We start from the raw sequence: 122,161 nt of genomic DNA, 5'->3' as shown, positions 1-122,161 counted from the left end.
ACCAAACAATTCTTCTACGGCCTACCTGTTATAGTTCCGCAGGCAGATGAGCCGAATCCCTCACACACACCCACTGCTCAGATGGATGTTCCTTATGCGTCCGAAGTTCTCGTAGTATTGATCAACACCAATGACATTGTGATACCCAATACACAAGCCATGAATAGTGAAATGACTTTGGTGACCGTGACCTTAACCTAACACTGTGAAACAGTCTTTTCTATTGGCTACGGTTTGATGTCATGTACTTGTGCACCTAGTTACGATTAACCAACCATTGATCATCACGTATGTATGCATGTAGGGTTGTGAATGTGTGTAATATGTATGTACAGTGTTCGCCTAGGGTTCCATTTTTCCCCTCGAGTGTACAAAACGCCATGGACCCCAATCACAGCGTGCAACAATTGTTTTGTTATACCTTTGTATAATTGTTTTTCCTCTTCTAGAAGTTGTGTTGTCACCTTCAAACATTATTACGACGGACTATTCATTGTTTAATAAGCAGACGAACAAGAAACAATTCCCTCGATCCCGCGGTTGTTTTGTACACAGCGCTGGAAATCGACCGACGCCGGGACGCGTATTTTTTTTTTCCTAGGACGAACGTGGGCAATTAACATAAATGGGCGTAGTTAACTATACATTTTCCCATGCACATGCGTACTTCGACGTAATAATAGTTGTGGAAATACACTCACGCATATTAAACATGTACACATACACGCATACACGTACACATTTTACATTGTATTTTACATTTTACATGTATAATTAGTACCATGTAAAACTGCGTATTTGTACAACTCTATACCTTTTGTCCATAAAATGCGTCGCGCTTGCTTTCATTGCCAAGTCTTAATTGCTCAAAAATATATGTCTGGATATGGTTGGGAGGGGGAGGGAGTAGGGCAATTATGAAAATAGACTGACGGTCATAATGAACAGTTGTGGTCCGGAATGTTTTTTTGATGAAATTTAATAGTATACTGCATTACAAACAGCACTTATGCATCTGCGTATGAATATGCGTTACGTTAAAGGTACAAAACACCGTCTTAGGTTGTTTTACGACGTAGTGGCAAAAATGTGTAAGCTTATAATAACTACCGATTAAAATTCTCCACTAAATGCCATTACAATAATTACCACATATCACGGTGCCAAAATAGGCGTGGTTTGAATTTTGAACCTTTACAAAGTGACGAAACCGTTTCCGTGTTTTACGTGCAGGAATCAAAACATTCGGGGGGTCCAACCCCCTCTTAGTTATGTTGATTGGTCCATTCTAGGATATCAAGGGTTTCGACTCTCCAAGTCATTACACTACTCATTTAGTGACTATGTCCCATAAATTTGCCATTTCCCTAAATGGGGGGGGGGACGGGGTTGGAAACAATGATGGTTTTATCGATCCTGGCAAAGCATCAACTGGACTGTTTTTGATAGTTTCACTAATTTCAGAGGTTTGTGTACATTGAAAGCTAACAAATAAGAATATGTTCCCTCTTTTAAAATATAACAAGGTAAAATACATGAATAAGGCCTATCTCAATCGAAATGCACAGTAAACATCTGTCACTGGTACACTTATTCAAATTAATGTTATTCTTCAACTCTTGAAGTATTGAAAGCGGGAATTAGTATTGCAAAACAAGTCTACATGACTGGCTAAAAGAAGATAATAGCGTCAAAAACATCTCCAGACGCGTGTATTCATTAAGAGCAGTGCTTTAAATATCGACACAGCGATTGTTTCTTTACAGATCAAAGAAGTAGCAGTTATCTTTCACAATCATATCCACACTAGTCGCTTCATGACGAGTTGCGTTGTTCAGCTGACAAACCATCTTCCCTGGACCTTGCTTCATCAGCAGATTGAAGGAGCGACATCGGGGCTCTGATCGGCACACCTTCCCGCACGACACCACACCATCAGCCCGTAGCTCCTTCATGACGTGACCGGTTAGACACTGGGACTTGATGCGACCTCCAGGACCGGTCTTAATGCAGAATGAGTGAAGGGTGATGTCAACTTGGAGCTCACAGATGGCAAACATAGTTTTCCTGCACGGTCTGTCAACCCATTGACCATTGTAGTTCCAGTTCATAGCAACGCAATCCGTGGCAGGCTTATGATTCTCTGGGTTATCTTCCTTCCAATTCTCATAGGTGTTAGGCACGTTCCTCAATGGACAGTTCTGCCATTCCCCAGCCTCCTGGTTGAAATAACAACCGATCCAGAGATGTCTAGTTGGCTGACTCCCGTTAAAGAAATCAAGGAACATCGACCAGATAAAAGTTTGTTCTGTCTTCGAGTTAGGCACAGCTAAAGCTGCGTTTGAGTTGACGCAAGTATAATTTGCTTCAGCCCAGTTCATGCGTTGAGTTATAAAGTAACATGACTCGCCGTATCGCTGCCAGTCAGTAGGGCAGATAGCTGCCAGGGCTTCATAACACCCAACCAGAAGCAACAAAACCAAAGCAAGATTCATCACGCCAAGCCGTTAAAACCTAAAACCAAGGAAAGTTTCCACTTCTCTCAAAATCAAATTCCCCTTTGAAGCAGCAAAGATCCGGCCTGAGACAACAAGTACTTCGCTCAAAACGGTTGCAAAACGATTACCATAAATGTTCAGGTGATGTCACATCTTTATGAAGATATTAATTAACTGCCACACGAAGTACAGCCAAGTGTTTATTAGCGTGATTTGTACACCTAATGACGATTGAAATAAAATGAAAAGGTTTACAGAAGACTGGGTGAACAGCTCGTCTTTAGAACCGTCGGTTGTCTCTCAAAAACTTCGACTGGAAATCTTGAGTCGTCGCTTAGAATTCACGCTCAAAACTGAAGTACATGACAATGCTAGTGGAATAGGGTTGGCTATAAGAACACGTAGGTTGTGCTACGGGGGCGAAAACGAGTTTCATTAATATTTTATATATTAATATCGAATGACGACGTGGCGTTTAATTTTGGGTAGTGTTTGAAAACCCTTACAATTTTCAATTGACGTTGTCGTAGTTTCCTCGCGCCAAACTCAACACATTTGTCAAATCATATGCAAGACTTGGTCCTTTGACGGGCAACCGGAACGGCGCTTTCGGCACTCACGTACGTTTCAAAGAGTTGTTTAGTGTATACAGCTAGACCAAACGGCTGGAAGGGCAATATAAAATTCTTAAAGCAAAGGTTTGAGAGGAGTATGTAGACCATCACACATTTCACACCAATACTATACGGTTTAATACTAAGATTTATTTGTACTTCATACAAAAGGCACCGCACTATTTGTAACACCAAGACTCATTTTGGTAACGGTAACTTTGATTGGACGAAGAAGAAAACAACCCATTGCTGCCAACGATAAATGTTTGCAAATGTTGTTTAGTAAATAATATGGAATCATCTGAACTCTGTTACAGATGGTGTTTTGATTTCATTTATACAGCCGCAAGTGAGTCTACATGACACATGTTTTACTGCTGTTCAAACATCTCTTTAAAGACGTTTTCGCTGGATCAAACACTTTGTAATTGAATGAGTGACGAAAATGATATTCTGACGTAACTTCAAAGCAGAACAAGGTCAAGTACAAGTGGACTGGTCCCCTGTACGCCTTTATCCACAAGGATAAAGACATTGGTTTAACAGAACCAGCGATCTCATTGATGGATACATACAATGACATCAAAGCAGCTGACAATCACCTCCGACCAATCAAAACACGGATATGGAAAGCTTGTGTCGTCATTATGTGACGTCAGATGTTCAGGCTAAAGTACAAGAATAATAGTCTCTGAAATCAACATAGCCATCAAATCGAAAGGTTTAAGGTTGCTGGATTGTTGAGGACGAAACAACCATTGAGGTTTCTCTACTTATTGACCCGTTACACTGACGCGTCAGTGACGTCACACGCAGCTACACCGCAAAAGACACATTTTCAAAGAGCTACTTGGACACTCAAAAAACACCTGCTCAGCACAAAACGATTTTGCTTTATCAGTTGGTAAGAGGATATACGGTTACCTGTTGGTAAAAAGATGTATAGTAATTTGTCCATAAAGTGAGGGCGCTGTTTTCGATTGTAGAACTCTCAAGACCGGTAAATGCTACGCTTCAGTTTGTGGAGTCAAAATGTAGTTCTAAAACATGGCGAAGTAAAATGAAAACAACATAATTTATTTATAGGCACACTGTGTGGATCATACATTTGACTTCTAGATACATTTCGAAAAGTGTTATTTCGATTCATTCAAATTTCATGAAAAAAACCGCTCCTTTGGCACGAGTGTCTCATTGATGTATAATTATTGTACATCCCATATTTAGTATCGGTGTGACAAAAGATTCTTCCCAACATCACACAACCCCTGGAGATAATTCTATCACACACTACAGAGAATTGTGTAGCAATTTCATCTGATAGCGCGCTCTCTTGATAATCTTCCATCAGCCCGTATTAACAAACGGAGGACACAACATGTTCGCACAAGATTGTTTAAAATGACGAGGTGCACACAAAAAAGGATTTACTTTTTAGCTTCTTATGTTTTTTTATTGTAAGTATCCAGGGTTCCCAGTGAGATCAGTTCATTGAAAACTGATTGGAGCTACCCTTTATATTAGGTTCCATCCAGACACAATAAGTAAAAGTTTCAATTTTTTGTTTTTTTAAGTGACATATCAAAGTTCTCCACAAAATTCCACTAGAATACACACCACAGGCACGGTGCCAAAATATGCGTGGTTTTGCTTGTTGAATGTTCATAAAGTGACGAAACCGTTTCATTAACCCTTTTACGTTTCGTGAATTATTAAATTTCTCATCAAACCAGTCGCAAAAACTAGACCGCAATGTTGCCAATTGTGCATAAGTGAAAAATTCAGATTTACGTTGAAAGCAAGCCTTAAAAAAGGTTTGTGCTTAGTGAAAACTTGATGATGGGAATGAATTCTCTCTTCTTAAAGATGACGATGTAAAATAGATGAAATAGTCACCGGTAAGGCACTATATATTTATTCCTACTATATTATTTACAAGCTTATTTAATATGGTTCTTCAGTTTTAAACTGACTAAACGCAAGAATAAAAGTTGCAGAAGCAGTTTAATTGACTTTTTATCCGATATCATTGACGAAAGCATCTCTAGACGCGTTTTGTTCATTAAGAGCGATTCTTATAAGTTTGAAACAGCAATAGGCTCTTTTTCTTTACAGATCAAAGAAGTAGCAGTTATCATTCTCGATCATATCCACACCAGTCGCTTCATAACGAGTCGCGTTGTTCAGCTGACAAACCATCTTCCCTGGGCCTTGCTTCATCAGCAGGTTGAAGGAGCGACATCGGGGCTCTGATCGGCACACCTTCCCGCACGACACCACACCATCAGCCCTATAGCTCCTTCATGACGTGACTGACCAGACACTGGGACTTGATGCGACCATCGGGACCGGTCTGAAGGCAGAATTGGTGAGAGGTGATGTCAACTTGGAGCTCACAGATTGCAAAATTGATGAAAATGCATTTTTCGTTATTCCATCGTCCATTGTCTCTATTATCCATAGTAACGCAATCCCTATTACTAATTGAATCTGGCTTATCTTTCCTCCAATGTTCATAGGTGTCAGGCACGTCCCTCAATGGACAGTGCTGCCATCCCCCAGCCGCCGGGTTGAAATAACAACCGATCCAGAGATGGTCGGTTGGCTCGCCATTGAAGATTTTCAGGAACGCCGACCAGATAAAAGTTTGTTCTGTCTTCGAGTTGGGCACAGCTAGAGCTGCATTTGAATTGACGCAGGTTTCATTTGCTTCAGTCCAGTTCATGCGTTGTATCATCAGCAAGTAGCATGACTCGCCGTATCGCTGCCAGTCAGTAGGGCAGATAGCAGTCGTAGCTGTATAACACCCCAACAGAAGAAACAGAACACCAGTAACATCCATCACGAAAATGAACTTTAAGAGGAATATTACCCGTAGGAAATAGTGCGACAGCAATCTTTTTGAAATACTTATTTGTGTAATAGTGCAGGTTTTGTTGCAGCCAGACTTGACGGTTATAGAGTCAGATTGCAAATGAAGGCAGCTCACGTTAGAAACAAGACGCTGTCGAATCAAAATCACGAGCACGCCACGTTTCTACTGACTTCCTTTTTATTGATTTCAGACTTGGTTTTTAATTACTACCGTATCTATTATCCTCCCACAGTCCTGCACGATTTAACTGACAGACAATAAGACCTTAGAGCCCAAGGTCTTCTTATGACCTGGTTTTAACATCAAACAAAGAGACCCTAAAAAGACAGGAACAATCACCAAGCAACAGTTTGATGTTATTACTTGGGTTTAAGTAAGTATATTACATTTTCAACAGTTGAAAGAGAGTAACCAACTTTAAATTCCTGTCGATATTTTGCCTATAATTTTTTTACTAACTGTAGCAGCCAGTGTTGCAAAACAAACAACAACAAAACAAAGAAAATGCATTATGTTAAAGGTACAAAACATCGTCTTGTGTTGTTTTACGACGTAGTGGCAAAAATGTGTAAGCTTATAACTACTTGCAAATAAAAACAAAATTGCAAAGTAGTTGATGATTAATTAATCACTGTACCAAATTGCATGACAAAAGCAATAGTCTCAACTTCTCTTTTTTTTTTTTTTTTTTTTTTTTTTTTTTTTAAATGCCGTGGTTTGACTTTTGAACTTTTACAAAGTGACGAAACCGTTTCATCCACCGTGTTTTACGTGCAGGAATCCAAACATTCGGGGGTCCAATCCCCCTCTTAGTTATGTTGATTGGTCCATTCTAGGATATTAAGGGTTTCGACTCTCCAAGTCATTACACTACTTAAATAGTGACTATGTCCCATAAATTTGCCATTTCCCTCAATGGGGGGGGGGGGGGGGTTGGAAACAATGACGGTTTCATCGTTCCTGTCAAAGTATCAACTGGACTGTTTTTGATAGTTTCACTAAACTTCAGAGGTTTGTGTACATTGAAAGCTAACAAATAAGAATATGTTCCCTCTTCTAAAATGTAACAAGTTAAAATACATAAATAAGGCCTATCTCAATCGAAATGCACAGTAAACATCTGTCACTGGTACACTTCCTCAAATTAATGTAATTCTTCAACTCTTGAAGTATTGAAAGCGGGAATTAGTATTGCAAAACAAGTCTACATGACTGGCTAAAAGAAGATAATAGCGTCAAAAACGCGTGTATTCATTAAGAGCAGTGCTTTAAATATCGACACAGCGATTGTTTCTTTATAGATCAAAGAAGTAGCAGTTATCTTTCACAATCATATCCACACTAGTCGCTTCATGACGAGTCGCGTTGTTCAGCTGACAAACCATCTTCCCTGGACCTTGCTTCATCAGCAGATTGAAGGAGCGACATCGGGGCTCTGATCGGCACACCTTCCCGCACGACACCACACCATCAGCCCGTAGCTCCTTCATGACGTGACCGACCAGACACTGGGACTTGATGCGACCACCAGGACCGGTCTTAATGCAGAATGAGTGAAGGGTGATGTCAACTTGAAGCTCACAGATGGCAAACATAGTATATCTGCACGGTTTGTCAGCCCATTGACCATTTTGTTTTCGGTTCATGGCAACGCAATCCGTGGCAGGCTCGTTATTCTCTGGGTTACCTTTCCGCCAATTCTCATAGGTGTTAGGCACGTTCCTCATTGGACAGTTCTGCCATTCCCCAGCCTCCAGGTTGAAATAACAACCGATCCAGAGATGTTTAGCTGACTCACTACCATTGAGAAATTCTAGGAACATCGACCAGATAAAAGTTTGTTCTGTCTTCGAGTTAGGCACAGCTAGAGCTGCATTTGAGTTGATGCAGGTTTTATTTGCTTCAGCCCAGTTCATGCGTTGAGTTATAAAGTAACATGACTCGCCGTATCGCTGCCAGTCAGTAGGGCAGATAGCTGCCAGGGCTACATAACACCCAACCAGAGGCAACAAAACCAAAGCAAGATTCATCACGCCAAGCCGTAAAACCTAAAACCAAGGAAAGTTTCCACTTCTCTCAAAATCAAAGTCCCCTTTGAAGCAGCAAAGATCCGGCCTGAGACAACAAGTACTTCGCTCAAAACGGTTGCAAAACGATTACCATAAATGTTCAGGTGATGTCACATCTTTAAGAAGATATTAATTAACTGCCACACGAAGTACAGCCAAGTGTTTATTAGCGTGATTTGTACACCTCATGACGATTGAAATAAAATGAAAAGGTTTACAGAAGACTGGGTGAACAGCTCGTCCTTAGAACCGTCGGTTGTCTCTCTAAAACTTCGACTGGAAATCTTGAGTCGTCGCTTAGAATTCACGCTCAAAACTGAAGTACATGACAATGCTAGTGGAATAGGGTTGGCTATAAGAACACGTAGGTTGTGCTACGGGGGCGAAAACGAGTTTCATTAATATTTTATATATTAATATCGAATGACGACGTGGCGTTTAATTTTGGGTAGTGTTTGAAAACCCTTACAATTTTCAATTGACGTTGTCATAGTTTCCTCGCGCCAAACTCAACACATTTGTCAAATCATATGCAAGACTTGGTCCTTTGACGGGCAACCGGAACGGCACTCTCGGCACTCACGTACGTTTCAAAGAGTTGTTTAGTGTATACAGCTAGACCAAACGGCTGGAAGGGCAATATAAAATTCTTAAAGCAAAGGTTTGAAAGGAGTATGTAGACCATCACACATTTCACACCAATACTATACGGTTTAATACTAAGATTTATTTGTACTTCATACAAAAGGCACCGCACTATTTGTAACACCAAGACTCATTTTGGTAACGGTAACTTTGATTGGACGAAGAAGAAAACAACCCATTGCTGCCAACGATAAATGTTTGCAAATGTTGTTTAGTAAATAATATGGAATCATCAATTACATTTGTTTCACCGGAAACATAGCACCCTCTGGTATCTGAACTCTGTTACAGATGGTGTTTTGATTTCATTTATACAGCCGCAAGTGAGTCTACATGACACATGTTTTACTGCTGTTCAAACATCTCTTTAAAGACGTTTTCGCTGGATCAAACACTTTGTAATTGAATGAGTGACGAAAATGATCCCCTGTACTGGTCCCCTGTACGCCTTTATCCACAAGGATAAAGACATTGGTTTAACAGAACCAGCGATCTCATTGATGGATACATACTATGACATCAAAGCAGCTGACAATCACCTCCGACCAATCAAAACACGGATATGGAAAGCTTGTGTCGTCATTATGTGACGTCAGATGTTCAGGCTAAAGTACAAGAATAATAGTCTCTGAAATCAACATAGCCATCAAATCGAAAGGTTTAAGGTTGCTGGATTGTTGAGGACGAAACAACCATTGAGGTTTCTCTACTTATTGACCCGTTACACTGACGCGTCAGTGACGTCACACGCAGCTACACCGCAAAAGACACATTTTCAAAGAGCTACTTGGACACTCAAAAAACACCTGCTCAGCACAAAACGATTTTGCTTTATCAGTTGGTAAGAGGATATACGGTTACCTGTTGGTAAAAAGATGTATAGTAATTTGTCCATAAAGTGAGGGCGCTGTTTTCGATTGTAGAACTCTCAAGACCGGTAAATGCTACGCTTCAGTTTGTGGAGTCAAAATGTAGTTCTAAAACATGGCGAAGTAAAATGAAAACAACATAATTTATTTATAGGCACACTGTGTGGATCATATATTTGACTTCTAGATACATTTCGAAAAGTGTTATTTCGATTCATTCAAATTTCATGAAAAAAACCGCTCCTTTTGCACGAGTGTCTCATTGATGTATAATTATTGTACATCCCATATTTAGTATCGGTGTGACAAAAGATTCTTCCCAACATCACACAACCCCTGGAGATAATTCTATCACACACTACAGAGAATTGTGTAGCAATTTCATCTGATAGCGCGCTCTCTTGATAATCTTCCATCAGCCCGTATTAACAAACGGAGGACACAACATGTTCGCACAAGATGGTTTAAAATGACGAGGTGCACACAAAAAAGGATTTACTTTTTAGCTTCTTATGTTTTTTTATTGTAAGTATCCAGGGTTCCCAGTGAGATCAGTTCATTGAAAACTGATTGGAGCTACCCTTTATATTAGGTTCCATCCAGACACAATAAGTAAAAGTTTCAATTTTTTGTTTTTTTAAGTGACATATCAAAGTTCTCCACAAAATTCCACTAGAATACACACCACAGGCACGGTGCCAAAATATGCGTGGTTTTGCTTGTTGAATGTTCATAAAGTGACGAAACCGTTTCATTAACCCTTTTACGTTTCGTGAATTATTAAATTTCTCATCAAACCAGTCGCAAAAACTAGACCGCAATGTTGCCAATTGTGCACAAGTGAATAATTCAGATTTACGTTGAAAGCAAGCCTTAAAAAAGGTTTGTGCTTAGTGAAAACTTGATGATGGGAATGAATTCTCTCTTCTTAAAGATGACGATGTAAAATAGATGAAATAGTCACCGGTAAGGCACTATATATTTATTCCTACTATATTATTTACAAGCTTATTTAATATGGTTCTTCAGTTTTAAACTGACTAAACGCAAGAATAAAAGTTGCAGAAGCAGTTTAATTGACTTTTTATCCGATATCATTGACGAAAGCATCTCTAGACGCGTTTTGTTCATTAAGAGCGATTCTTATAAGTTTGAAACAGCAATAGGCTCTTTTTCTTTACAGATCAAAGAAGTAGCAGTTATCATTCTCGATCATATCCACACCAGTCGCTTCATAACGAGTCGCGTTGTTCAGCTGACAAACCATCTTCCCTGGGCCTTGCTTCATCAGCAGGTTGAAGGAGCGACATCGGGGCTCTGATCGGCACACCTTCCCGCACGACACCACACCATCAGCCCTATAGCTCCTTCATGACGTGACTGACCAGACACTGGGACTTGATGCGACCATCGGGACCGGTCTGAAGGCAGAATTGGTGAGAGGTGATGTCAACTTGGAGCTCACAGATTGCAAAATTGATGAAAATGCATTTTTCGTTATTCCATCGTCCATTGTCTCTATTATCCATAGTAACGCAATCCCTATTACTAATTGAATCTGGCTTATCTTTCCTCCAATGTTCATAGGTGTCAGGCACGTCCCTCAATGGACAGTGCTGCCATCCCCCAGCCGCCGGGTTGAAATAACAACCGATCCAGAGATGGTCGGTTGGCTCGCCATTGAAGATTTTCAGGAACGCCGACCAGATAAAAGTTTGTTCTGTCTTCGAGTTGGGCACAGCTAGAGCTGCATTTGAGTTGACGCAGGTTTCATTTGCTTCAGTCCAGTTCATGCGTTGTATCATCAGCAAGTAGCATGACTCGCCGTATCGCTGCCAGTCAGTAGGGCAGATAGCAGTCGTAGCTGTATAACACCCCAACAGAAGAAACAGAACACCAGTAACATCCATCACGAAAATGAACTTTAAGAGGAATATTACCCGTAGGAAATAGTGCGACAGCAATCTTTTTGAAATACATATTTGTGTAATAGTGCAGGTTTTGTTGCAGCCAGACTTGACGGTTATAGAGTCAGATTGCAAATGAAGGCAGCTCACGTTAGAAACAAGACGCTGTCGAATCAAAATCACGAGCACGCCACGTTTCTACTGACTTCCTTTTTATTGATTTCAGACTTGGTTTTTAATTACTACCGTATCTATTATCCTCCCACAGTCCTGCACGATTTAACTGACAGACAATAAGACCTTAGAGCCCAAGGTCTTCTTATGACCTGGTTTTAACATCAAACAAAGAGACCCTAAAAAGACAGGAACAATCACCAAGCAACAGTTTGATGTTATTACTTGGGTTTAAGTAAGTATATTACATTTTCAACAGTTGAAAGAGAGTAACCAACTTTAAATTCCTGTCGATATTTTGCCTATAATTTTTTTACTAACTGTAGCAGCCAGTGTTGCAAAACAAACAACAACAAAACAAAGAAAATGCATTATGTTAAAGGTACAAAACATCGTCTTGTGTTGTTTTACGACGTAGTGGCAAAAATGTGTAAGCTTATAACTACTTGCAAATAAAAAGAAAATTGCAAAGTAGTTGATGATTAATTAATCACTGTACCAAATTGCATGACAAAAGCAATAGTCTCAACTTCTCTTTTTTTTTTTTTTTTTTTTTTTTTTTTTTAAATGCCGTGGTTTGACTTTTGAACTTTTACAAAGTGACGAAACCGTTTCATCCACCGTGTTTTACGTGCAGGAATCCAAACATTCGGGGGTCCAATCCCCCTCTTAGTTATGTTGATTGGTCCATTCTAGGATATTAAGGGTTTCGACTCTCCAAGTCATTACACTACTTAAATAGTGACTATGTCCCATAAATTTGCCATTTCCCTCAATGGGGGGGGGGGGGGGGGGTGGAAACAATGACGGTTTCATCGTTCCTGTCAAAGTATCAACTGGACTGTTTTTGATAGTTTCACTAAACTTCAGAGGTTTGTGTACATTGAAAGCTAACAAATAAGAATATGTTCCCTCTTCTAAAATGTAACAAGTTAAAATACATAAATAAGGCCTATCTCAATCGAAATGCACAGTAAACATCTGTCACTGGTACACTTCCTCAAATTAATGTAATTCTTCAACTCTTGAAGTATTGAAAGCGGGAATTAGTATTGCAAAACAAGTCTACATGACTGGCTAAAAGAAGATAATAGCGTCAAAAACGCGTGTATTCATTAAGAGCAGTGCTTTAAATATCGACACAGCGATTGTTTCTTTATAGATCAAAGAAGTAGCAGTTATCTTTCACAATCATATCCACACTAGTCGCTTCATGACGAGTCGCGTTGTTCAGCTGACAAACCATCTTCCCTGGACCTTGCTTCATCAGCAGATTGAAGGAGCGACATCGGGGCTCTGATCGGCACACCTTCCCGCACGACACCACACCATCAGCCCGTAGCTCCTTCATGACGTGACCGACCAGACACTGGGACTTGATGCGACCACCAGGACCGGTCTTAATGCAGAATGAGTGAAGGGTGATGTCAACTTGAAGCTCACAGATGGCAAACATAGTATATCTGCACGGTTTGTCAGCCCATTGACCATTTTGTTTTCGGTTCATGGCAACGCAATCCGTGGCAGGCTCGTTATTCTCTGGGTTACCTTTCCGCCAATTCTCATAGGTGTTAGGCACGTTCCTCATTGGACAGTTCTGCCATTCCCCAGCCTCCAGGTTGAAATAACAACCGATCCAGAGATGTTTAGCTGACTCACTACCATTGAGAAATTCTAGGAACATCGACCAGATAAAAGTTTGTTCTGTCTTCGAGTTAGGCACAGCTAGAGCTGCATTTGAGTTGATGCAGGTTTTATTTGCTTCAGCCCAGTTCATGCGTTGAGTTATAAAGTAACATGACTCGCCGTATCGCTGCCAGTCAGTAGGGCAGATAGCTGCCAGGGCTACATAACACCCAACCAGAGGCAACAAAACCAAAGCAAGATTCATCACGCCAAGCCGTAAAACCTAAAACCAAGGAAAGTTTCCACTTCTCTCAAAATCAAAGTCCCCTTTGAAGCAGCAAAGATCCGGCCTGAGACAACAAGTACTTCGCTCAAAACGGTTGCAAAACGATTACCATAAATGTTCAGGTGATGTCACATCTTTAAGAAGATATTAATTAACTGCCACACGAAGTACAGCCAAGTGTTTATTAGCGTGATTTGTACACCTCATGACGATTGAAATAAAATGAAAAGGTTTACAGAAGACTGGGTGAACAGCTCGTCCTTAGAACCGTCGGTTGTCTCTCTAAAACTTCGACTGGAAATCTTGAGTCGTCGCTTAGAATTCACGCTCAAAACTGAAGTACATGACAATGCTAGTGGAATAGGGTTGGCTATAAGAACACGTAGGTTGTGCTACGGGGGCGAAAACGAGTTTCATTAATATTTTATATATTAATATCGAATGACGACGTGGCGTTTAATTTTGGGTAGTGTTTGAAAACCCTTACAATTTTCAATTGACGTTGTCATAGTTTCCTCGCGCCAAACTCAACACATTTGTCAAATCATATGCAAGACTTGGTCCTTTGACGGGCAACCGGAACGGCGCTTTCGGCACTCACGTACGTTTCAAAGAGTTGTTTAGTGTATACAGCTAGACCAAACGGCTGGAAGGGCAATATAAAATTCTTAAAGCAAAGGTTTGAGAGGAGTATGTAGACCATCACACATTTCACACCAATACTATACGGTTTAATACTAAGATTTATTTGTACTTCATACAAAAGGCACCGCACTATTTGTAACACCAAGACTCATTTTGGTAACGGTAACTTTGATTGGACGAAGAAGAAAACAACCCATTGCTGCCAACGATAAATGTTTGCAAATGTTGTTTAGTAAATAATATGGAATCATCAATTACATTTGTTTCACCGGAAACATAGCACCCTCTGGTATCTGAACTCTGTTACAGATGGTGTTTTGATTTCATTTATACAGCCGCAAGTGAGTCTACATGACACATGTTTTACTGCTGTTCAAACATCTCTTTAAAGACGTTTTCGCTGGATCAAACACTTTGTAATTGAATGAGTGACGAAAATGATCCCCTGTACTGGTCCCCTGTACGCCTTTATCCACAAGGATAAAGACATTGGTTTAACAGAACCAGCGATCTCATTGATGGATACATACTATGACATCAAAGCAGCTGACAATCACCTCCGACCAATCAAAACACGGATATGGAAAGCTTGTGTCGTCATTATGTGACGTCAGATGTTCAGGCTAAAGTACAAGAATAATAGTCTCTGAAATCAACATAGCCATCAAATCGAAAGGTTTAAGGTTGCTGGATTGTTGAGGACGAAACAACCATTGAGGTTTCTCTACTTATTGACCCGTTACACTGACGCGTCAGTGACGTCACACGCAGCTACACCGCAAAAGACACATTTTCAAAGAGCTACTTGGACACTCAAAAAACACCTGCTCAGCACAAAACGATTTTGCTTTATCAGTTGGTAAGAGGATATACGGTTACCTGTTGGTAAAAAGATGTATAGTAATTTGTCCATAAAGTGAGGGCGCTGTTTTCGATTGTAGAACTCTCAAGACCGGTAAATGCTACGCTTCAGTTTGTGGAGTCAAAATGTAGTTCTAAAACATGGCGAAGTAAAATGAAAACAACATAATTTATTTATAGGCACACTGTGTGGATCATATATTTGACTTCTAGATACATTTCGAAAAGTGTTATTTCGATTCATTCAAATTTCATGAAAAAAACCGCTCCTTTTGCACGAGTGTCTCATTGATGTATAATTATTGTACATCCCATATTTAGTATCGGTGTGACAAAAGATTCTTCCCAACATCACACAACCCCTGGAGATAATTCTATCACACACTACAGAGAATTGTGTAGCAATTTCATCTGATAGCGCGCTCTCTTGATAATCTTCCATCAGCCCGTATTAACAAACGGAGGACACAACATGTTCGCACAAGATGGTTTAAAATGACGAGGTGCACACAAAAAAGGATTTACTTTTTAGCTTCTTATGTTTTTTTATTGTAAGTATCCAGGGTTCCCAGTGAGATCAGTTCATTGAAAACTGATTGGAGCTACCCTTTATATTAGGTTCCATCCAGACACAATAAGTAAAAGTTTCAATTTTTTGTTTTTTTAAGTGACATATCAAAGTTCTCCACAAAATTCCACTAGAATACACACCACAGGCACGGTGCCAAAATATGCGTGGTTTTGCTTGTTGAATGTTCATAAAGTGACGAAACCGTTTCATTAACCCTTTTACGTTTCGTGAATTATTAAATTTCTCATCAAACCAGTCGCAAAAACTAGACCGCAATGTTGCCAATTGTGCATAAGTGAATAATTCAGATTTACGTTGAAAGCAAGCCTTAAAAAAGGTTTGTGCTTAGTGAAAACTTGATGATGGGAATGAATTCTCTCTTCTTAAAGATGACGATGTAAAATAGATGAAATAGTCACCGGTAAGGCACTATATATTTATTCCTACTATATTATTTACAAGCTTATTTAATATGGTTCTTCAGTTTTAAACTGACTAAACGCAAGAATAAAAGTTGCAGAAGCAGTTTAATTGACTTTTTATCCGATATCATTGACGAAAGCATCTCTAGACGCGTTTTGTTCATTAAGAGCGATTCTTATAAGTTTGAAACAGCAATAGGCTCTTTTTCTTTACAGATCAAAGAAGTAGCAGTTATCATTCTCGATCATATCCACACTAGTCGCTTCATAACGAGTCGCGTTGTTCAGCTGACAAACCATCTTCCCTGGACCTTGCTTCATCAGCAGATTGAAGGAGCGACATCGGGGCTCTGATCGGCACACCTTCCCGCACGACACCACACCATCAGCCCGTAGCTCCTTCATGACGTGACCGACCAGACACTGGGACTTGATGCGACCACCAGGACCGGTCTTAATGCAGAATGAGTGAAGGGTGATGTCAACTTGGAGCTCACAGATGGCAAACATAGTATTACTGCACGGTCTGTCACCCCATTGACCATTGTATTTCCAGTTCATGACAGCGCAATCCGTTGCAGGCTCATCATTCTCTGGGTTACCTTCCTTCCAATTCTCATAGGTGTTAGACGCGTTCCTCAGTGGACACTTCTGCCATCCCCCAGCCTCCTGGTTGAAATAACAACCGATCCAGAGATGTCTAGTTGGCTGACTCCCGGTAAAGAAATCAAGGAACATCGACCAGATAAAAGTTTGTTCTGTCTTCGAGTTAGGCACAGCTAGAGCTGCATTTGATTTGATGCAGGTTTCATTTGCCTCAGCCCAGTTCATGCGTTGAGTTATAAAGTAACATGACTCGCCGTATCGCTGCCAGTCACTGTCAGTAGGGCAGATAGCTGCCAGGGCTTCATAACACCCCACCAGAAGCAACAAAACCAAAGCAAGATTCATCACGCCAAGCCGTTAAAACCTAAAACCAAGGAAAGTTTCCACTTCTCTCAAAATCAAAGTCCCCTTTGAAGCAGCAAAGATCCGGTGAGACAACAAGTACTTCGCTCAAAACGGTTGCAAAACGATTACCATAAATGTTCAGGTGATGTCACATCTTTATGAAGATATTAATTAACTGCCACACGAAGTACAGCCAAGTGTTTATAAGCGTGATTTGTACACCTCATGACGATTGAAATAAAATGAAAAGGTTTACAGAAGACTGGGTGAACAGCTCGTCTTTAGAACCGTCGGTTGTCTCTCTAAAACTTCGACTGGAAATCTTGAGTCGTCGCTTAGAATTCACGCTCAAAACTGAAGTCCATGACAATGCTAGTGGAATAGGGTTGGGTTGGCTGTAGGAACACGTAGGTTGTGCTATAGGGGCGAAAACGAGTTTTAATTATTAAAAAAAGAAAGAAAAAATGGCGAGAGCATATCGATTAACGACGTGGCGTTTAATTTTGTGTAGCGTTTGAAAACCCTTAGAATTTTCAATAGACGTTGTCATAATTTCCTCGCGCCAAAGTCAACACGTATTTGTCAAATCATATGCAAGACTTGGTCCTTTGACGGGCAACCCTAAGCGCTTTCGGCACTCACGTACGTTTCAAAGAGTTGTTTAGTGTATACAGCTATGACCAAACGGCTTGAAGAGCAATATATAATTCTTAAAGCAAAGGTTTGAAAGGAGTATATAGCCCATCACTCATTTCACACCAATACGGTTTAATATTAAGATTTATTTGTACTTCATACAAAAGGCACCGCACTATTTGTTACACCAAGACTCATTTTGGTAACGGTAACTTTGATTGGACGAAGAAGAAAACAACCCATTGCTGCAAATGTTGTTTAGTAAATATATGGAATCATCAATTACATTTGTTTCACCGGAAACATAGAACCCTCTGGTATCAAAAATAGCCTCTCTGCCTGAAATGTCAGTAGTTATCAAGGGGTATTTGATTCAATTTATACAGTCACAAAAAGTCTACATCACACTTCAATCCTCTGGCACATTGAGACTGTTTTACTGCTGTTCAAACATCTCTTTAAAGACGTTATCGCTGGAAAACACTTTGTAATTGAATGAGTGACGCACATGGTACGCCTCTGATGAATATTAACGTAGCCTCAAATTATAGGACAAGGTCAAGAACAACTAGACTGGTCCCACAAAGATAAAGATAGGTATTGGTTTTACAGAACCAGTGATCTCATTGAATACATACAATGATGTCAATGCAGCTGGCAATCACCCCGACCAATCAAAACACGGATATGGAAAGCTTGTGTCGTCTACGTGTGACGTCAGATGTTCAGGCTAAAGAACAAGTTAATGCTCTCTAAAATCAACACAGCCGTTAAATAGAAGTGTTCAATTGCTGCATTAGGTAAAAAACAACAAAAAAACAACAATGAGATTTCTCCACTTATTGGCCAGTTACACAGCTAGTGACGTCACACGCAGCTATACTTAAATGACCCTATTTCAAAGAGCTGCTTGGTTGGACACACAAAACTGCTCACCACAAATAATGTATCTCAACAGAATACCGCCTTAACAGAATATGCCTCAAAAATGCACAGTTTTCCTTATACGTCCTGAACTAACACGGCACGCCATTTTGTAGGGTCAAGTTTTTGACTCAATAAAATGGCCGACCGTGTTAGTTTGCAAAGTAAAGAGAAACCACACAAATTCGAGGTATATATTGTGAGGATCATTATGTTCTACTTTCAAAACATCTTTCTAACCATAAAATATACATTTTGTGTAACGGATTCAAACGCTTTTCATTGACCAACTCGACCGATCCCAAAGTAAAGTGTCACTATAAATTTATTAATACCAGGAAAAAGTGCATTGCACGCTTAGTCCCCCAATCTCTATCCCCCACGAGGAGAATCGAGTAGCACTTTGTGTGATAGCGCCCTCTATCGAATCATCTTCCTTTGGCCCAGTCAACTAGAGTAAACAATTAATTCGCGCAATAATTTTTAAATCGATAATTTATGTACTGTTTATCTGCTTATATGATGAATGTTTTATTGAATGTACCAAGAACCCACATGGAGAGAATTTTTTTTAAAACTGATGGGGCTATTTTATACAACATACAGGCCTGATACTTGACGGAGGCAACGAATTAAGGCGATTGCCTCCGTTGACCCTTGCCATTGCCTTGGTTCCCTTGAAATGCTCTAGTAGAAATTTACAATTTCCTCATGGGGTGCCATTTCCAAAGGAAAATATGCCTTGGTGCCCTTGCCCTTTGAAAAACGAAACATACAGGCCTGAACATACATACATAAATCAATGTCCACATGTTTACGAGCATGGACTTACTGCATGTGTGGCATGCATGCGATTCTGTGGCATGAGATTCTGATTCATGCACACAGGATACAACCTGTGCTCGTAAAACTCACCCCTAAACACGACTTCAACTCATGTTACTCAGTACATTTTCATTTCATTAGAGTCAGTGTTATTGAACAACGGCTTATTTTCTAAAAAATCATGTATACATTATTTTACAATCCATTTAAAGCCAATACACTTTCGGTACAGAAACAAATAAAAGTTCATATATTTACAAATAATTTACAGGATTTACAGAAGGTAATGGTGAAAGACTTATCTTGAAATATTATTCCATAAAATGCTTTACTTTTTGAGAAAACATTAAAACAATATCAATTCTCGATAGCGAGAACTACGGATTTATTTTAAACACATGTCACGACACGGCGAACGTGGGGAAACAAGGGTGGGTTTTCCCGTTATATTCTCCCGACTCCGATGACCGATAGAGCCTAAATTTTCACAGGTTTGTTATTATATATATATAAGTTGTGGTACACGAAGTGTGGGCCTTGGACAACACTGTTTACCGAAAGTGTCCAATGACTTTAAGGCCTTCACAATCATGCACATCGTACCAGGCGTCATAATTAGTTCATTTCCATTTTGCTTAGCTACAAACTGACTGCAATGGCAGGCTAGTGCGCATGAAGAGCTAAGAACACGGTATAATGTGGTAATTAATCTGGTCACACAATATGGGGTGTGCCAGGAGATTCCACACAAACTTATTTTGATAGCGCCCTCTTTTAAAGGGTATATGTACTTTTTCCCAACACAAAACACAATGTCCACAGATTTACATTAAACTTACAAAATTATGATAGTAGAAAGCTTCCCTTGAAATTTTACTTCCTAAGGTGCTGTAGTTTTTGAGAAATTAGTAAAAGTAATAGTTTTCGTCTCAATTTTATTATGTAAAAACGTATTAACCAGTTATGCTATGGATTGGGTATAATATCATAACTGGTTAAGGGGATTTGACATGCTAAAATACATTTTGTCTCATAAGACCAAAATGATTTTGTGACATTTTTTACTCATTTCTCAAAAACTACACAACTTTAGTTAGTAATATTTGAAGGGAGGCTTTCCACTATCATTATCTTCAAACCCTGTAAGTTTAATGTAAATCTGTGGACATTTTGAAAAATTACCCAAATCCTTTAAAGCCATTGGACCCTTTCGGTAAACAGTATTGTCCAAGGCCCACACTTCGTGTATCACAACTTCTATATCAAACAACAAACCTGTGGAAATTTGGGCTTAATCGGTCATCGGAGTCGGGAGAAAATAACGGGAAAACCCACCCTTGTATCCGCGCGTTTCGCCGTGTCTGACATTGTGTTTAAAATAAATCTGTAATTCTCGTTAACGAGAATTGATATTGTTTTCCTGTTTTCTCAAAAAGTAAAGCATTTCATGGAATAATAAATCTGTGAACTTTTTCGTTTTTTCCTGTACCGAAAGGGTCCAATGGCTTTGAAGGCACTATAGTAGTCTCATCACTTGGTGGATCCCTCTATGGGGAATTCCAAGTTCCCAACACCTAGCTACGCATAAAATAACAAACCTGAAAATTTGGACTAATTGGTCGTCGGAGTTGCGAGAGAATAACGGAAGAAAAAAAAAACCCTACCCTTGTCGCACAAGCTGTGTGTTTTCAGATACTTTGAGCCGTTTCTCATAATGTTTTGTACTTCCAACAGTTCTCCACTGCTCGTTACCAAGTAAAGTGTATGCTAACAATTATTTTGAGTATTTACAAAAAGTGTCCAGTGCCTTTAAAATGATGTAATGTTAAATCATCCTCCTTCAGATACTTTGAGCCGTTTCTCACAATGTTTTGTACTTTCAACAGCTCACCACTGCTCGTTACCAAGTAAAGTGTGTATGCTAACAATTATTTTGAGTATTTACCAAAAGTGTCCGGTGCCTTTAAAACGATGTAATGTTAAATAATCATCCTCCTTCACTCCATTTTAATTTCCCATGGGGGGGGGGGGGCAGAATCTCAGTCGGACAAATTTACAAGCCACACCGAAACCACACTTTCAGATAGCTCTCTGTTCAGACGAACACTAATTATTCGTCCACATGAAAATCACAGCGCATAAAGTTGACGACTAATCCAGTAAAGGCAACATAATCGTCGTTGCCAAGGCAACGCGTGTGAAGTCAGCCGTCGGCCTACAACCCTACATTAGTCTTGGCCCAAGACGTCAGTGGTCGATAGTGGAACAGTGTAATTCGCTCTGTTGTAAATCGCTATACACACACTCACAGGTTACTATCGCACTACTCGTCCACTTCGACTTTCGACGAACACGCCTTGGGCGAAGACCACACTACACACTGGCGAGAAAATGTGGCGTGATGCCGTGTTGAATGAGCACCACGTGATCACAAGGTCAACGTCACACGGGGATAAACTCACCATCAACGATGTGGTACGACAATCCAATCGGCGCGTGCTGTTATGTTATCACCAAGTGGAGATAACGGTCTAAATAAAAGCACACCGAACATTGTGAGTGTAATGCAAACAACCAAAGTTTGTTGACTCCGTAGCTGTCATTTTGCAATTGAGGCATAAAATCAGCATGGGGAGGTAAATCAGTATTGAAATAATATCTAGTATATTATTGACAACGGTTGGCCTGATTTGGTAAGCATTTAGTCTTAAAGGCAGTGGACACTATTGGTAATTACTCAAAATAATTATTAGCATAAAACCTTACTTGGTACGAGTAATGGGGAGAGATTGATAGTACACAACATTGTGAGAAACGGCTCCCTGTAAAAGTGACGTAGTTTTTGAGAAAGAAGTAATTTTCCACGAATTTCATTTCGAGACCTCCGATTTACAATTTGAGGTCTCGAAATTAAGCATCTGAAAGCACACAACTTTGTGTGACAATGGTGTTTTTTTCTCTCATTATTATCTCACAACTTCGATGACCGATTCAGTGAGCTCAAATTTTCACAGGTTGTTTATTTTATGCATGTTGAAATACACCAAATGAGAATACTGGTCTTTGACAATTACCAATAGTGGCCACACTAGTGGCCAGTGTCTTTATAAATATACCTGCATATCAAAAACGTTTACAGAGATTCCTCAAAATTTTTGAGGAAAATACTAAAATGGTATTTTTGTAAGAATACTAAAATGGTATTTTTGTAAGAAGAAACTGGGACTTCGAATAAATCGTAGAACTGCGGGTACAACCAAGTGTCCTATTTATGCACAACATGCCAAGCTTCAAACAAGAATTTCAGTTTGTTGTCAAAATGTTCCGATATTAGCATATTATACATGGCCACATCATAATCAAATTTAATGCTTGTGTTTTGTTTAATTTTCTAAGCATGAAATGACAAAGTAATAATGAAAAACTTATAAATACAATAAAAGAGGTTAATATGCCACATGAAACATTCTATAAGAACTCTCGATCAAATTTCCAGGTCCTCCGGGGCTTGGTAAGTGGTAAGAATCGGTTATGGTTAATGACCCTGCATGAAAACACGCCACAGAAGTAAAGCAAAAAGTCCCAAATGAGATAGAAAAAAGAAGGGGAAAAAAGTAACAAATTAATATTAGAACATGATCTTGTGCCTTCCCTTACATATAGAAAGGCTCCGGGCACAGTGAAGCCTTTTATCAGGTATCTGAAATGACACACATTTTGTGCAACAAGGTTTTTGTTTTCCATTATTCTCTTGCAGCTTCGATTACCAAACTTGAGCCCAAATTTTCACAGGTTGGTTACTCCACATAATTTGTTGGAATACGCCAAGTGAGATTACTGGTCTTTGACAATTACCCAAGGTGTCCATTGTCTCAAATACCCTCTGATGTATCTCTTCTGTATCCATTAATGTGTCACAACACCCTTCTCCCGCAGACGAGCAGAGTAAACTGTTCGAAACGCCGAGATCAAACAGGCTCTTTTCATAGCCACCACTCCTTCAAAAGAGATTTTACTCATGGTTGTACCCGCAAGTTTACTATTCATATTTATAGTTACTCTTATTCTCCACACCATGCAAAACTTCAAACACCACTTAACACCCATCATGATGTCAATATTGTACCATACCCCAGTTGCTGTGTACTGTGTCCGCCCCCTCAGACTACCCCATTAATGCAATCATTATAATCTATAACGCTCTATGTAATACACGCGAGGCAATACAAAAGTACATTCAACCTAAAAATCGAACCATCACGATCATTGAACCTTGAAAGTCTATGTGGATATTCATTGCACAATAGCTGTTTATTTTGAGTCTTTAATGTATACAATGCAGAGATAAACCATAGTTCCCAGTTCAATCCAGTCTGCAACCCTGGGTCCAATTTTATGTCTATCCTTACAGCAAAAGTCTGTGCCAACGGTGTCTGTGAAACCATGGAGGAATAGAACTTTTCTCTATATATGGCGAAATACACAATTTTATGGGCCGTAAGCGCAGAATCCATGGTAAGCAGAGCCGTGAAATTGGGCACTGGGGCAAACTTTATGAAGCTGTTAAAGGATTTGGGTACTTTTTGCAACACAAAACACAATGTCCACAGACTTACATCTACACCGTTTGAAGATAATGATAGTAGAAAGCGTACCTTAAAATATTAGCAGCTGAGGTGATGTAGTTTTTGAGATATGAGTAAAACAAAAAATACGTTTTTACATGCTAAAATAATTTCCGTCTCATGATCACTGAGACGAAAATTATTTTCATGACATTGTTTTACTCATTTCTAAAAAAAACTACAGCACCTCAGCAATTAATATTTTCGGGGAAGCTTTCTACTTTCATTATCTTCAAACTGTGTAAGTTTAATGTAAATCTGTGGACATTGTGTTTTTTTGTGCAACAAAAAGTACATAGACCCTTTAAGCAGAAAATACTGTTCGGCAATTTTCTCTGCACCGCACCAGTCAGAACAATGTAAACTTAAAAAGTAAATTCGGCTAGTAACCTACTTCTGCTTAGCAATAATTTTGTTGAGTTTGTATTATTCTGTAAGGATGACCGGTTTGAGGTTTTTAAATTAATCATCAGGCTTACATTGGCACATACTAATTTATCTGACTGTATCAATTCAATTGCAACATCGTACCTTTGGTTACTTATTGCACGGGGCGTTTTCCAAACACCAAAGTGGGGCGTTTTCCAAACACCAAAGTGTAATGCCTTCAGTATTTGTGTTCTATAATCGAACGGTTATATTAATGCGTTTAAAGCCATTATACACTTTCGGTAAACAGTATTGTCCAAGGCCCACACTTCGTGTACTACAACTTAAAATAAAAAACCTGTGAAAATTTAGGCTCATCGGTCGTCGGAGTCGGGAGAAAATAACGGGAAAACTCACCCTAGTTTCCCAACGTTTCGCCGTGTCATGACATGTGTTTAAAATAAATCCGTAAATCTCGCTATCGAGAATTAATATTGTTTTCATGTTTTCTCAAAAAGTAAAGCATTTCATGGAATAATATTTCAAGATAAGTCTTTCACCATTACCTTCTGTAAACCCTGTGAATTATTTGTAAATTTGTGAACTTTTAATTTTTTGTCTGTGCCGAAAGTGTATAATGGCTCAAAACTGAACAAATTGGTTGACACTGGCATTGGGGTAAAACAAAATGCAAACGACCTAGTCTTGGTACGGAACCTTATCTCGGAAGAAAACCACCGCGATTACATCCATATCGGCTGATGGGTGATAACACCACGATAAACGTCTTGTACAAATACTACACTTTATGGCATACAGACACGCCATTTCACATGGGGTGCAGTAGGTCTCCCACAACGTGTATGCTATAATTGGAAAGGATTAAGGACAACTTCTTGATTTAGCATTAGTTATCTTTCTATAATTAAACTAAATTCAAGCTTACCGCTTATCACTAAAGATTTATGGTTTAAAATAGTTTAAACCTATTGACTGAGTGGATAAAATAATTATAAAGATTATCGCAGGATTAGGCAGAAATGGGCTGTTACATGTCGGTTATAATACAATCGCTTATTGGTGACCTTGAACGGCTTAAAACAAAAACATCAAAGGGAAGTAAAAAAAAAAAAAAAATGGTGGATTGTCTTCAAAGAACTCAGAAGATCTTTTTGTTCACAGAACTTTGGAGGGTACCTATACAGGGTGTCTCAAAAAAAAGGTAATCCTACTTTAAAGGGTTTTTATGGCCAGACTATTATGTTTACCAGCAGAAAGCATGGCATCATCTTAAAGCTGAAACCTTGTGCTTTCCAATGATACATTCAAGGGTCATGCATCAGCGAGCACCATTGTCTTGAAGTTGTGGTGCATAAATGCAGTTGGTTCACTTTTGAACCCATGTCATTTTGGCCTTCAGACAGAGTGTAAACCTCGGGTTGTCACAAATGGTTCAGCTAATAAAAGCAGAGTGGTCAAGAAAAGGTATGAAACCAGAAGTTTGCTGGGATCTCTCTCACACCGCTCAAGAAGCCACTCACAGAAAGTATGTCTTCTTGCAAGATCAGGAAGCAGAAGTTCATGACGGATGTGAAGATGTGGAACAGATGGAAGTGAAGGTCCAGATGAGTGATCCGATTAAAAGTGGTGTGGCTCAGTCCAACACCATTCCGTCTTGCACTTGTCTCCCGTGGGTGGTCAATCAGTTGCTGTCGTAGGATAGCGATGTTTTCCTGAGATCTCGCTGTCCTTGGCCTTCCTGAACTTCCTTTATTGCGATTGAGGCTGGTTCCTGATGTGCTTCATACTTTCTCACATTGGCCCAGATTGTTTCTTTGCTGTTGGTTATCGATCTGGGAATGCTTCTCGAAATGCATCCTGTGTAGCCTGCAAAAAGTTCTGGTTTCATACCAATTCTTGACCACAAATATTCTCTGTTCTGCCGTTAGCTGAACCATTGTGACAACCTGAGGTTTACACACTGTCTGAAGGCCAGAATGACAAGGGTTTAAAAGACAATGGTGCTCGCTGATGCATGACCCTAGAATGTAACCAAATGTATCATTGGAAAGCACAAGGTTTCAGCTTTAAGATGGTGCCATACTTTCTGCTGGTAAACATAATAGTCTGGCCATAAAAACCCTTGAGACACCCTGTAGTGATACAGCGCCTAAAGACACTGGAGACTATTGGTAATTGTCTAAGAGGTCGTTCACACGCCGTACTAAAGTTGGTCTAAGTCCACTTAGACCGGTTCGGGTTCAACTTTTGTGCGTGTGAACGCAAATAAAGTTAGACCGGATCGGGTTTAAACCCCAAAACTTAAACCGTCCAGCGAGGCGGTCTAAGTCTAAACCGGTTCGGGTTTATCTTTTAACACTGCGTGTGGACAGAATGACATCCGGTTTTAACTCACAACCGACGACCCATTGTGTGGTTCAATGCACACGCCCGGGACCCGGAGTGCTTGTATACGGTTTCTGTTGCCTCTGATGCTGAAAAGCACCGAGTATTTATATTACTTTCTTGCCGCTTACCGAGTTGGCGTTTAACACAGGCCCACGCCCATGATTTATTAAATTCTGAAACAAAATTATATTGTCCAAGCTTTTTTTGTTGAGTGTCCTACAATAAATTGAAACTGTTTTTTCATGCGTATACTACGAGCGCAGCGAAGACGCATATTTTGTAATGCTTCTCACATGTACAGCGCTGCCATCCCATAGTGATCACTCTCTGATATCCCATAGTTACCATCACCGATCCCGTGGATGTGCCTTTCTATTGCCGTCACCGTTACTAGCGTGCTGTACTTTCAATCTAGGAGAATGAACTGCAGTGGGCGCGAGGCTGTGTGTAGGGGAAATTCCCTACGCCAGCAATATCACCACGTTGTTGGGAAAATACTGCAAAGTACATGTATTGACGCAACTTGCACGTGTGTAGTTGTGTTTATGAACGAATCGGAATAAAAATCGCGGCACCAGCTATTTTGAGAGATCGCAACTTCCAATCGATTGAAGTACAAACTAAAAGTATTTATTAAATCGGAAACAGTGGTATAAAACAAAACACAAAAATGAAACGTGTTCTGTTTCATGGAATATGGACAATATTGTGGTGAGTTTTCTCGGCGGTTTGTATCAATATTTTGTTTGGTTAAAAAATAATTTCGAGTCGTGTTCATGTTTGTTTTAAGTGCCCATATCCTCCCAACGGTAAAACTGTTACCGCGTTCGATTGAGCCATTTGTATCAAATTATGCTCTGATGATCATCCAGGGCATGGGCACTCGGTATCTCGGCATACTCCGTGCGTGAATCTGATGAATAAAACCGGATGTTAGAGCAACGGGGTCGCGTCTACTTTGACCTCTTAAAACCGAAGATAAACCCGATCGGGTTTAACTCTGTGCTGTCTGAACGCAATGGGTTTTTATTTTTACGACCACCCCCCGCTGCTCGTAAAAGTTAGACCGGTTCGGGTCTAAGTTAGCACGCTGTCTGAACATACCCTAAGACCAGTCTTCTCAATTGGTGTATCTCAGCATATGCATAAAATAACAAACCTGTTAAAGTTTAGGCTCAATTGGTCGTCGGAAGTGGCGAGATAATAATGAAAGAAAAAAACACACTTGTCACACGACGTTGTGTGCTTTCAGATGCTTGATTTCGAGACTTCAGATTGTATATCTGACGTCTCGAAATCAAATTCGTGGAAAATTAATTCTTTCTCGAAAACTACGTTACTTCAGAGGGAGCCGTTTCTCACAATGATTTATACTATCAACAGCTCCCCATAACTCGTTACCAAGTAAGTTTTTATGCTAAAAATTAAGTAAGTTTTTATGCTAAAAATTATTTTGAGTAATTCCCAACAGTGTCCACTGCCTTTAATCAGTGTAAATTTGCTGGTAAAACCATGAGTAAATCGTAAATCTCTTTTATGGGAGTGTGGGAACATTTTAAGAGCCAATTTCCCTTCCACAAGAGATTTACAAATGGTTGTAATTGTACCTGCAAGTTAACTATTTATTTATAGTACCTTCCTATATCCACACCATTCAAAGCTTCAAACAAAACTTACATCAATGTAAGTTAGGGTAAAAACAAATTATAGAGCAATTCTTTTGCTACTGCTCCTTTGAACAATACTTTCTAAAAAACAGTTTTGGGCCTATAACATCGCATTTGGGTCAAAAGTGGAAATCATCGAAAAACTTGTTAGGGAAAAGTCGATGTGGTTTAAATAGAAAATTTAGAGAACACTAACGAACGTCGTCTAACAACACTGCTACATCATAACTTACAAAACAACGTGTTCGGTTTCAAATATCTTTCAATTGAAGGAACACGTTGCCTTGGATCGGTCGAGTTGGTCTTTCAAAAGCGTTTGTAACCGTTTGTTATAAAATTCATATGGTTAGGAAGACGTTTAAAAAGTAGAATACAATGATCCGCACACATTTGCCTCGAAATTGCGTGGTTTTCATTTTACTTTGCGAACTAACACGGTCGGCCATTTATGGGAGTCAAAAATTTGACTCCCATAAATGGCCGACCGTGTTTGTCGACGAGGTAAGAGGAAAACCACGCAATTTCGAGTGATACGTGTGTGGATCATTATATTCTACTTTTAAAACATCTTTCTTACCATATGCATTTTATAACAAACGGTTACATACGCTTTTCAAAGACCAACTCGACCGATCCAGGACGAGTTGGTCTATTAAAAGCGTTTGAACCCGTTTGTTATGAAATGCATATGGTTAGAAAGATGTTTTAAAAGTAGAATATAATGATCCACACAAGTATCACTCGAAATTGCACGGTTTTTTCTTTTACGTCGCGAACTATCACGGTCGGCCATTTATGGGAGTCAAAATTTTGACTCCCATAAATGGCCGACCGTGTTAGTCGACAGGGTAAAAAGAAAACCACGCAGTTTCGAGGCATATTTGTGTAGATCATTGTATTCTACTTTTACAATATCTTTCTAACCATATACATTTTACAACAAACGGTTACAGAACGCTTTTCAAAGACCAACTCGACCGAACAAAAAAGTGTTCCAACAGAAACGTCCTACTAGTTCACAGCCAGTGACAGTCCTCGAGAGAAACGGTCGAGTTTGTTGGCCTCAATCACACACGATGTACTTGACACGTTTTAATTAATTAAACTAGTGCAGTCTGGTTGCGATTGCTCTGAATACACAAGATATGGAGAACATAAATAGCTCACGCATGCACGTAAACCCAAAATAAACTTTTGTCTCGGCTGACGCGGGGTCCGGGCAGATTGCCCTGGGAGTGGAGTTCACGGAGAAATGGGGCTAGTCCTAGGAGATATTAACAACTTCAAGGCTAGTCCTAAGTGAGGACGAGTAGCTCGTACCACTCGTACTAACTCGAGATAAGACTAGTCTTTTAAGACTAGTCTTATCTCGAGTTAAAACTTTTTGTGAAATCCAGCCCTGTGGTCCCATTCTCTATCCCCAGTCACTCCCTCCCCTGACCTGTCAACGATGGTACAGGTTGAACGAGTATTTTATCGAAGAAACTATAAATAAATAGCAGTCGGACTTGCGGGTACAATCTTGACGTGTACCTGCAAGTTCACTATTTATTCATAATTACTTCCTACTTAAAGCCATTATACACTTTCGGTAAACAGTATTGTAAAATAACAATCCTGTGGAAATTTAGGCTCAATCGGACATCGGAGTCGGGAGAAAATAACGGGAAAACCCAATCCTGTTTTCGCGCGTTTCGCCGTGTCATGACATGTGTTTATAAAAATCCGTAATTCTCGTTAACGAGAATTTATATTGTTTTACCGTTTTCTCAAAAAGTAAAGCATTTCATGGACTAATATTTCAAGAGAAGTCTTTCACCATTACCTTCTGTAAACCCTGTAAATTATTTGTAAATCTGTGAACTTTTTTGATTTCCTGTACCGAAAGGGTCCAATGGCTTTTAACCACACCATGCAAAGCTTCAAACAACACTTGAGCATTTTGCTAGTGTGACAGGTGTGACATGTTTAAAACATGCCACCCCGTATTTTTTTATTATTTTATTTTATTTTTTTAATTATTTCAATCTTGGCATGGTTCAATCTACTTTAGTCAGTTCCTTTAACCAATTCTTTTGCAAATTGAGCGCCCTCCACGTCATGTTTCGGGTGCTCCCATAACTCCATCGTATGTCTTCACAATTTTACAGATACAGATATTTATTAAAGGAGATTACCGATTTCTCAGAATAGCGTGACGATCCCATGAGTGTCGAATGAAGAATAATAAATTTCAAATTGTTTAAGGGTTCAAAGGGTGCACATTCATCACCGCGCAGTGTGCAAAATAGACACTTCGCAGACAAACATAGTATGTGTATACCTAAAGAGATATGTGAGCCACAAATTACTAATTTCTTCCATTTAATAAAAACATAGTATGAATCAAGGCGTGTATTGTATTTTCCCTCTGGAACACTTTAATTTGAGTTGCGTGCTTATTTTGCAGCGGGTCATCGGACAGTGTAATAAATATTTCAGTCTGCTGTCATTTTAGATATTTTATTATCACGCGTTGTGCCAGACTCACGTCGTGTGCAAAACCATGAACTTTGGGGAAGCAACTACACTTTTTGCACGCCGTTTGTGCGTGTGTCAACTGGGGGACATCGGAAATAATGAAACAGAAAATTAAGCAATGATTCTAAAAGCCTATACACACACGCACAGGGAGCCTATTCAAATGTGCAACCTCGAGTGCTTGTGTCCCAACATACTGTACATAATACACACACGTAAGGTGATCGTGCACACAGCACAAGTGGGCTGTTGTATAGCTCATCCCTGATTGGCCAACACACCCATAGGATGATCAGGTGGCCGCGCAGCCTGCGATTCATAAAATTAGCCGTGCGTTACTAGGCGCTTTCTGATTGGATAAAACCAGTAACATGATTTCAACACTATGAGAAGTGTAGTATTTTTTCTGACCAATTAGAACCCGTGGAGTTTCTCGGATGAGCATAATCACGACCCTTAGAGGTAGTCCCAGGAATAAATAAGGGGTTAACATTTCCCTTACAATTCCACTTCATTTATTGACGGGCTTGGGCGAGGATTTACAGCTAGCCGGTTTTTAGTGATTGTAGCAAATGGGATTTTCTGACTAACACACCGGAGATATTGTGGTCCGAGGAAGGACGAGTGGTAAGTTGAAATCTATATTATTTTGATCCCCATCTATCTATACAACATCAAGCAGTGATTGGGGTAATTTAATTGTCCCCTCAATATTCTAGATGGAAATTATTTGTTGTTGTATTCAGGCAGTAAGAATGACATTTTAGAATTAAATTTTAGTATATATTTTTACCCGGAGTTGTCTTGACACTACGTTCTTAAGTTCCTCCATGGTTTGAACAAGGTAAATGTATTAGTATGAGGTTATCTGATTTGTTTACTCTCCGCATTTGAGGGGATGTGGTCCAGGGGCTTTAATACGATTGGCAATGGAAGGGGGAGGGGGCTACGGTAGCAGTGTACATGTATCCACGAAGTGCTTGTTCATAATGTGCTCATAGATCGTCGGAAAATTATTATATTAGTAAGCTAAAACGCTTCGCGATAGAAATGCATTTAAATTCATATTAACAAACAAAACAAGAAATGAATGGCAATTATAAACATTATAATCTGCGATGTCTTTGTAATTGTAAAATGCCATAGTCGTATCTAAATGCTTTTTAGAGTATATTCGAACGTGTGGATCATTTCATTGTACTAGATAATCTGCCTCAAACAGAGCGCAGACGAAGACAAAGCGGTGTGCATGCCTGTGTGTGCTGTGGTGGAAGGGGTGTTTTGTGGAGGGGGGGGGGGGAGGGGTTCGGTTATTGTTTAACCTCACAAGCCGGTGCCTCAGTGAAATCTGTCACCGGATCCGGAGATTCTGTCGCCCATATGAGTTTGTACACAGTTCGCCATCAATTGGGGGGGGGGGGTACTCCGGTAAAGGGGGGGGGGGGGGCGACCCTGTCACATTGGTACGGGGAGCAGACAGCGCGCAAGGGCGCCCCTTTATTCAAAGCTTTATTGGGTGGGTTTGCTGATATAGGCCTACCGTGACAGAGACAATCGTTTTGAATGTCCGTACGGTTTTGTTATGTTCTTGTTGATGATTTCATTAATTATTATACCGTACCAATATTTCATTTTATTTTTGTTTGCAGGAATAATGCATTTTTTTTTTTACTTACTTACTTGTATTACTTTAAACTACTATATACAATTACTCAAAGTGTTTTGGGGGAGGGATACATTTATTTGTTTAAAATAATTTTCCATCAACTTGTCGACACTAAGCCCCCTCCCCCCTCCCCCATCATTTAGCATATTACTGTGTTTTGTATAAACAAAGTTCAGAACCCATTAAAGAGGCAATGCCCTAGAAATAAACCACAGGAAATGGTTATTTCCAATGAGTTTGTCAGTGTAAAGCAATTCAAGTGTGAAAAGGTCAAGCAATTTTTCCTGAGGGTGTTTCCTGAGAAACTTCTTTCAAGTGCGGCAGTTTGTTTCCTCCACACACAAATTAAGGTTCTTATACGCAAAAACTAATGGGTTTTTCTTAAAAAAACTAAGGTTTTTCTTAGAAAACTGATGTTTTTCTCACAACATCTAATTAGCCTAAAGGTTCAAGAACTACGTGAACCCATACAATTTGTTTACTCTTAAAGATGCTATGACATATTATTGGCCGGTTTGATCCCAACATTTTGATTTAAAATTCAGGTATTTTGATGGGGGTCGAGAAAGTTACAAGCTTTCATTTAAGCCATTGCTCGAAAAAGTCTGCAATTATTAGAAGCAGTGAAATAAAGTGCTCAAAATAAATTTATGTCGGGATCCCGACAAATTCCGTGACCAATTCTTATGTGTTTTATAAGAAACGTTTTAAATTTTTTGTCATGGTTCCTGACCATTAAAAGTAAAAGTTAAACTTGTTTTCGTTGGAGCAGGTGATACTCTTCGAAATACCATTCACTCAAAAAAATCTATTTTTTAATGTTTGGGGCAAAAAATCTGACAGCATCTTTAAAGTCAATAGACAATTTGTATAGGCACAGGATAGGTCTTGACCTAAAAAAAAACCTCCACGCTGTTCAAAGGGAAACTACTAAGGGTTTTTACGTACTTGTTGCCCCAAATAATTGCATCGGAATACAGCACTTGAAATAAAAGCAGGCAAAATATTGTACTTATTAAACAGAGGGAATTAAAACAAATTTAGTGTTGATAATAATTAAGAATTTGTGTTCGAATGCCTGGCATTTTGCCCATTACAATCGCCCTATTAGAGGAGCAGCACAACAAGATTAAACAAAAAGTAAACAAATTGAAAATATTTATTTCTTTGTGCATCTCAAGAATGTAACAGAATGTTACAGAATCTAAATGCATTAGGTGGATTTTGGAACATGTCCTAATATTAGGGATAAGAGTCATGGCTCTCAGAAAAACTCTGAAATTGGAATCCAGATCTATAAGGAGTAAAATTGAAACGATAACATTACATATTTGGTTCGCGGTAACACTATGTGTGTATCTACTTGCCAGATAGAGTTTGTTCTTAAAGGACTGTCTTTCTCTATTGTACTACAACGGAGTAGATTGTTCAGTTGTTCTGGAGACTTCTCAGTTCTGAAAAGAACTGTCCTGCTTAATAACTATTACCCGGGCGGATGGTATACAAATAGGCTGGGACTACTATGTATTATGCTGATTATAGGATCGTAATTAACTGCACTATCGCGATGTCAGTTCTTGAATTGGTCTCAACGCTTCGACTAGCTTGCTCTAGCCATCGTCAGGAGATAATAACATTACCACCTTTTGCTTACCCCTGGAGTTATAGATTCCAAGGAGCTTTTAGGAACAGTATCCTTATGCTAGAGAAGTAGATCAAGAGCACGACTTACTTAATTTGGAGAAGAAAAAAAACACACGTCTTGACAACCACGTAGACTTTACAAAGTCTGAATTCAGATAAAATCTAATTCCTATAACCTAAAATAAATCAAAGGTGATTGTTGGCTTGGCGTTTCTCAGTGACATTGCAATCTGTCTTGTAGTTCAACTGTTACATTTCAAACACAAAAGCAAAAACAGTTCATGGCCTGAAGTTCCAACCTTAGCAGAGTCTTTCTTGAAGGCTCCATTTAAAACACAACACCTATTTTATTGTTTCAGAAAACAAGTTAGCTCTGACCGTCACAAGACAGCGGGATTTGTTGAGTCATCAGAATGCCTAGCAAAGTCAACATGGATCAGCCAACAGGTACAGAAAGGTGTCCCATTGCCATCGTCGGCATTGGTAAGTTAATATTTGTATACTAATATAAGTTTTCTCGGTCAAATTCGGCAAATGAGCAGTCAATTTAATTTTCATGCGTTCGAATTAAAGCTGTTTTGCTTTTCCAGTTGTTACTGCGTTTCAAATTCAGAATTCGGCCATTCTATTTTGTTTTGGGTCGAGTCAAATTCCTTAAGCACTTTGTTCAATTTAGCGTAGCGTCATTCTTTTTCGTGACACACATGCCTCAAGAAGCATCTGCGAATTTGAATGCTGCTTTGATGAATTGTTAAATTGAATGATTACTTTGTTAATTCGAATGACGCAACATTACATTTGACTAATCCCAAAACGAAATCGAATGACCCTTTTGAGTAGCATTCGATTTTGCGCGAAATAGAATAGCTTGGTGGTTAAATTGGCTGCTCTTTTTCCGAAATTGACCGAGAAAACCTATAGTTTACGATAAATATAAAGGTACTGGACACCTTTGGTAATTGTCAAAGACCAGTATTCTCACTTGGTGTATCCCAACATATTAAAAAACCAACCCGGGAAATGTTTTACTCAATTGGTCATCGAATTACAAGAGAATAATGAAAGAAAAAACACACTTGTTGCACAAATTTGTGTGTTTTCAAGATGCCTAATAACAGGCTTCAGTGTTTTATCCTACCAACAGCTCTCCATTGCTCTTCACTACCAAGCACATTGTTACGCTAACAATTCTTAGAGTAATTACCAATAGAGTCCAGTGCCTATAAAGATGTTAAATGTTCGTGACTCACCTCTCCATTGGCGTATAGGTCTTTGTTTGCTGACAGCAAGCATTCTTTGTCCCTATTTTGCTGTAAGCAATTACTCCGTCATTGAAGATGCATGGAGGTAGAATGATTACTATTCCTGCTTCATGTTTCTGTAAGAAAGAAAAACAATATACTTTGATGAGGTAAAATACAGGCCTGGGCTTAATTTCATAGGGTACTAGGGTTCATATTAAAGGGAGAGGTTGCCTTGGATCGGTCGGTTGGTCTATGAAAAGCGTATGAAACCGTTAGTTATAAAATGCATGGTTTTCCTTATACGTCGTGAACTAACACTGCCTGCCATTTGTTTGATTCAAGTTTTTGACTCCATAAAATGGCCGACCATGTTAGTTCGCAAAGTAAAAAAAAAACATGCAATTTCAATGTATATTTTTTGTATGGATCATTATTTTCTACTTTAAAAACATCTTTGTAACCATCGATTTCAAAACAAACGGTTTCAAACACTCTCCATAGACCAACTCGACCGATCCAAGGCAACATGTCCCTTTAAGATGAGCTGTCAGACATGGTCATTTGTATTGTAGAGGGGCCACAAGATCAAATTCGGTTCTTTGATGCACTCATTTTAAAATGGATAGAGTCCTTACATGAAAGTTGGGGGGGGGGGGCGGAATACAAGTGTCTAACCTCATTATAATAATGGTGTCTGAAGCCATTGTGTTTTATATCCTTCCAATATTTATTTTGTCAAAATTTTTATATTGGAAACTTTTGAGTTCATTTCAAAATTTCTATGATATATCAAAGAGGCATTGAATTTGAACTAATATGACACTCGCAAAAATTATTATTTGGAATACAGAGACCCATTTGTTGTTGATATCCAATGACGTCGTGTCTGAAGGGGTAACAAATAAATTGTAATTTTACACCATTTTAGTGGAGGTTAGAAATCTTTTGCACTTTCAAAAGGACCCTTTCATTTGAAAATTAGTGCATAAAAAAACTGAATTCGACCTTGAAGCAAAATTGCAGAAACAACCGGCTGCTTTTTCTGAAACTGCACATTCTCCTCAGCCTATCAGAATAGTTGCCTGTCTTGAATTTATCTCATTTAGTTTGGATGGCATAATTTTAATCAAGTTCTTCTTCTCGTATCACAGGGTGTCGAATGCCTGGAGGTGTGGATTCACCGAAAGCTTTCTGGGATGTCCTGGTCAACCAGCAAGACATGGTGAGCGAAGTACCCGCCGACCGATGGTCCCTGGAATCATTCCATGACCCCGACCAGACCAATCACAGTAAGATGGTCACAAGACGCGGAGGTTTTGTCCACAACATCGACAAGTTTGACAATACCTTCTTCAAGATATCCCCCAGAGAGGCTTGCTCCATGGACCCCCAACAACGCCAAATCTTAGAGGTGACCTATGAGGCCTTTCAGGATGCAGGTATTCTTCCTAGTACTCTGGGAGAATCCTGCGGTGTCTACATCGGTGTTGGTATGATGGACTATGCCGTGATGCTCACAGAAACCTCTCTCATCGGTCCTTACATGCATACGGGGACAGCCCACTCGTCAGTTGCAAACAGGATCTCATACGTCTTTGATCTTCGAGGACCCTCATTTGCAGTGGAGACCGCATGTGCTTCATCGATGACAGCAATGCACCTGGCTTGCAACGCCATCTGGGATGGCGAGTGTACCCATGCTGTTGCTGGTGGATGTAATGCTTTACTCATTCCAGAAACTACAGTTGGCTTTAGCGCTCTTGGAGTCCTATCTCCTGAGGGAAAGTGTTGTCCGTTTTCCGATCAAGCAAATGGTTACGTCAGGAGCGAGGGTTGGGGTGCGTTCATTCTGAAACCTCTTGAAGAAGCAGTGGCTGCTAATGATCACATCTATGCCACCATCCGAGGCAGCTCCATTGCAGCAAATGGCTTCTGCAAGAGTCTCACTATGCCATCAGGTCCAGCACAAGAGATGGTGATGAAGAGTGCATATGAACGGTTTGGTATTCCCCTCTCATCTGTTCAGTATGTCGAGGCACACGGAACAGGCACGCCAGTTGGTGACCCGATTGAAGCTGAGGCTATTGGAAGCATCTTTGGCAACCAGAGTACTACCCCAATCAAAATTGGATCCGTGAAGAGCAACTTCGGCCACAATGAGTGTGCAGCTGGGATCACTTCTTCAATCAAAGTGGCTCTCATGTTGGACAAGAATACACTGGTGCCAACTGTCAACCATAGCAGGCCCAACCCAAACATAGACCTCCAAGGACTCAATCTTAAAGTGCAGACAACGATGCAACCGCTGAAGGAGAAGTCCGACGATGCCTTGTTTACTATTGGCCTAAACAGTTTCGGATTTTCAGGTGCAGTTGCTCACATGATCTTTCAGGAGGCTCCAAAGACGAAGCGGACTCCTCCGATCGCAGCAGCTGGTTGGAAATTCGGGGATAAGGACATGACGGGAAGTCCCATTATTCTGCCTCTTTCTGCAAAATCAAAAGATGCCCTCGTAGATCTAGCTAAGAAGTGGGTGGAGTTTGAATGCGACCAAGATGCACTAAGTGTCACGTCATGGCAGGCAACAAGGCGAGATCATCATCCATACCGTCTAGCTGTCACTGCTAACTCCAGTTCTTCCTGCAAACAGGGTCTTGAGAGTTTCATTCAGGGCACTACATCTGAGACAGTCGTGACTGGAACAGCTCCCCAAGACAAGCCCAAAATCTGCTTTGTTTTTCCTGGACAAGGGCAGCAGTGGATAGACATGGGTCGCAAAATGTACACAGCTGAGAAGGTCTTTAAAGAAGCCATTGATAGCTGTGACGTGATCTTTAAGAAGATATCTGGCTGGTCATTGCTTGAAACCTGTGGCCTATTCAATGGCAATGCTATCAGTCCCAAGTCCCCCTACTCGTCAGTTGAAGATGCTCTTAATCAAGTGCAGGTGGTTCAACCAGCAATCACATTCATCCAGGTTGCCCTTCTCCATCTATGGAAAGACTGGGGTGTACACCCTGATATCGTAGTAGGGCACAGCGTTGGTGAAATAGCAGCAGCTTACGCTTGTGGAGGTTTGACCTTACATGAAGCCATATCTGTGATTTTCCATCGCAGCCATGAACAGGCAAAGCAGACGGGAACTGGTCGAATGGCGGCACTGAGAGCAACCAAAGAACAAGCAGCGAAGATCTGTGAGGATCACGAGCACCTCTACATAGCAGCAGTAAATGCACCTGGATCAATGACCCTGGCAGGAAACAATGATTCCATAGCAGCTGTTGTTGAGAACAATCCTGGAAAGGCAAAGCAACTCCGTGTGACTTGTGCCTTCCATACTCCTGAGATGGACCCAATCAAGGTTCCATTTGAGAAAGCTATGAAGGGTGTTGTTAATGGAGATACTCACAAGAGAGAGGTTCCCTTCTACTCCACAGTGACGGGAGAATTCTATGCTGGTAGCTTCCAAACAGAGTACTGGTGGCGTAACATTCGCAGTGCTGTACTCTTCCAGCCAGCAATCGAGAATATACTTCAGGAAACGAAAGCTGATATTTTCCTTGAGATTGCAGCCTCAAACACCCTTCTCACCCCAATCAAGCAGATTTCTCATCTACTGGACCCCAAGAATCCTCCTGTGATAGTTAACTCAAGCTTAAGAGATAAGGACGACTTGCAATCCATGCAACGAGCGATGAGTACTCTTTACGCAAATGGAGTGTCTCTGGACTGGGGTAAAATAACACAGAACACAGCCCAGTGGTCTGCTGTCCCAACATATCCGTGGCAGCATCAATCCTTCTGGTTGGAAACAGACGACAGACAAAAGCGTCGACTTGGTCTTGATGATCGTACCATCAAAGGACAGGCTGGTAAATTCACTTTGGAGATGTTTCCCTTCCTCGCTGACCATGTAGTTGGAAACCGAATAGTCTTTCCAGGGGCTGGTTACGTGGAGTTCATGATTCAAATGGGCTTCTCAGAAACAGAAAAACCGGCTCTGAAGAACATCAACTTCACCAGGGTTCTACCGTGGCCTGAAGACACAGATCCAAAGAAGTGTACTCTGAAGCTTGGGCTGATTAAAGATGGCTCAGCAATGCAGGTGACATGTGATGGAAACCAGCACTGTGATGCTCAACTCGAGCCATCATCAAGCAAGACCAAAGAAGCTTCCTTTGATCTGAAAGGAATCCAGGCTAGATGTACCAATGAGGTGAGCGGTGAGTTGTTCTACTCAAGGCTTGAGGCTGTTGGTCTCAAATATGGACCTGCATTTCAGACAGTGGAGAAGATGTTCCTTGGTGATGGTGAAGCGTATGCGATCTTGAACCCAGTTCAGGACAACAAGCAACGAATCCAGGTGACCCACTTCGATGCCACCTTCCAGCTGGTTCTCTCTGCAGTAGGTCCATTCAATGCAATGTACCTTCCCATTCGTATTGACTCCATGTATATGACATCAGACTCCATCCCTCCAGGTAAACAGATACTGGCCTACACCAAAATCATCGACTATGACAGTTCTAACATTGCAGCTGACATAACCATGGTAACTCTTGACGGACGAGTGCTTGCTGACATCAAAGGTTTCCTGGCTCAAAACTTCAGTGGCAACCAGTCGAATGTTCCAATTGAATCATGCGTTTACACCACCCACTGGCAACCAGAGTCTGCAACTAAACTCTCAACATCTCATCTTTGTGAGGGTTTTCTTGAGAAGAACATGAGCGAATCGAACAGTGATGAGTTGGCTGCTGTCAAGCGGGCTGAAGGAGTACTCCCTGATCTTGAAGGAGTTTGTGTGTCTTACATTCGAAATGCACTCGCAAAAGACACTTCAAGTACATCCAAGTATAAGACACGAATCCAAACCATCTCCTCTGCCACCAAGGTGAAGTCTGTACCTTACAGCAGTATACCAGAGGTCATGAGAAACATCCTCAACAGAGTACCTGAGTTGGAAGTTGAGGTTAACTTGCTGAAATCATTTGGGGAAGCTTTGCCAGAAACTCTAAGCAATCCTGAAGTTGGGTTGTCAATCTTGCATCCTGATCAGGGGATAGATCGTTACTTCTTTGACTCAATGAGCACCAGGCTAATAAACAAACCTACTTCACAAGCTCTTATCAAGTCCATCTCTGAAGCTGTCAAAACCAAGAAAGTTGTGCGAGTACTCGAAGTAGGGGGTCACACAGGAAAACTTACCCGTACAGTGGTGGAACCTCTCAAAGAAGCTGGCCTTGCAGTAAATTTAGAATACGTCTTTGCAGCTGAGAATAAGAAGTTTCTCCAGGAAGCCCAAGACAACCTTGCCGAGTTTGACTTTGTTGAGTTCAAGCAGCTTGATATCAAGAGAAGTCCCCAAGAGCAAGAATACATACCTGGCAGCTTTGATATAGTCGTCTGCATCAATGCATTGCATTCCACAGACAACACTCAACAAAGTGTTGCACACATGTCACATCTCCTGAGTCCTGATGGGTTGATGTTCATCATGGAAGACACAGACCTCAACTTCCTGACCCAGTTCTTCTCCTTGTCTACAGAAAATGAGTGCTGCTTGCTCCCTCAGAGTCAATGGGTGAAAATCATGGAAACTGTTGGACTCACAGATATTCAGTCAGTTTCAACGCAGCACAACTTACTTCAAAGTGTGTACATGGGATGTAAGCCAGCTTCTTGCGTCCTCCCCTCTCCATCGGATGTCTCAGAGCCCAGAGAAAACAAACTGGTGATAATTCAAAATGACAGCAACGACTTGATTTCTCAGTTTCTCCAAAGCTACAAGGGAAAGTCTTTGATCAGCAATTTCTCTGCATCCAAGTCCCTAGATCACATTTTCAGTGAGCATGTGAGTACACCCGTTGAAGTATTGTACGCATACAGTGAGGAAGATAGTACACTCCATGCTCTCTTGCGACTGTTCCAAGCAGTGGAGTCGTACCCTCAGGCTGTCAAAAAGGTCTGGGTTCTGACAACTGGTGGCAATGGTGATTCCAAGAATCCAAGTGGTTCATTGGCTGTTGGGTTGGCTAGAGCATCAAGCAATCAGATCCCAAGTGTGCCAATTATCTCAGTTGACTTTGACCCACGCTCCTCAACAGGGGAAAATGTTCAGGAGTTACTGAAGGTTGTGTATGATCAAGATCTTGGCGAGCAGGAGATTGTCATCAGGGAAGGAAAGCGACTCGTGCCTCGTCTCATCCATCAAGATGTAAAGTTGGTCAGTGAGGTGCAGTCAAAAAATTGGCGAGTGGAGCAAGATCTGCAAAGAAACAAGGGAGCGTCTATCGACGACCTTGCTTTCCATGACGTTCAAGACTTTGAAATCCCTCCAGGTCATGTCAAGATCCATGTGAAGGCAGCTCCACTCAATTTCAAAGATGTCATGATGGCCTTGGGGCTACTTGAAGGACTGGAAAGTGACGCACACCCATCCTTTGGTCTGGAATGTGCTGGTGAAATTGTAGAAGTAGGGAGTGGTGTGACTGAACTGAAAGTCAATGATAAGGTGATGGCATTCGGTAAAAGTTGTTTTGCTTCTCATGTAGTATGTGATTCCAAGTTGACTGTCCTCATGCCAGAGAATTTGACTTGGTTGGAGACCTCTAGTGTTGGTGTAGTCTTTGTAACGGCGTATCTCAGTCTAGTCGACCGAGCCAACTTGAAAAAGGGTGAGACTGTGTTGATTCATTCTGCATGTGGAGGTGTTGGACTAGCTGCAATTCAAATTGCTCGCATGAGAGGAGCCAAGATTATCTGCACCGCTGGGACTGAAGAGAAAAGGTCCTTTCTCAGGAACCTTGGACTGGATCTGGTAAGCGACTCTCGATCTTCCCAATTCTATGATGATGTCATGCAGTGGACTGATGGAAAGGGAGTGAACGTAATCCTAAATTCTCTATCAGGGAAGCTTCTTCAAGTCGGTTTGTCACTTTTAGCACCTGGAGGGAGGTTTTGTGAAATTGGCAAAAGAGACATCCTACAGGGCTCTAGTCTCCCGATGAGCTTTTTCCTGGAGAACAAGGTGTTCCATTCCTGTCAGCTAGACATCTTAATGCGACAATTTCCAGAGGAAGTCCAGAGTGTCATGTGCAAAGTAGTAAAGCTGTTTGAAGAGAAGAAGCTGACACCCATCCCGACAAGTGTCTATTCCATAGCAAACCTCAAAGACACCTTCCGTATCATGTCCAAAGGCTCACATATTGGAAAGATCGTCTTTGAAATCCCCGACGCTTTCAAGCCAAGTGAGATCAAACCTTCGCTGTGCCAGTTCAAGCCTAATGCAACCTACATCATCACTGGTGGGTATGGAGGAATCGGACAGGCTCTTTCCAGATGGCTGTGCCTGAACGGAGCAAAGCACATTGCACTTGTTTCTCGGAGAGGAGCTACTACTGCAGCTGCAAAGCGGACCTTGAGCTTTCTGAAGAAAAACCAAGTTAACATTTACGAGTTTTCCCTTGACATCTCAAAGAAAGCCTGCGTCAAGATGCTGTTGAAAAACCTCCAACAAGACAAGACTGTTCCTCCCGTCAAGGGAATCTTCCATCTTGCTGGAGTCATAGACGAGGAGAATCTCTCACAGATTACACAGGAGCAGATGGACCGTATTCTTGGAGCGAAAGCACTCGGAGCTCAGCACCTGCATGAGCTGACGCAACAAGACAACCTTGACGTCTTCTTCATGTTGTCCTCAATCTCGACTACTTGGGGACATCAAGCCCAGCCGTGCTACTGTGCAGCCAACGCATACCTGGACGCTCTGGCTGAGAAGAGACACATGGAGGGCCTACCAGGTCTTTCAATCCAGCTGGCACCCGTCAAGGGAGCTGGGTATCTTGAAGACAAGGGGCAGACGGTGAAAGTCTTGGCCATGAAGGGATGCTACCAACTTCACGTAGATGAGTTCCTTCAGGTTCTAGGCCAGCTGCTGTCCAACAGAGACCTCCCTGTGGTTACTTTTGCAAACCAGGTATGTAAAATCATCAAACTTTTTCCCCATAGCAATGTACAAGGGTCGCAATTGTGAACAAAGGATTAGGAAGACTAAGGGTCATGTCACATGAGGCAACTTACAGGCTGACCAAGTCCATGCAATCTCCATGAAGGAAAGGCATTGACAATTGCAAGATCACATGTTTTTTGTTTTAAAAGTCAAAAAACATCGTTTCAAATATTGACAAATTTGTTGCCTAAAAAAAGGCTGTAAAAATGTGAAAAGGCCTTAAAATTAAATACCTGTTACATAGATGATATCAATTTTTCCAATTGGTAGTCTCCTAATCACACCGCTTAATCTTTCGACGGCAATTCAACGATAGCCAACTGTGGCTCCAGTTTTTCAATCCGATCTGTGCAAATGAGAAAAATCTGATGCGTTAATACAATTATCACAAAAATGTATTTAATACAGAAAGGATGCCAACTTGTATAGATCCCTTGTACCGATGTAACACGCGGTTAGTGCCACCTTTAGTGAATTGGGTATTATTAGTCGGCAGTAAATTAATACTTAAACATTAGAATGGCAATCTTCAACAACAGAGTCCAGCATTCTCCTGAAGACAATCGGAGCATACTGATCGAAACAAAGAGTTGGGGTCAACAACTGGTTATTCTCAGAACCAACACTGCTCAAAAGAGACCTACTGCAAACCTCACCCCATTTATACTCCCACCATGCAAAGTTTCAAATTTCTACTGGCAATCACCACCTTTGCGGAAACGAGACTTGTTTTTATTCGAAAGGACATAATCGACCTACGAAAAATGCTTAAATTTGTTCCTGTTCTTACTTTCAGGACTGGGGAATAACGCAGACAACCTGCCACAAGTCTATGCTGAAATTCCATCACCTGGCCACACGTAGTAAAGCAACATCTTCCAAGGGAGAAGCTCCACATCTTGAGATTGAAGACCTGGAAACCACCATCAAGTCCAAGATGGCGGAGCTTCTTTGCATGTCCGAGGACGCCATCGACACGAGCCAGCCGATGGTGAACTACGGTGTGGACTCCTTGGTTGCCTTGGAGATCGCCAATTGGGCGACCAATCAGCTTGGAGTTGAGATCTCTCAGCTTGACATCTTAGGAGGAATGACGACAGTTTTCTTGATTGAGAAAGCTGCAGAGTCAAACTAAGAATTAAATCAGAGAAGTATTATTGTCATCCTGGAAGCTCTCAATCGGAAGACATTTCTATTCACATTCCAATCTGGGCAAAAAAAACATGGGATAGTTCAACTGTTTGGGACATTTACTATCTTCATTGGGAAGACAGTACCAGCCCTGGTCAATATTACTAAACACCCTCTTGAAGCTAAACTGAGATGAAGTAGTTTTTGTCTCCAAAAGCTCTTCGATTGGGATATATTGGTGGCCAATTTGGAAAAAGGGACAAATTTAGAATATCCCAATCTGGAAAGTAGGATGAGAGTGGCATGGTAAGACAAATTTCCATAGCTTCAAAAATTCAAAACTCACAAGCAGCAAACCCACTTTAATTGTTCAAGTATTTCATTTTGAAGTTGAAAAAGTTCAACAAATAAAGTGTTCCTGATACAAAAAACTGTTTATAATTACCTGGGACAGTTTATCCGTTCTGGTTTGCAGAGAGGAGATCACGTGGCCATGTTTAAATGTGTGATTTAAACACCATAAGCTGTATAACTAACATGGGTTTGTAATCACAAATTCATTATTGATCAAGTGAACAGCTTTAGTTGAAAAGGCATGTATACACTGTGGGAAAAAAACTTGATTACAAGATTTTTACTCTCTTGTCAACAAATTCAACTTTATCTGCTATCAGCACACTGCATCAAATGTCAGGCACGCAACCTTAACTTCACCAAAAAAGAGGAAATTACAAAATGTCAATGATCTTGTATAGTATTTTGCATTTTTGAATGGTAAAACTGAGACTTCAAAAAGAGGAAATCAGTTGATCCGAGGAAAAGTTGCATGCCTGAAATGTTACACAGGTGACTTGCAAAAGTTCATATTTAAAATCCACCAACTGTATGTGTGTGAATAACCATTATTCTCTAATTCCACAAAGTGTGTGAATAGTTATTATCTCATAGAGATTCTGTTTTAAAGAGTCCCCAAAAAATTGTTTCAGAATCATTGTCCAGATTTTGCCCTTTTTAATCTCCTTTCCATTAGAATATTGAAGGGCTGTTGATTATGTATATAATATAGTATTTAATAATAGCAGAAGTCCGTCTATTCTCAAAAGTTTTGACAATTTGGGTTTGAAGTTATTTTTTTCATTTTGTTTTATAAAACTTATATACATTTGTGAATCTTACATTGTACCGTAGTAAGAGTATAGTGCCTGTATCTGGCTAAAAAAGGTGCTCATGGCCCTTGAGGAGGAAAAAGAAATTAGGACTGTGGATTGTGTGAGTACATGTGGGTTTGTTTAAATGCATTAGACACTATTGGTAATTACTCAAAATAATTATTAGCATAAAACTTTACTTGGTAACGAGTAATGGGGAGAGGTTGATAGTATAAAACATAGTGAGAAACGGCTCCCTCTGAAGTAACATAGTTTTCAAGAAAGAAGTAATTTTCCACGAATTTGATTTCGAGACCTCAGACTTAGAACTTGAGGTCTCGAAATCAACCATCTAAACGCACACAACTTCGTGTGACAAGGGTGTTTTTTCTTTCATTATTATCTCGCAATTCCGACGACAAATTGAGCAAAATTTTTCACAGGTTTGTTACATGTATTTTATGCATACGTTGAGACACACCAAGTGAGAAGACGGGTGTTTGACAATCACCAATAGTGTCCAGTGTCTTTAGGCACAAAAATATGCTCATCAACATATTAAAATATGCTCATCAACATAAAGGTTACCAGCCAGAGTACTCTGTCTCATGCATCAATTTTCGCTGGTCTCCTGCACATTTTGCTTGATACAAATTTACAAATTTACTAAATTGTCTGCTTTAAGCAGCTCTGTGAAATTTTGCTTGGCTGTGATGGGCAATGCACAATACTTTATGTTTACCAACTGAATAATACTATTATTGTAACAGTGTGATCAGCTTTCCAATGCACCAATATGGTTGCATAAAAATCTATGGTGCGCACAAAGTATATACAGATTATTATAACAAAACTGTTTGTCTTACCGATTATTTTACTGCTTTCATACCGGCTCAAGTGTTTGTATAGATGGGTGAGTCAATTTTAATAACAGAATCTATTTAATAAGTTATCAAAAGATTGTAAACAGACTGTTAATTAGTACTATTTAAACGTTCATGTAAATAATTGAGTCCAAGTATTTGTAAAGTGACGTCAAAAAGTCTTTCAAATTTTTAGAGTCAATAGGTAGATTATCAGATGATAGATTATTGAGGGTGTTGTGGCCGAGCGGATAAGAGCAACGAACTGAAGCTCTGGTGTTTCTGTTCAGCAGAGTGTTGGTTCGAATCCCCCTCGGCCGTGACACTTTGTGCCCCTGAGCAAGACACTTAACTATAAGTGCTTCTCTCCACCCAGGGGTAAATGGGTACCTGTGAGGGCAGAGATGGTCCTTGTGATTGATTTAGCCGAGTAGTGCATATTTGTTGCAAAGGCTGTGTACTCTCAAGGGAGCTGAGATGGTTTAAGGAATGAGTTATTAAAGGCCCAGTGACCAGGGGTACTAATGTTGAAAGCGCTTTGAGACGCCCTTCAAAAACTGGTTATTATTATTATTATTATTATTATTATTATTATTATTATTATTATTATTATTATTATTATTATTATTATTATTATTATTATTATTATTATTTATTATTATTATTATTAGATCATTTAGAATGAAAATGAAGGACATAAATTTTGTCTAGAGTTCGTTTAATTGATCAGTATTGTTAAATTGAGTGCCATAAAAGTAATTGTACAATGTATGATATTTGTTATATTAGGAAGATATGTTTGAATTGTTGAACTATTGAAATGGTTATGAAAGACACTTAAATTGTTGTCTGGAATCAATTTCTATGATGATCTGCATTTATATCAAATTTATCCGCGATAAACATTTGTGAAGGTTTTAAACAATATCTAAGGCTTAAACTCTATGTTTTGCAAAGATAAGACTTTCTGGGTTTTAAATTGTGTTAAAGTACGATTCCTTGTAGATTCATTGTGCAACATGTTCATAATTTATTTGTCAGTGTACAAGTATATTTTGTGTCAAGTACAAACAAATTTCATGTTGTCTGAAAACTTAAATGTGTTCTTTTTTGAATAGCCTCTTGATTGATTGATTGGATTATGAAAATTTCCACACATACATTTAAACAAAAAGTGCACTGACACTTAGTTTTAACCACATTTGACATTTATTTACTCAGTTCAAATTATATGTACTGTACATACATAATTAGATGCGTTGCGTTTCAATCTCAAAATAATGTCGTACCTCACAAGAAAAATCACAGTGCAAAAAATGTTGCATCTTGTCCCCAAAGCTTGTGAGCGTGCATCCTGGATATTCCATGTCAGACAAGACATTTGTAATTTTCAAATTCGTTCGTCAGAACAGGGAAAGATCGGTTTATTTTTAGGGAGTTTTTGGCCACTCTAGATATTTTTGCACTAACATGCTAATATTTACATCAGTAATTTAAGGAGGTAATACCAGAGTACTTTTATTCACTGTTTTAAAGTCCCAATTAAAAAGACCTTTCATATCACAATTAAATTGTGTAAAAATAAACCGAAAGACCAAACAACTGTTGCTTCTGTTTTACCATTTTTGTACGTATGTCAGATTTCACCTTATTCTTAGAATGCTCTCCTGCCTTCAGAAGATTCAATAAATCAACATTTTGAGTTGCTAGTAAAAGTATGACTGCTTAAAAAAATGAGCTAATATTTTAAATACTGCATAGATGTATGTAACGCCTGTGAAAAAAATTATCTTAGGCTTTATCTATTCTTGGAACCAGAAATATGCAAGGGCACCATTTCAGCAAGCAAAATCTTTTCTTAATTCATTGATAGCAACGGTCATACTGCAAAAAAAGGCGTTCTAGAAAGAAGTCAAAATCTTATCCAAGAAAAATGTTCCTTGTGTCACTCCCAGTGTTGTAGCTAGGACATTCTTCGTGGTGGGCAGCTGAATTTAAATTTGGTCAGAGATTGCGAGCAAAGTGGACGTACTCTGTTATAAGGAGTTTACTCACTCCCAAAAATCTTAATAAAAAACTTTCTAAAAAGTGACACAGGAACCTTTTTTCTTTAAGTATTTTTATTTTTTATTTTGATGGCGTCAACATGTACATATGAAAGACATGGGTTACCTCACTGTTAATTGTATATAATATGGAAGCGTTTTGAGACATTTTGGAGTATATGCATCAAAAGAAGAGTTTGATTTATAAGTTTTCACAAAGTGAGAACGTAAGCGAATGAACCTAACTTTCAGGCCTGATACTTCACAGAGGCAACGGAGGCAATTGCCTCCGTTGCCCCTTGCCATTGCCTTGGTGCCCTTGAAATGCTCTAGTAGAAATTTACAATTTCCTCCATAGGGTGCCCTTTGCCAAAGAGAAAATGCCTTGGTGCCCTTGCCCTATCAAAAACGAAGCATACAGGCCTGAACTTTTCTGGCACTACAACACAACAAAAAAAGATCCAGTTAAAGTTGCCACGCGCTGTTGTCAACTCAGCAAAATATCTTTTTAGAATCACACATAGCTTAGTTCACATAATGTTGATAGTTGATTCATTTATAGCCTGACTCTAGTATGCAGCAGCGCAATAACCTGGGTCGACTGAGTGAGTGAGTTGATTCAACTGATAAAGAATAGATGTACATGTAGTGTTCTGCTGACTCTAGTTGACTCTGTTTGTTTTGACTCAGTTTGAGTTAACAGGTTGATAGTTCTTTTCAGCAAAAATTCGGACATCCTGAGACCTATGCTTTTAGACCATGTGAACTTTGTCTACCATAAGTGTGACCTTGTACATTCGTTGAGTATTCTGGCAGGCAAGATACTACACTGGTCATAATGGGAAAGTTGACATTTTGTGTCATAATTTCCACATAAATCCAAAACTATGAAAGTAAAAGCTGGACAAGTTTTTAGATGTGCCCCCTTTCATCATATCAAAAGTTGATAAAAACTAGACAGTGCAATCTCCATAAAATATAGGATTTTATGTTTTCTTCCATTAGACCATCAAATCGTGCCTACAGGAAGTCCAGGCCCTGTGGCTCTTTTGTAAACATGTGATGTCACAGGTCACATCGTCTATTCAACTCAGGGTATTTCGACTGAGGAAAGCTGATGAAGCCTCTGGATGTTGGCTCCATCTCCTCCCTTAAGCCTGGTTCATACTTCTTGCGAATGCAAATGCGATTCAAAATTTGACTTCACAAATTCACAACGAATAATTCAGTTGAAATGTGCTTAACTCCTGCGAGACTTTCATCTTCAGCTATATCTGTTGAAATCAGGGCCCAATTTCATAGAGCTGCTAAGCACAAAAATTTGCTTAGCATGAAATTTCTTCCTTGATAAAAACAGGTTTACCAACAAAATTTCCATTTGTTGCATATTTCTTGTTCAGTATTCAGCTGTTGTTTGCTTATCCTGAAAACCACATGGAAGTTTGGTTGGAAATCCTGTTTTTATCAAGGAAGAAATTTCATGCTAAGCAAACTTTTGTGCTTAGCAGCTCTATGAAATTGGGCCCAGCTAGCAAACTCAGCTACAGGTTTGTTGACTATAAATATCAACTTGGCCTTTACAAACTGATGTTAAGTTGAAAGTTGAGCGATTCAGCAAGCGTGGACCTGGCAGGTGGATCACGACTCTCCAATCTTCAGCCTCTTTATTCAACACGACAACATTTTAGTTCATAAAAAAAAGTTATTAAATCGATTGACGAACTCAAGTCAAGTTGTGGAGCTCCTCAAGCTCCTTGGTGATGTTCAAAATCTTTATCCTCTATTTTTCGAAACATTAGTTGATTACAATGTCAATCAGCTAATGAGCTCGGGAAATGTGTGGATGACGATTCATTAGTTTCCAAACTTTCCATTCAACACACATAATTGTAGTTGATAAGAAAATTAAACTCTTGAAGACGATGGTGACTTCCCAACCTCCGTCCGTCATGAAGAATATTTTCCAGTTAAGAACAACAAGATAAATCTTTTGATGGGCTGGTTTAGACAACAAGGTCTAGCCAAGATCCTCCTAAAACATGTTAGTGGATAACAAGTTGAATCGGTTGATTCAGGTATGTGAATGACGAGTCCCCAATCTTCATCTGCTTACCTTCAACACACACACATTAGTTGATAACAAGTTGAATGAACCAAGTTGATAGGTCCAGGTCACGTGTCCTGGCTTGAGGACGACGCTTCTCCGATCTTTTGCTTCTTCTTTTTCCGAATGGCGTCAAGCGTCTCTTCAACTGAGCGTTTATCCATCTTGTTTTCACTTGGAACTGTCATAAACAACAAAACATTTCAGTTATATTTTGACCCTCTCACTGATCTCCTACATGTAGGCTACTTACAAAGCTGCAAAGTGCACTGAAAAGACCGTATTGAATAACCCCTTTGTTGCTATGAAAGTCACCATTTTGTAGGGCAAACCGTTAGCGTGTCCAAATGCGTACATCAATGAAGCACACAGCACTTCCAGTTTGATACATGTATCTACGGTACATGCATGCACACACGCACGCAAACCCACACGCACACTGACGCCATCTTGTAGGTCAGATATTTGAGCCTGATGCCTCTATGGCCCCCGGTCTTGCCTTGGTGCCCTTGAAATGCTCAAGTACAAATTTAAAATTTCCTCTTAATACCAAAGGAGAAAATGCCCTGGTGCCCTTGCCCTTTTAAAAACAAAAGATACAGGCCTGAAAATGTTACAGGAAATAACAATGCAACTTCATTAATAAACACTGGATCCTAGCACTCATAAACATAGCAAAAATGGAATTACAGATAAAAAAGCAGAATGGAGTAATCAAAATTGACAGTGGAAAACGGGATTTACCAAACAGTTTGAGTTGATTTAAAGTTTGATTAAGATCTGTGGGCTGCAGAGATTTCAGATTATGTGGAAGGTTGTTCCAAGCCTGATACCCCTGAAATAAAAGGTAGTTCTTCCACTTTCCGTTCTAGGGGGGTGGAAGGACCATATAGTCAACAGCGATGTTCCTAGTTCAGTGACAGGGTTCTTCTTCTGCTTCCATAAAAGTACAGTACACCATCTGATGTACTACGTACTGTGGTTGTTGTGTGCATGCGAGGGTGTGGATATTATACAGTATACAATTGTTGCATGCTGTGGCGGGGTCCATGGCGTTTTGTACACCCGAGGGGGAAAATCGCCGAGGGTGCCATTTTCCCCCCGAGGGTGTACAAAACACATTGACCCTAATCACAGCATACAAAAATTGTTTTGTTATACCTTGGTAAACTGATTATTCCTCTTCTCAAAGTTATGATTTCATCTTCAAACATTATTTTCGGACCGTATGCATAGTTTAATAAGCGGACGGACAGTTGTTCAAATATTAAACCATTCTTCACTGTTCCCTCGAACCCGTGCCTGTTTCGTACTAGCGCTGGAAATCAACCAATGCTGGGAATGATCAAGGTGACGTACACCGCTTACTATGCAAAACTCATGTTACCCGTGCAGCCATGGTACATGCATTTTTGTTGCACGTCACATGATTGTTTCTCGACCAATCAAGCTTAACAGTTTGTTACCGAGGTATAACAATGCAGGTTGGTGAACAGTGAACATAGAGTGCGGCTAAAAACAGCTCAGGCTGACCTAGCAGAGCTGGACTGACTGTACACCCTGCTTAAAACTAGCTAGAGTTGTCCAGTTGATCAGGGCCCAATTTCATAGAGCTGCTAAGCACCAAAATTTGCTAAGCATGGATTTTCTTCCTTGATAAAAACAGGATTACCAACCAAATTTTCAATTGCTGTATAGTGCTAGTTACTGGTATTTAGCTGTTGTTTGCAAATTCGGAAAATCACAAGAAAATTTTAATGGTAATCCTGTTTTTATCAAGGAAAAAATTTCATGCTAAGCAAATTTGTGTGCTTAGCTCTATGAAATTGGGCCCAGGTCTTCAGGGAGATTGTTCCAATTTACTAAGGCTACTGTGAAAGAATGACTACTGGTAGACCCCTGTCCTGGTGAATAGTATCATGTATTCGTAAGAATTACCCCTCAGACAAAAACGGTGCATGGTGCCAGAAATGTTATGCACTAACTGAAAAAAACAAAAACATTTGTCTTCTCACCGTTTCCAAACTGCTTGTTTGGTGTCAGGTTCTTGGCAGCTTCCAACGCGCTCTCCTCACCAATGATGCTCTTGTACTTGGCTTGGTAGTTTGAGTTTGGAACGAATTTGTGAGGGTCGGAAGCTAGGCGTTTTCTCTCATTCTCTTCGTCTAATGCCTGAAAAAAAAGAATCATTAAGACACTTTAACTTTGAAGATGTGGTGATATGAAAAGCCTATTAATAATAGACACTGATTTTTTTTTTTTTCATTGAGGAACATTGCCGTATTTAGTGGACTGATTCCTTTCTTCATCTAACTTGATTTATTACGGTTGTGAAGCCAAGGACTCTCAGAAAAGCGTATTATCACTATCACTACACCTTCATTCAAAAAATTGTAACTACGTAACTTCGTAAAAGCTTGCCCCGAATCATGTGACATAGCAACTGTCTCTATAGTCTGATGAACACACAAATGGGTTATTCATGTGGTGCCAACTTGGGTCCCTGAGGTGGAAGATACCATAATAAAGGGTCTTGCAGAACTCCTCCTTAAAGCTCTATTTCCTCAGGAGGTCAAGATTATTCACCTTTTGCTTGGCAAGTTCTTTAGCTTTCTCCGCATCCCATGTTTCTCCTCTTCGATACGCATCCAATTCATCATCTGTTGGTGCATACTCCTGCAAATCAAGTAACCAAATCAATCAATCAATCAGTCAATCAATCAATCAATCAATCAATCAATCAATCAATCAATCAATCAATCAATCAATCAATCAATCAATCAATCAATCAATCAAACAATCAATCAATCAGTCAATCAACCAATAATTCATCAATCGATCAATCAACCAAGCAATCATTTTATTCACGAAATGTATCTGTCTCATTATCTGTTATTGCATATTTCTGCAAAGCAAGTAAGCAAATCAATCAATGAATCAATTAATCAATCTATCAATTAATCAATCTATCAAATACAACCAATCAATAAGTCATTTTATTAATGAAATGTATCAATTTCATTATCTGTTTTCTGCAAAGCAAGTGACGTCATCCATAATAAATCTATCAGCCAAGCAATGGGAGACTTTTAGTCGATCCTTTTTCACAGTAGTGCGCGTGCTCAGACCTACATGTACGCGTACAATACTGAGCATGAGCGCGCACGCTCAGAGCCGCAAAAAAGACCGTTATGTCTGCTGCCACCAGCATTTCAATAGCCTACCTATTGATCAGTTATTCAAGTTTCCCTGTTGAATGAAAGGCATTCAGTTTATCATGATGGTGCATAGTCCTGAACTTCAATGTTAACAAACTTGCCTCAGTTTGGCATTACAAGATGCTTTGCCTTACACAGGCCTTACACAGTTTTAAAACTCACCTTTTTAAAAAGAATAATGAACCTATTGTCTTCCATCTCACCAAATGAAAACGATGTTAGACCTGCTACTTCAGCAACGTCATGTCTGCATTCAAAACAAAACAAGAGTGGAAATGACATTAAGAAATATAAGGTGCATTAACATGGACATTCTTAGAACTTCTTATAAAGCGCATTCCACAATAAAATATTAATGCACTTTATTAAAGTGCCCTGGTGTCGATTTCACAAAGAGTAAGGACTAGTCCTAACATAGGACTGGTCCTAGAAGACATACAAATTGCATGGATAGTCCTAAGTTAGGACGAGTAACTGGTCCTAACTCGAGATAAGACTAGTCCTTACTCTTTGTGAAATCCACCCCTGATCATTGTGTCAATAACATCCCTTTAATCTTTCTCCGCACCCTTGGGAGCATACAGTTGCTGTGGCCTTCCGAAGGTTATGTCATACACCCCTGAGTGAAGAGAAGCAATAGCAAAGCATCTTGCTCAAAATTTGTAGCGTCTTGCTCAAGAAGCAAGTGTCATGACCAGGATTCGAGCCAACACTCCGATGACTTAACCACCAGAACTTGAATTTTATGCTCTACACCACTCAGCCATGACACACCCTTTAGTGTAGTTTCTTGCAGTGTCTTGCAGATCCCGCTCATTACACTTGTCACCCTGAGCAAGACATTTTACCACAATTTCTACAAATGGGACTTGAAAGCCAGCCTACAATGTAGGTTCTATGTGTTGCGAATGCATGGCACGTACAGTAGGAACAAATTTGTTTTGATGTTTTCTGAAAAAGTTGAAAATTCCATTGGTGACTATGTAACCAGGGGAATGTTGCCACTTACTCTTGGGATTTAGAATAGTGTCAACCCCTTTACAGTCCAGAAGGATCTAGGCATTGGTATCATCAACTAGAAGCCTGCCGACGATTTCACAAAACTCTTCCTAACTTAAGACTAATCTTAGGACTTCGGACGAGTCCCAACCCTGCACTGTAGCATGCAGACCTTACGATTAATCCACAGTTAGAACGAGTTACTCATCCTAGCTCGACATAAGACAAGTCCTAGACTCTTTGTGAAATCGACCCCAGGCTGGTACCTGAGCAGAATCTCTACCTTACTAATTTGTTGAAGCAACTATGGTTCAGTGCCTTTCTCAAGTCAAGGCCACAATTGTCTAGACCCGAATTCTGACCCACACTCTGCTGCTTACAACACCACAACTCGGGTCCGGTGAACAAACGATGATTCTTGTCACCACAAACGTAGTTGCGATAACGTAACCCTCCTGACGACGACGTAGCCGAAAGGTTACGAGTCACTCCCATTCGATGCAGGGCGAAATGTTCAAACACGTACAATTTCGACAGCTACGGCAGGAGGGTTACGTTATCGCAACTACCACAAACGATGATTCTGCATCAATATGCTAATTGCACTGCCTTCCCTTTTTTTCCAAACAAATCATTGACTTACAGAATTGTTCTGGAGATCCTTTCCATAGGGTCATATCTCAGGCGAGTTCGGCTGGCATCGTTGATAAACTCGTTCACCTCCTTCTCAATTTTTTCTCTGAAGTCATTCTTTTTTTTCTTTTCTTCCGTTTTAATTTTTTCAAACTGCTTTTTCCTCTCTGAAAAAAAAAGTAAAGAATGATCCACATTATTTCATTCGATCAATGAATGATCAATTCATTATGAGATATCCCGTTTGTAAAACTGAGTGAAAAAGTGGTGGCAGGATACGGAAAGTTATCATACATTTTCTTCTCAAAAAACATAATAATGTAAGGAAAAGTTTCCGTATGGCGCCACCACTTTTTCATTCGAAATAAAATAATATAGTATCTAATTTACCTGATTGATATATCCCTTTTTGTTAAAATGAGTGAAAAAGTGGTGGCGCCATACGGAAAGTTATCCTAATGTAATCTTGGACTGGAAATAAGCAGTTCTAAATAACCCCCTCTCTCCATCCATTCAAGCAAACCCGCCATCCAAAACTAATTTACTTGTCAAAATTTCTGTAGCCGTGATAAATAGCGCCCTCTTTTGTTTACAAAATAAAGCTGCCAGTCTGAAATAATGATTTCCTTTATTTCCAGTTATTAGGTAAATCCTACCCTGTCCTTCAATAAGAGCTTCATTTTGTTTTTCCACCAATATCTGAGTTTTATCTTAACCTACCTTTAGCCTGTTTCTTTTCTTTGTCTCCGACAGAGGGAGGTTTTTCCATGGAACCTAAAATACTTCCTAGCAAATCCATTTTTGCAGATATTTTATCTGGCCCGGGTTGTATTTGATTATAAAAGAAAAAATATTATTTGCAGCCTATGGAAAAAATAAAAACAATAACACTAATAAACAAAAATATTTATACAAATTAATGTATTTTCGTCTTTATTTAAAGTATTATTCACTGAAAAATATTGTGTGTTCTATCTGTTAAATTAAAACAGTTTTTGACTGTGCCAGAAAATGGTGAGCAGAAATAGTCAGATCCCCCCATCTAATAAAATTTAACTCAATGTATAGTGTACGGGAACATGACCACAACGCATTAACTATGCTGTGGACGTTGAAATAACCGACCAAAAGTAACAAAAACTACCCCAGAAAACGTGACAAATGGCAACTCCTGGAGGGGCAGTACTTCCCAATCAAGATGAGATTGAAGAAGATGCATCTGAACTGAAATTTTCTAAAGGTTTAGTGACGTTTTGGGTGTTTATTCTATATTTCATAAGGTTTTGCCTGAGAAATAACAAATCAAAGGAAATAGAAGTACGGCAGTGTTAGGCTAATCCGTGTATTTCCGACATCTCTTTCTTTGTTGTACCATGTGTATGTTGTACAAAACAAGTCAAAATAATAAAAATGTTTTCTATAATGTATTTGTTAATAAGAACCAAATTGTAAACTAGAAACTGTTTTATTGAAAACTTTGGTTTTATTATCAAGTTTTAAACCTTTTTTGTAATACTAGTAGGCATGAATCTCTCCTAACCTAGGAAAGTGAAATAATTGATCCAAGTTTTATTTATCAATATCATCACAACCCAGGAATCTCCGTGTTGAAATAATTAATTTACACGTACAGTGGTCCACTGGCCAAATGCCACTTCAAACAATAAGGACCAGTCGTAAGTCCACATAATAATATATTCTTTCAAGCCAGGTGGTTCGGCGGCAAGTCTTCGAAAAAGTTGGAGGCAAAACTTGCTCACAAAAATGCACTTTATTTAAAGAATAAGATTTACATTATGTATAAAACTTGATTTGATTTTTCAATTTCTATTCAAGAATTCGAGCAAGCGGAGACGTTACTAAACTCTGAGGTTCGTATGCTCCTTGAGCATCGGAAGCAGCAGAATGAGAGCCAAGAAGAAGAGCAGGAGCTGAGCGAAGTCTTCATGAAAACCCTCAACTACACAGAAAGATTCTCCAGATTTAAGAACAGGGAGACAATAGCGGATGTTAGAGGGTAAGAATCCAATCATGGAGATAGGGCTCAAGACACTGGATCCCTGACAATTTGGAGTCTGAAGCCCAATTCATACATGTACTTCCTACGAATGCGAATGCGATACAAATGTTGACGCCACAAATTCGCAACGAATATCAATAATTCGCAGCAGTTGAGTTGTGCTTGACTCTCTTGCGAGTATCGCAGCGAAAACAGAGTTGTGACATCAAATTCGCATTGCATTCGCATTCCCAGGAAGTATGAACCAGGCTTATTTCATGACTCTGCTTACCCCCGAGTTCTGCGATTGCGATCACCATTCTTTGCTTAATTCCTGCGCTAGCTAAGCGAAGAATGCCTGGTAACTTAGAGTCAGACGCGCAAAAGCAAACATTTCCTGTGTTACCGATGAAACACGCTTGAAGTTGATGTATCAAGATGTTATCAAGATTTCACCATCGAGAATTGACTGATTCAACCAGGTTTTCGCAGAGACAGAATTTATACCAATGTTTCAGTAGCACATATACACACTACACAGTGCCTGATTATTTAGAACGGCATGGATGATACAGTGTTTAGATTGTCTCTTTAAGTATCATTTTTGTTTTCCATATGCAAATTTTGTTTTCAATATGCAATATTATTTTATTATCCCCAGCCTCTTACAACAACAGAAGCTGCATAAATTTGAGCTTGCGTCGTTAGCGAACCTCTGCCCTGAGAATGCTGAGGAAGCCAAGGCCTTGGTCCCAAGGTAAGGACAACTAGTGCCAATTATTCTCCAAGTTCAGAGCCGTTTAAGATGTGCGTAGCTAACGCACGATAGATTTTGTGTGGTTTTTATGCCTTTCTAGAACTTTGCACGTCAGCCACAGCCGACATGACACAACATCTACTAAGGGGGTCAATCCCCCGATGGAATGAGGAATACAGTGTATCTGCTGCCACCTAGTGTTGTAAATGTAGTGCTCACCCTCATCTCAACCAATTTAACCTAAAACTTATTGGTAATTTTCAAAGTCGGGTATTACCTACACATGAAGTAAACCAACATGTACATGAAATAACAAACCTGTTAAGCTCCATCTGTTATTGGGGCCACACGAAAAGATAAATAAACCTTAGAACATTCAGTTTTAGTCTTGAATATCAAAAACAAATGTTTTACCCATTTCTTAAAACTGTAGGATTTCAAGGGAGTCTTACTTGGGACATGTAAGTTGTGTGCAAATCTGTGGAAATTTTTATGTTTTTGTTCTTTCTTGCCATGCTTTAAAGGCACTGGACACTATTGGTAATTACTCAAAATAATTATTAGCATAAAACCTTACTTGGTAACAAGTAATAGGGAGCTGTACAGGTAGTATAAAACATTGTTAGAAACGGCTCCCTCTGATGTAACATAGTTTTCAAGAAAGAAGTTAGTTTCCACGAATTTGATTTTGAGACCTCAGAATTATATTTCAAGGTCTGAAAGTCAAGCATCTGAAAGCACACAACTTCGTGAGACAAGGGTGTTTTTTCTTTCATTATTATCTTGCAACTTCCGAAGACCAGTTAAGCTCAAATTTTCACAGGTTATGTTATGCATATGTTGAGATACAACAAGTGAGAAGACTGGTTTTTGACAATGACCAATAGTGTCCAGTATCTTTAACTCGTGTTGTCTTCTTTCCTTTACTTAAAGCCTTGAAGGACGATTTGAAGATGAAGCACTTCAGGAGGTCTTAGACAACATCCAGACTAAGAGAAGCTTCCAGTATTAAGAACCATTCGAGGTGTTGTTGTGTCAGTGTAAAAATCGTTTCTCGTCGCATACTTGTTGTGTATGTACATCCGGCTATAAAGCGAGATGCAGCATGTTGACAATTTCAAACTTAAGCATAATGAAGTGCTTTCCTTATGAACAACGTTAAGACAATTTCAAACTTGTGCGTATTGAAGTGCTATTTTAGGAGATTTTGCTTAACGTTTTTGCACTTGTACGAAGATGTAGGGTCTCTTTCAATCAAATGGAAAAAACAAGATGGTCAACAATTGCGCGGGGAAAAGTATTTGTTGTACAATTTTCAAATACAAATATCTAAGAAAGCTGTATATAGATCTTCTGGCATTGGTCTTGATCTGACTTCATTTGAATCAGTTAAACCATTGACACCCCTCCACCGACAGACACCATATGTGGCTAATGTCTACCATTCTAATTTGAAGAAAATGCTAAGAAAAATTAATAAAAAGTTATTAAAGGGAAGGTACACATTTTGGTAATTACTCAAAACAAATATTGACTTAAAAACTGACTTGGTAACAAGCATTGGAGAGCTGTTGATAGTATAAAACATTGTGAGAAACAGCTCCCTCTAAAGTAGCATAGATTTTGAGAAAGAGGTAATTTGTCACTAAAATAATAAGAGACTTCTACCTAGAAGTCTTTTATTCCTATCTTAAAGCACACAAATTCGTCCAACAAGGTTTTTTTTTTCTTTCATCATTTTCTCCCAACACCGATTACCAATTGAGCTCAAATTTCCACAGGTTTGTTATTTCATGCATATGTTGAGATACACCAAGTGAGAACACTGGTCTTTGACAATATTACCAATAGTGTACCTTCCCTTTAAATCTTTGAGGTACTCGGTGGTAAGGATCGGAGGTGCCTCCAAAACACGGTTTAAGGTTAAAATCCAAATTATAGTCTGTGTCGCCTAAAATGTACGACACAAAAGGACATTGACTCCCAAAATAGTTTAACCAAGATTATAATGATGATGACATCAAGTGCATGTGGTCAACAGGAAGTGTGGTTCCTTTATGAAGTGCAAATTTTATCAGTCATTAATACTGTCCAGATATAGGGAACATTACAGGGATAGTTGGTTATACATTGGTTTGGAGCTCCATTGGTTGAAAAGAGGGTGTAAATTATTGTAAATAAGTACTTTTAGAACCTACTGTTTTTTTAAACGTCGAGTATTAATAAAAAGCAACAGAAGGTATATCTTATAAGCTTCTTGACTGATTCTTTATTTTAAGATTTTATTTTGTTTTAGTGTACATGTAGGTGTTAAATTTGCATGTGGACAAATAATATTTATTTTGGTATTTTGGTTTTACCCAAACACCGATAAGTGTTGGCAATGGTTACTCGGTACTTTCCTGAGTTGCTCACACATCAGAGTAAGATAAAACCAAAATAAATGTTATTAATTTTATTTTAAAGGATTAAGCAATGAAAAGACTCCTCACCCAACGTCTGTGGAAAGAATTTAACACATCGAGGCAGGTTCTATAATTATAGAGACTTTGTTTTATTGCTTCTAAACGCTAATTAGTTGGCTACGATTACATTTATATTTTTTATTAATGGGCTGCGAAATAATCTTATGAGGGCGCTTTCTCAACATATTATTCCCAACATTTCAAAGTGTTTATAATAATAAATAGCATCTAATTTTCCGTAAATAAAATGGCTGGAAAAAAGAGAACTTTTTGTGTTAGTCGCGGACCCTTTACTCATAATGGACTGGACATTTTATGTACCTTTCTTTTAGTAATAAAACGCCCTCTCGCTTCATCAAGGTAGAAACTAAGTTTTAAAGCTTTTATTGAATGTTAAGCGTTCGCGGGACGGAGAGTTTTTATTTTTGATAAGACACACACATAATACCAATGGATCCGGATCACTAGCCTCCTGTGAAGGCATTCGTTGTTAGGAAAGCTTCGTAGAGCCGCGATCCAAAGCGACTGGAAGAGGAGACCACGCGCGCGAGTGAGTTTCGCCACACTCAGTGCGTGGTCCCCCCTTCCAGTCGCCTGGGAGTTGTCCAAACCCTATAAAAGGTTAGATAAACACAGGCCAATTTCCCGAAGCTCGGCTGTTCACCAACACCGAGTTGGCGTTCTGTTAATTTTTGTGACAATTTTCAAATATTTCTTCCCCGTTTTTATAAACAATAACAGACAACGGGATATCAAGATGATTTTTAGGCAAATTGTTAAGCATCATAACACAAACTGGTCGCGTACTTTGATGTTTTGCTCTTTTGTACAACTTAAAAGCTTGCATAATGTGCCTGCGTGTTTAACTCTGAGTTTTTTGTTGCACTTTCCAAAAGGCCGCCTATAAGTTACTGAGTTTTTTACAAAGGACAATGCCTAACAACATCACCTCACTCATAGATTCTCAGTACGTAAAACATAAACGAAACCTACAGAATTGCTGCTGATAACTGCAGCAGCAGGAAGCCGAATGAGTAAAAGTGGTTATCGTGTTTAGTGTACCACGCGTATACCAAAGCCAACTGTTCGATGGTAGGCCTATACACAAACACAAATCTTATGTCCCCTCATTATTTTATAAGATCAAGAACTGTACTTGTTCAAAAACACACGCTCTGAAATCTTCCGAATCAGAATTGACCCGGTTCTGATCAAGAAAGGGTCAAACTGACACATAACTCCTTCTAATTAACCACTTCCAGGAGTTTTAAGAGTGCAGTTTAGTGTCGGATATTCTCCTAAACATTTTTCAATAGTCTCGTCTATTTTCGACAAACAATCCTGACCGTCAAAACAAGTTTCTTTGAAAATAGTTTGTTTGCGGGATACAATGGTCAAAGAAATCTGAGTGGGAACCTTCCCAAATCCCATAAATCGTAAACATTCACAGGTTGATCTCAGTGAATCACATTTTCACTGAGTTAAAGGCAGTGGACACTATTGGTAATTGTCAAAGACTAGTCTTCACAGTTGGTGTATCTCAACATATGCATAAAATAACAAACCTTTGAAAATTTGAGCTCAATCGGTCATCAAACTTGCGAGATAATATGAAAGAAAAAACACCCTTGTCACACGAAGTTGTGTGCGTTTAGATGGTTGATTTCGAGACCTCGAGTTCTAAATCTGAGGTCTCGAAATCAAATTCGTAGAAAATTCACTTCTTTCTCGAAAACTATGGCACTTAAGAGGGTGCCGTTTCTCACAATGTTTTACAACATCAACCTCTCCCCATTTATCGTCACTATTAAGAAAGGTTTTATGCTAATGATTATTTTGAGTAATTGTCAATAGTGTCCACTGCCTTTAACTACAGCAGCACGAGTTTGCAACATTTGAGTTGCAATTAAGTTTATTTTGGCCATAATTATTTGTTTTTGTTAAAAATCGTAAGTGCGCAGTCAGTTTCGCTCTTCAGTATAAAAAATAATACTAACATAAATACAAATTTTCAAAACGTATCGTGCGCCGAGAATCGCTTTCTTGACCAACAAATAGTTTGGTTATAATAGGTCGTATTTTTAATAATAACACTTTTATTTTCAAGACAAAACATTACTATGAATACATATTATTGTTAAACAGTTAACCAATCTACAAAATAAAAACATTAAATGATTAAAAGACCCACACGAACATTTCAAAATAATTGTACACTATCAAGATAAATCCAGTATACACGTAGTTAGTTCCACACACAACCACCATCACAACATTCTATTATGTTATCATCATCATGTTATAGTTTTATGTATCTACACTATACTTAAATAAATAAACTATATTTATAATATTTAATATTGCGCTGAGATGGAATAATTTAACATTAATTATTTTACGTACCGCTATGAGTCCGTATTTCATTTAATTCATTACAATTTCAATTTCATGTTTGCAATCTTTTCAGTGTGGCAATACTTTTAAAATAATAGTATTTTGTGCGTGTATGAAACTCCGATTAATGTTGTATCCCGAACGTAAAAATAATTATAAAAAAAACGTTTTCAAGGTTATGACTGACCCCTCCCAAGATCAAGACCGCGACCATTTCTCGAATCAGACTTGATTCTTTTGGGTCAATATCCATATCAGGACTGACCCTCATCCGTTTGTAAGAGAGATAATCGAGATACCGGTATAGTTTGACCCCAAATCTGTGTTTAAGTGATGGATGACCCAAAATGGGTCGGGGGATTGACCCCGTCTTTGGTCTCATTACAAGAATCTATTCTAACCCCAATATACAAAATAAAAAACCTTTTGTATTTCTCTTGAAAGGTTGGTTCTTAAAGCCTGATGAAAACACTTCATATATTAATTTTATATGATCCGACTGCCATAATTCGGCATCAATTCGAAATTTTCGGGTAAAGACGTTGGTGAACTCGTAGCATTCTACCATTGTGCAGCCACCTTGTACAGCCTTATAGAAAGCCACACTGCATGCACAATCTGAGGGTTTCTGGATTAGTCTGGTCATCGACAACGGCCAGCGCAATACACACATTAGCGGATACAGGTAACCAGACTCACGATTGGCGCGCTGCAACGTTCGGTCAAGGTTACCAGGGTCCATATGGACTAAAGGCCGATATTGTCTAGTACCAAACAAGACCATGCTTCGAGCATGGGTGCCAGATAGCATGTCTATATTTATGGCAATTGTGCCTATACGCTGTTGCACGTGCAGACGACCGAAAGTTCAGCTGCTCCTCAAACCAATCAAAACACATAGAAAGCTTACGTCACCGCACGTTTATCCAATGAAATCACTGTATCGAATATTAAACATCACTGGTTCTGTATAACCAATACATGTGTTCATCCTTGCGGATAAAGACGTTATCCTAGCCGATAAAGACAGGGGATCAGCATTCATGTGGACCAGCGGCATAAGGATGCACCACACAAAGGTACTTGTGCGAGCTTGACCAAGGGTTAATAAAGAATCCAAACCTAATAACTCGATCATTTCAGGACCACACATACCGTATGTCAAAAAGAAAACACAAAAATGAAAACAGTACAAATAAGTAGGCTTTACTAAGTATAAAACTGTCGCTATCACCCTTTTGATTGCATACAGAAACGTCCTTATGGCTTGGAATTAGTACTTTCCTCATCAGATTTCTTTTTCCAGTAATATGGACTATTAAGTATACTGAAAGCACACTTTTTCTGGCAAAACTATTTTATTTGGGATTTGTTTTAATCTGATTCTAAATCAACGATTGGTTCCTTATCTCCTGCGGGCTTTGGTGCACTCTTAGCGTGGGCAGGCACCATACTGGCCTCGGTCGGCATCTGCAAAAGGAAAAGAATAGGTAAGAAGAGGTCAAACAAACTTGTCAGCAAAAACCACTCCATTATTTAGGATAAAATGCATATTATTATAATAAATTCGTTTCATTTATCACCTCAACTCCTTTGGCGTCCATGAGAATTGCCTCTTTGCCCGATTTATTACGCCTCGTGACGTCATGATGACGAGCTTCGATGTTACTGTTCCAGATACCATACCCGAAATAGATGATAAGACCTGCAACAAATTTTAATGAATTTTTTACAAATTGCACAATATTCGAATCCCACAAAGCTAACCGCTAATTTCTCATTCACTAGGATAAAGTTCTGTCGTCTAGTTTAACCCTCATCCACAATTTCTTGATTTGTGTAATTCATAATCATAGACGGTTTAGCCCGTTGAGAGAGAGATTGACTAGAGTGATTGGCTGTGGCCAGCCTGGTGTTTATATCCCTTGCAGGAGTTTGACAAGTTTCCTTGACGGGAAAATAAAATAAAAAAAGTCAGAAGTGATGCAAAACAGGATCACAAGGAAGGCTACAATAACATTCACCTTTCTCAAAAAAAAAAAAAAAAAAAAATGAACATGGACTCAGACAAAGCAAATAGCGCATAACTTTTCAAACACTGTCCACTGAAGATTATGTCGCCTGTCAGCACCTTGTAAACCATACACGGTGCTTTAATAAAGGAGGTCTCATACTTTAAATCGTAGCTCCACATACCCTGCAGGGAAAAAAGTGTGCTTTGATTTGCCCCTTAGGGGTGTGATCAACCGCTCTATATTATTATTATTATGGGAAATTGGCACGGGCTGGGTGCCTGAACACCTGACGCCACACTTCGAGGCTCGTGAATAACTAATGTGGATACAGACAGGGGCCCAGTCTGGGGCTGGAGGAGGTTGGCCCAAAAGAGGGCGCAGCATGATAATTGTACGCAGTTTGGCATAATGGCAGAGCGGAATCTTCAGGGGACAGAAACTCCTGCCACAACGGCCACTGCCAAAGCTATAGGCCGAGTTCGGGCGGTGTTTTTTGGATAGTCGAGAACCAGTAGGATCGAAGTTCATGTATCTTCCTTCCGTTGTTTCTCGACTGAACCTGCTAAAAGGTGGTGTGCCATCTTGTTCCGAGTGTATTGTTCTAGCTCGGGTCATTTTCCCACCGTTCGGGCATACGAACATGGCACACGGGCCAAGAACACACCGCCCGAACTCAGCCCTTAAGTCAGGAAAAACTCGGACATAGTTTATGACTCACCAGCAGCCATCCAGATGACGAACCGTACCCAGGTGAGTGGCGAGAGCTTCAACATCAAAAAGATGTTCACAAACATGGCGCAGAAGGGTAGCAACGGCACGCAGGGCGCCATGAACGGCAGCTTATCCGGATTCTGAGGCTGTTGTATGATCTTCCATATACAGCCAAGGACGCCAACTAGCACCACCAAGAAAATAATTATGAGCCACCACTGGCTTAGAAACTCCCGACCGAATATTATAATGGCGCAGGCGATGAAAAGGGAGAAGAATAAACCTAGCGTTGCCATGGTTACCGTACTCCCGGTGGCACTCGTCGGAAGGGCGGACTTGTCCGGAAGACGCAAGAGGGCGCGAAACTGCTGGTAGCGATTGTAGATGAACTCGCGCGTGCGCGATAGATAGAAGTCCCATTTGTTGTAGTTGCGGAAGTTATCTGTTTCGGGGTCAGAGTCCACGGCGCCGTAGTTCCGGCTGCCGGGGTCAAGTTTGGGCAGTTTTGGTAGAAGTTGCTCCGGCCCCGCCTCTTCTAGTGTTGGTTTTGATTCGGGATCTTCAACCTTGTTCCCGGTGGTGACAGTGACGACTTCATCATCGTCCTCCTCGTTCTCAAAGGTATCATAGGGCAGGCCCTCGCCGAGACCTTTCTCCAGGTCCATGTGTGGCTGGTAACGTAGGATGAGGACGCACATTGAGACGAGAGTGTAGGCAAGCAGGGTACCAATTGACATCATTTCTATGAGGTCTGCTAGACTCACCATGAGTGCCAAGATGGCGGCTAAGAAGCCACCGATTACCGTGGCAACGGCGGGTGTTTGGGTGATCTTATTCACACGTGACAAAAACCTATGGAAATAATAAATAATAAGCAATGTAAGAACACAAAGTTGGAAGTTCTGTGTTTCTATGAGTTCGGGAAAAATATATTCGAGATTCATCGAATGTAGATACTTTCTATTCTTTCTGGATAGTTCGTTTGAGTCATATTTTGTCATATTTCGTCAGCTGTCTTCTCACTTTGAAAGTCTTTGTTTGTATAAGTTATTTACATGAGCGGTCGGTTTAGACTTGATAACACGTCGCTAGAGAACGCCAAATTTGTCATCAACGCTAGAAATAAGAGCCTGGCCAGGTTCGAAAGGAGCCAGGCCATCATCGAACGCTGCGGTCAAAGTCGTCGACTCACCCCAGGCCTCTGTATGACACCATAATGGCACATTGAATTCGTCTCGCTAAAGAAAGTTGCAACAAACGTCTTGATGTCAAGTCTATGACCGACCCAAATAAGAACACTACTATTCCGTGCCTAACCTGAACAGTAGCCCATCGGTAGACATGGCATAAATAATCCTAGGCATCGGGAAGAGTGAGCCCAGTAGACTGACGGTCAGGCCAGCTATTGAGCCTATAGCTACGATGTATTTGCCGGCCTCGGCGTGATTCTGAACGAACATGTCCATTAGCGGTGCCTCCTTCCCGATGTCGTAGTACGGAACGGCTAGCGTGAGAATGAAGCTGACTGATACGTAGCCTGTGCAGAAAGAAAGGATTTTATCGCATGGGTTCTTAAACACATGTGTGCGGACACTTTTGCAGTTTAAAAACAGAGCAATGTTTGTAGACTAAACTAATTATACAGTCACTTTCTTGCTTTTTGTTTCTAATAATATAAAAATGTTAACTGTTAAAGGTTTGGTGTACTTTTTGTAGGACAAAAAACACACTGCCACAGATTTACATTAAACATACACAGTTTGAATATTATGATTGTAGAAAACTTCCCTGAAAATATTACGTGCTGAGGTGCTGTAGCTTTCTTAGAAATGAGTAAAACAATGTTAAGAAAATAATTTTCGTGTCAGGGGTCATAAGACGAAAATTATTTTAGCATGTAAAAACGTATTTTTATGACATTGTTTTATTCATTTCTCAAAAACTACAGCACCTCAGCTACTAATGCTTTATGGTACCCTTTCTACCATCACTATCTTCAAACGGTGTAAGTTTAATGTAAATAGTATGTGGATATTGTGTTTTGTGTTACAAAAAGTACCCAAATCCTTTTAATATGTTTCAATTGTGCGTTATACCAGGTATACGATCATTTTCTTTATAAAGTGGGTGTTGATATCAACTTGATAAGGTGTATATAGCTTTACTGACGGAATCATTCTCGAATCCATTTGAATTTTCTTGACGTGGTCGTCTTCATCAGGGTACTGAAATTAAAATGCAGAGCTACAAGCTTTCAAAGCCCAGCTATTAAGTTTGTTTCAACATAAACAACTTTTGTTAAATAAATTAAACACTTTTTTTTATAAGAATGGAGAAAATAAAACTTAAAAAGTCACCCAAATTGGTTTCTTTTGTTAAGTCGTGTACTCACCAATGAGGCAGATTACCAGTGACAGCATAATAGCCAATGGGATCGATTTGGTTGGATTTTGAGCCTCCTCACCAGTCGTCGCAATGATATCAAATCCGATAAAGGCGTAGAAACAAGTTGCAGCACCAGTCATCACCTTGTTACGAAACGAAACAAGACTAAGTGTGATAGTTTTTGGAGTTGTTTGTTGTTTCTTGTGTGGACGTTAGATGTTTAGAGCATACTACTACTGTCATTAACTTACAATGGGAGACTTTTGGGACGCTTGGTGGCCGCAGACTTACCAGGTAAAATCCATCGTTCTCTGAGATGTGAGCATGCTCAGAACTACGTAAACAATGGACATTTACCTGGTAAGTCTGCTGCCACCTAGTGTTCAAAAGTCCCTCACTAGATGTTCGTTTATCTCATATGCTCCGACTGCAACCGTCAACATGCCTTTTGGAAAGGCTGCTTTTATAATGATTCAATAAAATAATGTGTTTTTGTGTTACACCACACTAAAACCTATATCTGACAATCTAATGTTAAATTTTCACTATATCTATTTACGTTTAGTGTAGTTTAGTTTCCAGTTGTCATAGACCTATGGCCCTTTTCTAATACATGGTTCGGCTTTGGATTTGGCTTCAGATTTAGGTTCTCTGACGTAAGGTAGAGCGCGTATGCAAAGCACGACAAACCAAATAACCCAAATCTGGAGCCGAAGCCGTGAATTCGAATAGGGCCTATTGCACTGATGTGTTCCAGCCGCCATCTTGGAGTTAAACCGATGATGAACTAATGAGCACGTTGCCTTGAATCGGTCTAGTTGGTTCTTGAAATGCGCTTGAAATTGTTTGTTGTGAAATGAATATGGTTAGAAAGATATTTTTGAAAGTAGAAAATAATGATCCACACAACATGCCTCGAAAATGCACGATTTTCTTTTTACGTCGCGAGGAAACACTGTTACGGCCATTCTGTGGAGTCAAAATTTTGACTCCATAAAATGGCCGGTCCGAGGCAACGTTTCCTTTAAACGCACAGATTTGTAAAGCAATGCTCACCGAACATTGCTCAATGAACAACCTCCTCTTTACCTCTAGGCGAGGGTGCCCTACTGAAATGACGTCAAAGGTCTATTGTTTCACCTATTACACATCTTTTACCTCTAAAATGGCTGATTGATGACGTCAGTGGACAAGGATCCATTGGCATTGCATTTGTTGTGGATGAGTCATGTGGTTCACTTTTAATTTGTACACTGTTTTATTAAAATATGCCTGTATCCTCAGTATACATACAGTGCTCCAGAAAACAAGCCAAATATTTTGTACTCGTAAAAGTTTCCCAGGTTTTTTTTTTTTAAACTTTTTTATTTCAAAACCTACCCCAGAGAATCCAAAAGGTAGAAACCCATCTTCGCTCCAGTTTCTGCCGTTGAGGAAGAAGAGCCCCCCAGCGATCATAAACACCCAGACTACCAGGTTGACAACATTGAGGATGTTATTAAAGGTCACTGACTTCTTGACCCCAGCTGTGACGATTAAGGTCATAATGATTGCTATCACCATTGCTACCAAGTCTGGGTACGTCTCGGCTAAACAAAAGATAACAAAAGGGATACCATTAAAGACAATTTCAAGTTATATGTGCACCTTTAATTTCTGTAAAAATACTAATTTGGAAGGTTGGAAGTTTTATTGATGATGTAAAGGGACGTTTGGTGAGTCGATCGCAATGGCAATGTGTATTCGATCGGGTCTGGTTTTAATCTAAATAATATTACAGACCTACACCAAAATTGGTATTTCATTGCCGTCAAAATTGTTGGGGGGACGGTTGACCAAAATTACATTCTTACATGGTAGTAAAAAAAAAAGATTATTGTTATTAGCCTGTGGATGTCGGGGATCTTTTGAAAAGTTGCAAAGCTGTATGAAAAGGCGTACAAAATGCACAATTTTCACATTAAAGTAAAGCTTTACAGACGATATGACCTCTGACGTCACTCAAAAACAATAACACGATTCGCGCGCATACCGCCGGGCAAAACCTTTGTGTTTTGGCAGCCAGCTAGAAAGTGTATGCGATCTTACCATGACTACGCGTCTTTTTGCCCAGCAAAACATGACGTATGCAGTGTTTTTTAAATATTGGGCGGTTTGAATGTACACATAGGGCACATAGTCTATAATGCAATGCCAATTTGATTCAAAATGTCATGATCTCTTTGGCTCCACCATGGTTTGTGAGCGCGGTGTAGCAGGAGATGATGTCCCCCGGAGATTGTGCAATGTGGCAAACTGTGTAAAAACTTCTTCTGATATAGCGCCCTCTGTTGAATCCTCCTTTAGCCCATGTTTATTTTTCGTTATAGAGGACAGAAAACTCCGGAGGATAGATAGACATCGGCATAGTGGTTTGTTTTTAAGCAACATCGGCTTAGGCTCCGTCTCCGGCTCCAGGCTCCGTTCGATGTTGGAAACACCGTACACATTGCACAATGCTCCAAACCTGATGACGGCGCCCAAGACAGAGCCGGGGCCCAGACCCAGGTTTCGAAAAGGCACGTGGCGTCTGTTATACACACTAATCAGATGTCTGCACTGGTGTTGAAAAGGATGGTAACTCACAGCCACGGATAAGTGATTCCTAATGTTTGGGCTACGAATTTTAAAGTTTTTTTTTAATAAAACGAATAGTAATAATAATTACAACAATTGCAAATGTTAGTATCACTTACTGTGAATGCCAAATCCACCCACGTGATCCATCATAAATTCACTGATCTTATTGGTGAGAAGTGAATCCAGGCAGCTACTCAGTGCGCTTGCGCCGGCTGCTGTACCAATCAGGTACTCCAAGATGAGATTCCAACCAATCACAAACGCCGAGAACTCTCCAACGGTGACGTAGCTGTACATGTAGGCGGAGCCTGTTGTCTTGGGAACTCTTACCCCGAACTCACCATAGCACACACCTGTAGAATAAACAACCAACATGAATCTTAAAAGAGGAAAAAGTAATGTCCAAGACGATACAATACGACAATATTCATAAAAGTTGAAGGTGCAAAGGTCACTTCTGGGCATTGATACACAAGACAACTTTTAAAGGAACATGTTTACATGGATCGGACGAGTCGGTCTTTAAAAAGCGTTTGTGTCCGTTTGTTATAAAATGCATATGATTGGAAAGATGTTTCAAAGTAGAATACAATGATCCACACAAATTGGCCTCGAAGTTGCGTGGTTTTCCTGTTACTTTGCGAACTAACCCGGTCGGCCATTTATGGGAGTAAAAAAATTGACTCCCATAAATGGCCGACCGTGTTAGTCGACGAGGTAAAAGGAAAACCGTGCAATTTCGAGGCATGTTTCTGTGGATCATTTTTTTCTACTTTTACAACATCTTTCTAACCATATGCATTTTTATAACAAACGGTTACAAATGCTTTTTATAGACCAACTCGACCGATCCGAAGCAATGTGTTCATTTAAATACAACTTTTGGAGGCGTCCTACTGCAGTACGTGCTGAGAGCCTTCAGCCTTTGTAGCCATAGTCACCTGGGCCCAATTTCATAGAGTTGCTTTAGCAAAAAATTTTGCTTAAGCATAAATTTCATTGCTTAGTAAAATCAGATTCCCGGCCAAGACTCCACTCAATTGTAATGCTTAGTAAACAACAGCTTAATACTAGTCATAAGCAATGTATATGGCAGGAACTTGTGGCCAGTAACATGTGTAAAATAAGCGAGCTATTTTCGTGCTTAAGCAAATTTTTTGCTTAAGCAGCTCTATGAAATTGGCCCCTGCCTTTAAAGCAAGGTATTGGATATAGTTTAATGTGTTCAGACAGTAACAAGTCATGCACGGAGGTATAATGACATGAATCTGGGATAACTAAACGGTCTGGAAAACAGATTAGCTTGGCCCCAAAAGGTGTGATCGATCGAAACCTATTTAAATGTTTGCATTTTGCCCAGGGCGCGTTCCATCACTGTCGACTTTGATATTCAGTGTGTTCGTTTACAGGCACGGTCTTTATAGCGGGATTATCAAGTCTGTCTGGAGCCTTAAGAATATGGATGAAGTAGGCCTACTTGAAGGTTTTCATGCATTGGGATTTGAAGAAGGTAACCTGCTCGGGCAAGATGAAATTGCATTTTATGATAATAATAATTTGGGAGGCTAATCATACTCATGGGCACACATCGTGAACATTTTCGTAACTCTTTAAAGACACCGGACACCTTTGATAATTGTCAAAGACCAATCTTCTCACTTGTATATTAACATAAAATAACAAACCTGTGAAAACTTGAGATCTTGGTGGTCAAAGTTGCGAGAGAATAATGGACGAAAAACACCATAGCCGAGCAAGGTGTGTGCTTTCAGATGCTTGAATTCGAGACCTCAGCTGGGGTCTCGAATTCAATTAATATATTTTAGTGGGAAATTACTTCTTTCTCAAAAAATACGTTACTTCAGAGGGCGCCGTTTTCTTACATTGTTTAATAACTATCAACAGCTTTCCAGTGCTTGCTATCAAGTAAGTTTTTATGCTTAAAATTATGTTGAGTAATTAACAATAGTGTCCAGTGCTTTTCAATTTAACTGCCAATAATGTACTTGCTAGTTCTTAGTTCTGGACAGCGTTCACAATTGCCACCATTCTGACGTTCTGCATGTCTTATTGCCTAAACCTTTAATGAGATTACAGATAAATCCTCTTCTTTGCTAGAATGCTATAAGAAGACGAGCAGAGCATGTCAAACCGCTGTGGTCTTGATGAAATGGCGGTATATAAAACATTTTTGTCTTTATGTATGTATGTATGTCTGAAACGTCGAGACCAAACCGGTTTCTTTCAGAGCCAACACTCCTTCAAAAGAAATTTTACACATGGTTGTACCCGCAAGTCTACAAACTCATATTTATAGTCATAGTTATACTCTTAGAATGCTTTGGTCTTGTAAATTTTAGAATCCCCCACTTATTACGAGAGATTTGTTCCGTCGCTAATGAATGCTTCGTCATTCTGCATACAAAATAAGCAGGTGCATTGATATTAACTATTGGATTTTTTAGTCCCAGTCTCTAATTCAATTTGCTCGTATACCGTGGGTAGATCCTCTCAGCTTGTGGGGCTTTGGAATTGTATTATCGACGCTAAAAATACGTTAGACCTATTGGATTATTAAAATAAGCTGCCGTGGTTTGTCTAAGCTCTTTATACACACGGGCAAGGATATCATAATATTATGTCAGAAGTACCACTTGAATTGTAAATAAAAAATTAACTACAAAAGAGAAATCATTTCATTGGTTTGGGAATGAAACAAATTAATAATAATTAATAGAGAAGTATTGACGCAATTCATCTCTGACGTCATCACCACACTATGGTTGCGCCATTTTGGGAGTCGATATCCCCTTGTGTTGTATAGCGTAGTGCGCATTTTGTGAGACGCAGCAGTTACACTTATTACAATCTCTTTAACGAACATTTTGACTTCAAAATGGCGAGAGTACAGTCCTTTTTTTAACTATGCAAGTTCGCCCAAAACAAGGTTAAAGTCAGTCTATATGGGGGCTACAGGAAGGGAATTTATTTTATGAGAAAAGAACTCAGGGGAGCTGAAGGGAGGAATAGTAGGGAAGGAAACATGCACATGTGTGGCGGTTTTAACTTTCCGCCGTGTTCAGTTTTCCGAATGACCAAATACGGTAACATTACGTCATGCGATGCCTGCGCACAGCAAGCGAAAGTAGTCAATGTTTAGTGCTGTACTGAGTCCCGGATAACTGAACACGGCGGAAGACTGGAACCGCCACACCTGGCAAGGAGTTCCAAAGAGATGCAGTACGTGGAATAAAGCTGTTGGAATGACTCATTGTTCTACATCTCAAAAATGTGTATGGGTGAGAAGAAGCAAGATGTCTGGTTACAATTTGCCCACTCACAGAGCTGCTTTAAAGTTAGCTTAGCACAAACAAAATGTGCTTACCAGACCATGGTTACCAGCCAAGCCAACATACCATGTTTACATGTACAGTCTGCGACTGATATCCTGCTCATTGTTGCTAGACATAAAGTTGCTCAGCATAATGTGCTTAAGCAGGTCTGTGAAATTTGGCCCAGTGTGTTAAAGTTTGCACGAGCGATTAGTGTGTGTGCAATCATTTCACGGAAGTAAAGGTTCATTTTGACTTGTCCTCCTACATTTCAAATGGTTGATTCACAATAAAAGAAGTCGTATGCTGAATTAGGGTATTTGAACAGTGATTTTAAAATTACTAAAACATTGAATGAGCCATTTTGTCGCACTGCATAAACACAACAACCGGCGCTACAACGAAATTACAGTAATCTGGCGAAGCCAATGTATCGTAGCATTGTTCCACGCGGATAAAATATTAAAATATTATCTTGTTTCTTTTATAACTATTAACAATCGCGTAACACACCTTTAAGAGATTGAAATGGTACACCTTGCTACACTGTGTAATGCTAATCTATAGTACGGCAAAATGAACGGCACGTCGCGCATTGTCTCGAAAACACTCGCCCGCAGCAAGACAATATTGACCCGGGCGCGTGGGCGGGCTGGTTCAAACGAAGCCCGGTAAGCGCGGAGGATGAATGGCGTGAGTCGACATCCCTTGCCTCTGGATCAGCATAAATATCAAGGGTTCAATTTTGTTTGTTATTTGTTTGTGTGAACGGCAAATAAATCAGACTTTTTAGAAGACATTGTACACAGCAGGAATACTAAGGGGTTGGGGTATCAGTCCAGAATTTGTTTGTCATGTTTACCGCACATAATTATAAATCCTGTTGTTTTCAACGAAGTTTTTATTTTATTTTTGATGTCTCTTTTTTACAGTGTTGACTGTATCCGAATTAGCGTATTTGCTACGGCTACGACTGCTCCTAAGGGTGTTGTTAAGGAAGTACAACCGTAGCCGCAGAGCTAAATTTGGCCTCTAACATGACACTAGAGGGCCACAGCTAGAAATAGATGCTATCGAGCGCACAATGTAAATATTCTTCTCTTACATGATATGCCATCAACTATTCTCATTCTCAGCAGTAGTCGATACCATCCTTCCTTTCCTGATCAATAAAATAGTATTATAGGCTAGACATGAGAAGACAAATTACACCATGGAAACACTTGACATTCACGCAGAGGTCGGGCGACATGTACAAACTAGACCGATTGGTTTATTAAGGGAAGGGAAGCGGTCTTACATTCATCCAGAGGGAGATGAATTTGTTTTACGCCAAGGAATTTCTTTTTCGATGGCAAATCATACCACGGGTTTGAGCTGCTCAATTTATATGGGACTATAAATTATACTTGAGGCTAAATGAGATTTATACAATAAAATGTAACGTATGCAACATTCGTTTCAAAAGTTGGTCGCGTTTTTTTGGAGATATTGCCGAACTCCGGAGCGGGTGCCCACGACGCTGGGACAATATTCCCCATACGAACACACCGTCTGAGACATGTTATTGTATCAAATTTGTTTTTTATTTATTAAAAAGTAATATTTTTGTCCTTAACCGCCTATTACCTCGAAGTGAAATGTTTCTAATAATGCATTATACTATCTTAAGCTGCTATACTTCTCACCACTTAATAAACTATTATTGACATTAAATTTCAGAGTCATTACCAACTGTATAAAGACCCTTTAAAGCCATTGAACACTTTCGGTAAACAGTATTGTCCAAAAGCCCACACTTCGTGTATCACAACTTAAGTATAATATAACAATCCTGTGAAGATTTAGGCTCAATCGGTCATCGGAGTCGGGAGAAAATAACGGGAAAACCCACCCTTGTTTCCTCACGTTTCGCCGTGTAATGACATGTGTTCAAAATAAATCCGAAATTCTCGACGACGAGAATTGATAACTGTTTTAATGTTTTCTCAAAAAGTAAAGTAAAGCATTTCATGGAATAATATTTCAAGAGAAGCCTTTCACCAATACCTTCTATAAACCCTGTAAGTTATTTGTAAAACTTTTTTTTTTCTGTTCCGAAAGTGTATAATGGCTTTAAAGGCAGTGGACACTATTGGTAATTACTCAAAATAATTGTTGGCATAAAACCTTTCTTGGTGACTAGTAATGGAGAGAGGTTGATGTATAAAACATTGTGAGAAACGGCTCCCTCTCTGAAGTGCCATTATTTTCGAGAAAGAAGTAATTTTCCACGAATTTGATTGCGATACCTCAGATTTAGAACTTGAGGTCTCGAAATCAACCATCTGAACCGCCGTGTGACAAGGGTTATTTTTCTTTCATTATTATCTCGCAACTTCGATGACCGATTGAGCTCAAATTTTCACAGGTTAGTTGTTTTATGCATATATTGAGAAACACCAACTGTGAAGGCTATAGTCTTTGACAATTACCAATAAAGTCCACTGCCTTTAATACGTCCTTATTGACTCTAATTTTCAGAGTCATTGCCAATAAAGACCCTTTAAAGTTCGCAGTCAATATTATTACTTTTTAGAGGTCAGTATCCACAATAGCTAGTTGTCATGTATTAGTGACCAATCAACAAAAAAGGTAAATGTTAGACGTCACCATGATTTTTATTTGCACGTTCGTACAAATTATGCACCTGTTTTGATTGTTGCAATGCAAGTAACGGTAAAAACCGCAAACACAAACAATACCCTTTTGTGAAATAATCAAATAATGGTACATTAACTTCTCAGCAAGAAAATTTGTTTACAGTCTACGGCGTGGTATTTTATACGGATGCATTGTAATGGTTCACTCCCCTTCAAGCGACCACTCAACTCGAGTTAATCATTTTTAAACCTGAAGTATGAGGGGAATTTCCAGCGGAAATTAAAACATATTCAGCAAACCCTTCGAGCGACTTTTGTACGTAAGTGTGAAATGGTTGACATGGCCGAGCCATGGTTGATAAAATCACATGATTTTATCACGGAATAAGTAAGTTGGGAAGGTTGTGCATTCCGCTCTACCAGCCAGGCTCCTGTGGTGAATGATACCCTTTCATATATTCACATGAAGGGGGTGAAGGGGTGAAGGGGGCAACACTGTTTTAGCCCCAGACTAGGTGTCAACGTGCCCCTATGGTGACAGTTAGTTGGGTTGAAAGTTCATTTCAGATTATTTGTAGCCTCAAACTTATTTGTTGTGCTTACAAAACGGTCATCAATAGCATTTTCTTAGCTTCATGTAAATGTTTTAAATGCTTTAATTAAAGACAATGTTGGACTAAAATAACAAGATAAATACTGCAATTGACATTAAAGGGTCTATGTACTTTTTGTAGGACAAAAAAAAAAACAATGTCTATATTTACCCTAATTACACCGTTTGAAGATAATGATAGTATATAGAAAGCTTCCCTGAAAATATTACTTGCTGATGTGCTGTAGTTTTTGAGAAATTAGTAAAACAATGTCATGAAAATAATTTTCGTCTAAGTGATCATGAGACGAAAATTATTTTAGCATGTAAAGACGTATTTTCATGACATTGTTTTACTCATTTCTCAAAAACTAAAGCACTTTAAAGGTACGCTTTCTACTATCATTGTCTTCAAATGGTGTAAGTTCGATTCAGATCTGTGGACATTGTGTTTTGTGTTACAAAAAGTACCCAAATCCTTTAATGGTTGATACAACACATGATTTGGGGGGAGGGATATCTTTGGTAAATTGATCAAAAAAATTAATGATCGTAAACAATTATATTGATAAAGAGCATTGGAGAGCTGATGAAGGTTGTTTAAAATTACTCCCTTTGAAGTGACGTAGTTTTAGGGAAAGGGGTTGTTTTTCAACGACAAACTTGAACCTGAAAAAGGCATCAGGCATGAAGCCTTTCTAAGACATCTAAAGATCACTTGTTTTCTTTCATTGTTTTATTGCAACTTCGATTACCAATTGTGCAAACATTATAACAGGTTTGTTAGTTTATGCATAAGTTGAAATTTCCCAAACAAGGATACTTGTCTTTTAAAAGGTTAGCTTGCCTTTAAAGGCAGTGGACACTTTTGGTAATTACTCAAAATATTTATTAGCATAAAACCTTTTTTGATTACGAGTAATGGGGAGAGGTTGATGGTATAAAACATTGTGAGAAACGGCTCCATCCGAAGTTCCATAGTTTTCGAGAAAGAAGTAACTTTCCATGACTTTGATTTCGAGACCTCAGATTTAGAACTTGAGGTCTCGAAATCAACCATCTAAACGCACACAACTTCGTGTGACGGGTGTTTTTTCTTTCATTATTATCTCGCAAGTTTGGTCACCGATTGAGCTCAAATTTTCACAGGTTAGTCATTTTATGTATAATTATGTTGAGATACACCAACTGTGAAGGCTAGTCTTTGACAATTACCAATAGTGTCCACTGCCTTTAATGACGATTGCAAATAATTACCTTGCTTTTTCGGTAAACTAACATTTTATAAGAAATATTTTAGACTCGACGTCCATTGCTATAGCAAGCAATTAATTTGACACTTGGGTGGTTATACAATTAATCATATTTTATCCCATTTGTGAACTTAAATTTGTTGACACAGTCTTTTCATCATGTTCCAAATACGGGCGAAAGTAATTTCGACTGGCTTTTTATCAGAGCATCTATAATCAAATTATCGGGCTATGCATGGCGACATCACAGCGCATGTCGTTTTCATTCAAGATGGCCTGGAGACATTCTAGATGTGTCTTATGCTCTTTATTGACATTTCACAAACACTCTAATTTAATTAATTTGCCAGACTAATTAGAGTATATTTTTCTTGCGTTTGGTTATTACACGTATTTCTGTAAGATAGCATAAAACCAAGGCTATTGGCTGCATTGGGAGCAGTATTTTGTAAGTTGATCATTTGAACCAATGTATAACCCAAACGATTCAACATTTTCAAAATGGCTGCCGTTGCTTGTTGTTTTACCCATTTTTACAAGGGACAAAAGCAAAATGGTCAAATTGCCAAATATATTTCTCATGATATCCTTTGTATTTTTCTCATATTATGCAAATTCATTTATCAACTTCGATGAAACCTGTAAATTACTCTCGATGTATAATAAAACGACATCGCATCGTTAGACTTATGGACAAGTCGTTTATGGCCCAAAGCGGTGAGATGGTCAAGTTGCGCAGCGGTGCTCTCCGCGCGAACTGCTGGTTGCGCGACTATACAGCGCGCTGCCCGACTTGTAGAAGTCGGCAACCAGCAGTTTGCGCGAGAGCAGTGACAACTCGACTATCTAGGAGTCTACTGGGCCAGCGCCAGTTGGTGCCAGTTCGCGCCAAAGATTATGTGATTGGCGCGTACTGGACAAAACGATATTTAAAAAAAAATCTTTGTGGCAATGAACATAAAATCAAAATCGCGTCCACTGTATCACGTGATTGCAGGAGACCAATCACAGCCAATACAGCGACTGGGTTAATTAGTCTCCCAGCATCACAATTCAGCCACTTTCGCTCCCGACAGGGCGCCCCGATTAAATTAATGTCGACCACCTAATGCCTAATGAAATTTATTGAAATTACCTTTAATTTTGTAGTCTCTAGTGCAAATTAGGTTTTGGCATCAATACTACACTATTGAGCTATATCATGGACATGAGTTTTCAAGTCAAGAGTTGATAAAAGTCTACAGTAAAAGAAAGATTCAAATGTATATTCTCAATAGAAGGTTGCATGTTGTGGTAAACCGTTGAGAATGAGTAATTTTGTACTGTTTCAATTCCATACAAGCATAATGCACGTCTATAATTATGATTTTCAAATGTTGTAATATTTATATAAATTTAATCTTAATGTGCCTTAGGAGGAGTTGATCACTTTTAGGAAAACAAATAATTTCGAATGAGCAGAAAACAAGTGTACAGTTTTGGGAAAATTTCGAACTATGAACCCGTTGACTGAAAAATAGGGGAAGTCCTTATTATGGAAATACAAAAATTGAAAAATAAACAACAACAAATAAAATATACGATGGGGCCGAATACCGTTTGCCCGATTTGTCTTAGGTCAAATTATTTTCCATACTATGACTAAAGTATTCTTCATAACAATAAATCAAAACCTATGTGTGAATGCCTTTCCATGTAAAATATTTAATCTCTGTACGACTATTAATAATAATTATTGGTTTGTCAGCTATGAAGCACACACTCTTCAGACATAAGTAGATTGGCCTTCTATTATGGTTCTAAAAAAGAATCTATAGTTATGAAATATTAACCATGGATGCTTGCGTATTTCTCTGAAGACGTTATGGAGGGTAATTAATTATTGAACAGAATTCCACACTATAATGAGATAGCCGAGCTCCCCCTGTGGTGCAAGCAGGCGACCATACGGCAAGCCCGTTGCGTGTTGAATCTAGCAGCACCCATTCCGTGACAAAACATTAGATACTTTACACGCAATGTATAGTGCGAGCAAGGAATCTCGTCAAAACTCATTCACTAACCAAAACATGGACGCAGGAAACGTGGTAGACCAAAATTTACTAGCTCCTTTCACACGAGAGCAATTTAGCAAGGGTCCCTTGCTAATTATTGTAGCATGGTTTTTAAATTTTACGAAATGCACCTCGTGTGAAAGGACAGCATTTTTGTTCTACTGTCCAAGTTCTCTTGTGAAATCTTGTTCAAAACATTGCTACGTTTTACAACCATGATAAAATTAAGCAGGGGACCCCAGTTAAATTGCTGTAGTGTGGATAGCACCTTAGATGTTTTGAGGAAAGACACTGGACTGAAGACAGCAGAGCTATGGACAGCAATACAGGACAGAATCCTATGGAGAGCCATCACAGTTCGGGGACACCACCCGAAATAAACCTAATACCTAACTAAAATTAACTGTGGTTGGATAGAAAAGTAATGACCCCTAATATTTATATCCATGTCCGATATCGAGCAAAGGTTATCCCCGAATGTCCCGATACCTTAAGACTTTATTTTTGCCCTAATTGAACACAAGTTCCCAATCACTAAAATCCTCTACAGAATTCCTGAGATTCGAATCACATAATGAAGGTGTACACACAATGCCCCTATATTGAGCCCTATATTGAGCCCCAAAATGACCCAAAAAGATCCCTCCATAAAAGACGCACACTATGGATGCGTTCGTTTACTTCCCTGGGTCGACCCCGGTCTGCCCCCGGTGCGTTCGAATAGCTTTGACGTCATTCCAGGGGCTCACCCGGGTCAGCCTCCAGTGCCCTGCTTGTGGAGGGGGTCACTTGGGGGTGACCCGAGGTGCATGCCGTTAGCTCTTGTAAGGGGGTCGACCCAGGGATGCTAAACGAACGCACCCAATGTTCCCGTTACTTGAACACAGTTTATCCCTCTTCATGTTTCATCAAAGATGACAGCCAATGCGAGGATTCTAGACGCCTTAGGTCACGAGCACGTTTTTACGCACCAAGAACAGCTGCGGCCCTTTGCATTAATTTTGCATCGTTGAGGGTGCTGTTTTGAAAAATGACGTCATACGAGGGTTCTACGGAGTTAAAGTATTAAACTTACCTGATAGGATTGAAGCTAGAGCTGCGACCATGAAAGACAAAATGACACCAGGTCCGGCCATTTGTCTTGCCACCAGGCCAGACACGACGTACATCCCCGTCCCCATGCAGCTCCCCACCCCAAGGGAGACAAGGTCCAGCGTGGACAGACATTTTGATAACCTCCCGGGCACCGAGTCCTTGCGATGGTTCATGCCGGAGATGTCCAAGGATTTGACCCGCACTAGGCGGCGAACAATGGAGTCCACTGCCGATCGGAAGCCCATTTTGACGGCGGAATGGGTGCAGCTTGTTTCGGTGGTAATGACTTTAAAAAAACGTCGACTTCCTCAACAGACTTTCGTTGCTTTCTCTCTGGCTTTGTCACTGCATGGATGAAAAAATTAAAGCCAAAATCATAAAAGGAGCGTATTTCAAAGCATGGAATTCCAATTCGGCACAACATTTTATTATTCACAATACAAATCTTAAAGGCAGTGGACACTATTGGTAATTACTCAAAATAATTATTTGCATAAAACCTTTCTTAGTGACGAGTAATGGGGAGCTGTTGAAATATAAAACATTGTGAGAAACAGCTCCCTCTGAAATGCCATAGTTTTCGAGTAAGAAGTAATTTCCACGAATTTGATTTCGAGACCTCAGATTTAGAACTTGAGGTCTTGAAATCAACCATCTAAATGCACCCAGCTTCGTGTGACTAGGGTTATTTTTCTTTCATTATTATCTCGCAACTTCGATGACCGATTGAGCTCAAATTTTCACAGGTTTGTTATTTTATGCATATGTTGAGATACACCAAGTGAGAAGACTGGTCTTTGACAATTACCAATAGTGTCCACTGCCTTTAAAAGAAATTCCGCATTGGTGAAGATCGTTTGTAATGTAGAGGGACACATTGCCGTCGGATTGTGCGCTTTGGGATACAAAAAGCATGTCATGAAATTAACATGGTTGGATAGATGTTTCAAAAGTAGAATTATAAATATCTACACCACTACCTCGAAATCGATTGGGTTTTTTTCTGTCACTTCGTGGATGAACACCGTCCGCCATTTTGTGGAGTATAAATATGTATCAAATAAAAATGGTGCATCGTTTAGGTTAAAAGATTACGGCAGCAATATGTATAGGTACAAGATTTTAGAGCATTTCGGTACAATATTTGGGGCGATATTTGGGTACACGATTTGGGCTGCGTGACGCCAACAAAATTTGAGCTACATTTATATGTATGCCCTACTGGGGTACAATTAGATTGGGGCTGAAATTTGGTACGACTGGGGATTCGAACCCACACTCTGCTGATTCAGAAACACCAGAGTTTGAATTATGTACCCTTAACCGCTCGGCCACGACACTTCCAGGTCACAGCTGCTTAGGCCTACTCCTTTTGAATCAAGAAAAAGTAGTACAATTTTATTTTGCAGAAAAATTGTTAATGGCCTGACGTTTCGACCCTAGCAGAGTCTTTCTCGAAGGCTAAAAGACAACACGACAAACATGAACAGGTAACTAAGTGAAACATAAGCAGTGAAGTGGCATATGATTATGTTTCACTTAGTTACCTGTTCATGTGTGTTGGGATGACATTTTGCCTTCGAGAAAGATTCTGCTAGGGTCGAAACGTCAGGCCATGAACTATGTTTTTTGTTGCATTTATACCATCGGTCCATTTAGTTGGTAAGTTGTTTGCAACAGTTGATTTTATTTTCTCACAATTTTATTTTATGAATAAAGTCATTGCCCTTTGATGAATCACTACACATTCAATGCTTCCTGGGTCATGCCTGCAGGAAACAAATCCACATTGCACATAAGAGGATGGTTTGGAACCATTTATTTGTTACACATCCATTAGCAAACATTTAGCGCCAGTAACAGAATGAACACGAAGCGAGAAGAAATTATGTTTAAAGGAACGTTACCGAATTGGTAAGAAACAAAAATCGTAAAGATCACAGATTTACATAAAACTTACACGGTCTAGTGATTATGATAGTTGAAAACACCTCTTGAAATAATTATTTCGGTCTGAAATGTCATGATTTGATGAGAAGTAAATAATCGAACTTCGCGTTTAGAGTTTATCGCTCAGTGAGCGTTTTATTCATTTTTATTTTGGCATCGATGCAATGCAAAATTTGTAATCGGTTTATCACTATTATTTTTCTCGTGACCCAGACGGCCGATCGAACTCAAACTTCTACAGAATTGTCAATTTATGTATAGGGTGGATTACATAAAGTGCTTTCACTGCCAGCAACTGTTTTGTTAGCAAAACCACAATTCTGTAATGCCCCTTTAAGATGTGGGAGGAAGAACCCCAGATGCATAAACCCACGCAATCCAACTAGGGACTGAGCTGAGTCCCAATCCACATGCAAGTTTCCATGACTGAGTTTGTATTAATACCCGTTAGGGATTTACATAGGTGAAAGACTATAAAAGACACATTTTAAGCCAAAATATGACCAAATATTTTAAAGGCAGTGGACACTAATTATTAGAATACAACCTTTCTTGGTAACGAGTAATGGGGACAGGTTGGTAGTATAAAACATTGTGAGAAACGGCTCCCTCTGAAGTAGCATAGTTTTCGAAAAAGAAGTAATTTTCCACGAATTTGATTTCGAGACCCCACATTTAGAATTTGAGGTCTCGAAATCAAGCATATGAAAGCACACAACTTTGTGTGACAGGAGTGTTTTTTTCTTTCATTATTGTCTCGCAACTTCGATGACCAATTGAGTCCAAATTTTCACAGATCTGTCATATGCATAATGTTGGGATCAGGCCTGTATGCTTCGTTTTTGAAAGGGCAAGGGCGAGAAGGCATTTTTCCTTGGTAATCGCCACCCTAAGAGCAAATTGTATATTTCTAGCGGAGCATTTCAAGGGCACCAAAGGCAATAACCAGGGGACATGGAGGCAATCGCCTTCATTGCCTTCGTGACGTATATTAGGCCCGTGAGAATACATGTACTGGGCCCAATGTCATAGCGCTGCTATAAGCACAACAAGACTACCATCAAAATTTCCACGTGAAGGATAAGCAAACAACAGCTAAATACCAGTAACAAGCAATATGCAACAAATGAAAATTTGGTTGGTAATCCTGTTTTTACCAAGGAAGAAATTTCATGCTTAGCAAATGTTTGTGCTTAGCAGCTCTATGAAATTGGGCCCTGGGGTTGATTTCACAAAGGTAGTCCTAACTTAGGACTAGTCCTAGCCAATGCTAAGAGATAGGACTAGTCCTAAGTTAGTACCAGTAACTCATCCTAACTTAGGACTGGTCCTATCTCCTAGCATTGCCGAGGACTAGTCCTAAGTTAGGACTACCTTTGTGAAATCCACCCCTGGTCTTTGACAATTACCCAATGAGTGCCTTGATAAACCGAGCTCACTCACTAATTCGATTGACGATTTCAATGCAACCCACGCAATGCCAAACGGACAAAGTACAATAACAACATGCTCCCTTGAATGCCAATCGACACAAAGCTCATCCCGGTTTCATCTGTCTTCCTTTATGTTCTTTTCTTTTGACACTGGAAGAATCGTCTGAATTCCTCATGAATTAAAACATTCTTTTTTAGTGATAAGCTTCTTTAGCAAGTCTTACAAAAGAACATCTTTGTCCCGTTGAACGAGGTAAATTTACAGTGTATAACTTGGTGCATAATAGACCTTTTCAAAATGTCCATCGTGCATCACAGAAATCTTGAATAACATCAGAATCTGAAGGTTCAACCCATTTTCTGTCTTCAATTTTAAACGACCACCCGAAAAATGTGTAATCAAAATGAAAAATGGTGGCTATGGGCGTTGTTACAGTTATGGGTGGGGGCGTGGTGTGTGGTAATTTGTTTTCAAGTAGTGTACACATCGATTATCTTTGTCGTGACTGTGGGTCAATTTTGTGACAGACCACCGTTGTCAAAATCTGGGCCCAATTTCACAGAGCTGTTAAGCACAAAAATTTGCTTAGCATGACATTTTTTGTCTTGATAATAACAAAATTACCAACCAAATTTCCAAGTGATTTTCAGGATAAGCAAACAACAGCTGAATACCTGTAACAAGCAATATGCACAAATGAAAATTTTGTTGGTAATCCTTTTTTTTATCAAGGAAGAAATTTCATGCTAAGCAAATTTGTGTGCTTAGCAGCTCTATGGAATTGGGCCCTGGTTCTGGTTCTGGTTGTGGTTATCGTTTAAAATTATATGGCAGGCCAGGAGTTCGTCTTTGGATTGAAGGCCGTTTTAGTTTTGCAAAGGGAAATTTCCACTGGAAAATCATAAAGTCAATGGGAAAATTTTGAAGGGGCACCAAGGCCAAGACTAGGGGCAATGGAAGCCATGGCCCCCGTGACCAACGTGTAATTCCAAACCTAAAATAGTTGTAGTTATGGTGAGCTATATTTAACAATACTATTTTAACATTGTCATGATATAAAAATCACGGCTTTGTGTGATTTGATGAAGTTGCAATATGATAAGGTGTGTGGCCTAGGGTCAGCTTTACGGCTTATGTTTGGGTTTGGGTCTTCACGAAATACTGTATACTGTATACTGTAAAATATAAAACCTACCGTAAACCGTTGATATAATTCTACCTCCATGATATCAGTAAGTCAATCCATGCGTACGTTTCACGTAAAGCAAGATGGTGTCTGTCTCGCCAGAGTCCATGTTAATATAACACACGTTGAAAGACAACCATCGCTCGTCCTCCTTTGCTATCCAAAACAACAACCTGCCGCACACCAGTCTCAAGAGAAAAGGTTTCAACATACCTGTCGGATTACCCGGCAGCTGAACACAACGGAGCGACGCTAATATCAAGCCGGATATTTCGATTACCCGACATTCCCCAGGGAATCGACTCTTCTGCCGCCTGTATGCGTGCTATATACGTGGTACCGTTTTCTGCGATTAACATTATGCTCGATTATTTGCTTTCGCCCAGGAGAATTGGATTGTGCCAGGATGATTAAAATAGCAATGTGGGCTGGATTGATCGATGCACAGCGAAGCGATCGTATTACAAGATTATGTTTCGGATGAATATTTTAAGATGATCTGGTTTTTTGTCTATAAGCCATGCTCGATATTCAGATCCACACAAAAAAAAAATCAGAACACTTTGACAATGCCACACGTTTCTTCATCAAATTCAGATGTTAAAGACACTGGACACTATTGGTAATTGTCAAAGACCAGTCTTCTCGCTTGGTGTATCTTAACATAATATGCATAAAATAACAAACCTGTGAAAATTTGAGCGCAATTGGTCGTTGAAGTTGCGAGATAATAATGAAAGAAAAAATACCTTTGTCACACTAAGTTGTGTGCTTTCAGACGCTTGATTTCGAAATCTAATTCTGAGGTCTCGAAATCAAATTCGTGGAAAATTACTTCTTTCTCGAAAACTACGTTATTGCAGAGGGAGCTGTTTCTCACAATGTTTTATACCATCAACCTCTCCCCATTACTCGTTACCAATAAAGGTTTTATGCTAATAATTATTTTGAGTAATTACCAATAGTGTCCACTGCCTTTAAGTACATGTAGGGGCGAGCCATATAGGACTCTTTCTACATGCTCACTGTATAGTACGAAAGTGTAAGGCTACCAGATAGCGGCCCTACCTTGTGTGGTATTGGCACTAGCCCTGTTCTTGTTCAAATAAAATCATACAGGAACGTGCGCGGACTAGCTTTTCCCCCTTTGTGTAACCCAATATTTTGACTTTGCAAATTTATGGACTTTGGTATGGAATTATTGCGTTAAATGTCAAGGGTCGAATATAACATAACATTTAGATTGGGTTCAGCTTGCTCGGGAAGCAATTTTGTTATTCTGTACAACATTTGCCACTGTCGTGGAGCTTTTCAACGAGGAAATTTGTTTTTCTAAATCGATTAAAAAAAGGTTGCCTTAAAGCCATTGGACACTTTCGGTACCGATTTTTTTTTCATTTTTTTGTTCACAGATTTACAAATAGCTTTACAGGGTTTACAGAAGGTAATGGTGAAAGACTTCTCTTGAAATATTATTCCATGAAATGCTTTACTTTTTGAGAAAAACATTAAAACAATACCAATTCTCGTTGTAGAGAATTACGGATTTATTTTAAACACATGTCATGACATGGCGAAACGTGCGGAAACAAGGGTGGGTTTTCCCGTTATTTTCTCCCGACTCCGATGACCAATTGAGCCTAAATTTTCACAGGTTTGTTATTTTATATAGAAGTCGTGATACACGAAGTGTGGGCCTTGGACAATACTGTTTACCGAAAGTGTCCAATGGCTTTAAAACAAATCAGGATTAGTAACATTGTTGATTAATATTTGCTTTTCTACTAGGCTGAGTCAGTATGAAATTAAGGTTTCCATTTTCATTTTATCAGCTTTCAGGTGAATATAAATTACTTCCCACACAGTCTGACTAAATACACGTCTACACAAAAACATCCACACCTTAACATGAATGTTGATTATTTTTGCTTAATTATAGCGACACATAACACCAAGGGGCATCGCCATGATTATTGAGAAAGGAAATCAAATACCACGGCCCATTAACGCTATGTGTTTACACTGTACTATCGTCAGAACCATAATGACCGTGCCTTCAAGCGCAACCCAACAGCTCAAGTGTGCATTATGCTGAGTCGATGTCGCGCATTATTTTATCTAGTGAGATTTCGTCGCAGTATTCTTTGTCTGTATTCAATTATCAATTGACTTGGGTTTTATGTCACAAAGATTTATAAATAAGGAGCTCTGGAAATGTAATCCAACTTGTTGAAATCTTGAGATAATTTTTAATACTGCAAGATGATGACATCATAAACGTATGATGACGCCATCCTGAGATAAAAATAATTTAACCATTGCAGTTTGGTCAAAAAAACCCAAAATGATTGAACTACTACCAAGGGTGGGGTTCGAGCCCACGCGGACAATTGTCCATTGAAACTTAAACCCAACGCCTTAACCACTCGGCCACCTTGGTGACACGAAACAAAATTGTCCCCAAATTAAGCAACTTGTTTTACACGTTTTAGCCTTTGCAGTAAAAACATTCAAAAACAAACTACCAAGGGTGGGGTTCGAACCCACGCGGACAATCGTCCATTGGAACTTAAACCCAACGCCTTAACCACTCGGCCACCTTGGTGACAAGTTTCAAGAACTGTGGCGAAATTTAGGGCATTTTCTATACAGTTCAGCCATTGCAGTAAAAACGTAGAAAAACAAACTACCAAGGGTGGGGTTCGAACCCACGCGGACTATCGTCCATTGGAACTTAAACCCAACGCCTTAACCACTCGGCCACCTTGGTGACAGGTTATAAGAACTGTGCCGAAATTTAGGACATTTTCAGTACAGTTCAGCCATTGCAGTAAAAACGTAGGAAAACAAACTACCAAGGGTGGGGTTCGAACCCACGCGGACTATCGTCCATTGGAACTTAAACCCAACGCCTTAACCACTCGGCCACCTTGGTGACAGGTTATAAGAACTGTGCCGAAATTTAGGACATTTTCAGTACAGTTCAGCCATTGCAGTAAAAACGTAGGAAAACAAACTACCAAGGGTGGGGTTCGAACCCACGCGGACTATCGTCCATTGGAACTTAAACCCAACGCCTTAACCACTCGGCCACCTTGGTGACAGGTTATAAGAACTGTGCCGAAATTTAGGACATTTTCTGTACAGTTCAGCCATTGCAGTAAAAACGTAGGAAAACAAACTACCAAGGGTGGGGTTCGAACCCACGCGGACTATCGTCCATTGGAACTTAAACCCAACGCCTTAACCACTCGGCCACCTTGGTGACACGTGCCGAAATTTAGGAAACTGTCTATAAATTTTAGCCCTTGCAGTAAAAACGTAGAAAAACAGACTACCAAGGGTGGGGTTCGAACCCACGCGGACAATCGTCCATTGGAACTTAAACCCAACGCCTTAACCACTCGGCCACCTTGGTGACACGTTATAGGAACTGTGCCGAAATTTAGGAAACTGTCTATAAATTTTAGCCCTTGCAGTAAAAACGTAGAAAAACAGACTACCAAGGGTGGGGTTCGAACCCACGCGGACAATCGTCCATTGGAACTTAAACCCAACGCCTTAACCACTCGGCCACCTTGGTGACAGGTTATAAGAACTGTGCCGAAATTTAGGACATTTTCTATACAGTTCAGCCATTGCAATGAAAACGTTCAAAAACAAACTACCAAGGGTGGGGTTCGAACCCTCGCGGACAATTGTCCATTGGAACTTAAACCCAACGCCTTAACCACTCGGCCACCTTGGTGACACGAAATCAGGACAGTCTCGAAATTAAGCAACTTGTTTTACACACTTAAGCCTTTGCAGTAAAAACGTTCAAAAACAAACTACCAAGGGTGGGGTTCGAACCCACGCGGACTATCGTCCATTGGAACTTAAACCCAACGCCTTAACCACTCGGCCACCTTGGTGACATGAAAATAGAACTGTATCGAAGTTTAGCAAATTTCAACATTGGTTAACATGTTGTCGAAATATAAATGTATTGTTGGCAATTAGTAACATCCACTTGATTCAATCGAACAGTAACTATAATTATGTTTGCATAAAATTGCTTTTATGTAAATCAATTTGTCTTCACATTCAATTCAGCAACGTTGCTCAAAATAAGCACAATTTTCTTTTTTGTGATGTTGTTTTTCCCCTTTTTGTTTGCTCTCCAAATTATGCGTCATATTGCATCAACTACTTACAAACCGGAGGCTTATGGTAGGCCCAAATTTTTGTCTTCAAATATTGAAGACTTTGGCGTTCAAAACCAAAATGCTGAAAAAGGAACGCTCACATCACAATGCCATTTAATACAAAATATCTTCTTTAATATAAACTAATAACCATATTGTTTGACGATTGAACACGAATCTCGTCCCTCAATCTACACAAAAAGCCCCAACACATTGTCCAACTCAAATTCGAAACACGTAAAATAATTGCCTTCTTAATAAAATCCACCGATTATTTTCATATACAATCACCAGTAACACTTGAAATATTCATTTCCATAAAAAAAACAGTAGGAGATAAAAAAGTGCTTTACCTGTTTTGGCGCCATTTTCAGATCATTTTTGACATTCCCGTCGTCTGCTTTGGTAATCCACAGTGTGTTCCTCCCTACTCCAAAGCGCTGAGTGTTCAGCTTGCGTCCCACATTAACCAATGCATGCACAATGAAGCAGAGCAAAGCAAGTAGGGTAGAGAGTGTAGGGAAAGAGCATGTCATTAGCAATGCAGCAAGCGGGCTACATCTTCCGTGCTTCCCAATCCACACTCACACCACTCTTCCCCGCTCCTTTTGTCATCTCGTTTAATCGCGCAGGGATCGCGTTGAAATACCGCGAGACTTGGTGTGGTGTGTGAGAGTCTGAACGTCCTCCATACATACACAGCGAAACAATACCGGTCATCACCCCCAGATCCTAATCATCAACTAAGAAGCTCATAAGGTGGAATGTTATTTTACCCTCAGAAGACAATTTAGTTGCCATAGGAATTGTGGATTAATTTTGTTGTCTGTTGATTTATCAGAAGGCCCCTATACAACGTTAGCAACGTTGAGCCAAATTACGGGAGGTAAAATTATGCGCGCGCCCTTTCTCTTGCATTACCGTCACCCCATCAACGAGCATGAGTAATATATTGCTATGGCAACGCGCATGCGTAGCGAGGGCTGAGACGTAATTGATGTTGTAAATGGACGCTGAGCTCATTATTGAGTCATAAGTGTTCTCGCCGCCAGAAACTCATCTCAGAGCTCTCCCCCCCCCCCACCACCCCGACCAAAAAATAATCGAAGATGGTTCCTGTGTATTGTCTGTTCATAGCGTCACGCGAAATACAATAACGGCCGCCTCGTAAAGCAACAATACATTCTAGGCAGTGGACCCTATTGGTAATTACTCGAAATAATCATTATCATAAAAACCTTTCTTGATTACGAGTAATGGGGAGATGTTGATAGTATAAAACATTGTGACAAAAACGGCTCCCTCTGAAGTAACGTTGTTTTCGAGAAAGAAGTAATATTTTTCACGGATTTGATTTCGAGACCTACGATTTAGAATTTGAGGTCTCGATATCAAGCATCTGAAAGCACACAACTTTGTGCGACAAGGGTGTTTTTTCTTTCATTAATATGACGACCGTTTAAGCTCAAATTTTCACAGATTTGTTATTTATGCATAATGTTGAGATACACCAAGTGAGAAGACTGGTCTTTGACAATTACCAATAGTGTCCAGTGTCTTTAAATAAAGGCCGCCAGGTAATTATTAAACATATAATTATTGTTCCACAAACTGCCATCGCTTATTTGTTTGCAATTATATTAAGCCTAATGATTTTTGTTTAACATAGAAAACAAAATATTGTAATTTAATTTCGACTTGCCATGCTTGCGGGGTGATGTGAAAAGGTGGTTTTTACTCAAGCAGAAAAATAATCATTTTCCAGCTGGCGATATTTCTGATGGTCATTTTGTTTGACTAATCAAAAAGGTCTGAACCCCCCCCCCCCCCCCTCCTCCGGATCACACAAACCTTTTCACAAAGCAAATTTACATCAGCAAAATTAACCTCATTTTCCACCTTTATTTATTGCGAGCTGCAAACACAAGCAGATTTGAGCTTTTCCGATCACGCTAAACCATTACCATTGCAAAGAAAACCAACCCAGAAAATACACCATGGAAGCACTTCAATCGAAAAACACGCACTTTTTATTTCAATAATATTCCCAAGCAAACCAACACTGAAAGTATACAGACTACTTCGTAAAGACTAAGTGCGCATGCGTTAGCCGTGAAATGAGATGCATGCTGGTCTAACTAAGTGACGAAGTTTTGTTGCTTTTGTTAATAGGTAGACAAGCAGCATGCATCTCATTACACGTTTAACGCTTGCGTGCCGAGTTTTTTTGCGAGAAGGTTTATATTGTGAAATTAGTAACATTTAATTACTACAAACATAAAATTTCGAACTATTTCCAGCTTCTGTTTGGGTGCTTTTCCTGAACACAAACCCCAGGGCAAAAAACGACAATAACAACAAACATGCAATAAATTGGCAACTACTATAAAGTGGCAAATATTTAGCAAAACATAACCTACGGCAAGCTTTAGACTCTTTCATCAAAGTTTTGTGGTTGGAATTCCCCTTTTTTTGCCCACCCCAATCAGTGCATCATGTCGATTTACCAATGGAAGTGCTTGGTTTTGCCGTATGATACGGGCAAGATAGTAGGCTAATATTGATGCGTGCCCAGCCCAGCCGTGGCACTACAACCTCGATCCCATCTAGCAAGACACAGTAGGGAAAGTAGCGCGACAGGCTCACACACCCCTGGAATGAGGCTGGAGGAACGACGGTCTTCCCCGAGGTGCGCCACACAAAGGCCGTGTCCAAAATGGCGGTTGCGGCTACGGCTGCGGCTGTTGCCAGGGGTGTTGCTATGGACATAATGCGTTCCAGGGCATGTTCATATGGCAACCACAGGACAAAATATGTTACCATTATTCAACAATCCCTAAAAGGTTATGACCTTAACATAATTTGTTACAGAAACGCTGTTAATGGGGCCTTGTGCGTGGTTTTGTTTGTGAGTTTAGATGACTTCACTCAAACAGCCGCAGTGCCCTCATGTGGTAATGATTACTCAATGAAACTAAGCAAACGAATGAGACACGGTAACTATACATCTATAATGTCCAGAAGATAAATTCTGCAATCAAAATCATCTAGCACTACAAATTATACAAAATCATCTAGCACTACAAATTATAGATGAATCAATTCTAAATAAACATGTCTTTGACATGATAATTTATGTGTTCCTGGCGTGAACATAAACATAATTTATTATGTATAGGCCTACTCTCTGATTATTATACTAAGTTTCTTAAAAATGCAAAACCAAACAATCAAGATAAGAAGTACACGTTTATAGAAGGAGAAAAGACAGTTGTCCCAACAATGTTATATGGCGGCGATGAGTTAGTCATAAATTATTTCAAACTCAGTCAAAGAAATCCAGGTTGCCAAAAAAGGCTTGCTCCGTTTTCAATGAAAGCAGTGTGATTGCAGAGTCACAATCATAAACCTTTTTTGTTCGTGACCATTTATTTTTATGAAGACGAGTTTGAAAACTCTGATAGAGCATGCAGTTATCTAAATGGTTTTCTGTATATCAATTAAAGGAACATTGCAGAATTGGTTTTTGCTAACAAAACAGTTGCTGGCAGTGTAAGCACTTTATGTAATCCACCATACATAAGCTGACAAACCTGTAGAAGTTTGAGATCGATCGGCCATCTGGGTCACGAGAGAATAGTGAAAAACCGATTACAAACTTTGCATTGCATCGATGGGTAAACATTTCGCAGATTTTGAGTTTACATTACCCAGTTTTAGGGTCTTTTGGGTCAGCCTTTATCCGGAAATTGGTCAGGCGCGGAATCCGGGTCAACTCTGACCCGAAATTGTTTAGAGATTACAAGAGGTGATTGCAAGGCGAACGTTGCTTCAGGTAAAAACAAACACCAATAATGTGGAAAATAATACTTTTTAAAGCTTTGGGGTCCCAACAAATGCTATTGTCCTCAACACCTCCAATGGTCATGGGTTCGAATCTCTCTTAATGCAACATCTTTTCCAAGCTCAGTTTACAAGCGCGCTATAATTTATATACGACACCAAGAAGCAACAATCCGATCTAGCTTTGACCAACAAAAATCAATGTACAACACTAGAACACTTCTTCAACATAATAGTCAGTAAGGGGAAATTATAGAAACTTAAAACAAAAACACGGTGGTATAATCACGAAGTTCAAATGAAACCTGAAACAATATTGGTAAAAAGTAAACATTAAAAAATATAATTTCAAAGCAGTTGTATCAATGACGGTTTAAAAAACAACAACAAAACATTTTTGATCCGGGTTAGACTTGTTCAATGCTGCTCTCAACTCGAGCCCGCCTGTAATCGATGTACACCCAGTCAATAAATCTTTACGGTTATCTCTATCATTATGAAAAACTTATTGGAGTTACATCTCGAACCAAGACTAACTCATCATTACTAATGGACCAAGACGCTGCCACCATGTTTTGTAAGGAAACCAATACCCTACTGTCACATCACACCAGCTGTTTCCCTGTGAAACCGGTGGGGCAGAAGATTCCGTGCCCCCCCCCCCCCCCCGGAACCATGCATCCGAGGTGAAACTTTCATGATGAGTGGTCCATAAAATAAAAACTTGAAGATTGTATATAACGCATTAAAACATAGTCCTATTTAAAATCTAAATTGGCCAATTTATTTACAAATTTAAATATCTTTAAAAAACAACCAAAGTGACACCAATATACAACATCCTTCAAAACTTAGAAACAAATCTGAGTGATCTATATACATAAAATGAAATACTTTTAAGGTTTTAGGTGGTGTTTTGAGGTTCGATGAATACTATCACTTGATAAGGCTAAGGGTATTACCATAGGGTTATGGTATCATTACAATTTCGATTATGTAAAAATTCGTTCATGGTAAGTTTTAACAGCGCCCTCTGTTGATACAAGACATAACTTCTATCATATATAGCGTTTTGAAAACTACGGATTAAGCTCCAGCTGACTGGTTTAGGCTTCTCCCGGCCGTTAAATTCCCGTAACGAAAACACACGTTTTCTAAGTGACTGTTAACGGAGCCTAAGCCTCAACAGCACATGGTTTCGAAAAAGGCCCCAGTTCGTTACTTGTCGTGTGTGATTCGAATCGTGGGTTAATTTAATTTTATCCTCAACTGGTCACAAAATGTCAAAGAAAATATGGCATTTTTTGACAATAATCAAGCAAAACCAACAATGAATGATTAATAAAAACAAAATGAGCAAAGTGGAAGACAAACTGTGCATTTTCTTACATAATTTGTAATGTGCATTTGTTCTTTACATTATCGATGAAAAACCTGTACAGTTAAGATTAATTGATTTTCTTAAAATTCTAATAACAAACGAAAAGTTGGATATTATAACATAACTTAGTATGTTATTACGCCACATAGACCAATAATTACATTTGCAATTTGCCGTATGCTAACAAAAGCTCGCTCTAAACTGAATAAATTTATTTCGCAACGCCATTTTTCACATTTTGAAACTGACTACAAACAAAATAGCACACAAGTAAACTTTTACACTCTAGCTCTAAAAAGACAAGACGAAGGCACGGTTAAAAATTGTTTGGAAGATTTGTCATAATACAATATGAAAAAAACGTTTGATAACCTTTCACTCACATAGTGAGTGCGTTCGTTTAGCTCCCCTGGGTCGACCCCGGTGTGTAGCGGGTTTTTTTTTTCCAGGACGAACGTGGGTAATTATCTGCACACCTTCGTCCTGGAAAAAAAAACCGCCACACACCGGGATCGACCCATGGAAGCTAAACGTACGCACCCAGTATTTACAACCTTTTTGGACACATTTTTTTAAATCAAAATTACCATTGAAACAAAAACAACTGTTACCATGGCTACGGCTCCTCATGAAAATCACGGTATCCAATATTTCGACGCTTTGATTTCTGCCCGTTTAGGAATTCTTCGTGCATGGCCTGTTCGGGAATGGACGGCAGGAGTATACGTTCCTCGTCTGGATGCCGAATTGAGAATCTCCTTGCCTCAACGCTGTGACAAATCCCGTAACAGAAATACATAGCCAAACCTTTTCGAAAAAATAATGAAGAAGTAGAAATTAATTTTGTGGTAAACATTTCTCAAGGGAGACACTTGGTGGCAGCAGACATTATAGAAGGTTATGGGAAACATGTTTATTTCTGAAGAACATTTAAAATTTACCTGCACTAAATTGATTCTTCCTTGTGTCTATATGTGACAACACCAACATGATGTTATATATCCCGTTACTATATCGTTGGTGAAATTAACACCATGTATGCGGTCTCGGTGTTGTCACATAATAAATATACCAAGATAATCAATTTAACACCCCAATTTTTGCAGTGTGGCGTCTCTCTGCTGCCACCTAGCGTTCAAAAACATAAACTATACATAAGTTCCTCTGAATTCTGATTCATCATAAAAATGTGTGTTCGAATTTATAGGCGTGATGAACAACCTCCCTAATCACAATTCGACTACACCATGTATTTAATTTTAAAACTTTACCATCTGTCATATTTAACCTTTGCTTGTATTGTACTCCTTTATTTCTGTGTCAAATTATTTACTCTTTTGTTATTTGCTTTGTGGTTATAGTGAGTGTAGAAATACAATGAATTGAATTGAATCTAATCGTCAATGCATGTGACCGCGTTAAGACAAGACAATACAATCATTAAATGCTTTACTTCATCACACAACGGCTACTGGTAAAGGGCTTATTGCATTGTGTTTGCCCAACCCTTGGCAATAATAGCGGATAGACTCTTTCTGAAGAAAGTGTTGGTCTTTTGTAATTGTAGCCTGTTGATATTTAATTTGTATGAAAGCGAGCTTTCGACAAGATCTCGGTGCTCAAACAATGCGCAATGATCCAGTCTACACGTCCTACTTGTGCGCTCTTTATTAAAGACATAAGTAAATGGAAAACAAAACTCATAATGACACATTAAGCAAATGAACATGTTTTGTTTTGTCAGTATTGGAAATATTCACAGCAAACTGGTAACACAAGGTAAACAAACTTAATAAGCGTGGTAAAGGCACTGTACACATTTGGTAATTGTCAAAGACCAATATTCTCACATTTATTTTAACCATTATGTATGGAGGATAGCCAAGATATGGCGCATCCAAACATATTTAAAATAAAAAAATCTGTGAACATTTTTACTCAATCATCGAGTTTGTAGGGAGAATAGTTCTTGTTCGTGCTTCAGATACCTATACTGGCTTCAGTCTCGAAGTCTTTCAATTTGCGAGTGAGAAATTACTTCTTTCTCGAAAACTACGTTACTTCCGAGGGAGCCGTTTCTCACAATGTTTTATACTATCAACAGCTCTCCATTGCTATCCTACCAAGTAATTTTTTTTAATAACAACTACTTTGAGTAGTTACCAATAGTGCCCATTGTTCCATACCCAAGTAAGTTTGTAAAGGCAAACAGTTTTGCTTTTAGTAATTACCAATAGTGTCCATTGCCTTTATGCTTTAGATTATAGTTGAAGCGAACAGTTTACAGAAAAGAACTCAACACTCACACAACTAATGATTAAGTCTTTACACGTCCTGATCGTGAGCTCAATTAAAAGACTGACAATAACACAACAACAATTAACATTTTGTTTTTTAAGATAAGGGAAAATTATCACAGGAAACTGGTTACGAAAGGCAGATGGAAATGAGCGAGGTTTAATTAGCGATGTAATCCGCCTCGTGTCTAAAAAAACATGGGGGAAATTGGCCTGATGTCCGATACCACACCGACACCACGCAAGCTCCAAATACATCGATCAACGCTACCATACGAAACTGGGTTATCAGAGATAAAGGTTCATCTATTATGATAACACAATTTAATCCACCAACACTATCTGTTTAAAAAAACCATTGACAAAAATTAATCAATCTCATTTCAACAACACAGAAGTTGTACACAAAAAGCAAGGCCGTCACATTACTCCCGTTTCAAACCTATTAAAATGCGGCCTTTATGGTGTTGATTTTATAATGGTGTTGATTTCCAACAGTGTCAATAAGGTTAAAATCGATCTAGTGTGATACGTGTGCATCAATATTGACATTTATTATGTTTATCATAGAAATTAGCATTTCTCACTTTACAGACAACATGTGTTTGAGTAGGCCATGAACCCTTGTGTTTTAAAGGCAGTGGACACTATTGGTAAATACTCAAAATAATTATTAGCTTACAAAATAATGGTAACGAGTAAAGGAGAGCTGTTGATAGTATAAAACATGGCTGAGAAATGGCTCCCTCTGAAGTAACGTAGTTTCCGAGAAAGAAGTAATTTTCCACGAATTTGATTTCGAAACCTCAGATTTAGATTTTGAGGTCTCGAAATCAAGCATCTGAAAGCACACAACTACGTGTGACCAGGGTGTTTTTTCTTTCATTATTATCTCGCAACTTCGACGACCAATAATTGAGCTAAAATTTTCACATGCTTGTTATCTTTTTATGCATAATGTTGAGATACACCAAGTGAGAAGACATGGTCTTTGACAATTACCAATAGTGTCCAGTGTCTTTAAAGTGAACATGTGTTTGTATTGGAGAATGCACTTGGAGTGTTTCTAAAGGTACATGAATTATTGAAACCATTATGGTTGCAGAAAACCACTCTAAAGTGGACACTTTTGGCGCGTTTTTTTATCCACGTGGTTTTAAAGGACTTGGCGAAGCGGACACTTTCATTTGGCCATGAAATTATTAACTTATACTGGTAGGCCGGTAACTGTGAATTATATCTCACCTCACTTATTTTCAGTCGCGAACGAAAGAGAGTAAATGGGGTTATATAATATTTATGTGTGACCTCTCCTACTGGAATTATAGCGGTATTAGGGATGTTTAGCTCCACGTTGCGTGAGCAAAAGCGTGAACGTGAATGTGAAAAAATTGTATTGTACAAATCTCACGTTTTAAGCATACGTGAAGTCCATTAACCGTGCCTGGTACGTACGTAGAAACGCCATACGTGAGCATGCAATAAGCTATTGCAAAGTGGTGAAGTCACCTAGAAAAGACACAATTTTCTAGCTAAACCTCCCTATTGTATCAGCCAAGCACGCATAACTGGGCCCCACAAAAAAATACCCATATATTAAAGATGGCTGTATGTTTATTAGGATGTCATGGCTGAGCGGTTTTGTGCAGCGAATTCAAGTTCTGGTGGTGCAGTCATCGGGGCGTGGGTTCGAATTACGGTCATGACACTAAAAATACTTGCTCCTATTTACATACATGTATTTTGACATGAGAGGCTAGAGGTTGATATTGCGTTTGAAAAGGCCTTTGGAACCACGGCAGCCCGGGCTTCATTATCCAAAGGGAGCTGGAGAAAGATTGTATCTGAATATTGTTGGCCCAATGTAAGGTGCGTTGATGAGCCGAGTAAAACGGGTTGTATAAGAACTACTCTTTGCCTATAGAAGTAGCAGTGCTACGTGGATCTTTCCTCTAAAATGGAACAACAAAAAACGTAGGTAGGCCTCATGTCAGTGGGGGGGGGGGGGGGGGGGGGGTCATTGGTTGAGTAACATAGTTTTGTCTTCTTTGATTTGGGCTAGAACCTAATTTTGTGTAAAAAGGTGTCCTGAGTTGTCCGGTGTTAGTTTGCTTAATTTAAAATAAGTATGGTTTTGTGTTGTTTGGCTAAAATAGAACAAAATGAGTGTTTTAATGCTACATACAAAGTGTGGACCTGAAAACAAAAGGGGCCCACGTAATGTAGGGAAACTATTGTGGACAATCAAAACATGTCCACACAGTGTTACTTTAGTGCCGAATAAAAGGATTTTCCATAAATGTAAAGGAACAAAGGAATGTCCACATAGTGAGTGGAAAACATGGAAAACAATCGAAAAATGACCCCACAATGGATTTCTTTTTTCAACTTGGACCCCACAAGGGAAATATTTAGAAATAAAAAGGGAAAAAAGAACAACGGTAGCAGGAACCCATAAACCGGATCAGTAAGGTTACGTGTGATAGTGGGGTAGGGTCCATTGGGTTGGCTGAATTGGGATTGCATGCGTTAAGAAGGAAAAAATGGTTTACTCACCGACAAAGATACAAACGCCGAATACAGTCCAGGCTTCGGCGCAAATAGAAAACATTAGAAACACATTCAGAAAAATCCCCACAAATGGCAGTAACGGGAACAGTGATGTTTGGAAAGCTGGCTTGACCTCACGGTGAGGTTGGAATGCTATCACGAGCAACGACAGCAACGCAGTTACCACGAAGACAACCAGCCCTGCAATCGTCCACGGGTCTCCTTCAATGAGGTCCGATAGACGGAATGTTAAGATTGCGGACGTGATCGTAGCACACGACCACACCACGACGGAGAAGCCAACGGCAACGGCCGACGAAAACGCACTGGGAGATTTCGTTTTGGTCTTCTTGTTGTTGTTATTGTTCGGGTTCTCAAAGTGCGTCATCGAGGCGATGCGCGCTCTCTCCTGATACTCCTCGACTATGGCGTCGATGTCCGTCTCCCCAATGTCCGAGACACCGGAGCTGTCCGATGTGTCGTCCAGGAAATGCACCGTTTTACCGTTGATCTGAGAGGCGTCACCCGCCATTGTGGGTTGGCGTTCCTCGGACTTACCACCGTTCTTGTTCTTCTCTTTCGACTTGTGTTTCTGATGGCGATGATGATGGCCCCCGTTTCTCTGAACAGTTTTTGTCTTGGCCTCCGCTTCATCGGGCTGCTTCGCGTGACCGTTTTTCAAGATCTCTTCGAGATCACTGTTTTCGTTCAAGTCTAACTTAACTTTAACATAGCGGTAGGAGAGAGTGTATGTACAGACGGCCACCTGCTTGATCAAGAGACCTATCGCCATCAACTCAAGAAGAACATCCTCCTGAAAGATGATGCTGAGAGTTCCGGTGATGACTCCAAAGATTAAAGCGGAATAAAGCGGGGACTGTAGCCTTGAGACCAACTTGCCCAGGAACCGGAACGCAAGCCCATCATTTCCAATCAGGAACACGCTGTACACCAACGAGCACATGTTGTTAAAGAGGGCGGATCCGAGGCAAACAATACCACTTATTCCAATAGCATACATCGCTCCCTTCCCCCAGTATGACTTAAAGAGACTCGGAAGAAATGGATCGACGGGCGTCCATGGGAAGGGCGCCACCAAGAGGCAAAACATACCAACCACAAGGTAAAACACCAAGTTCAGTATGGACGATATGGCCAGTGCGTGGGAGGTTTGACTGGGTGAAGAGGTAAACCTTTTGGATGACGTAGAGATGACGTCATAATTACTGAAGAGAAACACTGTAAGGGCAACTCCTTGAAACACCTGGAAAATATGAAAACAATAAAAGTATTAAGAAAAAAGTCATGAACAAAACAAGCCAGAGATTTTCACATATCAGCTGCTGAATTGCCCTTATAGTCCGAACATTTACAACTTAATATCTAAAAGCATTTGCGATATCAGTATTCAAATATCTTTTTCAAAAACGCTCGATATCACAAATGAAATTGTGACATCGAATGAAATTGAAAAGATATTTGAATACCTGTATTTAACATCTCTACAAATAATTAATATATTAGGATATTTAAATTGCAATACTGCAAATATATATCGCAGATATCTTTTCAAATAGTTGCGATATCGTAATAACATATGCTAGCAAAACTTTGCAAAGGTGATACTGTCTGTGTAGACCTCTGCGATACTATTTGAGATATCACAAATATTCACATTGCGATCAGTTGCGATACGCCTCAAATATTTGAATGGATATTTGCAGTGCGTGATGTCCCTTTAGGGCCACCATAGCACGGAGTCGAGACCTGTCTTGCCAAAATTTTTAAATGATTGATATGACTGCAACGTGTGTCTTTGTATGAGTGAATTTCACAAAGAATCGCGGCTTGTGTTTGCAAAGTTATTTGCAGTGCGTGATGTCCCTTTAGGGCCACCATAGTACTGAGTCGAGACTTGTCTAGCCTATTCAATGATCGATATTAAAGTCTGCAACGCGTGTCTTTGTATGAGTAACCCGTGGAGTGATTGTGGCTAATAACAGGTAATAATATTAACGCTTATTAAAGGCACTGGACACTATTGGTAATCGTCAAAGACCAATCTTACTTGGTGTATCCCAACATGCATAAAATAACAAACCTGTGAAAATTTGGACTCAATTGGTTGTCGAAATTGCAAGATGGAAGAACAAATGCCTTGCCACACGAAGTTGTGTGCTTCAGATGCTTGATTTCGAGACCTCGAAATCAAATTCTGAGGTCTCGAAATCAAAATGCCAATATTTTAGTGAGAACTTATTTCTTTCTCAAAAACTATACGTTACTTCCGAGGGGGTTGTTTTTCACAATGTTTTATAATATCAACAGCTCTCCATTGCTCGGTACCAAGTAAGGTTTTATGCTAATAATTATTTTGAGTAATATGCCAATAGTGTCCAGTGCCTTTAATGTTTGTTGGTAAAACAGATGATAAGTTCAACAGCCTGACTCTCGTGCCATCAGTTCCATTTGTTAGTTTATTGGAAACGATGGTTGGCAGACAGATTTCACTTCTGATACGATCTCAACGAATATTTTGATTCCGAGAAATATTTGCTGAGGTAATTTTTAATGGCGTATTCTTATATATAATAACATAAATCTCTTCTGGAAATTGACCTTAGGAATATTTTTTTTATTTTGAGAAATATTTTCTGATAATTTTTAAAGAGGTTTATTAATTTCTTTCATAAAATTGTATGAATTTAATTACTAACACCCTTAAAACGTGCTGCTTAATTTATAAGTATTTTGTGATCTTTTAAGCTCTCTTTCTACTGTGATTCATGATAAATAAATGAGTATCTGCAAAATAAAGAAAAACGCTTTGACGACACATGCAATGAATGTGCCACATGACCGTAGTATATCTAGAGAATATTTTTATTTTTGGCTTTGTAGGACAAAAAGTATAAAGGTAAAAGAAATTAAAGGTAAAATGTTTGGCATCCTACCTTTTTTAAAGGAGCGAGGATGTGGGGATTTTTTTCTGGTTAATCAATTTTGTATACAACATTTGCTGCCAGGCTTTTTTTTCGGAATTTTAAATGAATTTTCTATAGATTTTATTTATATTTTTATTTGATATAGTATTTGATGTGCTATTTTCCAATTTTTTTATGACGTTTTTGTCCTTGTACCCTTTTGTGCTTGTGTTATTTTTATTATCTGGATCGCCTTTAGATAGTGATAATTTTCGCTTTTTGGTTATCCGCAGGCTTGTTCTCATGTATAGTCATATTGTTATTACCTATTCTTTGTATGTACTGTTTGCCTGGAAATAAATAAATAAATAAATAAATAAATAAATAATACAATAAATATTTGGCTATACAGGCTATTATTGCAGATACAATCCTTATATATAAACAATATACATGTAAAGGTAGAATAACATGTAATTTTCAAAATGGCTTTCACTAACACCTAATTGGAGTCTCCCCTGATGTGACATTCTAAAGATACGGGCTTACGTTGAACGCATTCTGCCTCTAAAGAACAACATGATTGGTCTAGTAGCTAATTATGCATGCAGCTTGGACCAAGTCCAACAAAGGCCCAGGTTATATAAAAAGTGCAAAAGTAATGACGGTCAGCCCATATGAAGTCGTTCTTTATTGTTGTACCAGCATAAAGTCAGCTTTAAAGGCAACACACTTACATTAAACATCATCTCTGTATGGTGCAAATGGAAATACACACGTAATGATATCGACTATTAATTTTACAGACCGAATTCCAAAGAATGATAAGTGCGCTTCAAATATCATTACTGTTACTAAATCGCTAATTGGCACTGTGCCACATATTCCGTTCCTATTAAACCCATCCCAGCTCCCTGTATAACAGTATACAGCATATGGCACCATGTAGCCACACTAAAGATTGTTCAATTACCTGAAGAGAAGAGAAGCATATTTTAGCGATTCCCAAATATTATCATTGCGCTTTAAATATCATTAACTAATATATTATATATATTATATATTATATATTTCGTCTCTGTCAACCAACTCAGCTCCCTGGTTAGTACAAGCCTGTGTCACCATGTTATAGCCATCCTAAAGCTATGCTAATTTCCAGAAGAGAAGCAAATGCTAGTTCAATGGATTGCTCAAAGACACATTTAGTGTTATGACCGGGATTCGAACCCACACCCTGCGGCCGATTTCAGAAAACGCTAGGATTAATCCTATCTCAAGTTAGAACGAGAAACTAGTCCTAACTTAGGATTAGTCTTAATAAGGTTTATAAAATATGTTACAGTGAAAGGCTGGGACTCGTCCTTAGTCCTAAGATTTAAGGAACACGTTGCCTTGGATCGGTCGAGTTGGTCTTTGAAAAGCGTTTGTAACCGTTTTTTATAAAATGCATATGGGTAGAAAGATGTTGTAAAAGTAGAATACAATGATCCACACAAAAATGCCTCGAAATTGCGTGGTTTTCCTTTTACCTCGTCGACTAACACGTCGGCCATTTATGGGGGGTCAAAATTTTGACTCCCATAAATGGCCGACCATGTTAGTTCGCACAGTAGAAGGAAAACCACGCAATTTCGAGGCAAACTTGTGTGGATCATTGTATTCTACTTTTAAAACATCTTTCCAACCATATGCATTTTATAAAAAACGGTTACAAACGCGTTTGTTTTGACCAACTCGTCCGATCCAAGGCAACGTGTTCCTTTAATCCAAAGTCAAGACGATTTTGGTGAAATCGTCGACTGATGACTCACCAACCAGAACTTGAGTCCGATGCACTAAAACGTTGGGCCATGACTTGCCATCATAGCAGGGCATCGGTTAAAGCTTGTTAAAGACACTGGACACCTTTGGCAATTACTCAAAACTAATATTCACTTAAAAACTGACTTGGTAACGAGCATTGGAGAGCTGTTGGTAATATAAAACATTGTGAGAAACGGCTCCCTCTATACTTGAACTAACGTAGTTTTTGAGAAAGAGGTAATTTCTCACTAAAAAAGTTAAAAGACTTCTAGAGTCTTTTATGAAAGCACACAAATTCGTCCAACAAGGGTGTTTTTTCTTTCATCATTTTCTCGCAACTTCGATGACTTATTGAGTCCAAATTTTCACAGGCTTGTTGTTTTATGGTTATGATAGGATACACAAAGTGGGAACACTGATCTTTGACAATTACCAAACGATAGGGTCCCTCTAATGACACTAGTAAGTGGATACCTTTGGTAATTGTCAAAGACCAGTCCCCTCTAATAGTGTATCTCAAAATGGGCACAACAACAAAAAACTGTGAAAATTTAAACCTAGTTGTTCGTCGGAGTTACCAGATATTAATTGGAAAAACGCACTTGTCACACGAAGTTGTGCGCTTTCAGATGCTTGATTTCGAAAATCTTATTCTGAGATCTCGAAATCAAATTCAAATATTTTAGTGGAAAACTACATCTTTCGATAAAACTACATTACTTCAGAGGGAGCCGTTTCTCACAATGTTTTATACCATCAACAGCTCTCCATTACTCGTTACCAAGTAAGTTTTTTTACGCTAATAAATATTTTTAGTAATTACCAATAGGTTTCTTAAAGATAATTATTTACATAAAAATTCAAAAACTGTTCGATTCAATCCAGTAATTATATAGAAAAAAATCAAATCTAGGTATTAAAAAAAACGTAGCGCTAATTAACGGGGGAAGAGTTGTATTGTTCTGGTTAATGATGTTAAACTGTATTATATACCACATGTAACCATTATAAACAGCTGTTAATTGTCAACTGCACTTCAAAGGGAACCAGTAGAAACCTTGGGATTTGCAAAGGTACCTACAAAAATCACCTTGATTCACCTAACCACAGAGTTCAACCAACAATAACAATACTAACATGTTTAAAGGCACTGGACACTATTGGTTAAATGGTAAATTAATTGTTCGTATACAAAATATAGGACCCTTCCTCTATGCTGTACAGAAATTAGTGGCTTTCTGCAATGATTTGAGCTTTGGAAATTTTCCGACCCAGGAATGGACCCTGATATCCAGGGACGTCACTGTAGTATAATACGAAAGTGTGGTGCTTTCAGGGCTATTATGGAAATTACTTTGTAACAAACAACGGAGAGCTGTTGACAGTAACAAACATTGTGAGAAACGACTCCCTCTGACGTAGCAAAGAGGTAATTTCTCACTCAAATAATAAAAGACTTCAGCTGAAGCATCTTAAAGCACACACATACAACGTATGTGTTTTTCTTTCTTTATTCTCTTGCAAATTCGATGACCAAATGAGCCCGAATTTTCACCGGTTTGCTATCTTATGCATGTTGCGATACACCAAGTGCTATACTTTTAAAACATTCCATTCGAATTGGTTGAAAACCGATTCAACACACTTTGATTCCCATTCATATATACCTTTTTGGTCAAAAACATCATCACTTTTTGGTCAAAAAGTAAAATAAATGCAAAAATTATAATTGTTAAATGATTTCTTTCAACACAACACCCCTCCAGCTATGAAATGGTAAAGCCCTCCGCCGCCCTCGGTTAAACAACTCCTTAAAAGTGATTGCTGTTCATGAGACTACACCAAGTGAGAAGACTGGTCTTTGACAATAATACCAATAGTGTCCAGTCCCTTCAAAGACAGCGTGACCCACTGTATACTTTTCTTAAAGTCACCTGGAAGTGGTATTTTGTCAAAATAAAGCTTTTGTCACTAATATATGTGTTTTGATGAGTGGAATGTGAATAAACAGTCCACTAAGGTTCTAAACAAAAAAATTAGTTCTTATCTTATTTACAAATTTAAGAGTAGGCCCCGACCCGAGCGGGCGCTGTTCGTGACGTCAATCGAGGCGCGATATTTGAAGAGAAATGCTGCACCGCGCTGAAAAAGACGTCGGACCAACCACTAGGCACTATTGCTCTTGTGAGTCTGACCAGCCATGCAGACTAACCCCATCTTTAGTTGTTTTGCTGCATCCAGCAGCAATACAATTGGTCGGCATTGCCGGAAAAATGCAAGAACAAAACTTTTTTTCGAAACGTACAAACTCACGACTTGGATTTGCATGTACTTTGCACGTGTGTTTACTCTATGCATCAAGGCAAAGTCTGCCTCGATTGACGTCACAAAAGGGGTAGGCGGAGTCAACCCTCCAAAACAACTTTATTTATTTTTCAAACATAAATCGTTACAAACAATTACTAAAAAAAAAAAGTTTTATTGTTACTAAACATATACTCTTATGTTTGAAAAAATTAAAGTTCTATTTCCAGGTGACTTTAAAGAACCACAAGCTTGTAGTTTCTGCGGGTACAAGGCTCAAATGGAAGAAGACATGAATGTTTACATTTTACGACAATAGCTTTGCGTATCTTTTCTATTATTAAGTTCTATATGTCACAAAGGGAAATAGTTATTAAATTTTACGACAATGGCGTACGTGCACAAACGGTAATCTAGGTTTGGTGAAGATTGCATTTTACGACAACGGTGTACGTATCATTATTTTTAACACGTGCTTTGAATCACAAAATGTGTCAAACTTATAAATTAAACTATAACAACAAATAAAGACAGTGCTTAGACAGACGAGCTGACTCCTTTTGCAGTGGCGGCCATCGTTCGGGTCACACAATCGAAAAGAACACGAGTCCCGTGCACGCGCCCCGCACATCCCAATATTGTCAGCAAATTAATGATAAGCATCCAATTCAAAGAGCTGCTTCAGCAAATTTTAATAATATTGCTGAAGTTCCTGCTTAGCAAAAGACTAGTCAGGGTACCAGTCACATTATAGTACATGTGAGATGGTATTTGGCTGGCAACCTTACCCTGTTACGTATAAGCCTAATTTTGATGTGGTAAGCTACTTTTCGTGCTTACGATAAGCAGCTCTATGAAATTGTACCGTCTTTAATGACCACCACGAGGGCGTTTCCGGGGTTTTGCGACCATTTTTTTGTCTCGTAATTTGTGGACGCCATTTTCGGTCCACAACCCAATGGGCAGAGACTAGTCTGCACCCTGTATTCGCTCATGCGTTTTTTGAGTTACAAATGAAATTGGTCTATAATCATAAGTTGTCGCAACTTAATATAAACGGCTCCGTTCGTGACGTCATGTGCGAGGCGTTTACATCAGATCTGTTTGAAATGTGTTTCATGTTTTATGGTTTTGCGTGAAAATTGGGGAGCAATAACAGTGTAGGATTTAGTATCTTGCCACTACCAGAAAATGTTCGTTTGTAAACTTGGTGAAATGTCTACGGGCGGGTAGGCTGTTATTAAGAAGAATATTGAGGCATTCTGTGAACAGTGCACGTTCGCACCCACCATTCTCTTTGGCTCAATGTTCAAAACAGTTGATTTAGATAATGACTTACCCCTTTTTGCCCTTCCGGAAATATAACGGCGTCTAAATCCACATTCTGCTGAGCGAGCTGAATTCCCGCCAAAACGATGATCGCTATGACCACGCAACATGACAGCACGTTGAAAACAGCATTCGAAAGCGACGCCGGTTTCCCGCCAAAAGCGACCAGGAATGCCACACACATGACAACGCCAAAGGCTAAAAAGTCTGGTTTCGGGACGAACTGCGTGGTGGTATCGGCAAGGGTGGATGCAGTGAAGTTCTGAATGGGGTAACCAATGAGGTAGTCAAAAGTGAAGCTGATATTTCGGCCGAGCAGTGACGAGACCGCGATGTAGGTGATGATCTGACTCCAACCAACGACGGCTGCCGGGAATTCACCAGAGAGCATGTAGACATAATGGTAGGCAGTGGCAGGCAGTGAACGGGTTGGGTAGTGTGACGTATACTCGGCGTAACAATAACCTGAATGGAAATATAAAAGAGTCATAATATTGAAAAATGTTTGGATTTTATTGATACGCTATGAAATGTAAATACTGTATATAGGTTCAGCTAGATATAAACACCTGTGCCAAATTTCATAGAGCTGCTTAAGCTTAACAGAGCTAAGTACAGCGAAATTATGCTTACCAGAATAAGATTACTATAGCCAAACTGCTATGTCACATTTACAATTTGTGACTGGTATCCTGCTCTTTCATGCTAAGCAACAAATTGTTCAGCAATAGTTTCTGCTTAAACAGCTCTATGAAATTTGGGCCCAGGACTCCTAGGGTGGGATTATAACCATGGCCCCTCTCTAGAGCAGAAGTCCTGTTTAGACAACTTGGATTGCCCTGTGGTAAGGGACTGGCTCGATTTATATTAAAGGTTTTCTCGGTCAATTTCGGCAAATGAGCAGCCAATTTAACAACCAAGCTATTCTATTTCGCACAAAATCGAATGCTACTGAAAAGGGTCATTCGATTTCGTTTTAAGACTAGTCAAATGTAATGTTGCGTCATTCGATTTAACAAAATAATCATTCGATTTAACAATTCATCAAAACAGCATTCACAGACGCTTCTTGAGGCGTCTCAGCAAGGTAGCATTATCGTCAGCCACTGACTTCAATAAACACTTAAAATGTAAAACTACCCATTCAAGATATTACATATTTATGCTTTTTAAAACGTTTTTTTTTATATGGAAACATAACAAATACCCTCTTTTCAGTTTACGTTTCTTAAAACGTTTTTAACAAACTTGTTTATTTATATATCTTGCTTAAGGGATATACAACATATTCAAGAGAAACAAATATATCATCGGGGGGGGGGGGGGAGTAAAAACAAAACTTAGACGCATGTCATCGAGATGGACTCCGTCTGCTACATTTTATGGGTCTATAAATCAAGTACTTCGTCGCCAGCATTTATTAGAAATTTATTCGCACAGACTGTGCGAGCTTTTACATCGATTCATGAAAGATGTGGTCAACAAAATTGGGAAGTGAGTAGCTAGACACGTTCAAACTGAGGACCTAACAAAAGAGGAAAACAAATTGTACTTGGTTTTATAATTTGTCTTTTTCATTGTGTATATAATTGTCTACTTTTGATGTCTTAGTGTAGTTTTAATGTACAATTGAAAACACGTTGTCATGTGTTTTCATACGATGATCAAATACATTGAATTGAATTGAATTGAGTATTTGTTAATATGAAAGATCGCATGAAATCACAAGGCACGTTGCTACCTATACTCCTTATGGGGCTGAAATAAGGCTGAAACAGGGTTACCCCCTTCACAGTCCATAAGGATGTTATAGGCATGGGCGTACAGGGGCTACATTGAGGCCATTTTGTGGCAAAGTAAAAAGAAAACCACGCAATTTCAAGGCAAATGTGTGTGAATCATTGTATTCTACTTTCAAATCATCTTTCTAACCATATGCATTTTACAACAAACGGTTCGCTTTTCAAAGACCAACGACCGATCCAAGGCAACGTGTTCCTTTAAGAAATATTACATTTTGAGCTCATTAGCCACACAGTGTTTTATAAGGAAAACCCTTTTTTTAAGGGATCATAGAATTGGGAACCTGGGAAATCCCACATTGTATCCCCTAAGCATGGGTACCATCCACCCTATAGTGGGTGCGTTGGTTTAGCTTCCCTGGGTCGACCCCGGTCTGCCCCCGGTTCGTTCAAATAGCTTTGACATCATTCTAGGGGGCTCACCCGGGTCAGCCCCAATTGTCATGCTTGTGGAGTGGGTCACTTGGGGGTAGACTGGGCCCCTGTCTTTATCCGCACGAGCCTCGAAGAATGACGTCAGACGTTCAGACTAACTTGGGGGTGACCCGAGGTGCATGCCATTACTACGAGAGGGCGAGTGTGATCGTTCGATTAGCTCTTGTCAGGGGCTCACCCGGCGGCGAGTGAGCACCGCGGGGTCAACCCAGGGAAGCTAATCGAACGCACCCAAAATTAGTCTGGCTGGTACGGTAGAGCAGAAACCACTCAGTACGTTGGTTTACGCTGCGGATCAATGTACGTAAATTGACGAACAGTAGTGGTGTGATGTCTGTTATATAAATAGACTGGTAACAGATGGTGCTAATGTGTCCATTGGTGTCTTACCACACACCAAGGACGATTGGGAATAATTCATCATCGTAACAATTGGTGTTTCTTTATGAAATTATGAATTTTGTTGATTCAGTGAGAATATTACGGATAATTATTGTTTAAACACCCCTGTGGTGATAATGTTTTAGTTCATTTTTGTTTTCTCCTTTAGGCAGCCCATCTTTTGTTTTGTCTGTTGCTCCTTGGTGTGTTGTTCAATTTTTGGTTTTCATATTTTGATATTTTGTTTATACTTAACGCGTTTTTTATACTAAATGTGTTTTTCTAAACATTGTAATAAGCCTAAACAAATTATTACTATTAAAGACACTGGACACCTTTGGTAACTGTCAAGGACAAGTCTTCTCCATTGGTGTATCTCAACATATGCACACAATAACCAACCTGTGAAAATGTGAACTCATTTGGCCGTCGAAGTTGCGAGATAATAATGGAAACAAATACAGTGTCGCACGAAGTTTTGTGCTTTCAGTTGCCTGATTTCGAGATCTCACGCCTGAGGTCTCGCAACCAATTCAAATATTTTACAGAGAAATTACCTCTTTCTCAAAAACTACGTCACTTCAGAGGGAGCCGTTTATCACAATGTTTTATACTATGTCAACACTATTAAGTATAACTACTAACTATTTTGAGTATTACCAATAATGTCAAGTGCCTTTTAAGAACCGAAGAGCAGCAGCTCGTTAAATACACCCTGTTCCGTTTATTTAATTCTTCATACTGAGCACATTTTGCGTTCCGAGTGTTAATCAACTTACAACTGACGCCTCAGTTTCGGTTTTACGCGCCATCGACTATAAATAAACACCGACGTGCTGGTCCATACTTTAAAAATTATGGATAAATAAATTTATAAAGATTAATAAACAACCATATGGTCAACAACTGATCAATCATGTTTATCCCCGAATAAAATACGCCAGTAGGAAAAAGGTTTAATAACTGTATCGTCGTATTCCTGTTTGGGCCCAATTTCAAAGACCTATAATAATACTAGAAACGCGTGGGCAGAATCTGTTCTAGTTCTTTGACGATTTCACTATACGCATAATAATGAGTAAAGCCTACTTAATAGTGATTCGGCATAAAGTATTGCAGTGACAAAATATCGAACCATTATCGACTTTGTTAATGGGAAACTTTAACTGTGAAAGGACGACGCGAAATACTATTTTTTTTCCGGGCTAAAAAAAAGTACACCCAGAGCAAAGGCTGACATCCAATCATTTTAATCAACCCGACCTCATTTCAGTGCGTTTTTTTTTGTTTATATTCAGCAGCTTTTTTTCTGGGCAATTTTGAATGTCACATTTGTTTGTTAGTTAAGTGTAGAATTATTGTAATTACATACAGCTATTAGACCGAAACGAATTACAATTTTACAAAAGCTACAAAGGACAATAAACTGCATAAAATTATATGGTGTTTTTTCATGTTGGAATCTGCTTTTCAAAAAATGGAAACTAACAACAAATTAAACATATCTTGGCAAGTGAAGAATATATTTTTATTTGTTGCCTATTTATAGTAGGATTAAAAACGGGAAATGTATTTTCCTCCAAACTATAAACTAGAGGGTGTCCCTTGTTTATGCACTGGTTAATTTTTGTTTCGTTGTTTTAAAACATGGTGACACTCTCAAATTATCATCAGGCCTGCTACGTAACTGGGCAACTGAGGAGTTTGTCTCTATTGCCCTTGCAGAAACGGCTCCAACTAAAGTAACGTAGTTTTTGAGAATGAGGTAATTTTCAACACACATACTTAAAAGACTGCGGGCATGACGCCTTTTAATAGGCATCTGAGAGCACACAAATTCGTGCAGCAGGTGTGTTTTTCTTTTGATTCTAATGCTCTTGCAACTTCGATGACCAATTGAGTCAAAATTTTCACGGATTTGTTAAATGCATATGTTGGGATACACCAAGTGCGAACACTGGTCTTTGACAATATTGACGGTGGCCAGTTCCTTTCAACCGTCATTGACGGTCGAGGTATGGCCGGCCGCATCGCTTTGCTTTGTGTTTATAAACAGTCTACCCGCAGGTAACTAATTTGCTTTGTGATTTATCTGCAGAGTATGCATCGTTTTTCGTGCGTGACCTCTGTGTGAATATTAATTACTCAAAAGGGCGAATTTTGTTCATACAAAACGACAGATATGCTCTTCATTTCAATGTACTTCTACATTATTTCTGTCAATACTTTTCAGATAAGGCCGAAAAAGACGGAATTTCAGAAGCCCTTGGACTAATATATATTCAAACCGAGGTCACGCATGGAAAATCACGCCAACTCGTGCAGATACATCACATAGGAAACTTATTTTATCGAGTGACCTGCGGGTAGACTGTAAAGATGTCTTTGGCAATATCAACCGTCGTAAGCCGTCCGTAGCTGCAAATTTTGATCTAGAATTCTCTGTGATACACCCGTTATGCTAACAATTACTTTGAGTTATATAACAATAGTATGCAGTGTCTTTAATTCAGTCCTAGAAAATGAGTGTATAACCCTTGGCCTGGCATTGAGGAACACTTGTTTTGTTTTTTACTGCAAATTCACTGCTCTTCTGTTCTTAACTGTCGTGCCAGCAGTTAACATGAAACTCAAGAGTCTCAGAGTCTATTGTATGTACTGTTTAATGGTGTATAACTATTTCCACGAAATGCATGTATACCTGCATATATTTCCCCAACTCGTACGACCCTCCTCCATAAAACTAACAATTAGATAGAACATATAAATGGATAGTAGATAAAACTTTATTAAATCCAAAGCTGGAAATTGCAATATATTGTCTCTCAATAAATATATAAAATATAGAAAATACAATTCAATACACAAAAACACAGAACACACCAAAAGATAATACAGCAGCACACAATATAAACAAATTAATAAAAAGTAAAAATGTATTGCCAGCAATATTAAAAAGTCCCCATTCATTTGGTTTGCAACTCATGTTATTCTTCTGGTTAATTAAATTCACAAGGTTGATAAGACGTCACTGTGACCTTATAAGGGTACTTTCTGCTGAAAACCATGGGTGTGCTTTACTTGATAAAATTACAGCAAATTCTAGAAGGGGCTTCACGGATTGGACCATCGTCCGAAAGCTTGTTGATGTAATCCAAGCTTACAGGACGACACAAGGCAAGTGGATTTAACCGCAAGATGGGTGGTCATCGACCCCCCCCCCCCTTACACCCTCATCTTCCACAACAATAACCTACCGTTGTTAATACACGCCATCAAATAATCATAATAATCAACATCATACGATTTGGCTGACCTGCCTACCCGCAAAAAAACACCAAAACAACAAAAAGAATCAAATAATGGTTCTACATTATTGTATTTCACCATTTCAATACACGTAAAAACAAACAAAGGGTGAAGGACCCACTACTAATCCTTGAGGGACACCGATGGTCAGTTTTCGTTCAAGGTGCAGTGATGACAAAGTGGTGGGTACCCTGCAAAACACTTCACACGGTAATACAAGTGGGTCGATTAGTGCGAAGCTTCCACGCCCCAAAAATCTAGCACAATATAATCCCGCATCTACGGTAGAATTTGTGATTAAAAGAACACGTTGCCTTGGATCGGTCGAGTTGGTCTTTGAAAAGCGTTTGTAACCGTTTTTTTATAAAATGCATATGGGTAGAAAGATGTTGTAAAAGTAGAATACAATGATCCACACAAACATGCCTCGAAATTGTGTGGTTTTCCTTTTACCTCGTCGACTAACACGTCGGCCATTTATGGGGGTCAAAATTTTGACTCCCATAAATGGCCGACCATGTTAGTTCGCACAGTAGAAGGAAAACCACGCAATTTCGAGGCAAACTTGTGTGGATCATTGTATTCTACTTTTAAAACATCTTTCCAACCATATGCATTTTATAAAAAACGGTTACAAACGCTTTTGTTTTGACCAACTCGTCCGATCCAAGGCAACGTGTTCCTTTAATTGTCAACGGAAGAACAAAAAGCACTGCTTCAATCTTAAAGACCTGGACACTATTGGTAAATGTCAAAGACCAGTCTTCTCACTTGCTGGTGTATCTCAACATTATGCACAAAATAACAAACATGTGAAAATTTGAGCTCAATCGGTCGTCGAAGTTTCGAGATAATAATGAAAGAAAAAACACCCTTGTCACACGAAGTTGTGTGCGTTCGAGAGCTCAAATTGTAAATCTTAAGGTCTCGAAATCAAATTCGTGGAAAATTACACGAAATATAATCATGACTGGCCATTATACATTGGCGACCGGGGTGGGGGGGGGGGGGGGGTAACCGCCATCAAAGTAGAACCCAGCGTCAAAACACACCACAATGGTTGCTTTTTTATCCTACTTTGTATAGTTACAAACACAAATACGACTATTTATGATAATGGATAGTAATTCTTTATGGGGAAAATTATCAGAGCAAATCCAAACACACCAAAAACAGTTTTGAGCACGTATAGACCGAAGTACGTACGTGCACTCGGGCAACACGCATCAGACGTGAATGGGCGAATGTTGGTAAACACTTTTACAACTACAAAATCCAGAGTCACTAAATAATAATTTTAAAACGTCAGTAAGAATTTTTGCTAACAATTATTTTGAGTAATTACCAATAATGTCCACTGCCTTAAAAGCACATAATTTCATGGTCAGCAGAGCCATAAAGTTGGCCCCTGGTGATTTCTGTTCACACGATTAAAGGAACTGCGTCTGTCATTTCACATGTTTTATACCTTTTACCAATTAACAACAAATCAAGGAGATATTGCTTTTTCTGTGATTTTCACCCCATAACTTGCAATTATTTTTTTTAAGTTGGCGAACAATAGCTAACACTTCCAGAGAGCGTTTGCACAGTTGTGATTGAATTCGAGAATTCAGCTAATGAGGTATCGAATTCAAATATTTAAGAGAGAAATTCTCTTTTTTGTCAAAACCTATGTTACTTTAGAGGGAGCCGTTTCTCACATTGTTGCATACTATCAACAGCTCTCTATTCATGCACGTTACTCAAAGAAGGTTTCAAATTGAAATTGTATGCCAACAATTATTTTGAGTAATTACCAAACGTGCCCAGTGCCTTTAAAGCTGCGATGACGACATCAACCCCGGTCCAATTTCATATACCTGCTTAGACAGCAGAAAAGTACTTCTTAAACAAATCCCGCTAGGCCAAAATAAGCAGGGTACCAGGGCACGTGCAACGGTATTTTAGCTGGTAACCTTTTTCTAGGAAGCAAAATTGTGTTTTGCTGAGTTAGTTTTTGCGCTTAGGCAGGTCTGTGAAATTGGATCCTTGATACTTCTAAGCGAATGGATAAGTTTAAACCTTCATGTGCCCCAAGGCTAATCACTATTTTATATATTGAACGTGTAACAATACGGTATTGTTGAAGTTGTCATTGAGCAATTTAGAACGTCTGGTTTATCACAAAAACGTCTGGTCCTATTGCTTTTTTACATCCATAATACATAGAGAATGAGGTCACAACAAATACTTTATGCAATATGGCAGTATTTAGCCACCGGGTACTTATAACACATTAAAGACACTGGACACTGTACCAGTCTTCTCACTTGGTGTATCTCAACATTATGCATAAAATAACAAACCTGAACAAATTTGAGCTCAATCTGTTGTCGAAGTTGCGAGATAATAATGAAAGAAAAAATAACCTAATCACACGAAGTTGTGTGCTTTCAGATGCTTGATTTCGAGACCTCAAATTCTAAATCTGAGGTCTCGAAATCAAATTCGTGGAAAATTACTTTTTTTTTCGAAAACTGCGTCACTTCAGAGGGAGCCGTTTCTCACAATGTTTTATACTATCAACCTCTCCCCATTACTCGTTAACAAGTAAGGTTTTATGCTAATAATTATTTTGAGTACCAATAGTGTCCACTGCCTTTAAAGGCATACTTAAGGCACATCAAAGACCAGTATCCACTCTTATTGTATCCCAACATTAGTATGAAATAATACAAGTGACACCTTAGTTTGGCTGGTATCCTGTTTTTGGTAAGCATAATTTTGTTATGCTTAGCTACTTTTTGTGCTCATAAGCAGCTCTATGAAGTTGGGCCCTGCAATGCAAAGTTTATTGTATTTTGCTAATCCCTCCATGACAGCTTAGCGCTGATCCTGTAATCGTCCTTCACGACCACTGGAAGAAAAATCTCACATTGTGCAACCTAAATATTACGTAACTGTTTTTCAGGGCTGCCAATGTCCTTACATAGAGCTAGGCCCTAGCTATATGGTCCATACAATCCTTCAGTTACTTCTTTATGCACAAAATGCGTGTACAAAAAATATATCATCCGCCTATAATGCAGTTACGTTCCAGTAAAAACACCAACATATTAATGGCAGTCGACACTATTGGTAATTGCTCAAAATAATTATTAGCATAAACATTATTTGGTAACGAGTGATGGGGAGAGGTTGATGGTATACAACATTGTGAGAAACGGCTCCCTCTGAAGTAATGTAGTTTTCGAGAAAGAAGTAATTTTCTTCGAATTTGAGGCCTCAGATTTAGAATTTGGTATCGAAATCAAGCATCTGAAAGCACACAACTTCCAAGTTCGTGTGACGATTGAGCTCAAATGTTCACAGGTTTGTTATTTCATGTATATGTTGAGATACACCAAGTGAGAAGACCGGTCTTTGACAGTATTACCAATAGTGTTCAGTGTCTTTAAAGATTTGTCTGTGATTTAGGGCTCAATCATAAAGGTACTTCTCCTGAAGCCGAGCAGAGTATACTGTTCGAAACGTCGAGACCAAACCGGCTCTTTTCAGAGCCAACACATGGTTGCACCCGCAAAATTACTATTTATTTATAGTTTCTTCTTATAAAGGGGTTTAGTTTGATTAGCAAATCAATATAAGAATGTGGCTTGTGGGGTTGTTCAGTTGCATATAAGTTCAGTTCAGTTCAGTTCAGTTCATTTATTTCCACAGTATTCACAAGTATAACAGTCAAATACAATACAGTATTGTGTAAACAGGGAGTGAAACTGTAGAGGAACCCTTAAAAAAGCACAGCTTGTATAGTAATGGGTCCCTATATCATGAATTACAGTGTTTGAAACCTGTTATCGCTGAAGCCAGTTATTAAACATCTGCTAAAAGCACACCAAAATTAATGTGCAACAATGGTGTTTTTTCTTTCATTGTTGTCTTGCATCTTCGATCAGCAATTGAGTCCAAATGTTCACAGATTTGTTATTGTATGCATAATGTTGGAGGATACACCAAGTGTGAAAACTGGTCTTTGACAATTTATCAAAGGTGTCCATGCCTTTAAAGACCGAAGCCTCATTGCTCTAATACATGCATGAGGTGTACCTCACCATGCAGTTAAAATACTTGACATCTGGACTGACGCGTTTGGAATTTAATTACGTTCATCTCGCCTTTCGAATTAGCTTATAAATGTACCACAACCTTGTGAATATGGATGCCACAGCCGTCATGTGAGTTTACAAGCTCAAATTCCAGGGGTAAAATTTCACAAGGGGCCTACAATATCACCCCCAGGCACTTAATTGACCTGCACCTGGTCAGAATTGACCCGGATTCCAATTGCCAGGAGGGTCTGACCCTTTTTTTCAGGGTCAGGTTGACCCGGTGACTGGTTAGAAATAAGATTATAGACTACGATTCTGCCTGAGTATGACCCATGTCTGTGTCATTCACATTTAGATGATGTCACAGAAACTGGGTCATTTTTGACACATTATTTAGATGATGTCCCAGAAATGGGTCAGACCTCACTTGACCCGGATCCAGGTAAATTCTGACTGAGGAGGTTTAATAGTATGAAGAGGCTCATACGAGAGGCAGCACCCTCTGCTGTCAGACAGAATATACTGGCATAATGTACTTTGCTTGAACCGCAATGCAGTGGCAGTATACAGACTACTCAATGAAACATTAAGTGTGGACATCTCAGTTGTGGTTTGAGGTTTGAGATTTGAGGTTTTAGGTTTAAGGTTAAAATATACAAATACATACCTGATATCAAACACGCAATGGAGGCAATCACCAAACTCAGCAACGCCGAAGGACCGGCTACTTCCCCCGTCACGTACCCCACAATCACGAAGACACCAATAGCGAGGGATCCTCCGTGCCCGACACCATACCGTGCTAACTTACACGGTACACACCGCAACCCAGCAGCAGATGAGGACTGGACCTCCCCACCGCACGTAGGAGGATGCGGGACCTGTTTCCTCCGGGAGATGCTAGCGAGAAAGCACCGGCAGAGGTGCCCGGGGCTACCCACGCGATCCCCCATCGTGGATCCGTTCTCTTACTAGCTTTGTTCTCCAACCAGCCCGTGCAAAGTGGACACACTACTCCGTTTCAGTCAGTCTCTCCCGAATTTCGCACAAGAACCACGGTACCCGCATATTATTCAATACAACACCATATAGCTATTTTTTATAGCTCTGTACATACACAACTATTTGTATGACTGTGGAATGGAGGTAGAAATTAGCATGGTATCTCTTCTGCATACGATGGATGGCATTGTACATCAACGCATAAAAAGTCCCAATCCTTTTCGAAAGACAGTATAGTGATTTTGTACACTCGCTCAGAGTTTCCCTCTACATACAACACATATCGCCTCGACTCAGCACTAAGCCACAAATTGAAGTTGTCCACAAATCAAACAATTTCCTGGTTCTGTGGCGCAGCGTATAACAACACTTATTCCTCCCCACAATGTGTGAACTCATTGACTGCCTGGTTTCCCCAAGCGTATGTTTACAATTCATTGTAAAGTTGAACCGGAGTGCCCAGACATGCTGAATGGCTAGCACACTAAAACCTACAGGTGTTTTATAAAAAGCAGGCACTGCGTATGTAGTGTGCATGTTTGGCTCAAAGTCTGGATGGAACCACGTTTAATATGGGAGCATTGTTCGTGGCACTGTACAATTCTGCCTCACTAGGTTACCGTTTAAGTATGCGTGGAGCATTTTGGTGTAAACAGTTTTGTGCGTGTGTGTGAGAAGAAAACAAATTAATATCGTAAAAATTCCGGGACACTGTCTGTCTGAGTGGGTGTTCTGATATTGATCAACATTTTTACGAAATGTTATTAATTAATAAAAAAATAAATAAAAAAAGGAAAACAATTGAAACGTTATTAATTTGATGTTGTGTGTGCATGGATTATGTTAAGTTGCACAAGTAATGCAACATGGATCGCTATGTTATGTTTAAATAAGTTTAAATAAGGGAATAAAAGGGTGTCGTTGAATTCTTTAACGGCCGTTTAAAAAGAGGCAGGGTCGTTGCCGTGTGATAAAGGCCCGAGCCGAAGGCGAGTGCCTTTATCGCACAGCAACGACCCTGCAAGATTTATAATGGCAGTTTAAGAACGAGTCACTATACTCTTTTATTCCCATTCACAAAAAAAAAATCCTTTTTGGTTAAAAGGCGTGATAAATAAGAAACTGTTTAAAACTCCGTTTCCGACGTACTTGAGCTCTGTACGTCCGTGTGTTGCACTCTTACGAATGTGTGACACTGTTACGTCTTGGTGCAAGACGTTCTCGTTTTCCCGTCACACACAGCGCGACCAACTTACCGACAGCGCCCGCATCGCCCGTAACAAGTAACGTCTTGCACTAAGACAACCCGGTTATAAACAGAGTCCAGCTGGTCATTATTAAACGTTTAAACACCTCCGTGCTGCGCTCTCCACCTATAGGAATAGCGAAACTGTCTGAGGTATGTCTGAGGTAAATTATAAATCTCTGAGGTAAATGTCTGAGGTAAATTTTACTCTCCATTCCTCTAGTTTCAAAAACATTATTATAAAGGGCTGACGAATCTGTTTTATTCTTTTTTTCTGAAGGGTTTACTTATCTTTAAATGTTTTCTTCATTCATTATTAATGGTGTCGAGTAAGGTTTTATGCTAATAATTATTTTGAGTAATTACCAATACTGTCCACTGCCTTTAATATGTAATACAACTTATTATTAGCATTATGTTTATCAACATGGCGTTCTATAGTCGCTGGTGATATTTTGAGTCTGCGATTATGACCAAAGCCAACTGTTCATTTACATCGGTCAGTCGGTCAGCAATACGAGAATATTTTATTATTGCATAATAACTATTGTATTAAATTAACGCGTTCTTAGGAACAGCTTTACTGAAGCGTGACAATTATAGTCGAAGACTGTTCCATGTTTTGTTTCTACTCCCTATATTATTATAGGCTTTTAATTTTGTTCTAATAAAACAGTCGTAGACAAAAATGAAAAGCAAT

The 122,161-nt window shown here is 39.4% G+C and overlaps 9 protein-coding genes, 1 long non-coding RNA gene, 10 other non-coding genes and 2 pseudogenes across 21 annotated transcripts; 2 read left to right on the top strand and 20 right to left on the bottom strand.

Moving 5' to 3' along the window:
- Positions 1-1,640: 1,640 nt before the first annotated feature.
- On the bottom strand, positions 1,641-2,495 carry LOC139950405 (C-type lectin domain family 6 member A-like). The gene has a single exon (XM_071949054.1). The coding sequence runs from the start codon at positions 2,493-2,495 to the stop codon at positions 1,761-1,763; it is 735 nt and encodes a 244-aa protein (XP_071805155.1). The 3' UTR covers positions 1,641-1,760.
- Positions 2,496-5,221: 2,726 nt separating this feature from the next.
- LOC139951015 (snaclec alboaggregin-B subunit beta-like) lies at positions 5,222-5,954 on the bottom strand (annotated as a pseudogene).
- A 1,125-nt stretch (positions 5,955-7,079) lies between these two features.
- LOC139950352 (snaclec bothrojaracin subunit beta-like) lies at positions 7,080-8,017 on the bottom strand. The gene has a single exon (XM_071948971.1). The coding sequence runs from the start codon at positions 8,015-8,017 to the stop codon at positions 7,283-7,285; it is 735 nt and encodes a 244-aa protein (XP_071805072.1). The 3' UTR covers positions 7,080-7,282.
- A 2,730-nt stretch (positions 8,018-10,747) lies between these two features.
- On the bottom strand, positions 10,748-11,480 carry LOC139951133 (snaclec alboaggregin-B subunit beta-like; annotated as a pseudogene).
- A 1,124-nt stretch (positions 11,481-12,604) lies between these two features.
- Positions 12,605-13,542, bottom strand: LOC139950353 (snaclec bothrojaracin subunit beta-like). The gene has a single exon (XM_071948972.1). It carries the CDS (start codon positions 13,540-13,542, stop codon positions 12,808-12,810), a length of 735 nt encoding a protein of 244 aa, XP_071805073.1. The 3' UTR covers positions 12,605-12,807.
- A 2,730-nt stretch (positions 13,543-16,272) lies between these two features.
- On the bottom strand, positions 16,273-17,013 carry LOC139951014 (lectin BRA-3-like). The gene has a single exon (XM_071949835.1). It carries the CDS (start codon positions 17,011-17,013, stop codon positions 16,273-16,275), a length of 741 nt encoding a protein of 246 aa, XP_071805936.1.
- Positions 17,014-31,491: 14,478 nt separating this feature from the next.
- On the top strand, positions 31,492-46,594 carry LOC139950766 (uncharacterized). Its single transcript, XM_071949568.1, has 4 exons — positions 31,492-31,615; positions 34,658-34,781; positions 36,694-43,520; positions 44,350-46,594. Exons 2-4 carry the CDS (start codon positions 34,712-34,714, stop codon positions 44,686-44,688), a joined length of 7,236 nt encoding a protein of 2,411 aa, XP_071805669.1. The 5' UTR covers positions 31,492-31,615; positions 34,658-34,711; the 3' UTR covers positions 44,689-46,594.
- LOC139950771 (uncharacterized) lies at positions 35,554-44,447 on the bottom strand. The gene is made up of 3 exons (XR_011787701.1): positions 44,344-44,447; positions 43,787-43,899; positions 35,554-35,676 (listed from the first exon to the last, which is right to left on the bottom strand). It is a non-coding gene; the product is annotated as an uncharacterized lncRNA (long non-coding RNA).
- A 791-nt stretch (positions 46,595-47,385) lies between the features above and the next one.
- LOC139950769 (sperm-associated antigen 7 homolog) lies at positions 47,386-56,513 on the bottom strand. Its single transcript, XM_071949571.1, has 6 exons — positions 56,415-56,513; positions 55,705-55,861; positions 54,225-54,309; positions 53,431-53,520; positions 52,860-53,016; positions 47,386-51,025 (listed from the first exon to the last, which is right to left on the bottom strand). The coding sequence occupies exons 1-6, from the start codon at positions 56,491-56,493 to the stop codon at positions 50,913-50,915; spliced, it is 681 nt and encodes a 226-aa protein (XP_071805672.1). The 5' UTR covers positions 56,494-56,513; the 3' UTR covers positions 47,386-50,912.
- Positions 56,514-56,773: 260 nt separating this feature from the next.
- On the top strand, positions 56,774-63,526 carry LOC139950770 (DNA-directed RNA polymerase II subunit RPB4-like). Its single transcript, XM_071949572.1, has 4 exons — positions 56,774-56,934; positions 57,531-57,711; positions 58,355-58,450; positions 59,384-63,526. The coding sequence occupies exons 1-4, from the start codon at positions 56,856-56,858 to the stop codon at positions 59,460-59,462; spliced, it is 435 nt and encodes a 144-aa protein (XP_071805673.1). The 5' UTR covers positions 56,774-56,855; the 3' UTR covers positions 59,463-63,526.
- A 134-nt stretch (positions 63,527-63,660) lies between these two features.
- Positions 63,661-91,512, bottom strand: LOC139950767 (solute carrier family 7 member 14-like). 2 transcript variants are annotated; one of them, XM_071949570.1, is made up of 9 exons: positions 91,118-91,512; positions 81,988-82,352; positions 71,156-71,392; positions 69,801-70,009; positions 68,428-68,563; positions 67,353-67,572; positions 66,043-66,887; positions 64,893-65,014; positions 63,661-64,779 (listed from the first exon to the last, which is right to left on the bottom strand). In XM_071949570.1, the coding sequence occupies exons 2-9, from the start codon at positions 82,250-82,252 to the stop codon at positions 64,684-64,686; spliced, it is 2,130 nt and encodes a 709-aa protein (XP_071805671.1). In that variant the 5' UTR covers positions 82,253-82,352; positions 91,118-91,512; the 3' UTR covers positions 63,661-64,683. The 2 variants fall into 2 exon arrangements, with proteins under 2 accessions (XP_071805671.1, XP_071805670.1); XM_071949569.1 differs by lacking the exon at positions 91,118-91,512 and adding an exon at positions 86,587-86,756.
- On the bottom strand, positions 88,935-89,017 carry Trnal-uaa (transfer RNA leucine (anticodon UAA)). Its single transcript has one exon. It is a non-coding gene; the product is annotated as a tRNA-Leu (tRNA).
- Positions 89,100-89,182, bottom strand: Trnal-uaa (transfer RNA leucine (anticodon UAA)). The gene has a single exon. It is a non-coding gene; the product is annotated as a tRNA-Leu (tRNA).
- On the bottom strand, positions 89,265-89,347 carry Trnal-uaa (transfer RNA leucine (anticodon UAA)). The gene has a single exon. It is a non-coding gene; the product is annotated as a tRNA-Leu (tRNA).
- On the bottom strand, positions 89,430-89,512 carry Trnal-uaa (transfer RNA leucine (anticodon UAA)). The gene has a single exon. It is a non-coding gene; the product is annotated as a tRNA-Leu (tRNA).
- On the bottom strand, positions 89,595-89,677 carry Trnal-uaa (transfer RNA leucine (anticodon UAA)). Its single transcript has one exon. It is a non-coding gene; the product is annotated as a tRNA-Leu (tRNA).
- Positions 89,760-89,842, bottom strand: Trnal-uaa (transfer RNA leucine (anticodon UAA)). Its single transcript has one exon. It is a non-coding gene; the product is annotated as a tRNA-Leu (tRNA).
- On the bottom strand, positions 89,913-89,995 carry Trnal-uaa (transfer RNA leucine (anticodon UAA)). Its single transcript has one exon. It is a non-coding gene; the product is annotated as a tRNA-Leu (tRNA).
- On the bottom strand, positions 90,078-90,160 carry Trnal-uaa (transfer RNA leucine (anticodon UAA)). Its single transcript has one exon. It is a non-coding gene; the product is annotated as a tRNA-Leu (tRNA).
- On the bottom strand, positions 90,243-90,325 carry Trnal-uaa (transfer RNA leucine (anticodon UAA)). Its single transcript has one exon. It is a non-coding gene; the product is annotated as a tRNA-Leu (tRNA).
- On the bottom strand, positions 90,409-90,491 carry Trnal-uaa (transfer RNA leucine (anticodon UAA)). The gene has a single exon. It is a non-coding gene; the product is annotated as a tRNA-Leu (tRNA).
- A 1,263-nt stretch (positions 91,513-92,775) lies between the features above and the next one.
- Positions 92,776-120,670, bottom strand: LOC139950743 (high affinity cationic amino acid transporter 1-like). Its single transcript, XM_071949538.1, has 4 exons — positions 119,881-120,670; positions 109,206-109,660; positions 100,842-102,099; positions 92,776-96,795 (listed from the first exon to the last, which is right to left on the bottom strand). The coding sequence occupies exons 1-4, from the start codon at positions 120,164-120,166 to the stop codon at positions 96,605-96,607; spliced, it is 2,190 nt and encodes a 729-aa protein (XP_071805639.1). The 5' UTR covers positions 120,167-120,670; the 3' UTR covers positions 92,776-96,604.
- Positions 120,671-122,161: the final 1,491 nt, after the last annotated feature.

The sequence above is a fragment of the Asterias amurensis genome, chromosome 18, assembly GCF_032118995.1.
Source record: "Asterias amurensis chromosome 18, ASM3211899v1".
Taxonomy (NCBI): Eukaryota; Metazoa; Echinodermata; class Asteroidea; order Forcipulatida; family Asteriidae; genus Asterias; species Asterias amurensis.
The sequence above is the reverse complement of the archived record's forward strand: the minus strand, read 5'-3'. Positions and strand labels throughout refer to the sequence as shown.

What these genes read in the sequence shown, in the direction of transcription:
- LOC139950405 (XM_071949054.1), bottom strand. Translation starts at nt 2,495, where the DNA reads ATGAATCTTGCTTTGGTTTTGTTGCTTCTGGTTGGGTGTTATGAAGCC.
- LOC139950352 (XM_071948971.1), bottom strand. Translation starts at nt 8,017, where the DNA reads ATGAATCTTGCTTTGGTTTTGTTGCCTCTGGTTGGGTGTTATGTAGCC.
- LOC139950353 (XM_071948972.1), bottom strand. Translation starts at nt 13,542, where the DNA reads ATGAATCTTGCTTTGGTTTTGTTGCCTCTGGTTGGGTGTTATGTAGCC.
- LOC139951014 (XM_071949835.1), bottom strand. Translation starts at nt 17,013, where the DNA reads ATGAATCTTGCTTTGGTTTTGTTGCTTCTGGTGGGGTGTTATGAAGCC.
- LOC139950766 (XM_071949568.1), top strand. Translation starts at nt 34,712, where the DNA reads ATGCCTAGCAAAGTCAACATGGATCAGCCAACAGGTACAGAAAGGTGT. An exon ending in CATTGCCATCGTCGGCATTG is followed by an intron (nt 34,782 to 36,693) that starts GTAAGTTAATAT and finishes CTCGTATCACAG; the next exon opens with GGTGTCGAATGCCTGGAGGT. An exon ending in TGGTTACTTTTGCAAACCAG is followed by an intron (nt 43,521 to 44,349) that starts GTATGTAAAATC and finishes TCTTACTTTCAG; the next exon opens with GACTGGGGAATAACGCAGAC.
- LOC139950769 (XM_071949571.1), bottom strand. Translation starts at nt 56,493, where the DNA reads ATGGATTTGCTAGGAAGTATTTTAGGTTCCATGGAAAAACCTCCCTCT. An exon ending in TCATTATTCTTTTTAAAAAG is followed by an intron (nt 53,521 to 54,224) that starts GTGAGTTTTAAA and finishes CTTGATTTGCAG; the next exon opens with GAGTATGCACCAACAGATGA. An exon ending in AAGAACTTGCCAAGCAAAAG is followed by an intron (nt 53,017 to 53,430) that starts GTGAATAATCTT and finishes CTTTTTTTTCAG; the next exon opens with GCATTAGACGAAGAGAATGA.
- LOC139950770 (XM_071949572.1), top strand. Translation starts at nt 56,856, where the DNA reads ATGGCAACTCCTGGAGGGGCAGTACTTCCCAATCAAGATGAGATTGAA. An exon ending in TGAACTGAAATTTTCTAAAG is followed by an intron (nt 56,935 to 57,530) that starts GTTTAGTGACGT and finishes TTTCTATTCAAG; the next exon opens with AATTCGAGCAAGCGGAGACG. An exon ending in GCCAAGGCCTTGGTCCCAAG is followed by an intron (nt 58,451 to 59,383) that starts GTAAGGACAACT and finishes CTTTACTTAAAG; the next exon opens with CCTTGAAGGACGATTTGAAG.
- LOC139950767 (XM_071949570.1), bottom strand. Translation starts at nt 82,252, where the DNA reads ATGGGCTTCCGATCGGCAGTGGACTCCATTGTTCGCCGCCTAGTGCGG. An exon ending in TCTAGCTTCAATCCTATCAG is followed by an intron (nt 71,393 to 81,987) that starts GTAAGTTTAATA and finishes TTTATTCTACAG; the next exon opens with GTGTGTGCTATGGTGAGTTC. An exon ending in ACCGATGGGCTACTGTTCAG is followed by an intron (nt 66,888 to 67,352) that starts GTTAGGCACGGA and finishes TTATTTCCATAG; the next exon opens with GTTTTTGTCACGTGTGAATA.
- LOC139950743 (XM_071949538.1), bottom strand. Translation starts at nt 120,166, where the DNA reads ATGGGGGATCGCGTGGGTAGCCCCGGGCACCTCTGCCGGTGCTTTCTC. An exon ending in CATTGCGTGTTTGATATCAG is followed by an intron (nt 109,661 to 119,880) that starts GTATGTATTTGT and finishes ATTTCCATTCAG; the next exon opens with GTTATTGTTACGCCGAGTAT. An exon ending in TTCCGGAAGGGCAAAAAGGG is followed by an intron (nt 102,100 to 109,205) that starts GTAAGTCATTAT and finishes CATATTTTCCAG; the next exon opens with GTGTTTCAAGGAGTTGCCCT.